General features: G+C 46.3%; 1 protein-coding gene across 1 annotated transcript; it reads left to right on the plus strand.

Annotated features, from left to right (window-relative positions):
• The first annotated feature begins 47,007 nt into the window (after positions 1-47,007).
• LHX1 (LIM homeobox 1) lies at positions 47,008-114,965 on the plus strand. Its single transcript, XM_055001801.1, has 5 exons — positions 47,008-47,177; positions 61,077-61,303; positions 72,322-72,599; positions 94,273-94,438; positions 114,586-114,965. The coding sequence occupies exons 1-5, from the start codon at positions 47,008-47,010 to the stop codon at positions 114,963-114,965; spliced, it is 1,221 nt and encodes a 406-aa protein (XP_054857776.1).
• Positions 114,966-128,836: the final 13,871 nt, after the last annotated feature.

A 128,836-nucleotide genomic window follows, 5' to 3' on the forward strand; every position in this document is an offset into this window, starting at 1 on the left:
GAGCATGAGTCCATAGGAAAAGGACAATAGAAACAGATTTAAAGGACTATACAGAGTTTATTGAGGGATTGGGTACAATATTAGGAAGGGGGAGGAATTTCTCCTGAGTAAAGACTGAGTAAAACAAAGCAAAGACTGAGTAAAATGAAGCACAAGCAAATAACACATTTCCAAACAACACCCAGAGCTATTCCAGAGCTCTAAATCCAGAGTTATTCCAGTTTGGAGCAGGAGTTACATCTAAGCTTAAGGTATAAATGGGGAGGGGGAAATGGGGAACCGGCCAGAAGAAAAATGTGCGTCTGGCCTTTCCAGCTATGAGGTCCTATCTACCAGAGAGAGAAGCAGAATGCCAGCTCTTTGTGTGGTGCAGTGTGAATTGGGAAACAAGGAGAGAGAGATAAGATTGGGAGCAAAATGTTATACCTTTCCCATTTTGCATTGCGCTCACGAGGAAGGGGAGATCCATTGCTTTGGGACCTTGTTTCAGTCCACATGAGGCTCACAGCAGACAGCGATTTCAGCAAGAGTAGACCCACTGTGGGGTTGGGGTGGCAAGTAGGATCCAAAAACCAGCTTCAAAAGTTTGGGGGTGAGAGGTGGCTTGTATGCATCTTTAGCTGCATTGAGAGGAGGACACTGTCTCTGCTGTGACAGGACTGGGTCTTTGAATCTGATTGGAAGATTCAAATTTAATAATAATAATAATAATAATAATAATAATAATAACCATCTTGAAAAACTTTGCAATTCATATGGAAAAACTGCAGCTTTCTGACATAACACCTACAGAACAGCAAAAGATGGCACTACTTGGAACAGCATACATATTACGCTGATATCTGGTTGATACTTAGGTCTCTGGCAGAAACCTGTATCAGCTTAGCAAGGCCAATCAATAATAACATTTGACCTCTGCCTATTGTTGATTGTGTTTTGGATAATTCAAAAAATATAATAATAATAATAATAATAATAATAACGATAATAATGATAATGATAATAACAACAACATTCGATTTATATACTACCCTTCAGGACAACTTAACAACCACTCAGAGGAGTTTACAAAGTGTATTATCGTTATCCCCACAACAAAACACCCTGTGAGGTGGGTGGGGCTGAGAGCGCTCTGAGAGAGCCGTGACTAGCCCAAGGCCACCCAGCTGGCCTCAAGTGGAGGAGTGGGGAATCAAACCCGGTTCTCTAGTTTAGAGTCCTGCGCACTTAATTATTACACCTTAGGGAAGTGAAAGGTAGAGAAAACACCCACAATATGGGCATGATTTAAAAATAAGAGGAAAGTATGGAAAAGTCAGCCTGGAATTATTAGTTTACCTGACAGGTGGCCACCTCAGGCCTATTGGACAGAGGCGGGTAGTGGCATGATTGATTTACCTGGATGGCATGCCTGGTTACGAGATGACTGATGTCCTGGCGCCACTTACGATTAAGTTTTCAGGGAACTCTGCACTGGAAGGCAGATTCCTTGATGTCCTAGAAGGTCAATTGCTGCCCAGCAAACTTTGACCTTTAAACAGTTTGGTGTAGTGGTTAAGAGTGCAGTACTCTAATCTGGAGAGCCGGGTTTGATTCCCCACTCCTCTGCCTGAAGACAGCTGGGTGACCTTGGGCTAGTCACAGCTCTCTCAGGGCTCTCTCAGCCCCACCCACCTCACAGGGTGTTTGTTGTTGTGGGGATAATCATAATACACTTTCTAAACTGCTCTTAGTGAGCATGAAGTTGTCCTGAAGGGCAGTATATAAATCAAATGTTGTTGTTGTTGTTGTTGTTGTTGTTGTTGTTGTTGTTGTTGTTGTTGTTGTTGTTGTTGTTGTTGTTGAACATGGCCTGAATTTTGATGACCCTCATGAAGTCAAAGAGGAGGTTAGACTAGATGACCCTGGAGGTCCCTTCCAACCCTTATGATTCTATGATTCTATGAACATGACTATTGCCAAAGGAGTGTCCAGGCCCCCAGGGGAGCCTTATTACATTCCTATCCATTAGTCAGATTTCTTTTCCTGCAGCCTGTCTTTTAAACTACCTTCGTCTAGGATGTTAGAAGTTGGCAATTTGAATACTAGGAGTGTGCAATATTATTACTTGGACTCTCCTGTTTCTTTAGAAGACAGATACATCATTTCACACAGCTGTTCATCTGGGAGTTTTGCTTTCCAAACCACTGTGCCAAAATCATCTTTCCAGAACGCACAGTGCCCAAGCCTAAATCATTCCTCAAATACTGGAGAATTTTTGCAACAGTGGAAGACTTTTTTCTGTTTACTTGGACGGGGTCTTCTGCAGGAAAGGGGGGGAGCGAAATCGACCTTACTGCGTGTTTTCATCTACAGATAGAGGCATAATCTCTCCAGCAGGTGTACATAAAAGATTTATTTTTGAATTAACATGCTATTGATTTTTATTATGTAAAGCTGCATGCTGAGGCTGAAACAGCCAGCCAGCATTCTCTGCCTGGGGCAGAAATATCAGAATGCCACTGCCGCGTCAGTGATGCTTAAGGTGTTCTGTTGTCATGTGGATGAATGGGATTAGCGTCCTCGATGGTGCAGTCGATCAAGCAGTGGGTGGTCTCAGCATTTAAGTTCTGTTAAGAGGACTGCCTGAGACTTCTGTCACCTGGGAAGTCTTGTCCTGTGACCTGTGTAAGCCGTGTTTCCTAGGGCCAAAGATGTCACTGTTGGTTGTGGCTACTCAGTGGCTAGGATCGAAGGCATGCCCCACATCCTCAGACGCGCATTCTTGTTGTTCCTTTGTGTGATCCAGAGCTGAATCCCAGGATTAAACACTAGTCACGTAGCTTAGCTTTGCTTCGTTGCGGGGCGTTTCTTCACAGCGACAGTTCTCCATGTGGCTCTCCTTGATGTGGCAAACCAAGACATTCAAACGGGCGGTGGAGCAGCCACATGGCCCCAAACCTCATGACTACCATTTCCCCCACCCCTGCTGCTTTTTTTCTTTTTAATTGATAATTGGCTTATTGTTATATCAATTACTGCTTTTTAAATGGTGGGGGGAAGCCCAGTAGTGGCCCAAGTGAGGGAAAGGCAGCGGAGAGAGACTGGGGCAAGGAAAATGGCGTTGTTGTGGATGGGACTTGAGGGCGGGGGGACCCCTTGCCTTCCCATCCACACCAATGCGGCCATGCTTTGGATGCTGTCTCTCAGAAAAGATCATCCCAAAGCATGTTGAGGAAAGTTAGCAGCAAAGTGAAGGGGAGAGGGGAAGCCAGAAGATGTACAAACATACAAAAAAGAAGACTACTCGGTGAACCGGGGAGCAGGTATTTCATGTAAGGATCTGTGTACCCAGGTTTCCCCATGCCTAGCCAAAAGCTACCTATTACACCATGCTGTCTCTCGGATTATTGTATTTCAATAGTTTAGATTTGACTTATAAAAGAGTTTCATATTATTTATTTACTTCATTGATACCCCACTTTTCTCCCCAATAGGGCCCCTAAGCTCTTTACATTTTTCTCCTCTGTTCCAATTTATCCTCACAACAAGGTGCATTAAGCTAACAAAGTGTGACTGGCTCAAGCTTCCATATCAGAGTGAGGATTCGAACCTGGGGCTTCCGGATCCTAGGCTGACACTCTAACCACTACACCATGTTGTGGCATGCTTGGTTGTTGGCATACAGAAGCATTTAGTACTGGTTTGATAACTGACATGCAATAGTAGCTAGCACATAGTGGAGGACACCCAATGGTATTCAGATTTGACAGAATTTGATACAAAGTGTCAAAATAAGCTTTCCGTCTCCCACCCACCTTCCCCCAAAATTCATTGCTCTTTAAACTTACAGAAAATTGAATTTCTTCTTGTGAATAGGGAAGGGGATGATTAGAAAAGCCCCTCACTTCTTTCGATTTGCAGAGAAAAAATTGAGGAAAATATATATGGAGAGTCCAGTAGCACCTTTAAGACTAACCAATTTTATTGTAGCATAAGCTACAATAAAACTGGCTAGTCTTAAAGGTGCTACTGGAATTTTTTTTTATTTTGCTACCACAGACTAACACGGCTAACTCCTCTGCATCTATATATGGAGAAAGAATGTTGTGGGTCATTTTAAAGATTTTTTTATGGTGACAATTTAGCTCCATTGTGATAGTTGTCATGGGTATTGGGGCTTTTTTTCTGGGAAAAGAGGTGGTGGCAAGTGGCAAGCCACATCGGGATTCAGGTATTTGAATGCTTCGGTATGTTCCTTAATAATTCGGAAATCTTTACGGAGCACACCGAAGCTCAAAGCAGCACTTTTCTTGCCATTTGCAAATGGCAACAAAAGTGTTGCTTTCAAACGCCAGCTGCTTTTCAGCTGACGGGAGGGGAATTCCCCTACTGTCAGTGGGAAAAAACTGCTGGCTTTGAAAGCAGCAACGCTCAGGCTGATCGGGGAGGAAAGGGGTGGGGCCACCAGACATACGATTACTTTCAAGAGGTGCCAGAATGCCGTTCCATGGTGTTCCCGCTGAAAAAAAGCCCTGGGTGTAGTACTCTGTTGATATGGTCCTTCCATTTTGCTAGATCCTAAAATCAAAAATTACAAGTTTATTGCATGTGGTTGCCAGCATGCAATAGTACCTAATATTTGACCTAGATCACTGACATGCAGCAGTATCTTGTACTTGACAGGCAAAGATGTCTCATATTCAACAGCTGGCACATAACGAGTCTGAAAACATTCGAAAGATGATACATAATAGTGTTTAGTATTTGACAGTCCATAGTTTAATACTGACACCAGTAAAGATCAAAAACAGTCAAGAGGCGAGATTAAAGCATTTTACTTTTGAAAGCAAATTACATGTTCCAATGTGACTTTTTCTTTATTTAAATTTTGAAGGGCAGAACCTGAAATGTTGACAGGTCTGTAATATTTTTTGGTAAAATTTTCCTTCTGCTGCAATGAATAAAAACGCGGCATCCTGATTGCTAAGCATGGAGGAAGCTAGAACTGTCCTTAGACCAGAGCTTGTAGCACAAATCTATTTATTTACATACAGACTCCAAGCAGCTTAAAACAGTCTCCTCTGCTTCATTTTATCCTCACAACAACCCTGCAAGGTGGATTAGGCTGAGAGTGAGTGACTGGCCCAAGGAAGTTTAGGAAGTTTAGTCATTTAGGAAGTTTCCATGACAGAGCATGAATTCGAATGTGGAGTCTCCCGGGTCCTAGTTCTAATCGGGATAGGTTTTCTTTTGGCTCCCTTTCAGACTTTCAGAGAGGTTGCCCACAAGCTCTCTGCAATTGCCTAGCAGTGTTGTCCTACAGACCCAACAAAAGCACTATATGCAGTTGTCTGTTTTGCACACACTCACACCCCGCACGAGCTGTCATTGAGGACTAGCCTATTGTACAATCTATGAGCAGCCCATACTGAGTTTAGCCCCCTCTCTCCCTTTACCTCCAAATGTTACTGTGAGTTGTATGTTAACTTAAGTGACAGGAGCAGAACCAGCCCCAATGAGCTTTCCCCCCTCTCTTTATTTGCATTCTTGAATTCTGTTAGTTGTCCGGATCTCCACCAGCATCTCTAGGAGAGAGAGAGACAAAAAAACAAAATACATTAGGTACCCACGATCACAGATCAGAAAGAGCTGGTTACAAGTATCGTGCACATTTATAAACTGTCAATGGCAGGTGGAAATGAATATCTTAGGGATAATGGCTGTTGTGGGTTTTCCGGACTGTATTGCCGTGGTCTTGGCATTGTAGTTCCTGACGTTTCGCCAGCAGCTGTGGCTGGCATCTTCAGAGGTGTAGCACCAAAAGACAGAGGTCTCTCAGCGTCACAGTGTGGGAAAGATGTAGGTCCTTTGTATCTACTCAGGAGGGGTGGGGTTGAGCTGAGTCATCCTGTAAGAGTTTCCCAGGGTGTGGAATGCTAATGGAGGGAGGCTTCACTGTATCCTGAGGAGGTTCTTTTGCATATGGATTGGGGCTTGATGTGCTAATCTCCTCTGCAGGGCTATTGTCGGGTATAGAGTGTTTTGTTAGCCTGGTGTTTTTCAGAACTGGAAACCATGCTCTGTTCATTCTTAAGGTTTCTTCTTTCCTGTTGAAGTTTTGCTTATGCTTGTGAATTTCAGTGGCTTCCCTGTGCAGTCTGACAAAGTAGTTGGAAGTGTTGTCCAGTATTTTGGTGTCCTGGAATAAGATACTGTGCCCTGTTTGAGTTAGGCTATGTTCAGCCACTGCTGATTTTTCAGGTTGTCCAAGTCTGCAGTGTCTTTCATGTTCTTTTATTCTTGTCTGGATGCTACGCTTTGTGGTCCCGATGTAATTATCTTAGGGATAATTATTTATTAATAATCAATGCCTCCTTAAAACGGCTTAGCATTTACATGGTGCTTTCAAACGTTCGGGGCAGTTTGCCTATGTTTTTATAAAATACCTTGCAGGGCTGTTTTATTACATTCCTTATACGAGTTGGGAGCCAGAGAAGAATCTTTGGGGGGGGGGTTAGAACTGAGGATAAATAAATCATTGCCCTGGGGAAGGCAATGGCAAACCACCCCATAAAAAGTCTGCCAAGAAAATGTCATGATGCGACGTTAGGGTTACCAGTCTCCAGGTGGTGGCTGGAGATCTCTTGGAATTACAACTGGTCTCCAGGCCACAGAGATCAGTTCCCCTGGAGAAAATGGCTGCTTGGGAGGGTGGACCTTATGGCATTATACCATTCTGAGGCCCTCCCCTCCCCCAAACCCTGCCCTTTCCAGGCTCCACCCCCAAAATCTCCAGGAATTTCCAAACTGGGATCTGGCAACCCTATGTGACGTCCCCCCATGGGTCAGTAATGACTCGGTGCTTGCACAGGGTGCTTGCACCTTTACCTTTTTTACTTTTATACAAGTTGAGAGTCAGAGAAGAATCTGGGGGAGGGGGGGTTGGAACGGGGGACAAATAAATAATTGCCCCCCCCTTTAAACTCGGGAACTTCAGACAGCCAATTTCTAGTTAGCCCTTTCGCTAACTTTCAACCACACTCTACATTTTATACCTCCTAAAGCAGTTGCAGGCCTCATGAAGCCCTTTGGGGTCAGTTTTCTTTTTTTTATTTTACAGAGACTTTTTTCATACCTCAAGTATACAGAAATCTCTGCCTCTTTATATGTTTCTACAAGGCTGTTCTTATCTTCTTGACCCAAACAATAAAGTACCTCAAAATGTAGCTTTTTGAAAACGGTGGTGGGAGAAATCTGCTTTATTTTATCTTTTTCTCTCTCTCTTCTGATTTCACTTTGTTGCCTGCCACAGGGAGGGCGAACAGAGAAGAGGCGAAGGGTGTCACTAAATCATTCTCAGTTGCACAAGTTCTGTCAGAAAAAAAGCTATTAATATGAGGTTGGGGGGGAACGCATTACCATCTATTATTTGCCATAACATGAATTTAAAACCAGGAAGTCAGATGATAAAATATGTGGTGGAGGGGAAGGAGGAGGGAACAAGTGATAGCTTTGAGCCTCCGAGCCTTCAACTTAATGTGCTAAGTAAATCCCTGAGGTTAAAAATGTATGGAAATTGTTGCAGCTCAGGGAGACATATTTTTAACTCTCCAAAAGGTTCCTGCAAATCTACCGCCGGGATTCCCCCCCCCCCCTCCCTATTCTCTTCTTCTTCTTCTTTCAATAGATACACAAGTCAGACAATCCTTTAAAATTCTTGGTGAGCAGATTGTGAAACAGTGGGGAACTCTCACACTTCTTTCTGTGTGGGGATGCTTTAAAAACCGTTCGGGAAACGTGGCCTGCAGCAGCCTGGTTATCATCTGGGACTGGCTGCTGAACTCATATGGCATCCGACCTGTGTGAGGAGTACTGCTAGCAGTTTCCAGGCTGGTACGTTTTAAAAGGGTCCCAAACGAGGAAACCTCATAGAGAATCGTCTTTCAGTTTGGTGGAGTGGTTAAGAGCAGCAGGACTCTAATCTGGAGAGCCAGGTTTGAGTCCCCACTCCTCCGCTTGAAGCCAGCCAGGTGACCTTGGGTCAGTCTCAGGGCCAAGCTAGAAGTGACGAATTACACTTGAATGGCAAATGAACAGACTCGCATGCAGGGGTCATTTCATAGAAAAAGAGCTGGAGGAACTCATTAGCATAACTCATTAGCATACGCCACACCCCTTGCCATCACTGGAAGTGTGTCATTAGCATAACTGATTTGCTTATGCCACACACCCTGACATCACCTATCCTGGCTGTTTTGGACCCAATCCTGGCAATTCAGGGCCAAAATTGGGCCCAAAATGGCCAAAAAGGGGCCCAAAACAGTCAGGATCAGGCCGCTGCTGAGTGGGAGACTGATCCACCACCCGTCAGAGGCCCGATCCGGGCCATTTCGGCCCCAATCCAAGCTGAAACAGGCCCAAAATAGCCAAGAGTCAGGTGGGCAGGGCCACCTATCATGTGACCTCTTTGGGGAACTGCCGGAACTGCATTCTGGCATGTTTCCCCCTCGGAATGAGCCCTGCTCACATGTATTCCTCCCTGTTCATTTGAACTCCACTCAAGTGGCGGGCAAGTGAACAGGGAAGAAGACATGTGAGTCTGTTCACTTGCTATTCAAGTGTAATTCATCACTTCTAGCTTGGCCCTCAGCTTCTCGGAGCTCTCTCAGGTCCACCCACCTCACAGGGTGATTGTTGTGGGGATAATAATAACACACCTTGCAAACCACTTTGAGCGTGGCAGTAAGTTGTCCTGAAGGGCGTTATATAAATTGAGAAGGTTATCTACCTTCTCATCAGCTGAGGTAAAAACAATCGCATTACTTACATGGCTATATATAAGCCTCGTAATGGACCCTGTAGAAGCTCCCTGGGGCAGTTTGAGGACGCAGAAACGGCATGGCTGGGAAGAAGGCTAAAGCTGCTTCTCCCTGAATGCTGAGGCATAAACCCCTGGTTCTAAACCCCTATTTAATCTTAGTTTAGAATTTGGGTTGCTGGGGAAGAAATTACAGTTTCTCAACCTGCATTTGGAGGTGGGAGCAGGTGGGAGAAAGACTTCAGAAAGCAGAAAGTCTTCAATCCCTCTCCAAGACTGTGAGAGGAGCCCAAAAGCCTGTCTATAAACTAGAGATTTGGGTTCATCAAGATGTCCAACTGCCGATTCTTCTGAGCCTTTGTGGCTGCCTGATGTTTTTCGATCAGATGTACTCTGGGAGTCTGATGCTCAGAACTTAATTCCTAGATGCACTCGGGTCTGATTTGGGTTGGAACCATATCATGCTGGCAGAGGGGGTTCCCCAGTGAGGAAACATGTAGCCACCAGTTCCTGTAAGCTTCTTTCTCTACATAGTGGCTCCTTGGGGACAGGGCTTTTTTCCAGCTGGGACGCCGTGGAACGGCATTCCAGCACCTCTTGAAAATGGTCACATGACTGGTGGCCCCGCTCCCTGATCTCCAGACAGAGGGGAGTTTAAACTCCCCTCTGTTTGGAGATCAGGGGGCGGGGCTGCCGGCCATGTGACCATTTTTGCCAAGGGAAATTTAAACTTTAAAAAACTCCCCCCTTGTTCCAGCTGACCCAAAGTGATGTCATTGTGCGGTCCTGAGTTCCACCACTGAGTTCCACCACCTCTTTTCCCAGAAAAAAAGCCCTGCTTGGGGCCATTTCAAGTCAGGAAAACTTCTAAGGGAGGTGACTTAAGCACCTTAAGCCCTACAATCCCAACCCGAATTAGGTCCCCTATATGCCTAGAAACTAAGTTCTGAGTATGAAACTCTGGGCACATGTCTGATCAAATTGAATTGGCCCTTCCTCTTGGTGCAACGCTAAACAGAGTCTCACCTTTCCAAGTCCATTGAAGTATTTCCTCAGGGTCAAGAATTAAGTGCATGCACCAAGGTCCTTGCAGAGCAATAAACCAAGAGTTAGCCCTGGGGATAGGGGGAAGGCTATCCCACACCTCTGATGTGCAAAACCCACTTGGGCTGACAATGTGAGAGGCTTTGTGGGGTTTTCCCGTGACACAAATAGGAGCGAAGAAAACTATTAGGACGGCTCTTCCAAAGCCTCCACTGATGATCTCATGGGAGGAAGGAGCTACAATGCAATCCTACGTGCAGTTCTACTTTTCTAAGCCCATTGACTTCTTCTGAGTTTAATTTGGTTTAGGGTTGTACCTTTGGCTTGTTTCATGTTGTGTCTACATCCTCAGGGGCCGGATATTACTCCACCAAGCAAACAATTTTCAAAGAATCACCGAGATCAATCTCACGTGCATATGTTTCAGTGCACATCAGTACAGCCGCTTTGCCGGCCGCTTGTAGGGCGGAGGGACCCCTTCAGGGACCCATTACACATTCGTGGTTCCACCTACCTGCAAGAGAAATAAAACAAGGAGGATTTCATAAAGGATCACTACAATTGGATACACGTACCCTCACTTGCTAGTCCTACAAGGAAGGTTGACGGTTCCTGACAGATTGATTTCCTCTTTGGATACAGAGAATAATTTTCGGAAGAGGACTTTTGTCAATTTCTTCAGCGTTTTGGTGAAATTCTTTCAGAACTTACTCTGTTCTTTAGGACGCTGTAAAACGAACTGTATGTTTTTCAGTAAAGTGTATTGAAAACTGAGATGTTTATATGTTCACATATGCATGATTATCATTCACATCAGATAAATATTTTTGCATTAACTTATGTATTGATATGTTCTTAAGGTAAATGACTTTCTTTCCCTCGTTTATTTCCTAGTTGTTTTGTAATTGACACTTGGGAAAGCCTCTGTCTTGTCATGCTACAAGAAAGCAGGCAGCTTCTCATAGCTTCTCATAGCAACTCATGTGGAGCACACACAGAATTTTGATTTTAGGGGCAATATATGAAATATAGAAGGAAAAGAGGAAGACCTAAAATGAGATGGCTTAACTCAATAAAAGAAGTCATGTCCTCTAGTTTGCAAGACCTGAGCAAGTCTGTTAATGACAGGAGGCTTTGGAGGTCTTTCATTCATAGGACAATAGCAAGGAGTCCAGTAGCACCTTTAAGACTAACCAACTTTATTGTAGCATAAGCTTTCGAGAACCACAGCTCTCTTCGTCAGATGCAACCATCAGGTTCTCAAAAGCTTGTGCTACAATAAAGTTGCATCTGACGAAGAGAGCTGTGGTTCTCAAAAGCTTGTGCTACAATAAAGTTGCATCTGATGAAGAGAGTTGTGGTTCTCGAAAGCTGACGATGCATCTGACGAAGAAAACAGTGATTCTCGAAAGCTGATGATGCATCTGATGAAGAGAGCTGCGGCTCTTGAATGCTTATGCTACAGTAAAGTTGGTTAGTCTTAAAGGTGCTACTGGACTCCTTGCTATTTTGCTACTGTAGACTAACACGGCTAACTCCTCTGGATCTACTTTCATTCATAGGGTTGCCATAGGTCGGAGGCGACTTGACGGCACATATGCACACGTATGAAATATTGCCAAAAGCTTTCATCGGTAATTTTAATCAATTAGAACTATAGTAGACTCATTGGTGGGGGACAATTTTATTTTAAAAGTGAGTACAAATTTTATTTGGTAGGAGTAAATGGTCATAAAGATGCATCCTTTTAAGCTATTTGATTGCTGCAAAATCACAGTAATAGGGAATGAAAAGAGATTATTAGGGGTTTTTTCCTCCCTTGTCTTGAAAGGTAACAAGATTTTCCTGGCTGGCAGAATAAGCATATAGTACGCCAAAGAAACAAGATACGTGCACAGAATGGATCTATTTACATAAATGAACAAGGTTTCAGCATATAACATTTTAGCGCAGAGGTTGTCTTTTTTTTTAAGCACCAAGTAGTAGGGCTGATACCATGGACGGCCAAAAAGATAAATAAGTGGGTACTAAATCAAATCAAGCCTGAATTCTCCCTAGAAGCTAAAATGACAAAACTGAGGCTATCACGCTTTGGTCACATTATGAGAAGACAAGATTCTCTGGAAAAGTCAATGATGCCAGGAAAAGAGGAAGGCCTAAAACGAGATAGCTTGACTCAATAAAAGAAGCCACGTCCCTCCAGTTTGCAGGACCTGAGCAAGTCTGTTAATGATAGGACGTTTTGGAAATCTTTCATTCATAGGGTCGCCATAGGTCAGAGGCGACTTGATGGCACATAACCCACACACAGTGTGACTGAAAGACTGAACTACTAGTTAGGTTTCCATAAGTTCAAATGTGACTTCCATCATAAACTATCTATGGCCTTAGGCAAGTCATTTTCAGCCTCAGTTCCCTACCACCAAATCTGTAATATGAATATAAAAGTGGCCTCCCCTACAGGGCTGTTGAATGCCATACAGCAAAATAATGTATTTGAAGTTATTTGGGTGCTGACACTGTAAATCCTAAGTAGAATTGGGGGTTGAAAGTGCCATCAGGTCATACCTGACCCCTGTTGGGTTTTCATGGCAAGAGATGAGCAGAGGTGGTTTGCCATTACCTGTCTCTGCAACCCTGGTCTTCATTGGAGGTCTCCCATCCAATTACTAACCAAGGCCGACCCTGCTTAGCTTCCATGATCAGACACGATCAGACTTGCTGGGGCCATCCAGGTCCAAAGGCATTGAAATCACTGGGTTTAGAAGGATATTACTCTGCTTAGGTTTGCATAGTCAAGCATTTTCTGTACTAAGAACCCTGCACAGCGTAGTGATTCAAGTATCCAACTATGTACAAGGAGCCCTGGGTTCAAATCTCTGGTCTGCAGTGCAGCTTGAGTCCATCACTCTCTCTTAGCCTATCTTACCTTATAGGGCTGTTATGAGGATACAGCATGGACCTTGGATGCCATCTTAAGCTCCTTGAAGAACGGGTGAGGTTCTATAAATAAACTGTATAGCAAAAATGCATAATTTTCACTGCTTTTAAAAAAGCAGAGGCACTGTTTTCACTTGTTGCAAGAACGCTGGGAAGTATTCACTACAAATACTGTTGATTAATTCATGCAGGTCTGTCAATATCCACTGGCACTTGATAGGGTGACCTGAATAGAGCATACCAGGTATCTGCCCCAGGGACCAACTAATCTAAATTTAGAGCCAAGCCACAAGTGACGCCTGACACAGGTTGGACACTTGTCAGCTTCCCTCAAGTTTTGATGGGAAATGTAGGCATCCTGGTCTTGCAGCTGTAGTGGAGAGCCAAGCTGTAAAACCAGGATGCCTACATTTCCCATCAAAACTTGAGGGAAGCTGACAAGTGTCCAACCTGTGTCAGGTGTCACTTGTGGCTTGGCTCTTAGACAGGGGTGGGTAGAAAACATACAGCAAAGTAGAAGAAACATAGGCAAGAGTGCTGTGGCATCTGCTTCGGCTTCTTCTCAACGGGAGATGAGAAATAAATGACAAACACCAAAGTCTTCAGTGAACATGCAGCATTTTTCATCTGAGGTTCAGAAGTCTGGGGGAAACTGCTGAAGGTAGGCTGCTGAGGTTTGACTGAAAAGACCCAGGTTCAAAATCCCTGCTAAAGTGCAAAGCCAGTTTGGTGTAGTGGTTAAGGGCAGCAGGGCTCTAATCTGGAGAGCCAGGTTTGATTCCCCACTCCTCCACTTGAAGCCAGCTGGGTGGCCTTGGGGCAGTCACAGCTTCTCAGAGCTCTCTCAACCCCACCCACCTCATAAGGTGATTGTTGTGGAGATAATAATAACATACTTTGTAAACCGCTCTGAGTGGGCATTAAGTTATCCTAAAGAGCAGTATATAAATCAAATGTTGTTGTTGTTAGTTGTTGTTGTTAAAGCTCACTGGGTGACTGTGGGCCAAACACTAGTCTGTGCTGAACCTACCTCACAGGGCTGTTGTGAGGATAAAGTGGCATCCAGGCCACCTGAGCTCCTTGGGAGAAAAGTGATGGGGGGAGCTTTTAGTGATAGCTAGAAAGTTACTAGTTAATGTTGTAACAACTAGTTGATGTCTTAACAGCTAGCGCCAGTGTTGTGCAGTGTTTAGAGTATCAGACTAGGATCTGGAAAGCCAGATTTGAATCCACACCCAGCCATGGAATCGACCAGTCACCCTCCGTCTCATACTAACTTGCTCCACAGGGTTGTTGTGGAGATAAAATGGGCGAGAAAAGAACAATGTAAGCAGCTCTGGGTCCCCATCGAGGAAGAAAGTGCTGTATAAATGAGGTAAGGAAGTAACTAAAATCCATGGCATCACATAGGAATTCGGGGACACGTACCAGTGCTCTTACGCTGACAAGCAGCCGCCACTGGGCAGTACCTTTTTTCCCCTGCAGCGATTGATAGGTTTCCCAAATCAAATGGGAGACTGAGGGCTTTGGGGGCTCCCTCTCTACACTCACTCCCACACTCTGCGTCCAAACCCTGCCCCCAAGCCCCAGAGCTGCCTCTCATTGGTGGTAACCAGGGCTTTTTTTCAGCTGGAACACAGTGGAACGGAGTTCCGGGACCTCTTGAAAATGGTCACATAGCCGGTGGCCCCGCCCCCTGAGCTCCAGACAGAGGGGAGTTGAGATTGCCCTCCATGCCACTCTGTCTGGAGATCAGGGGGCGGGGCCACCAGCCATGTGACCATTTTCTCCGAGGGCAACCCACTGAGTTCCACCACCTCTTTTCCCGGAAAAAAAGCCCTAGTGGTAACTGAATCTGTAGTCACGGATACCAGCGCTGAATCCTAAGAAAGTACACATCCCAGGGTTCTTTTAAAAAGCCACAGCTGAAAGCTTTTGGTTGCACATCCCCTTTAGCAGCACCCACATCTCAGCTTTTGGGCTAAAATCGAGGGCGGCACTACTGCGCTCACGCTCTGAAAGAGCTCTCTCTCTCCCGTCTTTGAATGCTTTCTGTTTTCCCAGCTGAGCCTTGGGGGTGAGGGCCTGCAGGCCTTTGTGTACATTAGCAGGTTTTGCAGTATCTTTAAGTACTGCAAGCTTCTCCCTGTCCCCTCACCAGAAGGGTTGCCAACCTCATGTGGGCCCTGGATATCTCCCAGAATTATAACTGATCTCCAGGAAACAGAGATATCGGTTCCTCTGGAGAAAATGGCTGCTTTCAAGGGTGGACTGTATGGCATGATACCCCACTGAGGCCCCTTCCTTCCCCAAACCCTACCTTCCAGGCTCCACCCCACCCCCCAAATCTCCAGGGATTTCTCCATACCATGATGGCAACCTTGCTTACTGCTCTTCAACTATCATTTTTTAAAAAAAAAAATTATACCACACCAAAGAAAAGGACCGACCGACCGACCGACCGACCGACCGACCGACCGACCGACCGACCGACCGACCGACCGACCGACCGACAGACAGACAGACAGACAGACAGACAGACAGACAGACAGACAGACAGACAGATAGATAGATAGATAGATAGATAGATAGATAGATAGATAGATAGATAGATAGATAGATTTAGGAGAGACTTCTTACACAGGTAATAGAGCTGTATTGCAAGGAAATGGTTCAAAAGGAGGCTTTGATAAAGGGATAGGAACTGTAGACTATGCTACTGAGCACTATCTGTTACTGTAAATATGTTCCTACTGTAAATATGTCATGTCAACTGGCTTATTTTTGTTTCAGTTCTGTATCAGATTTCTGCTTCTTTTCAAATTCCTGCAATATAGTCATCTAGACCCTGTGGTATTATTTATTGAGCATCCCTGCTTTTGATTGTATTGAATTATACTGTGTACCCTGTGTTGGAAAAGTGTCTGAAAAAGTCAACAACGCTTGGAAGGCAGCAGGAAAAGAGGAAGACCTAAAACGAGAGGGCTGGACTCAATAAAAGAAGCCGTGTCCTCCAGGTTGCAGGATCTGAGCAAGTCTGTTAATGATGGGACATTTCGAAGGTCTTTCGGTCATAGAGTCGCCGTAGGTCAGAGGCGACTTGACAGCACATAACACACACAACACACACCCTGTGTTGAGTCTCAGGCAGAAAGGCGGACTATAAATAACATAAATAACATAAATAAAATAAAAATAAAAAGTAAAAATAAATTACTCATCTATTTTCAGGGTGTTGCAGGGGGCGGGGGTGCCCTTCCTACACAATTTATTTCTCAGCATGAATCAGGCCGGGCCGCCTCTGTCACTTGGCATTCTGGGTGCACGTGGAATGGCTTCCATCTGCATTTGTAATTGTGCACACAGAACCAGTAATTTGTTGCCACTCTTGCGTGGGGATGGAGTTTTGCAACAAAATCCATATTTACTCGAACAAATGCACGCATGCACACACAACCAGCTTCTCTGCCTGTCTCCAGTCTTTGAGTAAAATGTCACAAATGGAGTATGTAGATAGAAAACGGAGTAATTGATCCCTTTGTGTGACAGACACAGGAGCATTTAGGCCCGGCTTCTGAGTCCTTTCTTTTTTTCTCCTCAGAAAAAAAGGCCCTTCTCGTCTCCCTATTGAGCCGGCCATGCTGTTGAATTTATGAAGAGAGATGTTTTAGCCGAAAATCCCCTAGAGCCTCCCTTCAGTCTTAAATCCCCAACCTGTTCTCCCTGGGAGACCTCATGACACAGAGCAGTGCCAAACCAGCTTCCTCTTGCTTATGCATTAGCAATCTATTTTAGCTTTTTGACATCTCTCACACATAAAACCGTAAGAGAGAAATAAAATATCAGTCTCTGGGTGAAAATAAAGCTTTGCCTCCCTCCTGATCTATAGGATATAAAATAAAGCCAAGACTCTGATAGTGGCTTTTCCTTATGCTAGGGCTGCTCTCGCGTAGATGAAGACAATGAAGATGGATGGGAGAGATTCTTTGGGGTTTGCTTCACCCTCTTTTCTTATTGTAATTTCCCCCCTCTTTCTCTTCTCTTCCCCCCTTCTATTTGTTTCACTTCAATTTCCCTTTCCTCTGTCCTTCTTGCACTTTCCTTTGCATTAAAACTTTTTTCTACACACAGGTTTCCCCCCACCTCACGGCACTCCGAACACCTGCCAGAGTTTTATCAGATGTATCTTTGTCCCGTTTTCTGCACCCCTCAAGGAGCGAAGGGGGCTTAAACAGGCAGGTCTCAAATAAGGGGGAAGTTAATTAAACTTAAATAAGCTGTGGGATCCCACAAGGTTTGGTACTGGAACTGGTGCTATTTAATTTGTTCAGAAACGATCTGGTACCGGGGGTGAGCAGTGTAGCGGCCAAGTTTGCCCATGACACAAAATTATTCAGGATAGTGAAAATGTAGTCCAAAGTTGAAGAGCTCAAGGAGGATTTCCACAAAATGGGGGAGTGGGGAACAATGTTGGTAAATGTAAGTTTAGAAAAGGGGGGACAAGTTAGAGGTTTATTAAATGATGCACATGGTAGAGAGAGTAGACAGAGAACTTGTTCTCCCTCTTCCAAAATACTAAAACTTGGTGGGGGGCAATGAAGTTGATGGGCAGTAAAGTCAGAACAGCCAAAAAAAATCTTATTTACACAAAAAGAAATACTTCTTTATGATAAGTGATTAAAATATGGGATTTGCTGCCAGAGGATGTGGCCACAGGCACAGATAGCTTTAAATGGGAGTGAGACAGATTCATGGAGGACAGGTCTATTGTGTTCAGTTTGGGGCACCACAAATGAAGAAGCATAGAGACAAGCTGGGGCGTGTCCAGAGGAGGGCAACGAACATGGTGAAGGGTCTGGAGACCAAGTCCTGTCAGGAAAGGTTGAAGGAGCTCAGTATGTTTGGAGATGACTGAGAGGTGATATGAAAACTACCTTCAAGGGCTGTCATATAGAGGACAGTGCAGAGTTGTTTCCCATTGCCCCAGAAGGTCAGACCAGAACCAAAGGGTTGAAACTAAATTAAAAGAGTTTTCAGCTAAACATTAGAAAGAACTTCGTGACAATTAGAGCAGTCCCTCAGTTGGAACAGGCTTCCTTGGGAGGTGGTGGGCTCCCCTTCTTTGGAGGTTTTTAAGCAGAGGCTAGAGGCCACCTGACAGCAATGCTGATTCTGTGAACTTAGGCAGATCGTGAGAGGGAGGGCAGGAAGGGTTACATCAGTGCTTAGTTCTCGTGGCCCTTCTTATATGCCCAGGGTAAGGCCAATCACCACTTTGGGGTCAGGAAGCAATTTCCCCCAGGACAGTTGGGCCAGGGATCCTGACAGTGTTTTGCCATCTCCTGTGATCTCTGGAGGTGTGGGGGAAGGTAGTTGTGAATTTCCTGCACTGTGTAGGGGGATGGACTAGATGACACCAGGGGTCCCTTCTAACCCTACGGTTCTATGATTCTATCAGTGTCTACTGGCCATGGTGACTAAAGGGAACCTCCATATTCAGAGGTAGTCAACCTCTGAATAACAGTGTCTGGATTCAACATCAGGGGAAGACCTCAGTCTCTATGCCCCGTTCTTGGCCCTCCATAGCAACTGGTTGGCCACTGTGTGAGACAAGATGCTGGATTAGATAGACCCCTGGTCAGATCCAGCAAGGTCTTCTTATGTTATTAAACCCCCCCCCCAAACCACTCCTGGATCCCCACCCTTAAACCAAGTTGTAAAAGGCAAACTGTGACAAACACCCCTCAAAACCGTTGCTACCAAGGACCACTTTCTCCCCAACTTGGCCTGGAATTTGAGCATCGTACGCAAGGTTGTTCCTTACAAATACTCTAGAAGTTTGGTGTGTAGTGGTCAAGAGCAGAAGGACTCTAATCTGGAGAGCCGGGTTTGATTCCCCACTCCTCCACTTGAAGGCAGCTGGGTGACCTGGGGTCAGTCACAGCTCTCTCAGAGCTCTCTCAACCCCACCCATCTCACAGGGTGATTGTTATGGGGATAATAATAACACACTTTGTAAACCCCTCTGAGTGGACGTTAAGCTGTCCTGAAGGGTGGTACATAAATTGAATGTTGTTGTTGTTGTTGTTGTTGTTGTTGTTGTTGTTGTTGTTGTTGTTGTTGTTGTTGTTGTTGTTGTTGTTGTTGTTGTTGTTACGTAGTTTAGGCTGAGAGCAAGTAGGCTCACCAACTCCTAGACGGCACTTTGAGTTATCTCAGAATTACAACTGATCTTGGTAGATTCAGAGGAGGGGTCTCTGTGGCATCCCATCCCCACCAAGCTCCCTTCCCTCTCTAAACTCTGTCATCCGGGCACAGTCCCCCAATCTCCAAGAATTCCCCAAGCTGGAGTTGGCAGTGGTAAGAGGAGGGGCATAGAGAGCCGTCATGATTCTCTCAGGGCCAAACTACAAGTGACGCCTGACACTAGTTGGACACTTGTCAGCTTCCCTCAAGTTCTGATGGGAAATGTAGGCGTCCTGGTCTTGCAGCTTGGCTCTCCGACTGCTGTCCAATGGACTTTTCAGCTGTCACTTGTCCAACGTTCCGCCAAGCTGCCTACATTTCCCATCAAAACTTGGGGGAAGCTGACAAGTGTCCAAGTAGTGTCAGGCGTCACTTGTAGTTTGGCCCTCAGTGGCCCTCATACCACTTCTCAAACTACCACATGAAAACAAATCATATCACTTCATGTCCCCGCCCCCCGCCCGAGTGACCAGGGACCCCAGAATTTTTGTTGAGAACTACTGACAGGTCCAAGGTCATCCAGTCAGCTTTATAGCTATCAAGGGATTTGAATCTGGGTCCCCTTGGTTGGTGAAAGTTGGACAGTGAAGAAAGCTGACAGGAAGAAAATTGATTCCTTTGAAACGTGGTACTGGAGGAGAGTTTTGTGGACACCATGGACGGCCAAAAAGACAAGTAAGTGGGCACTAGATCAAATCAAATGTGAATTCTCCCTTGAAGTTCAAATGACCGAACTGAGGCTATCGTACTTTGGTCACATCATGAGAAGACAAGATTCTCTGGAAAAGTCCATAATGCTAGGCAAAGTGGAAGGCAGCAGGAAAAGAGGAAGCCCCAATGCGAGATGGCTGGACTCAATCAAAGAGGCCACGTCGTCCAGTTTGCAGGCGCCGAGCAAGTCTGTTAATTATCGGACATTTTGGAGGTCTTCCCTTCATAAGGTCGCCATAGGTTGAAGGCACCTTGATGGGAAGGCTTGTCCTGCCTTCACTGATGAAGCCCAGATGAAATTGTATGTATTAATTTAGGTTGTTCTTCTAGTGCAAAGCAGCCTGAGGGAGGGGAAATCTGTTTTCACCGAGCCCGTTCTCTAGCCGAAGCACCCAGGCGGCTGCTTTGGGCAGCCCAAGGAGGAGACGGGCGAGTGACCCACAAGAGTCCTGCTGGCTCTCAGACCTGCGTGCGCCACAGGAGATGATTCACAGCACTTCCCAGACTTGCGCCATCCTGGTCCAAGCCAAGCCTTTGCAGCAATGTGGCCAACGGGAGTACAGGCCCAAGAAAGGTTGAGTGCCACGATGTGTTGTGAATGGCCTCAGATTCTCAATGGCCGGTGGAGGTTGCTTAGCCCTTCCCCCATCGGCTGTGTTCCCACTCCCCTGCCCCCATCCTGCTGCCCACTAATCCCTCCTCAGGCGCATATTTCTCTACTTTCTTTATACCCCATGCCTTTGCCCCAAAGGGGACCCACAATGGCTTATATCATCCTCCTCTTGTCCATTTTATCCTCACAACAACCCTGTAAGGTTGGTTAGCCTGAGAACATCTGACAGTTGCAGGGTCATCCAGCAGATTTCCACAGCAGAGCAGGGCATCAAACCTGGGTCTCTCAGATCCTAGACTTTAACCGCTACACCATGCTGGCTCCCTCAGGGCCAAGCTACAAGTGATGAATGACACTTAAACGGCAAGTGAACAGACTCACATGTATTCCTCCTCCCTGTTCACTTGCGCTCCACTTGCACTCCACTCAATCTTGCCCCTCTTTATGCTCCCTTTCAGCCCTAACTCAGGGCCAAGCTAGAAGTGACGAATGACACTTGAATGGCAAGTGAACAGACTTGCGTGTCTTCCTCCCTGTTCACTTGCGCTCCGCTTGATCACGTAGTGAAAGGGAGGAATACACGCGAGTCTGTTCACTTGCCATTCGAGTGTCATTTGTCACTTGTAGCTTTGCCCTCATTCACATTAGAGTTACCGACCTCTATGACGTTATTCCCTTCTGAAGTCCCTCCCCTCCCCAAACCATGCACTTCTCAGACTCCGCCCCCAAATCTCCAGGAGTTTCCCAAGCAGAGCTGGCAACCTTAGTTCACGTGCACATAGAAACCAGGAGACAGTTGGAAGGGGATTTTCTTCCCAGAGAGCAGGGAGGCAAATGAAGGAAAGGTTTAAAGTCCTTCCTTAATGTACTTCTGAAACTTACTTTTTCAATTTTAAGTGTACTTTTAACCGGGAGTGGACTGGGGAGTGAAAACGGCCCTGGAGCAAGCCAAGCTGAGCAGCCCCTCCTGGGCTACTTGCCAGCACTATGGGGCCAGTCAGATCAGCAGGGCCAGCAATGGACATTAGCTCATCTATGGCATCATCGCCCAAACCAGACGCAATGCAGCCACTGCCATGGCTGATGAAGGGTCCGGGTCGAGCAGTGCCAACAGCTTGGGCAGAGTCGCTGGGGCTTGACTGTGCTTGTACCCGCCCACCAGGAATTGTCCCTGCACATTAAATGGCCAGTCAGCTCTTCCCAATTTGTAGGATAACTCAGAGCTTCCAGCAATATGTAAGGAGCAGATCTCTCTTATGTTAAATGCTGTCAAAGCCAAAGTACCAAAATACTAGAAATCAAAAATTCCACTCACAATTCAACCCAGGTTCAACAAAATGTAGGAATATCTCACTATGGGAAAAAGTCGTAGACTGCACCTCACTTGCTGAGAACCAGAATTTTCAATCAGACTTCTATGAGAAAAGGGGCACCTTTTCTGGAATTTAAGGAACAGCAAGATAAAGTTTCACAACAGGTAACACATAACCTTAAAGTTATTGCCATTTGTTAAGACCTCCCTACCATACACAATTGTATCTTCTCTGGTTGGTCAATCTTAAGTGTTCTGTCTACACTGTTCTGAGTATATATTTTCGTTGTGATATTGTTTTATTGTTATATTGTTAAAAAAATTCAAAATATATTTTTAAAAAACACGGCCAGTCAGCCCCTGACTTTTACTAGCTAGTTGATATACAAGTTATGTTAACCTTTGTTTGAGATCAGAAGTAAAAAAAAAAAGCTGTAGCAATAAATCCAATATTACTTACTCTGAAGTGAAGGAGCTACAGATTTGCATAAAGTAAGAGAGGGGCTCTGGGAAGCGGAAAACATTAAAAACATGTATGTATAATGTAATGCACCCTATTAATTTTAAATCTGCGGTTCAGATTACAAGCAGATGGGCAACCCTGAGATTGATGCAATAATGTTTGTGTTCCCCAAAGAAGCAACTTCCCCCCCCCCACCCCGCCCAGTTCCCTTCCCAGGTTCCTCTTTTTCATCTCCCCTCTTCCTTCCTGCTGTGTTCCTAAGGTTCTGTTTGAGACGCAGCTTTCACATCAACCTTGCAAGGGAGGGCCTTTGTTAAGAGATGTTCCAGGTCTCAAAGAAATATGGGACAAGTTATGAAATGCATTCGGAAACTTCTCTTTGCTCAGAAGAAGACAAATGCTTACTATCTGGAACCACAGTGCTGAATTTTAGAAGATTTTTATCCCTCCAAGTACCTCAGGGTTGCATACATAGTCATCCCCTATTTATATCTTCACAACAACCCTGTAAAGTAAATAAGACTGAGAGAGAGGAGTTAGCACAAGTTTCCCACTGAGCTTCATGACAGGAGATTTCAACTCCAGCCTCTAACTCCTACAATCCATTGGCTGAATAGGTTTCGCCGGAGGTATCACAGTAATACTTGACATTTGCATGGTGCTCTCAGTCACTCGGAAACACTGATCATACATTATTGATAGATAATTAATATATGCCCCCCTTTTCTATGTAGCCCAAAGCAGTTCTCTCCTGATCATCCTACCCTCACCTACTCCTTGATATTCTAGTTTTCTGCTTGCAGGGAGCTGGGGGGGTAGTGTTTTTTTTAGTGTTTTTTGAGTGATTTTAGTCAAAAAATATGATTTCGTCCACTTACAATGCCATAGTATAAAAGAACAAGAGTCCAGTATCACCTGCAAGACTAACAAAATTTGTGGTAGGCTATGAGCTTTCGTGAGTCACAGCTCACTTCTTCAGATACTCACAATGCCACAGTCCTTGTAGGACTTTACCACTTTTTTCTGCTGTATGTTTAGACTCAGGGGTTTTCTGCACACGTTTTTTTCCATTGATTTTGTCCCCGTACTGCTTTGATTTCTCCCCTGATTTCCCCGGGGGGGGGGGGGGCTTTTCCACAGTATTTTCTGGTTCTTTTCAGACCATTTTTACCCCACTTTTTTCTTGAAGCCAAGTTTGAGTTGAATTTTTCTCATGATTAATTTTTCTTTAGGTTTTGTTTATCCCAACTATCCCCACCAACCTCCAACCCACTTTTTGATGATTCGACATTCATCACCATTGAACCATTCCTTCCCCCCCTCACTTTCCTTCCCCTCTTCCAGTTTTGTTTTCTATCTTTTCTTTAACTACAATTTTCATAGTGTTATACTGACCTACCATTGTAACTACACGTGCAGCAGATTCTGTGAATTCCCAGGTTTCATTTTTTTTAAAAAATCCATAGCCTGTTCCATTGTGGAGATATACCTTTTCTCTTGTATCTCTGCAAAAAAAGGGGGGCTAGAGACATGCTTTTTGATGAAAGCTGGGAATTTAGAGAATCTGCTGCAATCATTGGTACAAAGGTAGGTTGATATAATGCTATGAAAATGGGTTTGTTTGTTTTTAATTGCAAAAGTCCTGGGGGCTGGAGAGGCGGCCACTTCCTGTGCCAGGAAAAGCCATGCAATTTGTAAAGCACCAGGCTCTGTCCCAACGGAGGTTGGTTTGCCCCACCAGGACTTGCCTCAGCTTCCTGGCTCTGGGTCAACTCAGTTGGGTATCTTGAGTTTGGATGTTAGGGAACTTATGAATGGGTGATATACCTGCTGCCCTTTTAGGCTTCCCCATGCAAAAACTTCTCCATATATTCATTTTAGAACTTTAAAAAAAATATTCAGCCATTATGTCGCTGTAACATTATAAGCAGGCACAAAAAAATTAAAAGGGAGGCACTGTGACTCCACCAATGATGACTCCATCTTTCCTTTAAAACTCTGACTATTTAAAGCATGTACAGAACAAAATAAACCAGCTTCACAACTGCAAAAATGCAAAGGGAAGGCAGATGTGCAGAACTGTATCTGAACTAATTCCAACTACTGATAAGAAAATCAGGACTAATTTGAGTGTGCGGAAAAGCCCCCTGTCACACAGAGACATGAATGCATGTATATCACTTCCTGACTCGTAAGCAGGGCTTTTTTGCTGGGGAAAGAGGTGGTAGAACTCAGTGGGTTGCCCTTGGGGAAAATGGTCACATGGCTGGTGGCCCCGCCCCCTGATCTCCAAACAGAGGGGAGTTGAGATTGCCCTCCACGCCACTCTAGCAGCGCAAAGGGCAATCTCAACTCCCCTCTGTCTGGAGATCAGGGGACGGGGCCACCAGCCATGTGACCATTTTCAAGAGGTGCCAGAACAACGTTCCACCACGTTCTTGCTGAAAAAAGCCCTACTCATAAGTGACCATGTGAACGCAGCCCATGCCTTTTAAATGATTTTGTTTTGCATTGTTATGCCAACTTCACTGTTGGGTCTGTGGGGGTTGCTTCACTTGATGTTGCAGTTATCAAGTGAGGAACAATATGAGTCTACGTGTGTTAGATTAGACCCTATTCAAATATGGTGCCAGAAAAAGGGGAGGCATTCCAAAGGGGCAAGGAGGTAAGGCACAAACTCATCCTCCGCCTGTACTCAACCAGACATAGCGGCATGCAGTGCCATAAGCCCTTAGAATGACTGACCTGGATCTGGAAGACGCAAATTATAAGTATCTTAAAAGTACGTATCCATTCATCAAAGCCATTGAGAATTTTTAAAATGTTTCAAATTTTTTTAAGATAACTGGAAAGAGGAAGCAAGATGAATCTCCTGGATGTTTCCATTGCTCTGGAGCCACAACCAAAAAAGACCCTGCCAAATTGTGCAGTGCAATGGAGACTTGCTAGCCGGTTTCAACTTGCAACCAGTTTTAGATTCCTATATTCAGCACATGGTGGCTGTTCTGTGTTGAACTTATCTTGAGTTGTCCATCATTTAACCAAAATTCAAATGAGATTTTTTTAAAAAATAGAAGCAAACGCCTCCAAGAGAAAAAGAATGGAGAAGGGTAAAGCAGAGAGGAGTCTGTCCCATGCACTCACTTCATAAAAAGCAAAAAAAAACCCCATTCCTTGGCAAAGAACTGATATACCACTTTGCATTAAAAAGTCAGGGAAGAGACAGAGAAAAATGGGTCTGATCTGACTGGAGGGCAGGGTGCCAACCCTTGCAATGAAAGCCTGAAAATAAGAAACTTAGAAATGAGAGTTGTTGCATGGTGAATATCACCAGGTAGCCTTTTTAGAAGCTGTTTGCTGGGCAATGCCTGCAGAAGGAGCGGGGGGGGGGGCATAAAGTCTAATAAGAAGGGAGGCTGGGGGGTTTGGTGGATGCCTGTTGTCAAAAATCAATGCCTTCAGACTGCAGTGTCCAACTATCCCTATCAAGCCTGATCCTAATTTGTGAGTGTCCATCCCTAGTTAAATGACCATCCTTGCTGGGAAGGCATTTTTGGAAAATGTTGGTCCTGTTTACACACATAAGTGCCTGGGAACACAAATCCACGCACTCATACTTGTGCAACACTTCTAAACGTTCACTGCACTTAATGTACATTGTAATCCTTACAACTGCCCTGTAAGGAAGGTCACTTTATAGTCTACCCCCAATATATGTCACAGACAAAAAACCGAGACATGCTTGCCAACTGAATTAACACTGCAAGCCCAGAACAGATTTCAAAAGTTTGTAATTGAACGGTTCCCATTGATCTTTGATGAAGAATATAGATGTCCTTATTTTCTTCTGTGAAATCTTGACATGTACATACTCGCTTCTGTCTCTATGTATATTAACTATCTTCTGCACCAAAGGCCAAATTGTATCATTGATCTGAAGGAAATGCAGGCCCACAGGTTCCACATGTACCAATCACCAACACAGATTAAAATAATCTACGTCTGTATTGTGATGATGAAACATCTAATCACATCTGGACCGATGTGATGACACAGATTGCTTACAAGCATTCCAACTGCTCAGGGAACAAAATTGTCAAAAGGTATGCTCCTCGGTTTTTGTCAGCTGAATAGCAAGGAGAGCAGGGAGGTTAGGCCATCTTGGTTGCTCCGACATTGTTCTGGCAACTGTAAGAAGGCTACGGAGGATCTGAATTTCACATATTGATCTTAAAAACCCAGTCAGTTCTATGGTTGCAAGTTTTATTAATAATAGTGGTATAATCCTTTATCAATCCACATACATTTGCAACTTCGTAATGACCCTGTAAAGTGGATTAGCAGTATCACCATATTGCAAATAGGGGAAGGGGGGCTGAAAGACTGTATCCATGGTTGATGGCAGAGATGAGATTTAAACTTTCTAGTTGACAGCTGTGTCTGTGGCTTGTAATCTCTTTCACCTCCCCAAAGAAACTAACAGCAACTTCAAGGAGAGGCAGTTTAGACCAGGAAAATGATGCAGGAGGAAAGAGATTTTAAAAAAAAATCCTGGAACCATTCAGAAAAAAATATGGAGCCTTGTTTCTCAGTAAAGATAAACACATGGGGAGATCTAATCACAAATCGCCCACATACAAGCATTATTTGACCCTTAGTGGTGTCCAGCATTTATTCTCAAATCCCCCCTGCATCGGTGAGCATGAACTAGCCCCCAAATCTGTGTGTCTTGCCATCTGAAAATGGTGAATAGAAAAAAAAGGGTACTTCTACGCATGTGCGGAGAGCATTAAGCCAAAGAGAATCAAACACAGAGAGTGTCCATAAGGGGAAAGAATTTTAGGCCGGCAGCGTGTGGCACCCAGACAAACTGGAACCCCTCAAATCTCTCTTCTTTAGAAGTCCAGCATTGCCTAAGAAAATAGGTGCTGAATAAGGACACAGAGGCCATTTCCACACACATTGAATAATGCACTTTCAATACACTTTCGCAATCCTTAATAAGTGTCAGGCCCTTATGTCAATTAGCCTCCATGCGCCAGGCTGTACAGTGGGCATCCTAGAAGCCTAACTGTATCTCTGATGTTTCTAAAGTATTGCTATTTTTTCATGACTTCAGAACTGTGATTTCAAGGGCTGGATGAGAGGCAGAAAATGAGCAGGTCAAATTTTCTCTATCACTCACTCTCCGTGCAAACAGAGTAGCCTGTTGAATTTCCACCTCTCCCACAGTTGTTGAAAACATACATGGTCTGCCCATAATTTTTATAGCAATCCTCCTCTTGCCGTTCATTTTAGAAGCACCAGTCTCTTGGTCTTGTCACCGTTCTGAGGGAAGGAGCATTATGCATATGGAGGTATTAATGTTTGTATTGTCCTCATGTCCAGTTTTACAGTCGCTGTCCTGTTTGGCTAGCCCTTAGATGCCTCTGACTTCTCCCTTTAAAGCTTCACTCAACTGATCAAAGTCTTGCAGTGTTCCCCGACTGATATTTCCCACTTTATTAGGAAATGTCATTCAAGGGTTTTGCATGCATAAGGATCAGAATGAGGGGTCTTAACTTGGAACAACCTACAGAATGATGGAGGAGTTGGTCAAAGGAGAATACATCCCCAAATTGAGGGAGACAGGGACAAGATATGCCTCTCCTAGTGCTTAGGACCACCGCTGCAAAAAAAAAAAATCATTATGAAAGCACCAAATAGGGCGCATATTACACCAATATTGCACAAGCTGCATTGGTTGCCAGTGGAGTATCGGATCAGGTTCAAGGTCTTGGTATTGACCTATAAGGCCCTGCGCGGACTGGGACCAGCGTATCTGAGGGACCGTCTCTCCCCGTATATTCCCCAGATGACTCTCCGATCGGGAGGAGAGCAACTATTATCAGTCCCTGGCTCCAAGGAGGCCTGCCTTGCTTTGACTAGAGCCAGGGCTTTCTCAGTCCTGGCTCCTACCTGGTGGAACACTCTGTCTACTGAGACCAGGGCCCCGGCAGGATCTACTATCTTTCTGCCGGGCCTGTAAGACAGAGTTGTTCCGCCAGGCTTATGGCTGAGGTTGGGCCTCCGCTAGCTGGAGGATACAGCGTCTACCCCCCTCCCCATGAGAGCTGCCCACCACTGTGTTTTTTAAGCTGCTGCCATTTTCAGTTTTACTGTTGTATTATTTGTCTTAATTGCAATGCTGCCATCAGGAAAAAGAGTGCTGCTGCTATTTTTGTATGATATTTTGTATGATGTTTTAAATGTTTAATGTGGAATGTTTTAATTGATTTAATGTTGTTATCCGCCCTGAGCCTGCTCACAGGGAGGGCAGAATACAAATATGATATAAATAAAATAAATAAATAAATAAAATAACTTTACTTTTTCAACCCAAGCATTTGGTCTAGCCCCATCCAATCCCTTTTACAATTTATATTTTGCACTCAAAAGGGACCAGGGGATGGAGGGAGAGTTTTCAACCATGTCTGTAGTTAAAACATGTCTGTAGACAGAAAATACCACCCAGAATGTATATAGCACTAAAAGTGTTCAGATATCAGTTGGATGTAGTGGTTAAGAGCCAGTTCGATGTAGTGGTTATGAGCAGCAGGACTCTAATCTGGAAAACTGGGTTTGATTCCCACTCCTCCACTTGCAGCCTGCTGGGGGACCTTGGGTCAGGCACAGCTCTTTCAGGGCTATCTCAGCCCCACTCACCTCACATTGTGGGGATAATAATAACATACTTTGTAAACCGCTCTGAGTAAGCATTAAGTTGTCCTGAAGGGTGGTATATAAATTGAATGTTGTTGTTGTTGTTATACTACAAGATGCTCACAAGAGCCCTGTAAGGTAGACCAGTTTTTTTTTTTTTTATTGCTGGTTGGGCACTGGAAGAGTGGGAGGGCCTAAGGCAGTCTCGTGAGTATGTGGCAGAGGAACAGTTGACTTCCTAAACCACAACTCAAGGTCTTAATCTGCCAAGGCAAAAAAAGCCTTCATGTGCCAATGCCAGAAAGGAGGGAAATTGCAAAGCTGCCCCCCCCCACCCAAGTCTCACAATTCTTCCCCAACAGATCTTTCTCTCTAATATTTTTAAATTATATTTTATTCAATTTTTTTAACAAATAAGAAAGTTCACTAAACATGAAAAATTTTCAGATATAACAGTAACAGACGATGAACCTTAATTTTTACACGGACAACAAACAATAACAAACAAACAAACTGACAGACCTCCTATCTCTAAGTCCTATTTTCTCTTTCTGTTTGGCCTTAAAATAACGTTATCATAGATAACTTTATCAACTTGTTAAGCAATTGTCACAGGTATGCCATAGAAATCTCGAATATTTTCTGATGTATGCATGTAGGCAGGTAAAGATAAAAATTCTATCAAATTTTGGTGGTGCTGTAGGAGGCAGGAAAGAAGAAATTGGAGGCGGGGGTTACTTTTTTTAAAAAAGTAATCTCGAGTGAGCTGGCGGGTGTTTGGGCATCACAGCACTCAACACTCTCTAAGCACACTGGCCTTAATTAAGTCTACGGTTGGTATGTGCCAGACGGTTCTGTTTGGACAAGGCTTTGGCATCCATAAACCTGAAAATCCTGTTAACGTGGAGCAGGGGTGTTGCATGTGGGCAGATAACAAGTGGATATTGAACCAGGAGGAGAGGGAAGCCCTTGAAAGTACAGCTTAAGAACCAGCTAAATTTCTAGCCGAATTCCTAAATTCAGGAAAGCGGAGAGGATGCGTGTGAGGCTTTAATCTCGGGGCTGACGCCTCTTGCTCTTGAGCTGCTCCACTGCAGGCAGTCTCAGAGGCGGGTCATGTTCCTTGGAATATATGGGCTGAATCCAGACTAACGGGGCAATTTCCACCAATTTCCTCTTCCTGCTGCAGACTTCCCTTGAGTCATCCCACAGGGATCCCTCTCCCTACACCCTAAGAGCAGTATTTTGTGGAGATCAATGGGCTTCAGTAGGAAGGGTACGGCAGGAAAGTCCCATTTTACCACTGGAAAATTCAGTCTGGACCTAATCCTATGTTCCTGTACAATTTTTAATGAAATAAGCTCTCCTTTTCTGGGGACTCTTAAGTAGAGTCTGGACAGCCATCTGTCTGGAATGCTCTAGTTTTGGATTTCTTGCACTGATCTGGGTGGCGGTGGTGGACTAAATGGCCTCTAAAGGTATTTCTCTGAATCTAGAGCAATACCTGCTAAGGAGAAGGCATCAGATAAATGCCATAGAGCATTCTCGTAAACCTCCCTCCCCCCTGAAAAGCTCAATTATAATTCTGTTTGCCCATCATCTATGTGCATTCAAAAGGTTACCCTTCTCTCCCAGCCACCCCCCCCCCAAAGTTGTCGTCAGCCCCCACCTCTCTACTGGCTTTCCACCTTATTGCTTCCATCTTTGCAATAACAAGCTAGACTCTGTCATAATCGCCCGGATTCCATTGAGCAGACTCAGCGTAATCTAAATGTTGCCATTCCAGCCCTAGAAGAAGAAAGAGAGGGGCACACCAGCACGAGGCACAAAGGGACCCATATGCCAAGGGCGGGGGGAGGTGGAAATTCCACAGATGGCTGAGGAGGACTCGGAAACCTGAGATCTGAATCCAGAGCAGAATGTGAGCACTGTCTGGGAGATTGGTTTCTTGCGGGGTTTCATAAAATGGGACTCTGTCTTTTCAGCCTCGCATTTGGAGAGACAAAATGAAAGGTTTCTGTTCCCTCACTCATGTTGCAATCCAGGCCTACGGAAATAAGGCAGGGTGTGACTTAAGCCCATTCTGATTTTCCTGTCAGCTATAGAAGAAGGACAACTTGCGGTGCTTTTCGTGCAATGTTAACAACCTGTCGGTAGACTCTGCCAACAGTTAATTTCCTAATTTTAAATCAAGCGCTGAATATTCAGCTTGCCTGCAAGCCACAGCTGCTAATCTGAAGCCTGGCTTCCTGGCCGTTAGGGGCCCCCAAACATTCCACAGATGAAGATAAGTATACACCCAACACCTTACACAAAGGTGAACTGCTTAAACCCAACACCCAACACCTGCAGAAAGGCTCCAGTATGTCCTGAACCCTGCAATTGGTATTTTTCTCACTGATTTGGAAGTTGGTTCTTGTCAAAGATATACTAGAAAAACAGAACTGGCTTCAGATAGATTTGTCACCTAGTCAAAATACGCCTCAGTATCAGCCAGGTGTGAAACATCAGGCTATGCCTAGGGAAGCTCAAACATCCTCCAGTTCGGCTCATCACCAGATGCAAATAGGGAGCTGACTTTTCAGTTATGGATTCAACATACATGGCTGTTCGGCAGGCGGCTTCCCTGCATTTCTTCCTACCTATGCGATGCAGCGCCGCGAGCTTTTTGTACATGTGCATTCTCATACAGCTCAATTGAGTTCTATTACTCTCCCACAATTCTTGCTGCATAATTGCTCCATTCAGTGGGCAATTGTTTAAATACACCATTTAATAAGTCATACATCATACAAATCAATCATAAACAAATGCTGTGTTTTAATGGCTGCCAATTGGCTTAAACTGACAGCATCCGTGCTGCTTGTGCGGTTTTGCAAAAACTCAACGCAAACCTGTTCAGTAGGCGTTCACTGCTGATCCGCACAAACCAAACAGGCTGGGTGATTAGCTCTTGTTTGATCAATACCTTGGAACATGGTAAGTTCTACTGCTGAGTAAGTTTGTAGTAAAATGGGCAGCATCCCAGCTGTGTCCTGTCCAGCACTTTAATGAGCATGTGCATTCTTTGACATTAGAAGTTATGCATCCCAGGACTTTTTTTCAGCTGGAACATGGTGGAACGGAGTTCCGGAACCTCTTGAAAATGGTCACATGGCTGGTGGCCCCGCCCCCTGATATCCAGACAGAGGAGAGTTGAGATGGCCCTCCGCGCCGCTTGGCAGCACAGAGGGCAATCTAAACTCCCCTCTGTCTGGAGATCAGGGGGCGGGGCCATGAGCCATGTGATCATTTTCTCTGAGGGCAACCCATTGAGTTCCACCGCCTCTTCTCCCCGGAAAAAAGCCCTGATGTATCCTATCCCAAATTTATGTCCAGTGATCCTTAGGGAGAGAGCAAAATGTTGGGCAATGATGAGTCTATCAAATCATGCTTTAAAAAGCAACAAGGCCAAATAAAGACCAAAAAGGATCAAAGATTTATGAGAGACTACTATCAGAAAATAGTGACTACTAAACTTGGAAGCAGGGCCGGATCGAGGGGGGGCAGGGGGGGTAGTCTGCCCCCGGTGCTGCCAAGGAGGGGGTGCCAGGTGCAGCTGCCAGCCGCAGGGAGTGCGCGGGCAGCAGCTCAGAGGGCCTCCCAGCCCACAGCACTGCCTTTCACCTGCCCCGCAGGACAGGGGGCAGCCGGCTTGCCGCACACCCCCTGTCCTGCGGGACAGGCAAAAGGCAGTGCAGAGGGCTGGGAGGCTGCCCGCGCCATTCACCTGACCTGCAGCCTTGTTGAACTTGGGGGTCAGAGTGGCACACTTGCGCAGCCCATCCATGGACTTCTTCATGATAGTGACGATATCAGGGTATATCGTGGCTGTTAGGTCTGCTAGGGTCGTCACTATTGTGCCCAGGCCTGCCGGGTGGTCACCTTTCCCTTTGACTCAGGACTTGCTGGTACTTGCCCACTGCTGCTCAGTGCAGTGCAGGAGTACAATGTGCATATTTCTTTGCTGCATCTCTAAATTGCTTCCTCCTTTTAGCATCGTATATCTTGCACAACGTCTGCCAGGAGGCTTCTTGGGGGCAGTAAGAGGTGATGGCTGCAAGAGGTGTGAGGTGGAGTTGGACTCAGGGAGGGGTGGAATGGTGGGCCCTTTGTCAGCTTCATGTGAGAGGTTCACATTGAAATGACCCCTAGAAAGGTTGTGTACCATCTCCCCATGAACATTTAAAAACTCAGCTGCCCTAGTGACTTCTATATAAAATCCTTTTTCAGGAGTCTTGTACTGGCTTTCTTCAACTGTCTGCAGTTTCCTTGACCTAATTTTTACCTCAGAACACTGTTCCACAGCTGACCCATCAGCCTGCCAGCCACACAGGAAAGCCAGGCCCCACAGGGAGATTGGCAACCCTAGAAGGGAGGTATATTTTTACCTCAGGACACTTTCAATGACTGAGAGTCATTGAATGTATCCTGAGTACTGCATGTGTCCTGCATACTGTTTAGAATGTTGGGATGATGACCAATCAAGGCCGCATATGCAAATGACCTCAGGGCAGAGTGGCTGAGTTGGCAGTTGGCGGGGGATGAGCAGCCTCCCAGCCACACAGGGAAGCTGTATCCCTTTAGGAAAACACTTTTTACCCCTTTTTACCTCCTTAGGGGGTGAATTTCTTAAAATCCCTTCTTAGAAAACCTCTGCACCACAAAAGGACCGTCCTCCCCAAATTTCATGCTTCTAGGTCCAGGGGTTTGGGCTGGGCATTGATGAGTCAGTCAGGACACTTGTCTTTATATATAGATTAGTTAAATTAAGTAAAACCTAGTTCATATGCGCCCTGACCTGGTTAGCCCAGGTGAGCCTGATCTCCTCAGCTCTTGGAAGCTAAGCAGGGTTGGCCTTGGTTAGTAATTGGGTGGGAGACCTCCAAGAATGGCAAACCACCTCTGTTAGTCTCTTGCCTGGAAAACCTCAGCAGGGGTCTCTATAAGTCAGCTATGACAACAGCCGTCTCCACCACCAGTTCACATGCATAGTTCCCATTTCAACAAAATATCCTATATGTATTCAATGCTCACACCGATATACCCATCTCCCAATACATTCCCCCCTCCTTTGACAAAAGATCTGTCAGTTCAGGGGCCCCTGAAGAAGGCCAAAATAAATTACAGGGGTGGGAGAGATTTAAAAATAGAGCGCTTTGTTCGAGGCTGGACTCTTCTGTCCTGAAACCAGAGTCAGATGTGCTGCCTGAAAGTGCTTTTAGCCCCTTTCCTGCACTACTCTGCAGTATGAGAGAAAACAGAAAGGCAACTTTAAATCTGCTTTTTTTCAGGATTCCAAATCAACATCCCCCAAAACTGTCAACTGTGTTCAAACTTTGCTACGCCTCTCACCGTGCTCATGCGGCTTAGCCTCACAATTTCAGCATCCGGTGTCAGAGTCTTGAGTGGCGTGCATTTCACAAATCGCAGCCAGCGTTCACACATTCAGGATGGAGGGGTAGAAGGATTCTGTCTTTATAAGATTAGGGTTGCTAGAAGCCCTTGTGGAAGCTAAGCTGTGGAGAGGTCACACAACTGTGTGAAGCTGCCTTCGTCTCTCAAAGTGGGGATAGTGAAGAGTCCAGTAGCACCTTTAAGACTAACCAACTTATTTGTAGCATAAGCCTTCGAGAACCACAGCTCTCTTCTTTACTATTTTGCAACTACAGACTAACATGGCTAACTCCTCTGGAGTAAAGTGAGGATGGTTTTCATTTACTAGTAGTGGCTCTCCAGAGACTTGGGTCATGCATATCACCCATGGCATATTCAGAGTGATATGTCTATGTATTCTGAGAGGTTCCATCTGCCAGGGCCCAGAGATTCTAGCAGGGCCCACTGCTCCCCCCACCACCCACTAGTGCTTCTCCACTTATGTCCCCAGCTGCATGCTTTGTCCAGTGCCACAAGGGCAAGAGCTGCAGGCATCTGGAAACACATCACGTGTGAGCAGACGGTGGAAGGACACACAGAAGGCTGGGGGGGAGGCATGGGGGTGGACGGAAGGAAGGCACAGGGAAAGCCTGGTGGAAGGCAGAGAAAGAACTCCCCACCCAGCCCTTCCCCCCCCCCGCCCCCGCATAAAAGCTGGAACGGTACTGACATTGCCTCTTAACTAGGGAGGCTGGACCCCAAGACTCTCTGCAAGCAAGGCAGATGCTCTACCGAGGCAGAGCACCACATCGTTATAAATAAAAGCTGTGTTTCCAAGTTTCAACCTGACCTCCCATCTAGCCAATTAAAAACAAGGGGTGGAGAAGATAGTTTTGTTGGTGCACTGCTTTGAGAATGGAGTGGAGGTGGCAGAAGCCCTCGTTCCCCCCACGCCCGCCGCCCTTGCCCATGTCGATTGCTGGCAAGCAAACAATACAGATTCTACTTCCTCCTGGCCCCCATTCTTTCATTAGAAGATCAGAGGGTGAGCAGGGAGCTGCTATTTCTCTTCAGTTCTCATTTGAATCAGGGACTTCTGGCATGCACACAATTGCATTAAACTCTTCTCGCGCTCACTCATGCCCTGTACATAGCATCTTTCCCAGACTTCGTTCACATCCAACATACGTTCTCTTTCCACATAATAAACGTATCATCTCTACACATTCCTGGCAACTTAATAGGGTAGTCATTCAATCAGACGACACAGACATTCGCATGTGTTCAGCTATACAAACATACCTGTGTGTGCACACTCATTTACACACCTCAGTCAGACATGGCAATTTCCTCCACATTGCACACGCTTACATGCTCGAAGACATATATAATTAAACTGCAGATGGCATTTATGTATTTTCAAGTCAAGTGATTCCCATGTCAACAGGACTTGAGGGTACATAACCCTGATTTGTTTATGTGGGGAAAATTATGGACCGTCAGTTGCACAGATCTTACTGTCTCACATCACACATATATTTGCACTTGCGCATTTTCATAGCATCCATCTACAGTGGCACCATGCACACACACCTTTCCACAAGTATTTTGCACAGGTTTCACTCTCACATGCACACACGCACACACACACACACACACACACACTTTGTGTATACATATATTTCCAGGTAAATTCAGTACTGCCACAGAAATATAAAACATCTCATTTCCCCAAACACCATGCTTATTCTCCACTATTGTGAAAGGTAAATAGACTCAAATACTATTTAAAAACATTAAAAGTGAACTTCTCTTTAATGGCTGCAATACACTCTCAAACATGGGTAAACTGCATGTATGTGCAGATATATATTTCATACACAAACCATACAGAAATAATGGTAGATAACGTGAGTTGCACAGGCAGATAGGTCTCTAGCGTACAATCATTTGCTCACCAGTTCGTTTGCATGCTTAGAATTTGCAAGTAAACCACACACACATTCCAATTCCGTCCGGCTGGAACCAGCTGCCATTTTGGACTCTCCCTTTCTGCCACTGGCTCCTGCAGCGGCCATTCCACCTGATCGTTATGTAAGCATTATATAACCATCGCCCCGTGAATTTGCTGGTTAGGATTGTGTCTATTAGCTTGCCAACTATTACAATTCTGTGTTCTGTTTATATACAAATGCCAGTGGGACAGCTGTATTTCAGCAGGAAAAAAGAGTCCTGTGGCCCTCTAAAGATCGGCATATTGATTGTAGCATAAGCTTTTGTGGAGCCCACTTCACCGCATCGGCCAAATGCATCCGATAAATGTGCTCACCTATAAGGCGCCACAGGATACTGTTTTTGTTTGGCTCTCTCTTGATATGGTGCATCAGTTTATTTTCAATGTTTTAATAAAATAAATTCCAGGACAGATCTCTCACACACACAACAGAGCTCTTGCCCCCAAACAAACTGTGTGCTTGCACACACATCCCGTGACAAAGTTCATGTCTCCTTAGTGACCTGATACAACAACCAGACGTGTGTGAAGGAGGAAGGCAGCCTCTCTGCTTAGTGGCTCCTTCCCAAATGATTTGCCCCAACCAAAAGAAGGCTTTGCCGCGAAACCCTGACAATAAATCAATGCGCCCTTTCAAAATCTATCAGATCAAAAGGCAGGTTTGCTTTAGCGGTTTGGCAAAGGGAAGCAGGATGCTTTCCAACTCACTGCATTTACAGGTTCCTAAAATCATTAGGGCTGGCTCTTTTTTTTCTTTTTAGTGTGTGTGTGGGAGAGAACAGGTAGTATAATCTCCTGTTGTGGGACTTTCCAAGGAACTGTAGCCCCCCTCCTCCCTCCCTCCCCTCCCTCCCCCCTCTCCCTTTGCACCCTGCATCCCAGACAGCTTCGCCCCAGTGCACAGGAGAAACATTACCCAAAAATGAAGGGGGGGGCGGGAATCCTCTTCCCTAGAAGACAAATGAATTTATTCTCAAACTGAAACTAACACAGATTTAGCCCGACAGGGTTTTCAAGTCTCTTTGTTCAGCATGCACACTGACAGGGAAGGCGGCTTTGCTTCTCCACTTGGTGGAAATAGTGTGTGCGTGTGTGCGCGCGCATGCGTGCATGTGTTGTTTGAAAGTGTCAGCCTTGAACCAAAATAATGGTCTTTGTTGACTTAAAAATTGCATTTGCAAAACACTCCAGAGAATCCACTGAGAAAAACTAGATTTATGGATTTATTTGCTTCATCTATATCCTGCTTTTCTCCCCATAGACTCAAAGTGACTAACAAGATGCTACGCTAGATTGACTCTTGGCCTAATCTTATATTAGCCATCGTAGTTAGGAATGGAGCCTCCATGTTTAAGAGCAGTCTGTCTCTGAATACCAGGTGGCGGCGGAAGCCTTCTTGTGGGCATCCTAAAGCGAAAGGGGTCATCAGCCTGGCCTATTTGAGAAACAAAATGCCAAGCTAAACAAACCCATTGGCCTGATCCAGCAAATCAAGTGTTGCAATCTTACAGAGAAAAAAAGGGAAGTGATGAGCTAAGGGCAAAAGGAAGCTGGAGAGAATAAAGGGCAATTAAGCATTTACATCTTTTGGTAAATCCAGTTCAAACACACAGAGAGGCTGTAATTTTAACATTACTCCTTATTTAAAGGAAGAAAGTGGCTGTGTGTGTGTGTGTGTGTGTGTGTGCGTGTGTGTCCTGGGATCTGCTTTCCAACCCCTGAGTGTCACAAAGGATTCTGGAGTATCCACCACCAATATAACAATAATCAAATGATAGCATGCATGTAAAATGATAGCATGCACCCTGACCTGGATAGCCCAAGTGAGCCTGATCTTGTCAAATCTCAGAAGCTAAGCAGGGTCAGCCTTGGTTAGTAATTAGATGGGAGACCTCCAACGAAGACCAGGGTTTCAGAGGCAGGCAATGGCAAGCCACCTCTGATAGTCTCTTGTCATGAAAACCCTGCCAGGGGTCGGCATAAGTCAGCTATGACTTGAGGGCACCTCACACACCGCATGCATATAGTCCAGCCTCACACCTGACCTTAGCACTTCATATGCATTTTCTCAATAATCACTGCATGGGGACGGGTGCCTTGCCTAAGGCCACCTGCCTAGTTTGTTGTGGGTGCAAAATCCAAATCTGGGACCTCTCAGATCCAAGGTCATTCACTATGGTACAACAGCTCTAGATTTGGTACCTACAGGATGCAGCCCTGGTTTACACAGCTTTTGCTACATGCTGTTGCAACTGTGCATTGAACAGAGAGGAATTAAAAGCTGTAGGTTCTTCACTGAATCCAACCACTATTCCTGATTTTTCACACTGAGGAAACCCCCTAATGGTTTTCCAAAAAATGGCTTGGAACACAGTTTAGAAACCTCTGCAACTCTTAACAAGCGCTGACCTGTGCATTTGAGAGAGGTTGCCCCCACTTATATTCCGTCCTTCTGTCCACCCATCTGTGTCAGCAATAAGAATCCTATTGAACATTCTGCAGCATGTTTTAGAGCACATGAGACCATTAGCGCACCCCTGCTGGATCAGCCAATGGCCCTTCCAATCTGGAATCCTGTTCTCCAGAGTGGCCAAGCAGGTGTCCCAGAAGGTCTAAAGGCCAAACACCCCACACACGCTATTGTCCCCAAGCCCCTGGAATTCAAAGGCACTGTAGAGGAGAGCTGTGGCGTGGCCTTTTCCTCCACAAGCTTGTGTGATCCCCTCATCTAAGCAGTGGTCATTGCCATATTCTATGACAGTCACTTCAACTAGTTAACCATATGTTATGCAAACAAAGTACTACTTGTTTTATCTGTCCTGAATCTTCTCTTCTTCATAAAATCATAGGGTTGGAAGGTACGTCCAGGGTCATCTAGTCCAACCTCCTGCACAGTGCAGGAAATTCACAACTCACACACACACACTTCTAATAACCCCTGCTCCATGCCCAGAAGATGGCAAAACACCGTCAGGATCCCTCGCCAAACTGGCCTGGGGAAAATTGCTTCCTGCCTCCAAAGTGGCGATCAGCCTTACCCTGGGCGTGTAAGAAGGGGCCACGAGAACCAAGCACTGATGTCACCCTTCCTGCCCTCCCTCTCGTGATCTGCCCAGGTTCACAAAATCAGCATTGCTGTCAGATGACCATCTAGTCTCTGCTTAACAACCTCCAAAGAAGGAGAGCCCACCTCCTCCCGAGGAAGCCTGTTCTGCTGAGGGACCGCTCTAACTGTCAGGAAGTTCTTCCAAATGTTTAGCTGAAAACTCTTGATTTAGTTTCAATCCGTTAGTTCTGGTCTGACTTTCTGGGGCAATGGAAAACAACTTCATGCCATCCTCTATATGACAACCCTTCAAGCACTTGAAGATGGCTATCCTGTCACCTCTCAATGCCCCTGGCAGCCCCTGACTTCTCATATTTTGGAAGAGGTTATAAAGAAGTTCTCCCTACGCGTTTCCTTTACCCCAGGCATAATTTTATAAACCTCTGTCCCCACAACTGAAAATTCCCAAACTCTTGAGCCTTTCCTCCTGGGGAAGATGCTCCAATCCCAGTTGTTCAAAGTATCTCCCTTATATTACCCAGGTGCCATATTCACCATAGCCCTGCAGGGTAGGGCACGATTATTATCCCCATGTCGAAGACGGAGTTCTGGGGCTGAGAGAGGGTGGCTCGCTCCAGGCGGCCTTGTGAGTGTGTGGCAGAGGGGAGATTTCAGCTGGGACTTTCTGGTTTGTGGAGGGCGGGGAGAGTGTTGGCCTAGGATGCAAGAGGCCCAGGTTCGAATCCCCACTCTGCCATGGAAGCCCACTGGGTGACCTTGGAGCTAACACACCCTCTCAGCCAAGCCTACCTCACAGGATTGTTGTGAGTTTAAAATGGAGGCAAGGAGAACGATGTAAGCTGCTTTGGGGGCCCATGGGGAGGAAAGGTGAGGTACGAATAAAGAAATAGTTCTCACGTATTATATTACATACCTAAACCCGTCTTGGAGTACGTTCCGTTGACTTGAGCAGAATTAAGTGTGTTGAGTACATCTGAAGCATGTCTAAGTAAAATCTATTGCATGTGCTTTCTTTCTATGGAGTGGGGCATTTTATAGGGTTTGCAAGATGATGCTGGGGGCCTTGGACTCCAAGAAGGGGCTTCCTACGTCCACGTTCCTGCCCTGCCATGGAAGCTCAGTCACCCTGAGCCAGCCCTTCTCTCTCAGCCTAAACGACCTCCGAGGGCTGTTCTAGAAAACCAGGGATACTGCCCTATTTGGGGGGATGAAAAGAGATCCCTAGATTCCGCCATTTTCTACAGAGAGGGATATTTGGCGCCCTCCTGCAAGCAAGCCCCTATTTAAAATAATAGTATTTTAAGTACAGTTTGATCCTACCATGGTCATAGATCCAGAGGAGTTAGCCATGTTAGTCTGTAGTCACAAAATAGTAAAGAGTCAAGTAGCACCTTTGAGACTAACCAACTTTATTGTAGCATAAGCTTTCGAGCACCACAGCTCTCTTCATCAGATGCATCGTCAGTGGTTCTCGAAAGCTGATGATGCATCTGATGAAGAGAGCTGTGGTTCTTGAAAGCTTTTGCTACAATAAAGTTGGTTAGTCTTAAAGGTGCTACTGGACCCTTTCCTATTTTGATCCTACCAGCATTTCCGCTTGCCGGGTTCCTCTTTTCAACGAAGCTGCAATCCTCCATGGCTCTTCTCTCTGTGGGCCCCAGGATTCAGAAAGGTCTCTTTTTTGCCAGTGGAGAAGCTGGTAGGATCTAATCCATGATATTTTACATGACATTTTCAGTTCAAAGGTCTGTGGGCAGTGGTCCCTCAACATTTTGTGGGCACTTTTGGAATTTTGAGAGAGGTGGCAAAATGGCTGCTACAGGAAGGGGAGCCAGGCCTAACATGGCTGCCATCGGAGATGGCGCCAAATGGAATAACCTCCCTCTCCACACCTCCTGGGAAGGAGGAAAACTTGAAGGGGGAAGGAATCACACACCGACTTAGGAGATACTCGGTGCTTATCGGTCTTTCTGGTCATCCAAGAGAAAAAGGTTTTGTTTGAATGAGGGCGGGCGATAACAAGTCCCGCCTTCCAGCGATCCCTTTCACCTTCTGGAAAGTGCCAAGGGAAGTACTGGTTTTGTGCTCAGGGGCGCCACGTTGGGGAACCCTGCTTTACAGCAACCCTGTAAGGTATCTCAGCATCCTGTGTCCCGTCTTATGGTTGGGAGGAAGGAGTATCTGGAACAAAAAATGTGTCCTCCTTGAGGCTCTCAGAATGAGGCCCCATTGAGCTCTGCATATTTACTCCAGAGAAATCCTCACCGAACCGAGTGGGACTAACTCCTGGAGGGACACAGGTGTTTCAGGCTGTCACTCTGTGTGACCCATACTTAGGGACCAAGGCCTCGGGAGCGGAACTGACTTCTGGGTCACGCCGGTGGTTGACCTGCCTGCGTGTCTTGAGTTGCAGCCCCAGCAGATTCTGGGGCTGAAAGGAGGTTCAAAGTGGGGGTTTTCAAGCTCCTATGAAACCAAATACATCGGACAACTCCTTCAGGAATCCAGTCCCTTCTGCCTCCTCACCTTTTCTGTCTGACAGGGCCATGATCTTAGCCCCTCACCGAGAAGTCCGCCTCCGGGAAAACCACAGACCCAAATGAGGCGGAAGCAGAAGAACATGTAAATAAATGCCTGGCTAACTCGGTCCCAGGTTCAAATCTTCCGGGCGGTTCTATTTAGGCCCCAGCCAGGGAGGCTTGGGCTGCTTTAAACCCCAGCCAAGGCAAGACGAGGGGAAGGAGGGGTCTTTCCTCCCCGAAGCCTTTCTCCTCCATCCCAGAAGGACGCCCCTCCGACGCCCCTTCATCCCCGGGCTGCTGGGCTCCGCAGCCAAATCTGGGCTGGAGAAAGCCTCCCCTCCCCTGCCGCCCCCGCCGGCCAAGGCCTTGAGGGGCTGCGGCGCTCGCCTCCCGGTCAGCCGCACCGGCCCCTTTCCACGGTGGGGGGGCCTGGAGTCAAAGGCGAAGGCGTCCCTTGGCACCGCCCGGGCAGCTGGCGCCTTGCAGGGCCGGAGTCAGGCCGAGCCGGCAGCGAGCAAAGCCCCTTCCCTCCAACGGGCAAGGCAGGCCGCCGCTCGGCTTGAGGGGGGGGGCGCGCACAGGCAAGTGCCAGCGCCTCTCTCCCATCTTGACTTTTCTTCTCCCCCCTTCTCCCCCCCTTCCTATTTTCTCTGGATCGTTTGAGCTGGCTCTTCCTTCCTTCCTATCCTTCCTCTCTTTCTTTTTTTCTTTCCCTCCTTCCTTCCTCTCCCTCCTTTTTCTTTCTTCCTTCCTTCCTTTCTCTCCCTCCTCTTTTTCTTTCTCTTTCTTTCTTCCGTCCTTCCTTCCTTCTTTTCTCTCCCTCCTCTTTTTCTTTTTCTTTCTTTCTTTCTTTCTTTCTTTCTTTCTTTCTTTCCTCCTTCCTTCCTTCCTTCCTTCCTCTCTCTCCTCTTTTTCTTTCTTTCTTTCTTTCTTTCTTTCTTTCTTTCTTCCCTCCTTCCTTCCTTCTTTTCTCTCCCTCCTCTTTTTCTTTCTTTCTTTCTTTCTTTCTTTCCTTCTTCCTTCCTTCCTTCCTTTCTCTCCCTCTTCTTTCTTTCTTTCTTTCTTTCTTTCTTTCTTTCTTTCTTTCCCTCCTCCCTCCCTCCCTTCCTTCCAGAAACAGCCCCGCATAGTGCTCTTTCCACCCCCACCCCCACCCCGGACAAAAGCGCTCCCCCCTGTTTGTAGAAGTCCCCCAGGGGTGGGGCTCATTGGATGCACCAGGGCTTCTGCTCCCCTGGTGAGGATGCCGCGATTGAACGACTAGAGACCTGGGGGCAGACGCGGCTTTGGGAACAAGCCCCAGAGATGCCGAGGGTCCCGGCCAGCTAAGATTTCCAGCTTCTAGACCCCAAGTATTTCGGCTTAACTAGGCTGCTGATCGGGCTGTTAGAGTCTATGTCAGTCCTGGGCAGATAACACTGCAATCCTAAAAACACTTTTCTAGAAGTAAGCCCCAGTGAACAAAATGAGATTTACTTCTGAGTTGACGAGTTTAGGGTCGCTCTCTAAATCTCATAATCCGGCAACCAACTAATTGCTGTTTTTGGAGAAAGGTATCGCGGCACCTTTTCCTTTCCCAGCGTGTTTGGAATCGGGAATGCATAGAAGAGGCTTCACTCCGGATTCGCCGGTCTGTGCATCTGGCTGCATTCGAAGGCGAGTGAACCTTCCTCGGATCAGCCCTGGCAAATGAGAAGCAAAGCACAAACTGGCCGTCTTTTGCAAGTCTCCGAAATGACCTGAGACTTTCGAAAGAGGAAGGAAACGCCGCGGGATGCAAACTGGCGTGTGCCAAACAGTCGAAAGCCCCTGACCGGATTTAAGCCCGAGCCACTGGTTTTTGGGTTTTTTTTTACATTCTCCAAAGCGAGGGAAGCGTTGGAGGGCGAGGTTTCGTTTTAATTGGTTTACTTTGGTTTTCTCCAGTTTAGGAAACTGACACGCGAATCATAAACATTTTTAGAGGAAGGTAAGAATCGATCCTTTCAAGGAAGCGTTTAGGAGATACAAGCGTTTCATTTTAAAAAAATAAGCGACTGATTTGGAGAAAATCTAGATGTGTAAGGATAGGATTAGATTTTAACCTGACAATGAAACAATGACCCTAGGTCAAAAAAAATAGTTAAAAAAATACAATAAGCAAGATGAAACTCGACAAATAATTAGATTTAAATTGTTTGTTATTTCGACAGAGTTGCTTCTTCCTAGTCGCAAGAATTTTTTTTAAAAAACTACCGTCAAATTATTTATCTGCTTTTATTCCAGAAGACAATTTCAACCGAAAAGTGTTAGACTTTACACGGGAATTTCCTCTGCACGGGAAATTCTTTGGCTTCGCACAACACCGGATTATTTTAAAAAACGAAAGGGATTTTGTTAAGCTTCTGAGGGTGTCTGTAACTTGGAGGTGTAAATTAAATTTAGTTTTCATCTTTTAAAAATTGTCTCAGAAGTTTGTGTCTCCAAAACTATAAGGGGGGATCGCAGGATTTTAAGAGTGTTAAGCATTTCTTCTCTTTTTGGAACAGATGGGGCTGGAAAGTGGGAGCCCCCCCAAAAAAAAAAAAATTTGTCCGGATTAAGAGTTTTGAAATTTCTCTCAAATATCTGCCAGACTAAAAGAAAGAGACAGCCGCCGCCCCGGCATTACATATTGTCAGGTTTCTCCAAACCAGGGTGAGTACAACAAACAGACCGAGAGAGAAACAGAAAAAGGAAAATAACAGATAGTGCAGTTTGAAAAGCAAATCTAGCTAAAGCCTAATTCATCTGCTTCTGATTTTTCTGCAAAACTCTTCCCCTCTCCCCAAAATTCAGCAGCTTATTTTGAAATTTTATCATGTTCAGACGGCTGGTGAACGGGATCTCGCACGGGCTCCTGGGAGAGGGAGAGAGAGTTCTACCACCGCCTCAAAAGCAAAGAAAGGTGCCGAAGACACCTTTATGGCCAGAGATGGTGCAAGGAAAAAAACTGTATAAAGTTTTCCAAGATTGCCAACCCATGCACACACACTCCAAAAGTGATTAATTCAAAATCCCTTTCCTCTCTCTTGCGTTCTTCACATTGTTTCCATCATGAGCTTTTAAACATGTTCACATGATGGAGACCGCTGGTTTCAATATAATCTCTCCCTCCACGGAAGTAAGTTCTGTTGATAACTGTGTGTGGTGGTGGTGGGGGGGATAACTTCCCGGTCGAAGCACTCAGAATCAAGGTTTTAGACACCCGGAGGGTTGTCACAGTGATACACGCATTCCTCTTCCCCATTCCTCCTCGACGATGCTCGAGTTCGCATATAAGTAAACAAAACGTTACATTCAAAGGATGGATTCCTCTCCCCCCACCCAAAAAATATTTCTGTCTCGCGAACTTTTTTTTTAAAAAAACCTCTTGATATATATCTAATATCGACTTCAACGCCCGCCCCCTATTTTTCCAATCAATATAGAAATGAATCATGGGTCCAGAAAAACCTCGACACATTCTCTTAAATATTTCCAACTGCTTTTATGAAGAGCATCTTCATCGTATCAGCGCCCCCCTCTCAAAACACAACACTAAAGAAACTCCCCAAATGTTTGAGTTGTTTTTTTTTTTAAAACGCTCCGGTGTTCGGGGATTTTTAATCACTTTTCTAATGTATGTCCAGTTTAAGCTCGTTGGGTTTCTACCTGGCCTCACCCCCCAGGATAAACGTCAAGGAAGGTGATTTTTTAAAAAAGATTATCATAATATTTTTAAAAATCTCTCCTCCTTCCACCCCCACCCCCACCCCCCAACACATGAAAAATCCGCCCCAACCTACCAGCCTTTCACAACGGGTCGCTTCCTCTTATTCCCCCTATAACGAGGTCTCGCTGTACCATCCCGGTTTCGAGAGGGATGCTCGGATGTGGAGGAAGGAGGAAGGAGGGGCGAGCGGGGCGCCGATTGGCTGGCGGCGGCGGTGACGTAGGGGGTCAGTGCATAAGGCTCGGCTCTGCCGGCTGTTGTGAACATGCAGTCTATAGAGGGGCCGCCTGGAGCAGGGAGCAGCCGAGAGAGGAGGGGAGGCGCGGCGGCGCAGGGGCCGGCAGCGGGTCCTCTCCTGGAACCAGTCCGCTGGCCGAAAGCGAGGAGGGGGCGCCCAGCTGCATCCCCCCCCCAGGCGTCGCTTCAGGCTGCAAGCAAGAAGCCGCCGCCCTTTGGGGAGCGGGGGGCAGAAGCCCCTTTTCCAATGACCCCCTGGATGCCATTAGCTGTCCAGGACGAATAAACAAAGCCAGCCCGCACCCAACCGGTCCAAATGGACCAGAAGAGAGACTTTTTGACAAACAGGGGTAGGTAACTTTAAAAAAAAAATCAAACCCCTCCCCAAAAGGACAGAGTTTTTTTTTTTTAAGGGGAGGAGGGGGAGGAGGAGGAAGAGCTCCCTGCCGGGGTGCTGAGGAAGGCAGCGCGGAGTGCAGTCGTGCGATCGCTGCGACGTCCACACGAGGAAGAGGCGCCGAGGGGCAGAAGAAGCTCCCCCGGGGGCGAGGACCCACACACACACACACCCCTCTACTATGAACCCCCTCCTGTTCCTCTAGCAGCCTCTTTGGCCCCCTCCCCAAGTGTTCCCTGCCCCTTTGCCTTGGCCACCAGCCCCTTCTCGCCAGCTGCAGCCCCGCAGCCGACTTCTCCCCTTTGCAGTTTGCTTTTCCAGTTGGGGCGGGCAAGGATTTTTCGCTGCACTTTGACCTCCGACGGCTCTACCTCAGGCCCCACAGAGGACCACCGCCTTTGCTGCGCACCGGCCGGTCCTCTCAGCCGCAGCATTCAGCCGGCCCGCTCGGGGGCTCCTCCGTTGCCGTCCGTTTCCCTCGCCGCGATCCGGGCTCGAGTCTCGCCCGCCGGACTCTGGAAGAGAGGGGAGCTCTCGGGCGCTTTGGGCTGCGGCCGTTTGCCACGCGGGGCTTCCACACTGCCAGAAGCGCTGCCAGCTCCGGCGAAGGCTGTCGAGAAGCCCAGCGAAGGGGGCTCGGCTCTCCTCTCCGCCCTTCTGGGCTGGGGGTTTTGCTTGGGGGGCTTCATTTTTGGGGTCTTTGCATTTTTGCGGGTCGGCTGCCCTCCCTCCCCGCCTCGCCTCCCCTCTCCAAACTTTCACCTCCGCAAACCAAAAAGTAGCCAAAGACCATGGTTCACTGCGCTGGCTGCAAGCGACCCATCTTGGACCGGTTTCTCTTGAACGTTTTGGACCGGGCTTGGCACGTCAAATGCGTTCAGTGCTGCGAGTGCAAATGCAACTTGACCGAGAAGTGTTTCTCCCGGGACGGGAAGCTTTACTGCAAAAACGACTTCTTTAGGTAAGTCTGGCGCCTGGGATGCGGATCCTTCCCCTTCTCTCCTGCTGGGTGACTGTTCTCCGCTCTTTGCAGCACCTGCCCTTAACCATGCCTGCAACTTGCAGTCCACCCGCCTCGCCCCAATTTTACACACCCACCGGAAGGCGACTCTTTAAGCTAGATGACAGGGAAGGCTGGTTGTCCCTTGCAAAGTCCTCCAAGAGTCGACCCAAAGTTCTATCTGCAAAGCTTCAGCCCCGAGACTTGCTGCCGATACCGAGGCTTTGCGCGGCAGGATGTGGGGAAGGGAAAGTGCGCCTCTGAGCTTGTACAAAGTGTTTTCCGGTCACAGCAGAGTAGCGACATTCAAAGGCCGCGCAGCTTGGGGCGAAGAGCAAACCTTCCAAAGCTACGCAGGGTGCACATTGTATCTAGCAGAGCAGTCCTAGGAGGTGTTAGTTAACTCCAACCTCAAGCGCATTGAGATCTGTAGTATCTCTGCACAGAATTGCGTCTAAAGATGTTAGAGCCCGGAATCTCTCTCTCTCTCTCTCTCTCTCTTTCTATCAATCAATCAAACCTCGCAGATGAGAAATCTGGAAGGCATTGTGGAGGTAGATTATAAATCTACCGCCGAAGAGCCGGCCAATTTCCTGCAGCACCGAGCACAGCGAATATTGTTTTTAAAATAAAATAATCGTATGCTAGTACTAGCGGGACATGGGGCACCAGCCGGGAGGGGGCCCTGCTTTGCCGGCGGGCCTTTGCCGGGGAGGGAGCGGATCACCTGCCAACCAGGTCCTATTAAGGGAGGGAGGGAGGAGGCCAGCCGCTCTGGATCAAACAGCCGCTTTCTCTCCCGGCAGAAAGTAACTTCCCGAAGTTCGCGGGGGGCTCTCTCTTTGCGCCCCTTTTGGACGAGGGGCTCTCCTCGCCTCCCCTTCCTTAAAGCAACTCCGGAACAGAGGGGGAGCAGAGGGCCAGAGAAGGACAGGATCCACGGGGCTCTCTGAGAGCAATCCTCAAGAGGTCTACTCAGATTTCTAATTGGGTCCATTTAGCGCGTCTTACTGCCCGAAACGTGTTCTCAGAATTGCACTGCGTATTTCTGAAAACAGGGAGAGGGGCAGGTTTTTTGTATTATTATTATTCAATTTTTTTACAGAGTAAGCTTCACTTTAAGTGTAGTACATTTTTAGTCCCGGATTTTTATTTCAAACGTTGGGTGTCCTTTCCTATTCCCAGCAATTTAGGGAGAGGTAAAAGACTTCTGTTTTATTCGCAGGGGAGGGAAGGTATCAAAACCACTGTTTTGTGGTCAGAGAAAGTGGTGGTTCTTTTTAAAGGAGTTCGCTGTGAATTGCTGTTCCCTTTCAGCGGGCGGGGGGGGGGGGACACTCCTTACATCAGGGTATAGTTCTTTTTAAACTGCGATTATATTCGATGAGAAATGTTTTAAAAACTCCCCCCTCCCTCCGATTAAATGACCTTTCGTTTTAGCAAGTGGGAAAGGGAAATTGTTTTTAAGAGAATTAAACCCGGGCCTGGTCTTAAGAATGTTTTAAAAAGTTAAATTATTTATCAAAAAATCTTATTTCGTTTTTAAAAACCAAATGTTAATTATGATGGTGGCCTAAGAGAGCAAGGCGATAAATGGCCGGGGGCGTCTAAGAACCATTTTCGATGTAATTTCTTTATTTATAATGTTTTATCCTGCTTTTTCCTCTCGACGGACTGTAATAATATTCAAAACAATAATCTTTAAACATGAAGCTGCCGGTTTCTTGATACACCTCCTTTACATCTTGACCGCAGATGGCCTGTACACTTCAAACCTGAGAATCGTTTTCAGACTAATGGCTTTGGAAAGTGTTTCCCGAGAGCCAAGACGTGACCCGATGGGAAACAGAAATGGGATTTATTTTTAAAATCGGGAGGGGGGGTTTGAGGGCGCAATCCGGCCAAGGCCGAGCCCTTCTGGGGCTGAGATCCCCTGCAGAACGGCACAGAACGCCGGGCTAATTCAACTCGCTTCTTTTTACTCCCGAGGAAACCTGTTTCCGGGGTCGAGCTGCGGGTCCCCTCGATGGCAAAGCGGGAGACTTCGGGTTAGGGTCTTGAAGAGTAAATTCCACCGAATCCAGGGCTCTTTACTTTCGAGTAAAGACGCGTCGTGATTGTACATTTCTCCTAATGAAATCTGAGGGGGGGGGTGCGGTTAAAGGCTGGATTGACGGCTTTCTAAAAAGTATTTTTATCTTCTCGTTCTCGGTTTTTAAATGCTTTGGGAGGTACTAAGAACAGGCCGCTTTTCCCCGGGGTTGCGAGACCCCCCGCTCCTGAAAATGGAAGTCAAACATCTTTAAGCCTGTTTAGACACAACGCCCCCCCTCTTCCCCCCCCCCCCTTTCATCTGAGTGTCGCTTCGGATCCCGCAGGCAGAAGTGAGAATTCAATCGGAAATGGCCCGTTTGCTTGTTTAAAAAAGAAAAGAAAGCTCACACAAACACAAGCACGCCCCGCACAAAGGCGCGCCGGGCGAAGACACCTGGAATTGGGGAGGGGGCGCAGAAGGGGGCTCAAGGGCCCACATTGCCTCGCGGGCGGGCGGCGGGTGTGTTTGGAGGGGGGGGTTCAAAGTCAGCCTGTGAGTCCGGAGGTGCCTTCCCCCAAGAGGAAGGGATTTGTGTACACACACTTGGCGCACAGCCTCCCACCCCCCCGGGGGTCCAGCGCTTCACCTCGCACCCGGGCTGAGAAACCCCTCGGCCTTCTTCTGCCTGCAGAAGCCCCGGCTCGGAGCGGCCACCCTTTCCCGGGGGGGGGGGCGCTCAGGCTTTGGCCGGGGGGGGGGCGAACTGGGCCTCTGTCCGGCGGGCTTCTGCGGAGCGAAAACGAGCGGCCCTTTGAAAGCGACCAGAAGCCGCAGAGAGAGAGAGAGAGAGAGAGAGAGAGAGAGAGAGAGAGAGAGAAGGGGGTTTGGAAAGAAGTTGCGAAAAGGAAAGGGGGGGCTGAAAGACTGAGCCAGAGAAAGGGGGGATGCGATCCTAAGAGAGCTTTCCTGAGAGTAAGCCCTATTGGATAGCAGACCAACCCGGCTACGCACCTGAAATGACCTTCGTGGAAGACTCCCATGGAAATAACCCAAAGCAAAGACAGAAGAAGGGAAAGAAGCCCCCAAAAGGAGGAAAGCAGAGAAAAGGGGGTGGGGGGTTAAGGGACCGAAGGGCGGGTTGAGGAAAGCAGACATTTGGGAAAGAGAGGAGGGGGGTGAAGAAAAGCTACGCCTGTGACAGAAGGAGAGGGCCGGAGAAGGCTGGGGGCGAGCAGAGAAGAGGCGGCGGGGAGACTGAAAGGCCGGGAAAGAGGAAAGGGGGCGAAAGAGCCACGGGGAGAATGGGGGGGCGGCAAATCTTGCTCCTGGTCGGCCACTTGCGCCTCCCTCTCCTCTGTAAGAAATCCCCCCCTAAAGAAACCTTTAGGGCAAAGGTCCCCCACCCCCCACCCCGGAGCTGGCTTTAATCTCCAGGCGCCCCCCAATCCACCGGCGGCGGCCCCCCGTCTCTTCCCCGGCCCCCGGTCCAGTCTCCTGGCCCTGCGCTGGGAAGGAGCCGCGGGTTGTTCTGGGCCCGACGCGCCAGCCAAAGGCAAGGGCCGCCTCGATCCGCCCGCGTGCAGGTGCGGCGCCCCTGCAGACCGGAGGGGCTCGCTCCCTTTGCCCTGGGAACAAAACCGTTCCATTTCCGTGCTCAATTCGCTGCCCGCTTCCCGGCAGGCCTCCGCGGGCTGGAGATGCGGCGCCCAGAATTGCGGCGCAAGTTGGACGTGTTTCCCGTCCCCGGGATAAACGGGCAGGCGGCGAGACCTCTCCTCCCGATTTCGCGTTGGGCGTAAAAAACTTGGGCTGGATCGCGACCTCTCGCCTTCCTCCCGCGGCCCCCCGGGGATGGCTAGAAAGCCAAGATTCAAATGCCTGAATCCCTTTCCGATTTCCACATCAGTGGAAAGTGGGGTTATGATGATAAACTTGCCAGCAATTATTTGATAACGGGCGCTGCATGTCGGCACCCATTTCTTTACAAGTAAAGCCCACTGGATCCAGACGGCTTACTTCCCAGTAAATAAGTCCTAGGATAGGAACTGTGATCGAAATACTTCTAGCTCCGTTTAAGATCCACACGAGGGAAGGCGTCGCTCCTGCAGCGAGCACTTTTAAAATTGGGTGGTCTTATGCAAGAATAATTCACCTTGAGCTCGCCAAACTGGCACGCGTAGGATCGGGGCTGCCCCCCCCCCCCAGTTTTACTGGATCCCTAACTGAGATCCATGGAAAGCGATTCTTATTTTTGGTTGGCTTTTGCCTCTCAGGAGCTGACTGTCTATTGAAGGGCGTTCCTTAATTTTTAGAGCGAAACGAGAGATTTAATCGCCGTAGTATGTATACTGTATATACATATAGCCCTTCTCTGGGTATACACATATGCTTGTGTACGCAATACATTATATGCATAACTCGTGTCCATACACCACAAGGCGTCATGCGAATGAACTAGATAAATACAATGGGGGTGCGTGCGTATGTTTCATTGGGCGCGTGCACACTTTTAACGTAAGCGCATATCCTATTCAATGTGTGTGTGTTCACACATACTATGATCTTAGGAGAGAGAGATGGGCGCAGTGTGTGTACCAGTACACATTATCCACTGGAGACGAGAAAGCCAAGCCCTGGTCAAGTTGCGCCCCTCTTTTCCTCCTTCTCAGCTTTTCCAAGAGATCGCCTGGAAAGAGATCCCTCGCTTAACTTCCTAGCCAGATCCTGTCCGCCAGTCAGATTTCCTTAGACTGGCCAGGTTTCCTTAGATGGCGCTCCCGTTGCTGCCGGCGCTCGGGTCTTGCTCCACCTTACAGAAGACTGGCACAGGCCCAAGCGCTTGCTCCAAAGGAAGCCCCCCTCGAGTTCGGCGGGACTTGCTCTTCGGTGAGCCGGAGCAGTCGGCAAGCCTCTGCGATTGGCGGGGGGGGGGATTGCTGGGCTCACCGGGGCAAGATATGTGGGGATCTCCCTTCCGAGCGAACCCATCCAGGGCCGTGTCGGGCTTTCTGAAATCTGAGCCGAGCAAGGCCACCCCCAGCTCTTCTTTGAGCCCCGCCCTGAGCTTCGGGACTCGGGAGAGCTGATCTTTGACCCGGGGTCTGCTGTAGTACGTCTGAACGTGTCCAATAATAACATCCGATTTATATACCACAATTCAGGACAAGGTAACAGTATGTTATTATCCCCACAACAACCACCCTGTGAGGTGGGTGAGGCTGAGAGAGCTCTGAGAGAGCTGCGACTGATCCAAGGTGCCCCAGCTGGCTTCAAGCGGCGGAGGACTGGGGGATCAAACCCGGCTCTCCAGATTAGAGTCCTGCCGCTCTTAACCCCAACACCAAACTGGCTCTCAGCCATTCTGACCGGCAAGCGGCTCTGCCAGAGTCGAAGACAGAGACGGGCCTTCTTCCACACTGGAGAGACCAGGCAGGCCTTTTGTGCCTGCCAAACACGACTCGAACCTGCGGAGCTGGCGAGTCGGCGCTGCCCGGCCCGTGCGCGGCACTCCCGCTGCGCCTCTAGCCCAGCTGCGCCCAAGAGCGCAAGAGGCTGCTTTGCGCCGAGCCCCGCCAGGGCCAGCAGCGCGCCGAGCCCCCTCTCCATCCGCTCTCCAGCCCCGGGCGAGCCCAGGCGAGGCGGCCACGCAAAGGCAGCGCCGCGCAAAGCCGGGCGTCGTTCATCAAACCGTCAGCCTGGGCACGGCGGCTCCCCGGCGCGCAGCAGCTCCGCTCCCTCGGTCTGGCAGCCAACTTCTCCCGGCCCCTTTCCAGGGCACTTGAGACGGCCGGGTCCAGTCGCGTCCTTGGCTTCCCGGAGAGGGATCCAGAAGGACAGCCTAACTCGGGACAGCACTTTGGCATGGGCAGAGGATGGGGGTCAGCAGAGACGCCGGGACCGGCAACCGCGGTTCGCAGGACTGGCGAGTTTGAGCTGATCCTCCTCTGAACGGGATTCCTTCTGGCAATCTTTGTTCCCTCCCCCATCCCACCCCCAGCAGAGGTCATTCGCCCCTCCTCCATGTTGTCCTCACAACTACCCTGTAAGGTCGGCTAAGATGAGAGCGAGTGACGGCCCAAGGTCACGCAGCCAGCTTCCATGGCAGAGTGGCCTCTCCAGTCTCCAGTCTGTACTGGGCAGATAGTAATTATTCTACTCAAACAGTGAACTGGCGACTGTGCGGAGTTGCCTCAAATTTATTCTCATGTACTTGGAAGTAAGCAAATGTTCATAGGGTTGCAAGCTAAAGCTTTTCAGTGCTTTGTTCTCCTGGCCCTTCTTACATGCTCAGGGTAATGCCAATCACCACCTTGGGGCCAGGTAGCAATTTTCCCCAGGCCAGTTTGGCGAGGGATCCTGATGGTGTTTTGCCATCTTCTGGGCATGGAGCAGGGGCCACTGGGGTGTGTGGGGGGGTGGTAGTTGTGAATTTCCTGCATTGTGCAGGGGGTTGGACTAGATGACCCTGGAGGTCCCTTCCAACCCTATGATTCTATGTCTGCTCTGAAGCAAATTCTGCTGAATTCAATGAGACGGACAGTGCAATCCTAAGAAGAGTTACTCCGGTCTAAGAACAATGGGCTTAGACTGGTTTAACTCTATTTAGGATTGCACTGTTAGTCCTGAAGAGAACTTGATTCTCGAAAGCTTATGCTAAAATAAAATTGGTTAGTCTTAAAGGTGCTACTGGACCCTTTTTGATTTCTCTTCAATTCGATGGTTGTTGTGGGTTTTCCAGGCTGTGTTGCCGTGGTCTTGGCATTGTAGTTCCTGATGTTTCGCCAGCAGCTGTGGCTGGCATCTTCAGACGTGTAGCACCAAAAGACAGAGATCTCTCAGTGTCACAGATCTCTGTCTTTTGGTGCTACACCTCTGAAGATGCCAGCCACAGCCGCTGGTGAAACGTCAGGAACTACAACGCCAAGACCACGGCAATACAGCCCAGAAAACCCACAACAACCATCGTTCTCCGGCCATGAAAGCCTTCGACAATACATCTCTTCAATTCCTTTCTTGAAAGACGGTTTGCCAACAGGCCTGGAGAAAAAAGGTCCTGTCTTTTTAATAGAAGCTTAATATGAGAAAATGGGCTGGTGAAAGAAACCCTTCCTGGCTTTTTCTGACACCTCCGTTCAAGGAATAGGACTTTTCTCCCCCTCCAGGCAGTTGGCAATTCTGCCCGGAAGCTATACTCTGAGCCCCCAAATCCCCCTTGACCCCAAATTTAAATGTAAAAGGTCTCTAGGGTGAGAGGCCTGACTTTTCTATATCAGAATATCGGCAGGATGCCAAGCACATGGTCGGTACTGCAAAAGCTCCTACGGCCCTCCTTGCACCTATTAGCTGCCACTTGTAGCTAGTTAATAATGGTGCAGTAGGAAACTGCAGATGTTTACAGCAACCTCTGAAACTCATGTCACATCTCCCGTAGCAGGATCATAGCAAGAAAATGGGCTTCCCCAGTCGTTGACGGCTTTTATTTTCAAAACGGATGCTAATTTGCCGATAGCCACTGTGGTATTTGAACTCAGAGAACTTCCAACCTTGTGCGCATTCTCTGGACCATGAAAACTTAAAGGGGGGGGGGGTTAAAGTGCCCTTAAGGCAAGACAGAAAGATTAAGGAGTAGGGTTAGAGCATGAGTTTTGCTCCTGATATCCATGGGGCTTGCTTCTGAGTTAACACACATAGACAGGTGCCCAATCTCGCCGCCTTCAGGACTGGGACTGATAGTCAGGGCTTTTTTTCTGGGAAAAGAGGTGGGGGAACTCAGTGGGTTGCCCTCGGAGAAAATGGTCACATGGCTGGTGGCCCCGCCCCCTGAACTCCAGACAGAGGGGAGTTGAGATTGCCTGCTGCAGCGGGCAATCTCAACTCCCCTCTGTCTGGAGATCAGGGGGCGGGGCCACCAGCCATGTGACCATTTTCAAGAGGTTCTGGAACTCCGTTCCACCACGTTCCTGCTGAAAAAAAGCCCTGCCAATAGTTATTCTGACTTCCACGGGGCAGGGTTCACTTGGAAATAAGTCCCATTGAGTTCAATATCTAAAGATTTCTTCATTTATCCTAGACTGTATTGAAAGAGTTTTGATTTCCTATATTGCCACCACAACCACCCTAAAGTCCAGGGCCATCCATTTGTGGTCTGTCCCCAAATGCCTTTCTTTATGTATAGACATTAAAATAACTAGAACACTTTTATGTGAGATAGACACTGGAAAGGGGGATGGGCACAAGGCCTCCTTTTGGCAGCCAGGGAGCTTTTTTTACAGAGAGATTTGGCTTTTCTTTGGATTTCCTTTTAGTGATGATGGAATCCAGACAGCCTTGTAGGACAGGAAGGGAGATTTTTGAAATGAGAAATATTAATCGGACACGATCCTATTTCTCTTCTATTTGCAAAATTGCTGTGTTGATCTCGCTGCATTTGTTCAATTATCCAGTCTATTTTTATCCCACTCTTTGTTCTATGAGCTCAGGGAGGGGTGCATGGTGTTCTCCTCGCAACCTCCCTGTGAGGTAGGTTAGGTGGACAGAGTATGCCTGGACTATGGTCATGCAGTAAGTTTTATGACTAACAGGGGTTTGAACCCTGGTCTCTGCTGCTACTCTAACCATTATACAATACACACCTTGGCTCTTTGAAGGTGGGCGAGGGGGACAGAAAGGCCGATGTGTTCCTACTACCCAGGAGTGCCAACAATGGGTGTTAGCACACCCACTGCATCACCCCCAAACCAGAAACAGTGCAACAGGAGGCAGCTGGGGAGCTGATGCCCAGAGCTGAGGCTGGCGAGGGGTCCAGGCCAAGCAGTGCCAGAGACGTGGGCAGAGTTCCTGGGGCTTCTCACTGCTCACTGCAGGCCAGCTGTGGCCCATGGTGAGATGACCCTGTAAGTTAAATGCCTGGCCCAGCCCTGGGCAAGGAAGTTCCAAACTAAATGTCAATACTGGGGGAAGCAGGGAATGAAGACGGCCGGGGGAGCAGGCGCCTCGGACCCTCTCGCTTACTTTGTGGCCGAACGGGGATGGGAGCCCAGATTTTCCTGATGCAAGCCCATTGGGCCAGATGTTCTCGTCCAAATCCCTTTTCTGCATTCTATAAAATTGAATTGTCTCTCTATTTAAAAACATTAGCATACTGCTTTGTGTTCAAAGCAATTCTCAGCCAGGAAAATACATATATATTTTAAAAGATATATAAGTAATCAATAAAACTGAATTGAAACATCTATGTCTAAAACAATCTAGAAAAGGTCTCCGCCATTCAGAAAAGTCACCAAAGAAGAAACACCCAAGAGACAGTATTGCATCCCTTCCAGACTGTATGCATGGGTGAAGAATTCCTCTTGTCTGGAGGGAAACAGCTTCTGGCTGGAAGGGCCCCTCTTCTAGCAGTGGATATACATATTAGAGAAATAGATGCTAAAAGGAGAATAGGCAGAATGGGTGGAAGGGGACGGAGGGGTTGACACAGTCATCCAAGTTAAAGGCCTTTCCAGTGTCCTTTCCTCCACCCAGAACCACCTTTTTATCCCATCTGCCCTGGAGCAAAGGTTCCCCCTTCCACAGTTCCCCCTTCCTCACAACTCTGTGTAGTAGGCTAAAAAATACCCTGGTTTACCCACAAAGCTTCATGACTGAGCAGGGATTTGAACCCATCTCTCCTCCCCGCCCCTACACAACATTCTCTAACCACTAAACCACACTGTCTCCCTTCTGAGCATCTTTTCTAGCCCCCTCCTCTTTCATCACGGAAAGATTGCCCCCTGATTCTTGGATTCGCTCTCCTTTATTGATGGGTATCCCTGTTTTAATTTGTCACACCGCTTTTTTGTGAATTTAAAAAAACTGAACATAATACCTTTTACAGGAAACAGCAAATTAAAACTGTCTTATGGAGACAATCAGTGGAGGGAAGGGGGGGGAGAGGGGAAAAAATCCTAAACACATTTTCTTGGGAGTAAACCCCACTGAATAGGATTCTAAGTAGACCTGTTTAGGATTGCTCCCCTTCTCTGAGTCTGTGGCATGGCTTGGGGCACCCTTGATAACCAAAAATGTCCTGATTTCAGAATAGGTTTGCCCAGGAGACCAGTTTTGCTCCCAGTCACATTCCTTCTTCCATATCTATCCACAGTACAAGAGGCCTCTTTCTTCCTTATCATTAAGTTAGCATCCCATCAGGACTATGTAGGTTACTATCAAGGCTTTTTTTCTGGGAAAAGAGGTGGTGGAACTCAGTGGTGGAACTCAGGACCGCACAATGACATCACTTTGGGTCAGCTGGAATGAGGGGGGAGTTTTTTAAAGTTTAAATTGTCCTCGGTGAAAATGGTCACATGGCTGGTGGCCCCGCCCCCTGATCTCCAGACAGGGGGGAGTTGAGATTGCCCTCCACGCCGCTCCAGCAGTGCGGAGGGCACTCTCAACTCCCCTCTGTCTGGAGATCAGGGGGCGGGGCCACTGGCCATGTGACCATTTTCAAGAGGTGCCGGAACTCCGTCCCACTGCATTCCAGCTGAAAAAAAGCCCCGGTTACTATACCAAGAATCCCTGAGAGCAAGCCCGTCCGACTTGACTTTTATTATTTATTTCTTTACTTCATTTATTCCCTGCCTTGGTTCCCAACAGGGACACAAAGCAGCCTACACCATTCCCCTCTCCTCCATTTTATCCTCACAAACAACCCTGTGAGGTAGGTTAGGCTGAGTGTTTGGGACTGGCCCAAGGTCATCCCGCAATTTTCCATGGCAGAGCGGGGATTTGAACCTGGGCCTCCCAGATCCTAGTCCAGTTCCTACACCACACTAGCTCGGGTTCACCGCTGTCCAACTTACTTGCAACTCATTGCTTGATCTTTCCCCCAGCACAGCTTTGGGACTAATAACATCTGCACGGTAGGCAGATATTTAACAGGGGAAACCTAATCCAGAATGGCGGGATGCAGCGATAGAAGGTCACCTGGCAGGGACAATAGCTGCGGATCCTACATATAATTGCAATGATATCCTGACTTGTCCAACTATCACGGCTGCTGCCTGCTATAGATTGTCAGTGTGCCCATAGAAGCAGCAGCCGTGGAAAGCCCATAGATAGGCTTTCTCTGTGGTGGCCCCTACTCTGTGGAACAGCCTGCTTGAGGAGGTCAAGAGAGCCCCCACTCTCCTGGCTTTCCGCAAATGATGCAGAAGTGAATTATTCAAAAGGGCTTTTTACTCAGATAGGAGGGCTGCACTGTAGGGAGGGGATCTCAGATGTTTCGCTAGTAAGTTAAGGACCATAGACTTCACCACCATGTTGCCTTACATATTATCTGTTGCTTTAAATATGTACTACCTGTGCTTCATGTTGTCCAATGTCGGTCCTAGAATTGCTTAAGTTCTGTTTCAGCATTTCTTCAACTCTGTATTGGATCCTTGCCAGGGCTTTTTTTCTGGGAAAAGAGGTGGTGGAACTCAGTGGGTTGCCCTTGGAGAAAATGGTCACATGGCAGGTGGCCCCGCCCCCTGATCTCCAGACAGAGGAGAGTTTAGATTGCCCTTCATGCCGCTGGAGTGGCGCAGAGGGCAATCTAAACTCCCCGCTGTCTGGAGATCAGGGGGCGGGGCCACCCGCCATATGACCATTTTCAAGAGGTTCCAGAACTCTGTTCCACCACGTTCCTGCTGAAAAAAATCCCTGATCCTTGCTAATGCTATGTCTTTGTAAACTTGTATTTATTTCTCCTATGGCATTGTTTATGGAAATGTCCTTGACACTATACGGCAAGGTCCTTAATACTGATTGTAATAATCGCACACTATGTAATCTGCCTTGAGTCTCAGTGAGAAAGGTGGGCCATAAATAAATAAATAAATAAATAAATAAATAAATAAATAAATAAATAAATAAATAAATAAATAAACCCTCCCCTGTATCTAATAGTGAACCAGCATGATCTAGCGAGGATGCAAGCTGTAAATCTAATTCCAGACCAACTCTTGAATCAGACACTTTGTCAGCCGATATCTATCCCCCTTCTCCTGTTAAGTCTTGTGACCCAGGTGTGCCACCATCCAGTCCCTTCTTAAAGAGCGCATGTGGTGGTGGAGACTGCCGTCATACTCAAGGTCATTCCAATAGATAGATTAATGCTTCTGTAAATGGGGCCATCGCTGATCTGAAATTCATAGGAATCAGTCCTTTCGTTGAGATCATCATCCGAGGTTCTGCACCAGGTAACCTTCAGAGGTTAGATAGGTAGATTTTGTGGAAAGAACCCACAAAATCTTCACGTTGACACAGACCTAGGACTTTACACTGGTCCATTCACCCATTCGGCCACCACATGTAACAGAAACAAGGCAAACTGGTCTTGCGCATTTTTCCAACGGTCCCTTCTCTTTCAGTTTATTTTCAATTCCAGAACTTGCTTCCAGAATCATAACAGAGAAGAGGGAAGTACCCTCAGCATGGGCAGTGTCCTTCTCACATCTTTGGTCCGTACAATCTAGAATTTAAAGACATCCCACACAGAAGCCTGAATCCTGGCATCTCTCCCCCTCCAGTTTTTCTCCGTTAGGGCATATTGTAAAAATCAATTATTAATTGTCCCTTTATGCTCTTTAGGCACCTGGTCAAAATCAAGATGGTTAATAGACTGTATAGAGGTAGACACACCCAGCCACCCACCCCTTTTGAGTTTTTATGGATAAATTGAAGAAAATCAGTTGTAATTAATTTAAATGGAATACAAAAAGTAGAAATATGAGGTTACCATCACGTGCAGGTTTATCACATTTGTCTATGTGATAGTCACAGTGCTATACGTGTATGAGATGTGCATAGGGCAACCCTCAGGTTAGATGCTCACTCAATATTGCTCGCAGGGTGTTCATAAGAAAACTGCAATTCTTTCAGCCACATCCTGTCTGGAAGAAAATGAATAATCCAAACCATTGTTTAAAATAAACAAGGGGCAATTTCTCCATTAAAAAAGTAGGAAATTGATAGTATTTCTTTAAAATAAAGGCTTTTGGGGGAGCCCAGCCCTTTAGTCTCTGATTTGTGGAAGCAAGCCGCAGTTACTCAGTAGTAAAAATAAAATGCTCTCTGCATATGCTCAGAGGCACTTAAAAGTTATCTGTTCTCATCTGCTCACATTTTAGCCTGGCACTTAAAACAGGCTCCAGTACAAGATTAAATATTTTTAGTCCTACCTGCCATTGGTGACTCTGAAAGAATGCTCAGCGCCCAGCAATCTGGATTCTTTCTAATTGCTATTTGAATTATTTCTTAAATTTGGTTCGGAAAAATAGAAGGCTGTCCTTATTTTATTACACCCTTGAAGGTTAATGGTTTTATCATTAGCTTTTAAACAGGAGGGCAGCTTTGTTCCCCTGATGCAACAGACTAACATGGATGTCCCTGCAGAATTTATTTTATGATTAAACGGGGTGGAGGATTATTGGCCCCCCCTCTTCCTCCCCTTGAAGTATACGTTTCTGATAATTTTATTTCCCCCCTAAATATTACAATGAAGTTAAAGGGCTAAAGCCTGCTATGCATGGCTCAAAATATTTTTTCATTGAACGCTCTATCTGAAGATTTCTGGTTTGTAGAAAGGGAAGTATTCTGTCCAGCATTTCTGCATGTGGCGTTGATTTCCATGTGCAAGATGTATGGCCTAACCCTACACGTGCCAGAAATAAGGTCCGCTGGGTTCCGATGGCTTCTTCCCAGGGAAGCGCACGCATGCCTCAGGACTGCATTCAAGCTCTTGTCTACGTTCTGCCTCTCTGGCCAGTTTCACCGTGAGTTTGTTTTCCTGCCTCCCCTTCCAGGTGTTTTGGTACCAAGTGCGCAGGCTGTTCGCAGGGCATCTCTCCCAGTGACCTGGTCAGGAGAGCGCGGAGCAAAGTCTTTCACTTGAACTGTTTCACCTGCATGATGTGTAACAAACAGCTCTCCACAGGTGAGGAACTTTATATCATCGATGAGAACAAGTTTGTTTGCAAAGAAGACTACCTGACCAACAGCACCACTGCCAAAGAGAACAGTCTGCACTCAGGTGAGGGGACCAGCCTCTGTCTGGCCTGCTATTTATTTATTTATTTATTTATTTATTTATTTATTTATTTATTTATTTATTTATTTATGCCATTTATAGTCCGCCTTTCTCATTGACAGAAAGCAAAACAACACAATTAGCAAATACAAGTTGGGGGCAATAAATCATTGGGCGTCACACACACACACACCCGCCCGTGCCCAGATCTCCCCTCCAGGGTGCTATAGAAACTTGATCAGGCCAGTTGTCTTATTTTATTGTATTTTATTTTATTTAGGTCCTGCCTTTCTCCCCACTGGGGAACCCAAAGCAACTTACATCCTTCTCCTCTCCTCCGTCTATTCTCACAACAAGCCTGTGAGGTAGGCTAGAGTCAGCGAATGCGTCGGGCCCATGGCCGTCCAGTAAGCTTCCGTGGCAGAGTGGCCATTCAAACCTGCATCTCCCAGATCCTCGTCCAACAGTCTGAGCCCTACACCACTCCCTCCCTCTCCTCTCCCCCTCACAACTGATTCTAAGAAGCTTTCTGCTTTCCAAGAATAATGAAGATGCTTCGTCCCCATCAGGCTAGGTCTGCGGGGTGAAGGGGTTTATTTGCAGGCTGTTATGTTTCTGACCTGACCTGGATGATCCAGGCTAGCCTGATCTCATCAGATCTTGCAAGCTAAACAGGGTCCGCCATTGTTAGTTCTTGGACAGGAGACCAATGGCAAACCACCTCTAAAGACCTCCTGCCTTGAAAACCCCACATGGTTGGCTGAGGCTTGGCAGCAAAAAAAAAAAAAATCTGTATACCTAGAGAGCCCTCCAGGTATGGAGAAATCCCATCCTTATCTGCATCTGTGCCCCTTTCATAATTTTCTTGACAAGCATCAAATTTCCTGTTAGAGGGAACAAGCTGGGGAGCCATGAAGGAGCACAGCAAAGGACATCAGTTTGAAAACGTATCCCCTGAAATCTCCCCCTCTAGGGACGAAAAGGCTACTCCCCCCGCCCAGCATACACCCACTTTCCTCTTTGATTCTCAGCTTCCCGTGCCTCCTGGAGCATGCTCAGCCACTAATCCTGATAATTTCTTTTGTCAATTTAGAAAGGCGTCTTTTTCACCAAAGATGGTGAAACCTCTCCCTTATTGGAGAACCTAGTTTTGCTGCTCTCATGGCATACATGGTGGGGAGAGCGCTTCTTTTACCGGGAGAAGTACCAATGACTATTTGATATTTATTGTCTGGTTAAAAAATAACCACGAGGTTTATGGCAGCTTAACAGGTAACATAATTATTGCAGCAGATGCTTTTGTGGATTAGAAGCTGCTTCATCCAATGCATGAAGTGTTATTCTTAATTTGCAGGGATAGATAGGGATAGGGATAAAGGAAAAATAGGAGGGGGGTGGCTGCCCCCTGGTATTGTCTGGTTGTTTCATTATCTTAATATGAAAGAGGAGGTGTGGGCATGGGGGGGGGCGCTGCATCAGCTTTCATGAAATTAAATATGAGTAATCTTGAATGTTGTTAATGGCCCTTGATTTGCAACTAGAAAAAAGCACTGAAAATGCTCCTAAAGTTAGCCATTGTTCACTTGACAGTGCTGGACTTTTCAGGGATAAAATCCATTTTAGTTAGTAAAACCCTGTAAGCAGGGCTCATTTCAAGGGGGAACGTGTAGGAACACAGTTCCGGCAGTTCCCCAAAGAAGTCACATGTCAGGTGGCCCCGCCCACCTGACTCTCGGCCATTTTGGGCCCATTTCAGCCTGGATTGGGGCCAAAATGGCCTGGATCAGGCCTCTGATGGGTGGTAGATCACTCTTCTGTTCAGCAGTGTCCCAATCCTCACCGTTTTGGGCCCCTTTTCAGCAATTTTCAGCCCCTTTTTTGCCATTTTGGGCCCAATTTCGGCCCTGAATGGCCAGGATTGGGTCCAAAGCAGCCAGAATAGGTGATGTCAGGGGGTGTGGCATATGCAAATCAGTTATGCTAATGACACATTTCTGGTGTTGTCAAGGGGCGTGGCATATGCTAATGAGTTATGCTAATAAGTTCCTCCAGCTCTTTTTCTACGAAATGACCCCTGCCTGTAAAGTTTCCCTGAAAACACACACACACACACACACACACACACACACACTGTTTCCCTCCCAACTGTTTATTAGCCTTTAAAATTGTTGGGAATATCAGATCACATGAGACATCTTACATGAGGACGCTCAAGTGTAGGGAGATGCAACGTTAGCCCAGAAGAGTAGTTTAAAAAGACAGAGTCGAAGGCTTTGTCGATTTCACACAGCCTGCAGAGATCACTCTTCAGACGGTTTGTTAATTTCATCTTCTCCTCCCCAAAGGGGAGATGAAATTGACAGAGCCTTAGGAGTTAGGGTGCAGGAATGGGATCTGGGAGACCCAGGTTTGAATCCTCACTGTGCCATGGAAGCACGCTGGCCCAATCATTTTCTCTTAGCCTAAAATGCATGGCATAGCCAGTGTGTTGTATTGGATTAGGATCTGGGAGACTCCAGGCTTGAGTCCCCACTCTGCCACAGGGGCTTGCTGGGTGACTTTGGGCCACCACATACTCACAGCTTAGCCTACCTCACAGGGTTGTTCTGAGGGGGGAATAAATGAGAGAAGAATGATGTGAGCAACTTTTAGTCCACATTGGGGCAAAAGAATATAAATGAAGTGAAATAAAATAGCTCAGAGAATTGTGAGGACAAATTGAAGAAAGGAGGGATGATGTTGTAAGCTGCTTTGGGTCCTCATTGGGGGTGGGGAGGCAGAGTATTAAGATCTAAATAAATAAATACAGCTCCTAGCATCTCTTATGCCTCTATTTATTTTCCAAATTCATTGCTCACATGGTTCAAAAAAGGCTGGTTAAAATCACATAAATAGCCCAAAATGAAAGCAAAAATCTAAAAAGCCAGCGGCAACCAGCAAAAAAACTAATAATCAATAAAATGTACTAAATAATCAGAGGTGGAGGAGGAGAAAACCAATAACGAGTCATTCACAAGAACCCAATTGCCCAGGACATCATAAATGAATTAGCACCACCATTCCTCTACAACAGGACTATTTTGAGCTCCAGGTCCTAGGTTCAAATCCTTGATCATTCTGTTTATTTTACTTATTTATTTAGAATATTTCTATGCTGCCGCTTCAGAGTCCTGCTTGAGAGTCCTCTTACAATTTAAAAACATAATATTAAAAAAAATCCATTAAAAAAACAAACCATTAGATATAAGCAACATAAACGTTATCCATAAAACAGAAGAAGACCATTAAAAAGCTGATAAAATAATCCTCTAATTAAAAGCCTCTGTGAAAAGATGTGTGTTAGCCTGGCACCCCAAAGAAAGAAAGAAAGATAGCCATCAGGAGAGCTTCAATGGAGAAGGTGTTCCCAAGGCGAGGTGCCACCACAGAAACCCACCTCACCTCTGAAGGTGGGGGCACAGAGGGCAGAGCTTGAGAGGCAGATCTTAACTGGCAGGCTGGACAGTATGGAACAAGACGGTCCTTCATCCTAGGGCACATCTCTTCCCATTTCAGGTGCCATCTTTGAAATGGGCGCAATAGCGATATTGCAAAGAGCTAGGATGAATGAAAACAAAGCAGAACCGCTTGCTAAAACAACTGCAGAAATGTCTGTCTTCTCACCCTCTCGTCCTATTTCATGTCCAAAGGCTTGCTGGGGGGATTCCCAACATTCTCACAACAATTCTGCCGGGTAGGTTAAGTCGAGAGGTGACGATTAGCCCAAGGCTGTTCATTGAGCTTTATGTCTCAGGGATTCGGACCGGGACTCCCTCATCCAAACCCAGCCTTCTGTCTCTCCATGTGATTCTTTGCAGAGTAAAATAAAGAGCATACAGTCTAAAATTCGACACATGAAGGCGAAAATATAAAGCTTTATGATCTAGCAGTACACTTTGACTTAAGAGAATGAGAGCCTCTGACCACAACCTTCCTTTTATACCCTTTCATAAATTCAGTGTTGCCTAGTGGTTAGTGTATTGATCTTGTATGTGGCAAGATATGGGTTCCAGTCTCCCCACTCAGCTCAGGGGGTGACCTTGGGACAGTCTCTCTCATTCGAACCTACCTCCCAGGGGTGTTGTGAGGAGGGGTAGCCATGGATGCTGCCCCTAAATTCCTCTGAGGAAGGTTGGAAGAAAAATATAATAGATGTAATCCCGTGTACACTTCAGGAGAAAGTTCTATTGAGCCCAGGAGGGCTTATTTCTGAATAAATACCCGTAGGATCTGGCTATCCCTCCCCACCCCCTAATCTTTTCCTTCATGCATTCTGATCCCAATCAGGTTTACTTGGAAGTAAATCCATTACTTTAATTAACGGTGCTTAATCCCTGGTAAATGATCCTCTCTTTGGAGGGTAGGGGAAATGTGAGCTATAAATGGTTTTAATCCATAACTGTGCATGGGATTGCAACCTCACAGTGCAAGTCTGTGTGTGTTTACTCAGAAGTAAAATGATACTTTATTTGAGTGAGCCCATTTCCAGGGGTGTTAGTTACGGGAGATTTTAAAATCCTGGAATGAGGGGTTTTACTGCACCTTCTGTTCTGACTACTATGTGTAGTAGAAGTACTCATACCATTACTTACTGCTGCAGAACTACTACCAGAAGTAAGAAATGAGTATATCTCTCAACCTCATAGGTGAACTAAAATGCTTTTGGGCTTAATTCCATGGGCTTTGTTGGGTTTCAGTCCAGTTTTAAGGGGTGAATGGGCAGAGAGATTACTTACATCCATCGGCCTAATTCACTTTCAACTGAAGCATTTTAGGCAGAGTTGAACTTCATAGCGTTGTTAATTTGATTTGATGATAGGAATTAGGAATGACTTTTTCTGCCAGTTAAAAATACAAAGTAATTGGATTTCCAACAAATTGGGGGGGGGGGGGTCATCTGGCTAGACTAGAGGGAGCAGTTACATTGTATGGATCTGGCAAATAAACAAAGCTTTGCATGCCTTCTTGGGAGTACCTCTGAACACAGCAGGACTTAACTTCAGAGTAAACTACCACAATGTGTGTTGACGTTCACTAGGTTAATTGCACACATTTACAAAGGAGGAAAAATTCTAACAATGACTATTAACCTTGCTATCTAAATGGAACACCCATGGGCTGCAGCAGCCTGCCTCCAAATACCAGGTGTTTGGTAGAGATCTGAACTGTAAAATATTTTGTACAGTGAAATACTTGTATTAATAATAATAAGGATGGTCCATGAAACTGAGACAGCAGTGAAGCAGTTGGGTGTTTAGTTTTAAAGCTACAATCCTGGGCATGCTTTTTTGAGAAGAAATCCCATTGACTCAATGGGACTAACTTCCATGTAAACATAGTTAAGGACTGACCCATGTGCCCTTTTAGTTCCCAGCTGATGGGAACCCATATCTATAACCACATTTAGCTGCGTTGACTCGGGTGCATAGTCCCACGATTTCAGGGGACTTATTGCCAAGGAAGGAAGGGTGGGATCATGGCCTCATTAGGCTTTTTGATTTCAGTTGTAGCAGCTTCCAAGGAACAGTGCTGAGATGTAAAATTGTACCTTTGTTTTCTGGCTCTGATGCTAAACTGACTTAATTCTGAATATCGTAACCCTCTGAGGCCTGACAGAGCCCTGTAGCTTAAAAGTTCTCCAGTTCCAGCAGATAGAGAGATCTTCTTGCCCTGTTCTCTTCAAGCTCTGGTTTTACCTTTCTCCACCTTTTCTCTGCTTTTAATGCTTTTATCGCCCTCCTCCTTTCTCCAGAATGGATCTAGTCTTTCTGGTATTAAAGCGTCAGAGTTAAGAAAGATCAGACTAGTTTTCTTTCTTTCTTTCTTTCTTTCTTTCTTTCTTTCTTTCTTTCTTTCTTTCTTTCTTTCTTTCTTTCTTTCTGTCACATTCAAAATACCATAGCTAAAGAACAACAGAGAAATGCTATTTCGTTATTGATGGAGGGGGGCCGGGGCTAGAAGAAACTGTAAATTGCAGGGGAAGGGAGTTAAAAAGTGTCAACTGCCAGGGAAGATTCACAAAATCACAGGCAAATATTTGGTATAGGGAGGAGGTTGCAGTAGGCAATTAAGTGTGTCCATGTCTTTGAATTTGGGGGTGGGCGGGTGTTAAAGAATCCTCTTTTCAAAGAAGATCACAGCCCAACGCACGGTTTGCGATACACACTTGGTTGCAAACTTGTGGGAGGGACAGACGGAAGTGTCTATGGCTCCCTTCCTTTTACTCTAACTTTGGGGAAGAGGGGGTGCAATAGAAAACTGGATCTTGCTGAAGTGCCCGGGGAGATCAGAGAATCGCACATCCAGAGAGCTACACATACTGTGTGGCAAACCATTTTGGGATGGGGGTGGGCGTGAAGAAATTCACAGTCTGAGGAAATGTTTGGCTGGCAGGCTTGGTGAGGCACTGGCTGTCGGATTCACACCCCTGTGTCACTGCTCACGTGCAAAGTGTGCGAGCTGAGGGGAGGGACAAGGGGCAATTTTCACTCAGACATGAGAATTGTTAACCCTGGTTTCCTCTTAGCTAAACAAAGCTTCTTTCCAAAATCGCAGCACTTCCACACCCCATGGATAGCACAGAGAGAGAGAGAGAGGTGTGCAGTTGCAGCCTAAGACGATGCATGTTTATTCAGAAGTAAAGCCCCTTCTGTTCCATGCAAGAGCACAATGGGAAGTGAAAAGGGCACTGCAGTAAGCCAAGCCGAGCAGCCCCTGCCAGGCTGCAGCCCAGCACTGTGGGGGCCACTGAACTCAGTGGGGCCAACGTTGGGCATTAGCTCACTCACTGCATTAACCCCCAAGCAGAAGCAGTGCGGTGGGGGGGAGGCAGCTGGTGAGCTGACACCCACCACTGGATGGTGCATAGGGTTGCACCTTTAAACACAAATCTCCTGGGTTGCAAGGAATGCTAATTGCAGTCAAGGCTGTGCACGTTTACTCAGAAATAGGTCCCATTCTATCCTGAGGTGTGCATAAGACTGCAGCGTAAGTGAAGTGCTTTGTGACTGCTGGAGCGTGGCCCTTTCTGCACCATTTACTTTCAAACAACGAAAATGTGGTGTATGCAACAATCCTTGGTTTTTGCAGAGCTGGTCTTTCCACTCCCCTCTCCCACTGCAGCCCACCAAGCCCCCTGAAATGCTCTTCCTGGGGATCAGCCAACCCTCAGGGACAGGACCAAGGGACCAAGTGGGGAGGGGTCTGCATTGGGAGCAGAGAGCCAGCAGAAATTGCTTTTCAAAGCCTTCAGTTCCAAAACGTCTTCAGAAGTGTGTGGCAGGGTCCGTAGCAGCATCTTTGAACTCAGGTCACATCACCACTCTGCCGTGGGTAAGCATGGCAGATAAGCCTAACCTACCTTGCCAGGTAAAATGGGGGCAGGGGGAGAAAACTTGAGGTGGGTTGTCAACAGGCCTGGAAAAAAATGTCTTCCCTTTCGTAGAGCCAAACCAAATGGGGCAACTCCAGAAACCTAAACGCACAAATTACTCCGGAGAAATACTACAAATCCTATAATAAATTTTAAATAAATTTTGTTATATATTTATTAACATATGATTCTGCACCAGTTGGACTTTTATATTATGGATTATTGATTGTATTTATTTATCGACTGTGCTGGCTTATTGATATATTGGATTTGTAAGTGACTTACTCCTTTTGTGACTATTTTTTTTGTAAATATTCGAGATTGCACACTATTAGCACTTTGCACCTTGCACTTTAAAAATTCATTAAAATTAAAATTTAATTCATTTAAAATTCATTAAAAATCTTTAAATTTTATTATAGGATTTGTAGTATTTGTAGTATTGTAGTAATTTGTGTGTTTAGGATCCCTTTCGTAGAGGCAAAATGGACAGCTAAAGCTCTTTATGGCACGGAGGTAGCATCACCTGGCACATTAAGCCTCTGTTAAAGGTTTAGGATATTTTCCCTAGGCCTATTGGCAACCATCCCCTGGGGGAAGGGTGAGGAAAGTCAATACCTAAATCAAGAAAAGGGAATTGTATGGCATCTTAAAGACTAGCAGTGAAATCCTAAGCAGAGTTACTCCAGTCCCACTGAAATCAATGGGATTAGACTGGAGTAACTCTGTTTAGGATTTCACTGTAAAAGTTTTATTTTGGTAACAGTTTTTAAAAAATAAAACGTACTTCAACAGATGCATGAAATTTGTTCTCATTTGGCAAGTGTATGTATCCATATACATTTGTTTCCCCTGAAACTAATATAATAATCTTAATCAATAATATAGCACTTTTCTTTATGTGGTTGTGTATATGATGATCGCAGAGATCCTTCCAACATTCCTCAGAAAGTTACCGCAAAGGATTTTTTCCCTGTGTTTGAACAATAGGTTCAGGGCTTTTTTTCAGCTGGAACACAGTGGAATGGAGTTCCGGCACCTCTTGAAAATGGTCACATGGCTCAAGGCCCCGCCCCCTGATCTTCAAACAGAGGGGAGTTCAGATCACCCTCCATGCCACGGCATGGAGGGCAATCTAAACTCCCCTCTGTCTGGAGATCAGGGGGCGGGGCCACCAGCCATGTGACCATTTTCGCCGAGGACAATTTAAACTTTTAAAAACTCCCCCCTTGTTCCAGGTGACCTAAAGTGACGTCATTGTGCGGGCCTGGGAGCATGCACACACGCATGTGGTACCAGGGGCACCACCTCCCGCCAAGAGTTGCCCCCTGTGCTGGCAACCCACTGAGTTCCACCACCTCTTTTCCCAGAAAAAAAGCCCTGAATAGGTTGATATGCAGAACAGAGATTCCAGCTTATGTTAGTGTTGAACTATTAAATGCAAAATAATTCCAGATGAAATAATTCAGAATAAAAGAGTATGATTTCGTAAATTTATTCCTCTTCACTCCTGCTCAACCACATTCACAACCCAGTAAATTTAATATGTATTTGGATATAAACAAATTTAAGCCATAATGTATCATAAAAAAATGTAAGCCATCTTTTCTTCCGATCAGGGTCACCAAGGCTAACTACTGAAAAGAGAGCAGTATAAAAACACATCATTTAGCAAATTAAAAATCAGAACTAAAGTACATAGATATAAAAACACAGACATCAATTAAAAGACAGGGCAGGAAGGTGGGAATGCCAGACAAAACAGAAATGTCTTTGCCTGCTGGTAGAATACAGTGATGGAAGGAGACTGATGAAGATCCCTGGGGAAGGAATCCCATAACCTTGGCACCACAACCAAGAAGGCCCTGTCCTGGGCTGGTGGTGGTAGAGAGAGCCCTCAGGTCATAGCAGACTTATGGCAACCCCTGGCAAGAGACTTAACAGAGGTGGTTTGCCATTGCCTGCCTCTGCATAGCAACTCTGGTCTTCCTTGGAAGTCTCCCATCCAATTACTAACCAAGGCCAACCCTGCTTAGCTTCTGATACCTGAAGAAACCAGGCTCGCCTGGGCTTTCCAGGTCAGGGCCTGTCCTGGTTGCCACCTGCATAGTCTCAGAAGACAGGAATGCCCCAAACAGAAGAGGCGTAGGCTGTCATTAATGTACGCTGGACCCAGACCAATACTAGCACTTTACTGACCACCTTTAAAGGTCAATACTAGCATTTTGGACACAGAAATAAATTGGGAGCCAGTATAGACAGGCCAAGACAGCAGTGTAATGGCCGGAGTGTCAGACTAGGATCTGGGAGACCCCAGTGTGAACTCCTGCTCTGCCATGGAAATTTTATGGGTGACTTTTGGTCCGTCGCACACTCTGAACCTAACGTACTTCACAGGGTTCTTGTGAGGCTAAAAGCAGAGTGAGGAGAAGGATGTAAGCCACTTCAAATCCCTATTGGAGAAAAAAGCAGGGTATAAAAGAAGCAAATAAGTAAATCCTCCTGAAGACCAGTAAGACTTACTAGAGATGGATGTTTTGGACTGAAAAGGCCATGCTCCGTACATCTTTTACGGTAGAATAGTCCAATTTAAAACGAGCAGTCTATCAAAAGACATGGTTTAGAAATCACTGGGACTGACTTAAGAAGAATTCGTTTTTTATCTTTACAGGGTCAGCTATCACAGGTATATCTGTCCCTCGATGTTGGTAGTTTCAAGTAGTGTCTTGCATATGCAGATGAGCCATACATGAGTCAAAGAAAATTTGCACATCCATTTGATTTCTCAGTGGAGTCCATTCACATATATGCCATTCAGCCGATATTTAGTAAGCATGTAAGGATGTACGTGTGAAATATATGTTTAGTGTAGTGGTTAAGAGCACGGGACTCTAATCTGGAGAGCTGGGTTTGATTCCCCACTCCTCCGCTTGAAGCCAGCTGGGTGACCTTGGGTCAGTCACAGCTCTCTCAGAGCTCTCTCAGCCCCACCCACCTCACAGGGTGATTGTTGTGGGGATAAGAATAACACACTTTGTAAACCGCTCTGAGTGGGTGTTAAGTTTTCCTGAAGGGCAGCACATAAATCAAATGTTGTTGTTGTTGTTGTTGTTATGTGAAGTGACCCAAAATAGGCTGCCCATTGAGAAATCAAGGGGGAAGATGGGGCTGCTGAGATGCTCTGTAGGCCTTCAGAAAAAAATTTCCCTTCGGCCCCCGCCACACACCACGCAAAGCCAGCCCAAACAATATATGAAGGCAAATCCATGAGGTACTCGACATCCTAGGCCCTTCAGGGGACCAGGCTGACCTCAGAATGACCTCTCCTCCATTTTATCCTCACAACAATCCTATGAGGTAGGTTAGACTGAGAGGGTGTGACAGGCCCGAGATCACTCAGTGAGCTTCCATGGCAGAGCAGAGATTCAAACCTGGGTGTCCCGGATCCTAGTCCAATACCCTTAACTACTACAACACACTAGTTCGGCCCTTGGTGGCCCTGAGGGGTGGGATCGGAGATGCATTCACAGATGTTTTCCCCTTCCCAGACTCTACAGCTTGCATAGCATTCTGACCTCTTTGAATGTGTTTTCTTTTCGACCACCGGCAGCCACCACCGGCAGCGACCCCAGTCTATCCCCAGACTCCCAAGACCCCTGCCAGGACGACGCCAAGGACTCTGAGAGTGCCAATGTGTCCGACAAGGAGGTGGGCAGCAATGAGAACGATGACCAAAATCTGGGGGCAAAACGGCGGGGGCCTCGCACCACCATCAAGGCCAAGCAACTGGAGACCCTCAAGGCAGCCTTTGCCGCCACTCCCAAGCCCACGCGACACATCCGGGAGCAGCTGGCACAGGAGACCGGCCTCAACATGCGGGTCATCCAGGTACTGACCTCAACAGCGGGCCAAAAGATGGCCCAGGACCGGGGGAGGAATGCTTAGAAGAGGGCAGGCCCAGAGGTTGCATGCAGGCGTGCCAAGCGTCAGCACTTCCTAGAAAGGAATTGAGGAAACAGAGAAATTTGGGGTTCGGCCAAGGGCAGGGGACCTCAAACCTGACCAAATATGGCTATGGTCTTCTAGAGTTTTTTCCATCCTTTGGGGTGGGGCGGACTGTCACATGTCAGAGGACATTCTCGCCTTCCTATATGGATTCTATATGCATGAGAATTTGGTGGCAGTGTGCTGAGGTGGTAGGACGGAGGATCCCATTTAGAAATTATCACCTGTGCTTTTTTTAAAAAAAATCCTCTCTGCAAATAGAAAAATCAGCTCAGCAAACAAGACAAGGGGAGGGTAGAACCTTTCTCCTTGGTGTGCTAGCTTTCTATACATGGGGACATTCAAAGTTGGAATCCATCACCCGCAGTGCCTTTTTTCTGGGAAAAGAGGTGGTGGAACTCAGTGGGTTGCCCTTGGAGAAAATGGTCACATGGCTGGTGGCCCCGCCCCCTGATCTCCAGACAGAGGGGAGTTGAGATTGCCCTCCGCGCCGCTCCCGCGGCGCGTAGGGCAATCTCAACTCCCCTCTGTCTGGAGATCAGGGGGCGGGGCCACCGACCATGTGACCATTTTCAAGAGGTTCCAGAACTCCGTTCCCCCGCGTTCCCCCTGAAAAAAAGCCCTGATCACCCGCAGTCTGAAGTGATACCATCCATTCTACCACATCAGGCTCCTGACTGGGAGCGTTAGATATAAGGTGTCAGCCCCAAGGAGTCTACAATCTAAATGTTGGTAGTGGCCTACACAGGAGATGGAAAGAGACAATTAGCAGGGAAAGGAAGAATAAATGTGAGTTCATGTTTTGTTTAAGTAGGGGATGTTGATACAAGGGGTCCAGCTAAAAATGTCACAGCAGCCTGAAGGCGGTTGGAGGTTGAACGAAAAGACCGGCGGCCCCATGGCCGTGTTCTGGGAGAGAGTTCCAGGCCTACAGACAGCGAGGGAGAAAGGACGGAGTCTTGGAGAGAGATTCCTAAAGTGTCAGGAACAAATGCTGTGGACGGGGGGGGGGCGGTATCCTAAGAGATACGGCCAGGCGTCAGCCTTCAAAGGCTGCTTCTGGAAACCGAGTATTGCAGTAGATTTAATTTAATTTAATTTAGTTTATTATGTTTATATTCCGCCCTCCCTGCTTTCGCAGGCTCAGGGCGGATAACAAATACAAACATGTTTAAAAACATTTAAAAACATTAAATAATACATTTAAAAACATTTAAAAACATTAAATATAACAATTCATGCTGCCCAGTGGTTCATACATGCCTCTGTGTTCGCATAGGGGTGATGGTTTAACCCCCCCTTCATGGGGGGGGGCAGGCACTGCCTGGTGTCAGAAATATGCCTGGCGGAATAGCTCTGTCTTACAGGCCCGGCGAAATGCAAGCAAATCTTGCCGGGCCCTTGTCTCGCAAGACAGAGCATTCCACCAGGTCGGGGCCAGGACCGAAAAGGCCCTGGCCCTGGTCGACGCCAGGCGGGCCTCCCTAGGGCCAGGGACACTTAAAAGATGTTTTCCGCCAGAGCGGAGAGTCCTCCGGGGCTCATATGGTGAGAGACGGGCCTTGGAGTGGGCCAGCGAAGCACTTCCTTTTTTGCTGCCTCCTAGTTTAATTCATGCTGCCGTTTTAATCGATACAAAAAATTAGAATGAATCAGGAGGAGTAAAAATCATGTTCGGAACCGAATGTCTTACGTGATACGGGAGACTAACTCGAGAGAGATGTTGCCCTATACCGTAGAAAGACCCGTGTTTGCTTACATTTTCCTCTGGCGTCATCTTCTTCTATTATACAGTTGAAGGTCGGTAAATATCATGGAAATGGCTTAGGGCTCGTGGTTCTCAAACTGTGAGCTAAGACCCGAAAGTGCACTTACCCATGGGTGAGCCAGGAGAGGAGGTTCTCAGAGGCTCGATGGAAAATTTGGGTTGGCCTCTGTATAATGTGCAAATGGACAAGGAAGTACAGCCCTTTGCTCAGCAAAGCTATATATTTCTAAATAAGAAATGTCGAAAAACAGACTATGAACTTGTTCTTTGTTAACTGATTTGGAATTCCGGTGTTTTTATAATGGAGGTGGCAGTGGCGGGATGTTACTTAGCAAGGAGGTCTCAAAACGGACAGTTTATTTATGTATTTTATTTGTACCCCACTTTCCTCCCCCATGGAGACCCAGAGCAGGTCACTTCATTTTCCTCTCCTCCATTTTATCCTCACAACAGCCCTGTGAGGTAGGTTAGGTTGAGAGGGTGTGAGTGGCCCTCAGATGAGGGGGCCACTTCAGATAGGCTGAGAATTGCTGGCCTAGCAGAACGGATCATTCCATCCCATAAGGGCCGGTATCAAGTACTGTGATTCTCTAGTGTCATGTTTGCACTAGCCCCTCTCTGTTCTTGGTGTGCACTTAGGGCTTATAAGATATAAGAGACTCTATGAGATCCAAAGTCAAATATTCCCACCAATTTTAAAGGTAAAGGCAGCCATGGTGGGGGGTGCTGATTCAGATAGGAGATGTGTGTGCAAGGGGGCTCCACCCCTTTCTCCACATGTGGTTTTGCTGATCACAAGCGGTCCTCTGCACCCAGCTTTTATTATTAACCTCCAATGGAGGAAAAAGACCTTTTCTTTAGCTAGAGATTCTCCTTGTCTGGAGATTACAACAATGCAGGTGAGACAGTTGTATGAGCTGCACAGAATTTCTCCCCCCCCCCCTGCAATCAAATCTCCTCTGAACTGTGGCCCCAGGTGGCCTTTAAGAGCCAGTTTAGTGTAGTGGTTAAGAGCGTGGGACTCTAATCTGGAGAAAGCCGGGCTAGTCAGTTCTCTGGAGCTCTCTCTGACCCACCCACCTCACAGGGTGATTGTTTTGGGGTAATAATAGCATACTTTGTAAACCGCTCTGAGTGGGCATTAAGTTGTCCTGAAGGGTGGTATATAAATCAAATGTTATTATTTAAAATGCTGGGATGATTCCCATAGAAAGGCTCTCCCAGTGTCTGGTCCATAGAATTTTGGCTATACTAACAGCCAAGCCACAAGTGATGCCTTACACAGGTTGGACACTTGTCAGTTTACCTCAAGTTTAGATGGGAAATGTAGGTGTCCTGGTTTTACAGCTTGGCTCTCCATTACAGCTGTAAGACCAGGATGCCTACATTTCCCAGCTTCCCTCAAGCTGACAAGCTTGTCAGAGATGCTTTAGGTTGATCCTGCACTGGGCAGGGGGTTGGACTAGATGGTCTGTATGGCCCCTTCCAACTCTATGATTCTATGATTCTAAGTGTCCAACCTGTGTCAGGCATCACTTGTAGCTTGGCTCTAAGACTAAAATTCTTTCTTAAAAGACCCCAACAGAACTACCAGCTGCTTTGCTAATACATTACAGGCTACAATGTCTCATAAGCAGGTCAGTTCTTGATGTGTGTGTATGAGAGAGAGAGACCTTATAGATCTACCTCATACTGGAGGTAAATAGCACATTTTGTAAAAAGGTGCTCATCCTAGCCGTGTGTGTGTGTGTTAGGAAGTGGAAATGTATTATGCAGACAGACAATACTATAAGTGAACATCTGTTAATGAGACCTATGTTCTCATGACCGGGGGATTTTCTATATCTGTAACATAACTTACGAACAAAGCAGTAGAAAAGAGCAAGAGTCCAGTAGCACCTATAAGATTAACAAAATTTGTGGTAGGGTGTGAGCTTTCATGAGCCACAGCCCACTTCTTCAGATGTGGCTCACGGAAGCTCCTACCACAAATGTTGTTAGTCTTCTAGGTGCTACTGGACTCTTGCTCTTTTCTACTGCTACAGACAGACTAACATGGCTACCCATCTTGTGAACAAAGGAACCAGAACAGGGGTACAGATATGCCAGTTGTTCCATGTATGATCTGTGTGTAGTTTTAAAATAAGGAAGAGATGCAATCAGCAGTTTCATAATACTCTGGTTCACAGAGTTTCTTATAAGGGCAGAGACTCTGACAATTAAATCTATTTGAATATGCTTAAACCTCCTTGAGCCAGGAGAAAAACCAGGATATAAATATTTTAAGAAATAGATGATACTTGTCATTTAAGGCGGCCAGCTGGCAATTCAAAGACTTCCCCCGCTGTACGTTTTAAATTCACCATCATCTTGGGAGACAAGGTAGTAGCTTAATTCACACACCTTCTCTGCCAGCTGTGTGGCACATCTGGAATCCTACTCCTTACAGTCAGCATGGAGGAGAGCAGACGAAAGGACGAGGATCAGGAATTTCCATGGTTGCCCTCGGGCAACTCTAGGGCAGGTGCACAGTGCACTCTTCTTCAGAGGCACAGGGCAAGGCAGAAGTGTGTCTGCATTTGGGTGTGGTATCATTTTAAATGTCTTAAGAAGCCATTCTAAGCAGGTCTATTCAGAAGGAAGTCCCATTTTATTCAATGAGGCTTACTCCCAGGAAAATGTGTCGTAATGGCCCCAATTGGCCCTACAATCTTGCTAGATGGCCAGTTGGGCAAGGAAATTGGGGGAGGGGCTGTAAAAGCACCACTTCCTGCTATTCCCCCACAAAATGGCTTGATGCCACATTGGCTGGTTCTGCACACATTGGATAATGCACTTTCAGTGCACTTTATCAATCGTTTGAGGTGGATTTTTTGTTCCGCACACGAAAAAATCCCTTCCAAATGATCTATAAAGAGGATTGGAAGTGCATTATCCAACGTGTGCGGAATCACTCATTGACTACCACATTTGCTGCTGACTCACTGCCTTTTTTACTTTGGGGGTTGGCCATCGGTACGGCTAGATTGTACCAACCAAAGAGCCAGATTTGGCAGAGGTTTAGGCCAATGGCTGACCCTTAGTACACAAGGCTTGGTAAACTGTCTGGGGACATCCCGTGCAGGCATGTTCTTGTGGCATGACTGGAGAGTCTGTGGAAGCAGCTCTGAGCTTTCTTGAGGCATGCAAGGCAATAGGTTCTAAAATAAAAGCTAATACACAAGCCCAGTTGTGCGACCCTCCCTTTTTGTATTTTGGACAGATAGAAACAGGGCTTTTGGGCGGGGGGGGGGGAAGAGGTGGTGGGAGTTGCCAGCACAGGGGGTACCCTGTACCACATGCTCCCAGGACTTCACAATGACGTCACTTTGGGTCAGCTGGAACAAGGGGGGAGTTTTTAAAAGTTTAAATTGCCCTCAGCGGAAATGGTCACATGGCTGGTGGCCCCGCCCCCTGATCTCCAGACAGAGGGGAGTTGAGATTGCCCTCTGTGCCAGGGGGCGGGGCCACCAGCCATGTGACCATTTTTGCTGAGGTGCCGGAACTCCGTTCCACTGCGTTCCAGCTGAAAAAAAGCCCTGGATAGAATATATATTTAGTTTCAGGTTGGTCTGTGGTAGAAGAGCAAGATAAGAGGTTGGCAGCATCTTAAAGACCAGCATGATTTCCAGGGTATGAGTTTTCAAGAGTCAAATCTCTCATGGTCAGATATCAATATATATTTGTCAGGTTTGTTTCATCTGCCTTTGATCCTTCTACCTTTGTATTGTTCACTGTGATAGGCAGAAGCTCTCCAGGATCTCATGCAGAGGAAGGTCTTTACTGTCTGAGATCCTTGAACTAAAGGTGCCAAGGACTTGGACTACCATTCTCAAGGGCTACATTTCAAATCAAGAGGTATTCTTGATGTTCCCTGTGAAAGCATCGGGGCTTTTTTTCAGCTGGAACGCGGTGGAACAGAGTTCCGGCACCTCTTGAAAATGGTCACATGGCCGGTGGCCCCGCCCCACGGCCCAGAGGGCAATCTAAACTCCCCTCTGTCTGGAGATCAGGGGGCAGGGCCACCAGCCATGTGTCCATTTTCGCCGAGGGTGATTTAAACTTTAAATAACTCCCCCCTTGTTCCAGCTGACCCAAAGTGACATCATTGTGCAGTCCTGAGTTCCACCACCTCTTTTCCCAGAAAAAAAGCCCTGGAAAGCATACCTTTGAGGCAAACATCAAGTAACCCAAGGGTGGCTAGGAAGAATGAGATTTCCCTAACAAAGAACATAGGGAGGCCACTGCAGAGCAACCACCTCCAACATTCCACGTGGACAAGCTGCTAAACTGGGTTGAACTTTTAGTACAGACATGCCAAGAAAAAGAGAACAGGCATGTTTATTTGCAGAGTTTTTGTGTGTAAGGCCTTTGAAAGGAGAGGCGAGGATGGCTTGATCTTCAAGGCTTTAAGTACAGTTGAGAGGTGACATGTGAGTTGTAAAAGTAGGAAGGGTGAAGGTTAAAAAAAGGGCGAAGCTTGCAAATCAACCTTCTTGCAAGGCCACCACTTGCTTCAGAAACCTAGAGCAAGATCATTTCAAGCGGCCTTTCTGTTTACACACATGCACACCAACAACTGCAAACAGTAAAATCCAGCGAGGGGCCAAAAATACAGCAGGCTGAACCCAAATGCACCTGCTCCTCCTCTTTATCCCCTCCCCACTTCTGTTATTTAAAAAAACTCAAAAAGATTTCTTCCCCATATGCACCTGAAGAAGTGAGCTCTGACTCACAAAAGCTCATGCCAGATAGTAGTCTTCAAGGTGCCGCTAGAATTCTGTGTTATTCAACTCAAGTGTATCTGTTCCTATCCTCTGCAAAGCCTGAAAAAGAAAGCAGAGTCCCAGGCAGCAGTGGAAAGATGGGCGGAACAGAAAGTTGTTTTATAGCTGTGGGGGCTCTCACACGTTTAAGGGCTGTTCCGGCAGCTGTAGACAATATCCACCGAGGCCTGCCCTTAGCCATGCTGACTCAATGCAACCTCCACATTCAGGGCTGAACAGCAGTTGCTCAGAAGCAGGGCTTTTTTTTCCAGGAAAAGAGGTGGTGGAACTCAGGACCGCACAATGACGTCACCTTGGGTCAGCTGGAACAAGGGGGGAGTTTTTTAAAGTTTAAATCGCCCTCGGCAAAGATGGTCACATGGCCGGTGGCCCCGCCTCCTGATCTCCAGACAGAGGGGAGTTTAGATTGCCCTCCACGCCGCTAGAGAGGCACGGAGGGCAATCTAACCTCCCCTCTGTCTAGAGATCAGGAGGCGGGGCCACTGGCCATGTGACCATTTTCAAGCGGTGCCGGAACTCCGTTCCACCGCGTTCCAGCTGAAAAAAAGCCCTGCTCAGAAGTAATAGAGCTGAAGAACTAGATCCCTGTTGCCCTCCTTGTGAGGTCCCAGAGGCATCTCTTCAGCCACTGGGAGAAACAGGGTGTTTGGGGGGCAGGATTGGGAAGCACCATAGCTCAGTGACGGAGCCTGTACAAAGTCCCAGGTTCGGTCCTGGGTTTTTCTGGTTAAAGGATGTTAGGCATCAGGTATTTGGAAAAGTCTTTCCTCCGCATGAGAGCTGCAGCACAGTAGGCTCTGATCTGGCAATGTGACCATCATAACTAAATGACACGCGTGCACAACCCAGTTCAGAGGCCGTTATTCCTCTGAATTCCAGTTGCAGATGGGCGTGGTAAAGGGGGAAAGCTATTGCTTTTTGTGCCTTGTTGGCCGTGAGAAAAGGATCCTAGATAAATCAGCCTTCTCTAGCAGGACTTTTCTGATATTTGTCAGGCTTTTCTCATGTGCTCGAAATCAGTTGAATCCATAACCACCATCACCCAAGGTGCAGAAGATCTGGTCTGAAAACCTACCCAAAGCAGAAGTAGGAAACCACACAAATCTGGTCTCTAACGATTGATGAGTTCATATTACAGTTTTTAAAAGTGAATAGATTACTAAACCATCAACGAAAATTGCAATTCTTTTATGGCAGCCTGTGCATCTTTATTTCTGAGGCTGCACTGTGAGTTGCATAGAATAAGGAATGGTGGTTGTTGTGGGTTTTCCGGGCTGTATTGCTGTGGTCTTGGCATTGTAGTTCCTGACGTTTCGCCAGCAGCTGTGGCTGGCATCTTCAGAGGTGTAGCACCAAAAGACAGAGATCTCTCAGTGTCACGAACATCAGGAACTACAATGCCAAGACCACGGCAATACAGCCCGGAAAACCCACAACAACCATCGTTCTCCGGCCGTGAAAGCCTTCGACAATACAATATGGAATGGGTTTGACCGTAATGAGGGTTTAGAATAGCATGCGTATTGTTAGAGACCAGGGATGGATGTTTGTTGGTTTTTCTGTTGACTTTGTGATGGTTGTACTACTATTGAAAGCACGGGAGCCCTGCGGGACAAGGGAAATATTGCTTTCACATAAATGTCTGCAAGTTATTTCTGTAACTAACTTGTGTGTTTGTATATGGGAGTGAAAAGATACATCTGTCTGTTTGGGTGTGAAAAGAGCATTGCAGGAGTTTATGAATATTTGGAGAAAGAGGTTGTTAAATTTTAGAACAGTACTGTGACTACAATCTAGTTATTTGAGCAGGAATCCTGTTGAAGTAAACGGAGAACATTTATTGAGCCTATACTTTATTTAGACACCACCTTTCTCCCAAGTGGGGTAGCTTACATAATTCTCATCTCCCCTCAATTTTACCCTCACCACAACCCTGTAAGGTAGGTTAGGCTGAGAGTGTGTGATTGGCCCAATGTCACCCAGTAAGCTTCCAAGGCAGAGCAAGGATTCCAACCTGGTTCCGCCAAATCCTAGTTTAACACTACCCACTACACCAAACAGGCTCTTGCAGAATTGGAGCAGGTAAGATTCTGGACTGAACCACTTCAGATTGCCATTTGGGAAGGTGTCCTGGTTTTGGATGCTCCCTACTACATTCAAATGTTCCCTGCATGTAGAAATCTAGCACAGCAGGGGTGTGGGTGTGAGTGGGTATATATTTATCTTTGACGTGCTATAAGCAGGGAATTTCTTTGCGGTAGAGAGCAGTAAAAAACACAATGCCTTTAATCTGTGACCTGCAGTGGCACAGTCCAGAAACTGATTGTCTAATATGTGGATTGACTCTTGCAACTGAATAGAAGTAGTAAGCCCCCGTTCATTTCCATGGAGATTAGGCCATTATTCTGAATGCTCCCAGGAGGGAGTGCCCTGACCCTCCGAGGAACCTTCTTCTGAATAGAAAAGTTTGGAATGATGCTGTCAACTGGGGGCCAAGCTAGAAGCGACGAATGACACTTGAATGGCAAGTGAACAGACTCACGTGTATCCCTCCCTGTTCACTTGCCATTCACTTGCACTCCATTTGATCATGTGATTGAGTGGAGTGCAAGTGGAGTGCAAGTGAACAGGGAGGAATACATGTGAGTCTGTTCACTTGCCATTCAAGTGTCATTCGTCTCTTCTAGCTTGGCCCTGGGTCACACATGCATGGGCTACAGTCAGGGCTCTTTTTCAGCTGAAACACGGTGGAACGGAGTTCTGGAACCTCTTGAAAATGGTCACATGGCTGGTGGCCCCGCCCCCTGATCTCCAGACAGGGAGGAGTTTAGATTATCGATTTTAACTGATTATCGGTGTTAACTGTTCACCGCCCAGAGCCCCTGGGATGGGCGGTATATAAATTGAATAAATAAATAAATAAATAAATTGCTCTCTGTGCCACAATCGAAACTCCCCTCTGTCTGGAGATCAGGGGGCGGGGCCACCAGCCATGTGACCATTTTCTCCTAGGGCAGCCCTACTGAGTTTCACCACTTCTTTTCCCAGAAAAAAAGCCCTGAGTGATACTACAACCTGATGTACTTCACAGGGCTCTTCCTAGGATTACTGTGATACTCTGTTGCTGCACTGAACAGTACAACCTCTATGTGTGTGTGCGCGCACACATGCACGTGCACGTGTGTGCACTGTCAAGTCACAACTAACTTACGGTGACCTCAGCAAGTGGCTTTTGAGGCAAGTGAGAAGCAGAGACGGTTTCCCATTGCCTTCCTCTGCCGTCTTCCTTGGTGGTTGCCCACCCAAGCACTGACCCAGCTTAGCTTCCAAGATGGGGCTACACAGCGCTGCCTTCCCTCCCTCCCCCAGGACACATTGGCCAAAGTTAATTGCTTTGCAGATCCATTGAATTCATGCTTACCATTCCACACAGCACTTGATAGAGCTTCTAAAGACTTTTGGGGGGTTCTAAGTGCCTCTTTTTTATTATCTCAGTAATTGTTACAAAAAACTTGCAAAGAAAGCCAGTAGTAATCTCCCTCTTGTTGCAGCTGCTGAGGGCGGGTCTTGAGCCATCTGGAGTATTCACAGCAGTGGCGAGATGGTTTCCACGTGGGGGTTCCCAGCTCAGAGCACACCCTCCCTTAACACCCACATGAACTCTCTAAAGGGCCCTTTCCATCCCCATGAGCTCCATCAGTCCCTGGACAAGCAGCGGGGCCTTTTCTCCCATGGCACCTCTCCAGAGGGCCTCTCTGGTGACATCTAGAAAGTTGCTCAAGCTTCTTCTCCTCCAGAGGACCTTTGAGGGGTCATCCCATGCTTTTGGGTGAAGATCTGGAATGCTGTGACTGTAGGGGTTTTTAAAAACTGTTTTAATTGTAAGATGTGATATTTTTTGTGTCTGTGAACCCTCTTTGGCCATAGGCTGTGATAGAAATGATATTATTCCTTTTCTTCCCACCCTTCTATTCCAGTACCATTCCTTCCCTTTCATGTTGTTCTCACAACAAACCTGTGAGGTGGGTTTGCTGCAAAATAATGCCTGGCCCCTGGCCACTCACTGAAGCTCCTGACTGAGGGGAAGACTTGAACCCAGATCTTTCCAGCAATATATCCATTTTGCCACATCAGCTCTCAGTTCAGGAAGCATTAATGAGTCCCCCTCCCATAATAACCCCAAAGACAAGTAACGACAGGGGAGATGGTGTGAACTACTGGTTAATGCATACATTTTGACTTACAGTTCAATCCTAGGCATATCTGCTTGTAAGTGGGGTTCACTGGGACTTGCTGTCTGGTTTTGTAGAGATTAGGGTGCTAAACTAGGGCCAGTGAGATCTGTATTCAGTCATGAAACTCACTGCGTAACTTTGAGTTAGGCACTTTTCCTCTAAGCTTACCTACCTTGCAAGGTTGTTGTGAGGATAAAATGAGGATGGGAGAACCATGTTTGCTGCTCTGTGGTCCTGGGCAGGCACAGGATTGCAGCCTTGGAAGAGAGAGAACTTTGGTCCCAATCCCTACTCGGCCTTGAAATGCAGAGGGTGACCTTGGGCATCCCTTCTTCCAAGTTCACTCAAGAGAAGCAATCTAAAGCTTTAAAGGCCCAAGCTCCTTGGAGGAAAGGGCGGGTTAAAAATGTGGCTTTTAAAAATATTTGTAGCACACAATGATAGTTGTCCTTTACAAAGAAATTCCAGATGTGGTGGAGTTTTGTTTTTAAAAGATAGACTGGAGAATGCATTTGAAAGAAAGTTCATGGGCATAGATGGTCCTAAGTATAATTTGTAAAGGAAGTATGGGGGGAAATCCCTAGGGCGTTTTTTTTAATGCTTGGGAAACAGTCCCCTATTTTTAAAGTGCCCCTACATCTCCTCCTGGCTCTTGCTAATTATTTTTAGAATAATTTTTATTTTTAGAATAATCCAGATATTTTCTCTGGAGCCAAAGGACTTCCAACATCCCCTTAACAACAGTGGTTTGTTTGATGTTGTCACTCTTTTAGCCAAATTTTGGTCTACCAAACACCACCACCCCCCAACCAATCAGCTTTTTTGAAAATTCAGGTAACCAAAGGGGGCTCTTTTTATTGGCTCCAAAGGATAAAGGGGAGGGATGTAACTTCCTCTAACTGGATTTGAAGTTTGCTGAGGTATGAAACCAGCCTGGTTTAGCTCAAGGTGGTCCTCTCAAAGGTTATTCCTTGAAGATCCCTATAAGTACCCTATAGACTGGGATTGTGTGGACTGGTGGGCAAAAAAGTAAAGAAATTCTAAATTCCTGCTACAGGGAAAGGGGGAAGGCCTTTACTAGTGAGATTGGCTTTTCGCTTACAAGCCGAATGGGTGGTGGTGTTTTAATAACGCATTTTATTGTTTCACACCCGATACGGTTTTGGCACGCAATGGAAGCGTATCCAAATTCTCTCTTTGTGCCTGAGACAGACAGACAGGCCGTCCCATACAGACGGGCAGAACGATCCTTGCCACAATTCACAAAAATCGTTTCGGAGATTCTCCTTGTGCTGCGAGGGAATAAACAGGGCAGCCTCCAGGAGATCTTCGGCTTCAGTGAGCTTTGGATCACGCCGGATAGTCCCTGAAATCTCCCTAAGAGAGCAACACCAATAACGTTTACTCTTGGCCACTGTCTTCAGTTCTGCTTACTCCTAGGGAAGTGTGTGTAGGGAACTGGGGTCCTCTGCGCGCTGACTTGAGGGCAGCATTGCAATTAGTTGGATTTGCTTCCAAGCAGAGAAGACTAGGATCGGGCTATCTGTCTCGGCTTAACTAAACTGGGAACCGCTGAATTAATTGCCTTAAACCTCAGAAATCGGCTTGCTGTCTCTCTACAAGGAGACATGTTACACAGGATGCTCAAGTGTAGGGAGACAATGTTAGCTGGGAAGCGTCATTTAAAAAGCAGTGTCACCTCTCTACAGAGCCGGCAAAGATCCTCCTCAAAGGGTTTGTTAATTTCATCTTAGCCTCCTCCAACGGGAGGTGAAATTGACAGATTTAAGCCTAACTGAGTTGTGGATCGGCATTCTCGTTCCCAAAGGCTGTGATCCAATGCAGGCATCCTTGCGTGGGAGTAACCATTGAACTCAGGGGGGTTTACTTCTAAGTAAAACGCCCCAACGTTTTGGCTGCATGTCTTAACTGAGTTCAGTCGAGTTGTGCTTTAAGCAAAGGAGGGGGGGGAATAGAAAAGCCCATGCAATTTTTTAAAAATTCGACACACACACACACACACACACACCACTTATCCGAATCCCCCCTTCACTTCCAAAAATACATTCTAGGAGAAAGTCTAAAAGTTGTTGTTTTCAAACTTTTGTACATTTCTTTTTGATTTTGACCTGTTAGCAGGTCTTTGGAGAGGCACTCTATAATTTTTTCTAAATATGTTAATAATGCATTTTATTTAGATATTATCATAATTAGTTATATTTTAATTACATGGGGGGTGCTTTCCATCTAAAATTCCGACAACAGAGAGGGGGAAGGCTAATAAGCCATAGCAGCTAAATGGAACCTCCATGGGCAGAGATAGTATATCTCTGCATATCAGTTGTCGGAGCGTGATGCAAACAGCAGAGGAGTTCTGTGCCTTTGTAGGAGGGCCTCCAAGCAGTTTCCTTCCTAAACACGATGCTGGCCTGGATGGACAGCATGTCACATCTAGCAAGGTAATTCCCATGCTCTCGTTAATCACAATTCAAAATGGTGCGTGCATATCTTGGGGCAGTCTACCTCCCAACACCAGCCGCTGGGGGGCAAATGAAGGAACCCCCTTCGGGTTCTGTCAGGCATAGGGTGGCTCAGATGCCAACTGCTGGTTTTATGGGAGTTGGATCCGGCCAGCTCAATCTTGTGAGATTCTCCTCCTCACTACAGCTGTCTCTCCAGGTGGCTTTGGCTGGTGCAGATCCTAAGACTGCCAGAACAGTCGTGTGGGTGGTTAAGGGGGGGGGTCCCTGATCCCCGCCCCCTTTTGCCATCCCCAAAACTGGTTGGACCCAGCCCTGTATCTGGTGAGAGACTGGAGAATGTTTAGTTGTTTAGATGTAGGTAGTTCCCTTGGTTGGAGCTGCTGGGTAGTAAATTAATGCGTGCTTGCCTGCAAGAATAGACTGCATCCCTTGCATAGCCAGTACTTGGACCATAATATAATCTTATTTTTACATACGGCATATGACATAGTGTTGTAACGGCATTATGTATGTGCGTTATGTGCCGGCAAGTCGCCTCCGACCTGTGGCGACCCTATGAAGGAAAGACCTCCAAAACGTCCTCTCATTAACAGACTTGCTCAGATCCTGCGAACTGGAGGACGTGGCTTCTTTGATTGAGTCAAGCCATCTCGTTTTAGGTCTTCCTCTTTTCCTGCTGCCTTCCACTTTTCCTAGCATTATCGACTTTTCCAGAGAATCTTGTCTTCTCATGATGCCGCCGAAGTACGATAGCCTCAGTTTTGTCATTTTAGCTTCTAGGGAGAATTCACGCTCAGTTTCATCTAGTACCCACTTATTTGTCTTTTTGGCCGTCCGCTCATATATAGAAAATGTGAGAGAATAGTTCGCTGGATCGGAACCACACAGTTCGGCTCCATCGCTTTTCGGCGGAACAGAGTGCATCTCTAAAGTGGCTGGCTTGGGCTCGTTTCATCGGCAAGAAGAGCCACTAAAATAACATAGAATTTACTCCCCAGTAAATGTGTGTGGTGTATAGGATCCCTATCCCCTTCCCGTGAAACTAAATTTTAAAGATGCTGAGGACAATCTGGATCGTGCCCATAATTTATTTAAAGTCTTCTTTCAAGAGAAGAATGTAGTGGGCAATTAAGCCTTTAGCTCTGTGCATACTTAACTTGGACGCTTACTCCAGAGTAAGGCTGCAAAAGAGACGGGCTGTAGAAAGTTCATATGAATAAGGCTTAAATGTGCGTAATTGTCCGCCACTTACCGTGTAGGCATACAGGGTTTTTTTTTAACATATGGGCAAATTTTGTTTTGAGTTTGTGTGTGTTTGTTACAAAAAAGCAGACACCGGAATAATCTATACAACAGCGTCGATCACCGGTATTCAGAGTCCATTCAATTTCCTTTCCATTGACCTCAGAAACCGCCCCAATCCAGCGGCAACGAGTCTCTGGATGGTTTGAATGTCTCTAATCCGCCAGACGCCGCCGATCCCTTCCCGCCCTCCAAGCAAATCCGCGCGTCTGCATCGCGTTTTCCAGGCTCAGCGATTCGACGCCGAAGCGGGTTTTGTTGCAATCCGGCGAGCCGAGGGTGGGAGCTGTTGTGCGGACGTAAACCCGCTGAGCCGATGGCTGATTTCCAGTGGTTTGATCACCCGGGTGGGGGCGGGAGACGAGAGGAATTGCCTGTGTTATTAATATGAACGAGTCTTTTATGATTATTAGTGCAGAGAAGGAAAAAGGGGGTAGGTGGGAGAGCTCTCTGCCCCGAGGAGGCTTCACTTTTCTCTTGTTAGGAAGGGAGTCGGTGGAGGGTATTAACTGTATGCGTCTGCCCTTCCCTCCTTCAGCCCTCCCGATCTGCCCCCTGTTTCGACGTGCCTAGTTAAACTTGGCTTGAAAATCGAATTAAGCTGAGACGGCTTGTTTATACCAGCCTGCTTTCCCTTCCGTGAGAATCGCGTCCCCCTCTCTCTGGAGGAACGTTGCCCACGGATCATATTTCCTGTCAACGTGGTGATATCTTGGAACGTCTTCTTGTTCACTTTGTAAAAAAAAAATCCGTTTTAATATTTTATATTGTGTGTAGTGTTCAAAGTGTTTGTGTAGTTTGCTCCGTGGTGCTAGTATTGTCCTCACCGCAGGGATTCTCTCCTCTCTCCCCCAAGAAAGGCTGCCCTGGGGTTGAATGAATGAATGGATGAGATAGTCCAAAGAGAAGAAAGGTTAAGGGGGGGGGGGCTTTTTTAAGGAAAGAAAGATGGGCCGGGGGTGCTATGGACAGTAGGGGGGGCGGAAGGCAACTCGCTGCTCAGCGCTTCGGGCTTCGTTAAATAAATTTAAAATATATAAATGAAAGCAAAGCCTTGAAAAGGAAATGCATCTAACGATCCGTAATGGATTGCGAAAAGTAAAGTCTCAAAAATATCCCCAGCGTTTTGAAATTTAACCCGATCTGTATATAGGGAAGACTGGGCAGAGATCCAGCCAGGGGCCGCCATTTACTCGGGAGTAAATTTACTCGGGCTGACTTCCAAATGTACAGGATTCCGCCCAATGTTATCAAGGCGCGAATGAATTCAATGGGACACTCCCAGGGAACCGTGCAACGGGATTGCCTGACATGCGCTTGGGTTGAGAATACTCAGTGTGGCCTCCTTTGGCGTGAACCTGGATCGGATTGGGCCGGTGCTCTTTTTCAGGGTATCGACGGGCATTCTGAAAAGGGCCCGATCCTGCCCGCATTTACCAGTCCTTAAGTTTCGGTTGCTTCCGACAGGGTTACCGCTTAAAGCAGCCGAGCTTTACTTTCGTGAGTGAGTGACGCTGGTCAAGCGAGGGTCGGTTCAGGATTCTAGACTGGGTGGATTCAATGAGATTAACAGGCACTATCCTGGGAGTAAGGCCTATTGAATGGACCAGATTAGGATTCTGAGTAGACCTGTTTGAGATCCTTTTTTAGAAGATTTTATCTCAACTGGAAGAAAGAGGCTCAGATGTCGCCTTGAAGTTTCTCTACTGAATCTTATGCACGGCGACTGTGAACTGAACTGGTCATTCTCCACCTCACCGTCAGAAATGAAGGCGGGCAATAAATAAATAAATAAACAAACAAACAAACAAATAAATAAATAAATAAAAAGTGTTCCGAAGGAATGTGTGCTGAGAATGAGATGTTTTTATAGCCCTTGAAAATAATGTTGGCTTAACTTCTCAAAGGATCTCGACCAACTGCTGGATGAAGTTTGGGGTGACTGGAGCTGCAAGCCTAAGAACGCTTTCCTGGGAGTAAACCCCATTGAACAGAATGGGACTTGTTTCTGAGTAGACCTTTTTAGGATTGCACCCTTACTTTGATTGTATGCGGGATAGAAAATTCTTTTGTGGGATCTAGGCATTTAGGCACGCCTTGAAAAGCGGGTTTGTCCCAATCGTTGTGAAAAACAGGCGTACTGAAAACTTTTTTCGGTAGCAGGTTTCTGACGTGTAAAAAGCACGTGGGTTTGGGTGTATTTGCAAGGTCTGGAAATCGAGAGTCAGCCAAAGTGTTATTTGGTCCAACTCCTGTGTGGATTGCCTTCCACGCTGCTTTGATTCTCACGCATTTTCTTGCGTGATCCAACCCTTGTACAATATTAAGCGAGGCATTTGTACTGCCCGTGAGGATTTTGGCTTTTCGCTTTCCGGCCAGTAAGAGTTCTGTGGGGCACCTTAAAGGGTTAAGAAATGTATTGCCTTCCTGGGCTCTAGCCCACTTGGTCGGATGCAGTCGAGATCTCCACGTGAGAAAACGCTGCGTTTCGGTTACAGGGATTTGGAGGCAAATTCAGACATAGAAGTTGCGTCTCTCATTGTGCATGTGTTGAACCCAGAGACGTTAAATTCGCTTGATCGGGGATTTCACCAGAAAATGAATTTAGAGTGAAGCTGTTGGTATGGCCTGTGGATTTCAGTCGCTGCAAGACACAATTCTGTAACCGACCATTGGAGAGTTGGCAGCTGTCTTCTCCCCCCCCCGCCCCCCATAATGGGGCATTAGTGTGGGGGGGCATGTTCGATCGGAGATGGGGCACCCTCCCCATCGGTGTGAACCTGCCCCCAAACCCTGCCTGCTTCTTTTGTTCAGGATCGAATTACTCGCGAGGAGTCACACCACTCCCGCATCTAAGGTAGCTTGGCCTTCAAAGCGAGCTGAATTCAGTGCGCCTTATTTACAACCGCTCGTGGAGGAAAGGGCTTCAGCGGTGGGTTTTACCTGACGGGTAGATCGCAGTTTCTTTTGTTAGAAGATCCATTTCTGTTCAGGACGGTGACTGAAACGGAAACCCCTCCCTCCCTTGGGGGCATTAAGGTCCCGATCCTGAACACTGTGAAATCAATAGAACAGGAGCATGTACTTAAGACTGACGCGCGAACTGGGCTCAGGGGAAAAAGAACCTTTGCGGCGAACGTGCCTTCCTGCCGGAGCCTGCGCCGCTGCAGCGAGCTGCGTTTCTTTCCCAGCCCTGCGCTCTGATCCCGGAAAGAAGTTGATTTTGTTGGGGCTGACTCCCAGGGAAGCGATCCTAGGATCGCGTCCTCGAGGGTGAGCGGGGAGTTCTGCAGCAAATGCGGTTTTGGAGGCAGTCGAGAGAGTGCGTTTCTGGAAAGAGAGCGCGGCAAAGCGCCGCTGCAGGGTTGAATCGGAGAGATGGGGAAATCCCGGGACCGGGAGGGAGAGCCTCGTGTCCATTTCAGGTGAAATTGACACAAAAGAGAAGCCGCCTTAGACCGGCGAATATGTACCTGAGAGCGTTAGAACGGTAATCAATTTCAGCTCTCCGAAGAGCTTTGCGCTTCGGCTCGATCCCTCCGTCCCTGTTCTGCTCCTGGCGGCTGCCTTCGTTCCCTGCTGCCTTTCTGGAGAGAGGGGAAGCCGCGGGATCGGAGGGCAACCTTCCCTGCCCTTTGCCTTAAGCAAAGAGCAAAAGGGCTGGGCAGAGAACTTCGAGGCCACCTCCGAATATTAGTAATAGCGTCTAACCATTTGTTTTCTGGGTGTATAACCGCGATCCCCTCGGAATTGAGCAGGGTTAGGGGAGAGCAGCGGAGACTGAATTTGCGCTATATCGTGATAGGTGGCTACAAAATTGCTAATAATGTATATGTAAAATTCGTACATAATAGGAACCGCAACTGATAAATATTGTGTATCATGCTTGTGTTTTCATAAATTCATTTTTATATCGAGAACATGTGGCTGCATTAGACCCCGCGCTCGATCTCCTTCATTACATACAGCAGCACATGAGGGTAGTTTAAACTGTATTTCAATTTACAGGCGTTTGCCCTTTTTTTGCAGTTAATTTATACAGGGCTCGGGCGTAAGTCCCGTGGAATTTATACCCCGTGGCGCTTGGAAAGAGACATGCATCTCCAGTTTATGCAGGTTTACTTTGGAGTAAGGGCCTACCATGCACCTGGGGGCAGGACGCTGCAGCCTCAGATAGAAGTCGAGCCGGGTGGAAGCTCTAAGCCTGACCGCGCTCCTTACTCGGAAGTCGGCTTCTCCCATTGAAACCGGCGGAGCTTACTCCTGAGTAAACGAGCGCAAGAGGGAGTGGAGAAAACTCATTGTGGTGTGGCTTCCAGATCCCTTTTTCCGGGTTGTAGAGAAGGTTATGGTGGGGTGGAGAAAATAGAGGCGCGCCTCTGGTTAACTTTAGCCCGTCTGGAAGCGTTTGGCTTTGGGCGGGAGGCGCTTGTGTACCCGGGTGGAAAGCCCGGAGGCTGCAGGCTGGAGTCCAAAGGGTCGCAGCGCAGATCTTGCGTGTGTGGATGAGCGCGCAAATCTAATAGGAGTGGGCGGGGGGCGGGAGAGAGAGCCGGTACAATTTGGGGGCCTGCTTGACTCCTAGGAGAGGCGCCGGCGCTTAAGAAGGCAGGCGCGCAGTGCACACGCTGTGGTTGCTTGCTACGGTGCGGTCCTAACGCGGTGGGCGGCCTTCCCAAAGCTTCCGTGGATTTCCAAGGCCGCCACTGTGCTTAGGTTGGCGAAACCTCCATGCCCTGGGAAGGCTGCGCGTAGCAGTCACGCAATCCTAAACGGGTCTGCTCCGAAAAGAGGCGCAAGGGCTGAGCCCCGAGTCACGCTGCGCTTTGCTCCTCGGTCAGTTTATAGCGAAAGCAAACCCAAACGCCTCCAAGAGTCCCCGAAGAGCTTTGGCGATCCCGGCTCGCCTCCCCGGGCAGCCGGCTTCGCAATGCTTTGTGCGCGCCAGTGCAGGAGAGCTTTCGGAGCGCGGGGACCTCTTCCAGGCAAAACGCCCCTTCCTTTTCTGGCGGGCGGGCGGGCTGAGCCCCGGTCCCTTTGGTGCACAATGAAATCCTTCTTTCCGCTCGGGTGTGCAGGGGGACCTGTGCCTGAAGGCGATTTTACGCGGACTTACAGGCGTTTCCCCCCGACTAGCCACTGCCCTGCCCCTGCAGGCGTCCGGCCTCCCCTGCCACTCCACCCCGTGCCCACCCCAGTCCTCCCTTCCCACCCCCTGGTCTGTCCTTCCCTGCCCCCCAGGCGCCAGGCCCCGTTCGGATCGGGATCGCGGCTGGAGGGTGTGTGTGTGTGTATGGCTTCCCCCCGCCAGCGTTTCCCCGATCGCAAACGGCGCCCCTTCCCCGGTTCGGGGAACTGGAGCGACTCCGGGCTCCGGGAGCTCCGGCTCTGGCCACGTCTAAGTTTTGCGCAGCGCCTGGCGCGGTCTGCAGACGAGGGCTCCTGCTGCGGCTGCGGCTGCTCTCCGATATAGACGTCTCGGCTGGGGAGGCTGCGGGGTCTTTGTCGGTGCGGTTGTGAGTGTAGGCAGTGGCCCGAGGACGTGAGCGCTGGGGTTTGGGAGGGGGAGGATCGGGGCGAGCCAAGACGAGACCAAACAGATCGACCAACGCCCGAGTGACCCGGAGCGGCTGGCAGGAGTTTCGTTTCCACCTCCTCAACCAGCTCGACCCTGAAAAGACGCCGCCAGCCTTCGGCGCTCGTCTCTGTCGGCTCCTTTTCAGCCCCGTTCGGGTTCTGCCCGGGGCTGGGGGGCGTCACGGGGGCCTCCTCCGGCTGCGTCCCCGTCCCCGAGACCTGCCGGGTCTTTCCGCCCCAAACGCGGCGTCCTTTGGCAGCGCCAGCGCTTGGATGGGAAGTTTTCTAACGTGGGGCGATGCGCAGGCGGGTCGTGTGCGCCTGGGCCCGCGCTTGTGTGGACCGGGGCGTTCCGGGGGGGGGGGGGCGCCTGTCCGTATAAATCCGCAAAAAGTCTTGAAACATCCGAATGTGTACCTGGAACGGCCTGTGTTTGCCTTGGGGAGGTTGCAGAGACCAGCCGGGGGCGGGGAGCGGTTTGTGCCGCGCTCGGGGGCCCAGCGTCGCTTCCTTGGGAACTTGGTTTAGCTGCCCCCCACCCACCCCCCATTGCATGCAGACTAGGGTGAGTCCGGGGGAGGTGTTTCATTTGCGAAATGATCCTAAGAGGGGCGGGCCGCTCCAGCCGCCCCCTCTTCCAGGCCCGCGCACCGCCCCCTGCCCGCTCCTGGCTTGTGCCCCGTGCTTCGCTTTTGCTGCATAGCAAGTGGTTCGGAATCCGGGTGTGCCCGGCGGGCGCCTCCGTGCCCCCCGCTGCCTAGAAGGCCAGGCCAGCCCCTCCCCAAGCCCTCCGGGGTCTGCGTTCGTCTGGGCCGTTTTCTGCTCCAGATCGTGGTGACTAGCGCGATTCGGCTGTCCCCAACCGGCGCGCCAGGGTCCCCAGCCCGGAGAGCCCAGCGATTTTGGCGCCTCAGTTTCCGGACGCCCGAGGGTCCCGGGAAGGGGCTCCCGTTCCCAGCTCCTGTCTGGTCTGGCCCTTCTCTGGAAGGCCGAGCCACTCCGCAGCGCTCTGCCGCCCGGAGCAGCGAGGCTGGGCTTTGGGGCCGAACGTGGGAGGCTGGAGGTCCCCCTTCTCTCGCTGCGTCGCCTTCGGGAGTCTGGGGCGCCCCCAAGGCTGACTGCTTAGGGCAGTCTCGGGTTCCCCAAGCCGGGCCGGGCGGTGGCGGGGATCCAGTTTCGACTGCCCGCCTGGCCAGCCGTGGCGCGCTTGGCGAAGGCCCGGCTGGCGCACCGACCTCTCCAGACGGCGTTCCCTGCGCCCCGACTGAGCACGCCGGGGAGCCGCTGCCGCCTGCCCCGGGCTGCCCTCGCCCCCTTGCCGGCCGCCTCTCATCTCCCGCTTCTCTTTCTCCTTCTCCGTGGCAGGTTTGGTTCCAGAACCGGCGCTCCAAGGAAAGGCGCATGAAGCAGCTGAGCGCGCTGGGCGCCCGCAGGCACGCTTTCTTCCGCAGCCCCCGCCGCATGAGGCCGCTGGTGGACCGCTTGGAGCCGGGCGAGCTCATCCCCAACGGGCCCTTCTCCTTCTACGGAGGTGGGTAAGGGCGCGCGGGCGCGCGCGGGCAGGGGCCTCCGGGCAATGGGCGCAACCCAGGGCGCGCCTCAAGGACACCGAAGGGCCTGGGTTCCACACGCGCTTTCCAGCTCAGTCCTGAAACGCATCGAAGCAGACCTGCTTCCCCAGAAACCAGAAGGAGGGTTCCGCTTAATTCCCCCCCTGGAATTGGTTGTGAAGGGCTGAGTGCCGAGCTGCGTGGCTGAAGCTCTCTGCAGACATAGCCTAGAACTCTTCCCCCACCACCGCCCCAACTCTCTAGTAAGCCCTTTCCTTTTAGGAAGGGAAGGGGATGTTCTGAAGTGGATTGCAGTTCGAATTTCGGTGGCTGTGGAATAAGCAAACTTGAGCTGGCCCTGGAATAATCACGTGAGGTGACTAGAGTGCCTCTGAGCATGCAGGAAATCCCTTCACCTTGGAATTACCATAGCCAGCCTGCGCAGTCTGAGATCAGAGGCCAGGGAGCTGATAGGCAAACGCTCAGCTACCTCGACCTGATTCCTCCATCTATTTTTCTTAATATGGAGCAAATGAGGGGCTCAGTTTAAACGGGCTGATTCTGTTGCTCTCCATTTCTGTGCTGCGCATGTGAGGCCCCTCTTCTAGACTGGCCATTTTGCATCCCCTCCCCTTTCCAGGCTAGGCTCATGCTGAGACCCTCGGATGGGGACCCCCAAAGTGCACAAATAGGGGGTGGTCTGCAGATCAGTGTAGACTGGCCAGAACTTAAGGGGAGCTGCAGCCTTTGAGCCATTTGATTGTGTAAATTATTTTGTATTAAGTTATATAAGATTTAAACAGAATGCAGAGTGCTTTTCCGTTATTCTGGCCTGTTACATCAGGTGCACACCCTGACTTGGATGGCCCACGTGAGCCTGACCTCATCAGATCTCAGGAGCTAAGCAGGGTCAGCCTTGGTTAGTAATTGGATAGGAGGCCTCCAATCAAGACCAGGGCTGCAGAGGCAGGCGATGGCAAACCACCTCTGTTAGTCTCTTGCCAGGAAAACCCCATCAGGCAGCTATGACTTGATGGCACTCTCCACCACATCAGGTGCATAGCCATTCTCCCTCTTTTAAGTGGCAGGGCACCAAAGAAATGATGAGAAAATCTTGCTCTTTTCTTCTGCTCATAAATAACTTCTGTAAGCCCATTGTGTCTTTCAGAGTTTATGGATTGTTAGTGTCAGAAATGTATATCCTGAATAAGAACCCTAATTTTTAATTTCAGAAGCTTTCTCCTACTGCTCCCCTTCCTTAAATAACTGGCTTACCCCTTTACCCTCTCTAAATGCCTTGTCATACTTGAGGTCAAAGAAGTTCAAAGGGATTATTTAAAAATGAAAATGTTTCTGTTCTGAAACAAGTTCTTGTTCTTTAAATGGAGGTGGTGATGTCACAAAAACATTCATCAAAACTATTTTTTTTTAAAAAAAATCCTACCTGGGCTGATACACCCTCTGGCCCTGCCCCAGCTATTCACTTGCTTTGCATTGATTGGCTGGAATGCTGGGAGTCAGAGCAGATTGGCTTCGAACTTTTACTTGTTAGGAAATGGAACTCGCTGCCACAAGATGAGAAGATGGCCATCAGCTTAGATGGCTTTAAAGGGAGATTTATACGTGACAATAGATTGCTTTTCAATGGCTATAAACCATGTTAGCTAAACATAGACTCCAGATGCAGAGGTAATAGGGCTATTGCCTCCTCGAGGTATGAAAAAGGATGGTGCTTTGATAGGACCCTTTTTGTGTTCTTTAGAGAGGACTGCATATGTTCTCAGAGTGCACAGACCTATGGATTGAGTCTCCATGTTCAGAGATAAGATACCTGCTGATACCAGTTGTTGAGGCAGGCAACTGGGGGAAATTGTGTAAGAGATGTTGCTTCCCTGCCTTCCTTTTGGCTTCCTAGAAGCATCTGTTGGCAAACAGGATGGGACTCCCTTTGGTCTGATCTAGCAGGGTTCTTCTTGCTAATCTGTGGGTGGGATGCTCTTTGCATGCTTTTCCTTATGTCTTGACAAGGGAGAGCCAGTTTGGTGTAGTGGTGAAGAGTGGCAGGACTCTAATCTAGAGAACCGCTCCAGGTGGTGGCTGGAGATCTCCCAGAATTACAACTGATCTCCAGCCACAAAGATCAGTTACCTGGAGAAAATGGCTGCCTTGGAAGGTGGACTGTTTGGCATTATACCTTGCTGAAGTCCCTCCCCTCCCCAAACCCCACCCTATCTAAGCTCCACCCCCCAAATCTCCAGGAATTTCCCAATCTGGACTTAGCAACCCTAGTTCCCCACTCCTCCATTTGAAGCCAGCTGGGGGATCTTGAGTCAGTCACAGCTCTCTCAGAGTGCTCTCAGCCCCCCATACCTCACGGGCTGATTGTCGTGAGGATAATAATGACACACTTTGTAAACCGCTTTAAGTGGATGTTAAGTTGTCCAGAAGGGTGGTATATAAATTGAATGTTGTTGTTGTTGTTAGTGACTATGAAAGCATTATATCTTGACAAGTGAAAAATGAGATCCAATGTGATGTAGTTTTTAAAGTGTCAGACTAGGATCTGGGCGGCCCAGGCTTGAAGACCCACTCTGTCAGGGAAGCTTGCTGGGGGAGTGTCACACCTTCTCAGCGTAACCTATTCCACAAGAGACCTGCTGTAGCACCGTGGTTAAGTGGTTTGACTGCAAGTCAGTACCCTGCCGGTTCGAATCCCACTCCTGCCATGAGCTCAGCAGGTGGCCCTGGGTAAGCCACTCCTCTCCACCCCAGCTCCCCAGCTGCATTGTGGGGATAATAATAACATGAACCTATTCACCACTCTGGATGAGGCACTAATCTGTCTAGAAGAGCAGTATATAAGTGCAGTTGTTGTTGTTAGGTTATTGTGTGAGGCTTAAATGAAGGAGAGAAGAATGTTGTCAGTTGTTTGGGGTCCACCCTGGGGAGAAAAGTGGTGTGTAAATGGAGTAAATAAATAAATTAGTTACTTTTTAAGGGCTGAAAATTCAGAAAAGAGGTGTCAGATAATCTAGCGGCTGTATCTGGGCCTTTGCTGGCTGAGAGAAACTACAGCATGCTTAGTAAGACCTGTGGCTTTAGTTCAGTGTTGGAGAATGCTGCACCTGTTGGATTGCTGACTGTCAAGCATTGCAGAAAATTCAGACCCTCTATGAGATAACAAAAGATGCTAGTGACTCTTTTTCTTTCATTGCAATCTGAAAGACAGGAAAAGGCAGAAGGGAATCATTTCAAGGGGGAAGGATTGAATAGAGGTGGGGAGGGACCATAAATGTGGAAGAGCCCAGATTAAATTATTGTCAGCTCTAATTAAGGGAGCTGGAGTAACAATGGTGGGGGAAACCTGATCTGAGGAGGAAATACTAGACTTCATAGGGCTGACTCAGGTAGCTTTATCTGTTCTTATAGATGGCTTTAAAAGGGATAGGAACTGTAGACTATACTACTGTACACTGTCTGTTGCTGTAAGTATCTCCTACTAGGTAATTTCTGCATAATTTCACATCATGTTTTGTTTGTGCTTTGTTTTAGCATTGTTTCAGCTCTGTATCTGATTTCTGCTTGTTTTCAGATATTGTATTGACTTGCACTGTATAATCCACCTTGAGTCTCAGTGAGGAACATGAACTATAAATAACGCTAATAAATATATACATATAAATAAATAAATAGAGACTTGACTTATTTGTGGAAAGAGCCATCATCAGCCACGATGGCAAAATGAAACTTGCATGTTGCAAGGCAGTGTACCTCTGAATGCCCATTACTGGGGAATGATAACAGGGCGAGACTTCAGACTCTGCATTTTGTTTTGTAGGCCTTCCAAGGTCGTCTGCTTGTCTTCCAGTGAGAAAGAAGATCCAGCAAGGCCCTTTTTTTTCTATTTCCATCTCTTTTACAGAAGAATTTGAATTTGAATCCAGTGGCTCCTTGGAGACCAACAAGATCTTCAAGGTGTAAGCTTTCGAGCATCAAAGATCCTTTCTTCAGATATGTGAAGGAGCTTTGACTCTCGAAAGCTTATACCTTGAAAATCTTATTGGTCTCTAAGGTGCCATTGGACTCAGACCAACATGGATACCCACTTGAAACTTTTTTTTATATGCAGAGAAAAGGATGTAAATAATTTGTTGCTGCGGGTTAGGAAAATCTGCATCCAGAGAGAGGGGCCATTTCCACACACGTTGAATAATGCACTTTCAATGTACTTTAGCAATCCTTTGGAAGTGGGATTTTTGTTTTGTGCATGAAAGCCCAGTTCCAAATGATCATTAAAGAGCATTGAGAGTGCATTATCCAGTGTGCGTGGAAGCAGCGGTACCCTGGAATCTTCCGTTTTCATTGAAAAATTTAAGTCTCTTGACTTAAATTTAAGGACTTAAACTTAAGGAAAAGCAAGCCATGTAATGGCTCGGGAAGACTAATCCTGGGCCTGGCTTCTGGAGTTTGAGCTGATGAGTGGAAAGGCACTGGGATGACGGGCAAGCTCAAGGTAGACTCAAGGCGGATTATACGGTTTTAAAAAAACTAACCAAGGCAACAATGGCAGCATAACCAGGGCTTTTTTTCAGCTGGAACGTGGTGGAACAGAGTTCCGGAACCTCTTGAAAATGGTCACATGGCTGGTGGCCCCACCCCCTGATCTCCAGACAAAGGGGAGTTGAGATTGCCCTCCGCGCCGCCACTTGCGCGGAGGGCAATCTCAACTCCCCTCTGTCTGGAGATCAGGGGGCGGGGCCACTAGCCATGTGACCATTTTCTCCGAGGGCAACCCAGTGAGTTCCACCACCTCTTTTCCCAGAAAAAAAGCCCTGAACATAACATATATTCATTAAGATGTGATTACAAAATGAAAGAATGGTACGAAAACATCAGCATAATATGTACAATATAGTAAAACAAGATTTTAAAATGAACAATGAAATAAAGACAAAATAATACATAGAACAAACAGTGCAATGCAGGTGGATTGCAAAATTAGAAAACAGTGTGTGTAGTATGATATAGACAATAAACAGTATAAGGAATATTGGCTAAAATTTCACACACAGATTAACATTACAGCCTTTATGTGCATACGAGTAGTTCAGGAGGGCTTTATAAAAATGCCCTCCGGGACTATTCATATGCACACTTATGATACTGTTAACCCAACTGAAAGCAATGCAGCGGAGCAGGCAAACATATTTGTTTTATCTATCTGGAGCATTTATATACCACCTCTCCAGACGCTTGTTCAATTGCATTATGTATGCATTTGTGAGGAGTGGGGGAGAGGGTGTTTCACAGGGATAGACCCACCCAGGGCTTTTTTTCAGGGGGAATGCAGGGGAACGGAGTTCTGGCACCTCTTGAAAATACTCTGCAATAGTGCTTGAAAATAATATGATTTCCAAGAATCCCGTGTGTTTCTTCCTCATTTCCCTCTTGAGAGTTCCACCACCTCTTTTTCCAGAAAAAAAACCCTGGACCCACCCAATATTCCAGGAAATTTCTCAGTCTCTCTCTTGAATGAATTTTTATGGATTTATTTTTGTGGCACTGTTAAGTAGTAGGTTCAGACTCTTAAGTGATTTCAGCAAGCTCTTTATTGAGCAGGAACATCACTGAAACATGGGTGGCAAGCCACAAGCATTTATACACAACTTCAACCCCCAAACCACGCCCCAGCTTTGTTAACACCCAGTAAGAATCACATAACTAGAAGCCCTTGTTTGCCTCAACTATATACATTGTAACTTATTTACAGCATAGCGATTGGTCTTTATTGTGCTGTTATGATTGGCTGCTGCTGGCACTAAACAACCAATGACAATGCAGACTTCAGGAGCCTTGTTTGGGATAGAAGCTTGACCAATACATAACAGGCACCACTTTGGTTTGCATGCAAAAACCAGTTTAGGAAAAGTGCAGAGAGTATTGGACTCGGTGCTGAGGATCAGATAGCGTAAGGGAGTCATATTTGCCAGTTAAGGTCAGAGCCAGATGTATTCCATCATTCCACAGAAGTACAGAAAAGCTGTCTGTGTCCATCTACCCTCTTAAAGGTTTCAGCTTTCATTTGGAAAAAAACACCCTTCTAGCCCCTATAGTTGGAAGGATGTGTATTTATTTATAGTTGGAAGGATACATGTTTGTTTATTGTCTGCCATTCTCACTGTGACTCAAGGTGGATTACGTCGTGCAAGTCAATACAGCAGGGACAGTCAATAAACAGTGCAATAGGATACGCAAATGCAAAATTTGCAGAGATTTGGAAGCAAGTAGAACTGTGATACAGAGCTGGAAAGTGGGCCTAGAGAAACCAGAAGCCCCAGAAATTACTACGTTTTCCAAGGGCAGGGCTTTGGTGCTCTGACTAGCTTCCCCACCCCATGTCTACCATAATTCAGAGGCCGTTTCAGGCGCCCTTGCCTTCCAAGATTAAGTGGGTGGCAACCCAGGAGAGGGCTTCTGTAGCGGCACCAAAATGTTGAAACTCTCTCCCCAGGAAGATTTGTCTGTTCCCTCAGCGATCCCTCCTCCCTCCCCAGTGTTCTTAACCAGGGCTTTTTTCTGGGAAAAGAGGTGGTGGAACTCAGTGGGTTGCCAACACAGGGGGCAACTCTTGGCAGGAGGTGGTGCCCCTGGTGCAAAGTGTGCGCACGTTCCCAAGACCAATGATGCCATGTTGGGTCAGCTGGAACTAGGGGGGAGTTTTTAAAAGTTTAAATCTCCCTTGGCAAAAATGGTCACATGGCTGGTGGCCTGCCCCCTGATCTCCAGACAGAGGGGAGTTTCGATTGCCGTCCACAGCGCTGGAGCAGCACTGTAGAGGCGCAGAGGGCCATCTAAACTCCCCTCTGTCTGGAGATCAGGGGGCATGGCCACCAGCCATGTGACCATTTTCAAGAGGTTCCAGAACTCCTTTCCACTGCGTTCCAGCTGAAAAAAAAGCCCTGTTCTTAACTGTTATTTTTATATTTTGTATTTATTTTAAATTCTGGTTTAAAATTGTTTTAATTTTGCATTTATGTGTTGGTTTTATTGGCCTTTAAAATGACGTTTTAATGTATTGTTTTAGAAAATTGTTAGGTACCTGGGTGGTAGGGTAAAGATCTTTTTATAATGAATGAATGAATGATTCAAAGAAGTTCAAGAAAATAAAAAAATGGAGCTCATAGCCTCGTATATGAGTATTGGAGAATTTCCTTTGTCATACTAAACAGCAGGGAGCACGCTGAAATGATGCTACTTTTCTACTTGCAGGGAGGGCAGTCTACTAAAACTGGCATCCTCCCCCAATTGGAAGTCTGACTTGGCATCACTCTGCCACCGCCTTCTATTGTGTGACCTATGTTTCGCAGAATGAGGTGGTAGTCTGAGGAGGTGGAATTCTTGAATAACACTTTAGGCAGGGGTCTTTTCGTAGAAAAAGAGCTGGAGGAACTCATTAACATAACTCATTAGCATATGTCACACCCCTTGCCATCACCAGAAATGTGTCATTAGCATAACTGATTTGCATATGTCACACCCCCTGATATCGCCTATCCTGGCTGTTTTGGACCCAATACTGACCATTTAGGGCTGAAATTGAACCTAAAATGGCAAAAAGGGGCTGAAAATGGCCGAAAAGGGGCCCAAAATGGTCAGGATTGGGCTGCTACTGAGCAGGAGAGTGATTCCCCCACCCGTCAGAGGCCCGATCTGGGCCGTTTCAGCCCCAATCCAGGTCGAAACTGGCCCAAAATGGCCGAGAGTCAGGTGCGTGGGGCCACCTGACATGTGACCTCTTTGGGAAATTGCCGGAACTGTGTTCCTGCGCGTTCCCCTTCGAAATGAGCCCTGACTTTAGGGTTCAGGTATGTTTAAAATGATGTTACACATTTTTTAAAAAAAATCTTACATGGGAGACATTAGTTCCAAATCCCCCCCCAAAAAAACCCCAAACAAACCCACAGTGCTAGTTTACTACATGCGAGGAATTAGGTTCTTTTTCATTTTAATTCGGGGAGCATTTTTTTTAAAAAAAAAATCACCTTTATATCTGCAGTGGTACAACCAAGAATCCCTGCTCTACCCTCACTCTGTGTAATGGATAAACCAGCTCTTAAAGAGAGAGGGTTGAGAATTTATATGAGAGTAGATGTGAATTAGGAGCATCTTGCCTTAAATATTCTAGGAAAAAGGAAAGTCGGAGGAGGTGTGTGGAGCAAGCAAAAGACTGGAAGATATAGGAAATCCAATAAACATTATTGATCTTGCAGCATAGGATTGGTTGGCATTAATTGCTTGCTCCATAACAGAAAGAAGAAAAGATGAGCTATCTGAAAACCAGCTGCCATTTGGGGGCACTTCACTTCTTACATAAAGAGCGCTTTCCAGAGCGCCATAAGCCCCAAATGGGTCTCTGTCCAGAGAAGCTTATACAAGCAAGGGAATGAGTTGGTGGAGACCTAAGAGAGATAAGGGTTTGCTTGTGAGTGGTTGTGTGTGTGTGTGTCACATTTTGCAAAGTGTGCTTCTGTGAAAAATTCCCTGCATATAGAAAAGCAGCACTTCAAATAAAGCAATAGGGAGGGGCAAAACTTTTCTGTGCTCATTCCCTGTTTGTGGGGATTTTACCACCCCCTGGAGTCTCAAGTGATGCAATCTGGTCTACCAAACTTAGGGCTCTCCCACTACATTCTTCAGTCCTGAACCAGTCCTAAATGGTGGGGAGGAAAGAGGCGTAAAAAGGGATGAATGATGGCAAATTCAAGCGTATGAGATTGGACTGTATTTCTTTGAGGTTGAGGATTAAGGGACAAGGCAAGGGCTTCACAGAAGAGAGTTTATTGAAGGGAGGGAGATGGTAATGAGCCAGGCTAGAGTGGTGGACTAGGATCTGGGCGACCCAGGTTCAATTCCCCACTCTGCCATGGAAGCTTAGTGGGTGACCTTGGGCCAGTCACCCACTCTCAGCCTAACCTACTACACAGTGGTGGTGTTAGGAAAAACGGAGAAGAGGAGAATGATGTAAGCCGTTTGGGTCTCCATTGGGGAGGAAGGCAAGATGTAAATGAAGTAAATTAAGTAATGGAGAATGGATATAGGAACAGAACTGTAAGCAAAGTAAGAGATTTTTCAGTGGCAGGATATGGATATGGGAGGTAGACACCTGAGGGTCATAGGCAGGGCTTATTTTCAGCTGGAACGTGGTGGAACGGAGTTCCGGCACCTCTTGAAAATGGTCACATGGCCGGAGGCCCCGCCCCCTGATCTCCAGACAGAGGGGAGTATAGATTGCCCTCCGCGCCACTCCAGCAATCTCAACTCCCCTCTGTCTGGAGATCAGGGGGCGGGGCCACCGGCCATGTGGCTATTTTTGCCGAGGGTCATTTAAACTTTAAAAAACTCCCCCCTTGTTCCAGCTGACCCAAAGTGACATCATTGTGCGGTTCCACCTAAGTTCCACCTCCTCTTTTCCCAGAAAAAAACCCTGGACATAGGCAAAGATAGAATGGGAAATAAGGCCAGAATGGTAGAGGGCATGGAGTGTTTTAAAGGAGTTGGTACAGTTTGTGGATCAGAAGTCAGCATGGGATTTGGTAAGAGTGTGCCATAGCCTACGATAGTTGTTGTTGTTGGTGGTGGTGGTTGTTCCGTTGACTTTGATACCTGAGGGCTTTCGGTTCCTCTTTGCTGACTCGGAAGGAAAATAATGGAATGTCTGGAATTTGGAGAAGTGGATTTTGGGTCTATGTGTTTTAAAATTAGGCCATTTTTACTAAAGCTGAAAGCAGAACGGAGGAAGCTATACAAGTGAAATGAACAATGAAGTTAATCACATTCAGACCATTTGCTGAAGCTCCTAACCAAACAGACATAAACCAGGGGCATAAAGCCTCTGAACCCAAAGAAACACTACACAGTGTTAAATTACATACAAACTCTATTCAGTGCAGTCAAAAATATATACAATGAATTACAGTGAATCAAATAAATATATCTGTCAAAGCAACATCATAGATCGTCCGTTTGTTCTATAATATGCGCAGTCCTATTAGAAAGTACAATCCTGGTAGGCAAACCTCCAATGAATGCCAGGTCAATGTCCAAAATCCAATAGTTGGTGTGGCAACTGAATTCAAAAGCTGAGATGTGGCCTGAATATCCAACCAGAAGATTGGCCAGGAGATTGGCAACGAGCCTGCCAGCTATTACTTCTGCTCGTTTCGGCACTTCTTCTTCATAGCCAATTACCAACGAGGCCAGATCATATGATATCATGAACCATTATAAGATGCCATAAATCCTTCTCAGGACTGTTACATAAGCTGATCGCCAATAATACACGCATGTGGTTTCCAATGGCTGATCGCCAATAATACACGCATGTGGTTTCCAATGGCTGATCGCCAATAATACACGCATGTGGTTTCCAATGGCTGATCGCCAATAATACACGCATGTGGTTTCCAATGGCTGATAGAACTCCCCACATTGATGAACTATGATGAAGGGCCTGATTTACATATCAGAGTGGTGCCCCCCACCCCCGGATATAATACATAATGTAATTACCTGGAGGTGCAGTTGACCCTCCCCTCATGTCACATTGACCTGACCTGGATAGCCTGGGTGACCTGATCTTGTCAGATCTCAGAAGCTAAGCAGGATCAGCCTTGGTTAGTAATTGGATGGGAGACCTCCAATGAAGACCAGAGTTGCAGAGGCAGGTGATAGCAAACCACCTCTGGCATTCTCTTGCCATGCAAACCCACCAGGGGTCTCCATAGGTCAGCTGTGACTTGAGGGCACTCTCCTCCTCCTAAAATCACATTAAAGTCATCCACATTTGGGATATATTCCTGGAGACTTGGCTAATGAGTAATACGTGGCTAAAAAATTTTAAAAACTGCTTAGGCAGAAAACCATTCAATATCAGAACAGTTGTTTCTCAGGTATGTACCTCATGGCAATGGATTCAAGTTCTACTCCCACCTACTTTAAAGGTTACTTTTAACGCTATTTATTAGCAATATTTATGGATAATAATAACAACAATAATATTAATAGCACATTATAAAGAACATGAATAAAAACAGTTAATTAACAATGAAGGAAGGACTAAGAATAACAATATCTAGATGTTCCAAAATAGGTGTTCTTGTATCAGTAAGCATCTACATAATCACATCATATAGAATAAACCAGAATGTAATTTCATTTCAAAGGCTTTTTGTGGATTTGCTACTTAGATTTCTTCATTGAACTAAAAAAAAGCCATGTAAATTAGTTGTGGCTTGTCAATAATATTGAGCTGGGAGGAGAATTTGTCCAAGATCAAGAGATCCCAAATCTTAAGATATCATTTTTTAGCTGAAGGGTTTTTTTTTAATCTTTTTCCAAAATTGCTGTAACTGGGAATTTTGAACCCTCCAAGAGCAATGAAATGCACTCCAATCTTATTTTGAATATTGGTTTATGATTAAACATTTCCAATAAAACTGTAGACATTTTTAATAGGATCTTATATCCTGCAGTGTTTTGTATCTGAACTAATACTTTCCTCTAGAATTGTAAAATCTTGGGGCAATGCAGCCGAAAATGTGAAAAGGAACCAACATCTCCACGGCCTTTAATGTTACTTTTAAAGGCGTTTGTCTCTATTCCCTTTAAAATACTATTAACAGGGTTGGGAGCTCAGTTTTGATTAGTAAAATTAAGCCTGAATTGCAGTTAAATCCCAGGTTCCATGTGATACACCCCCAACCCAAATCAGTACTGTGCATATATGCAATTTATCTTTAACAGATCCAGAGGAGTTAGCCATGTTAGTCTGTAATAGCAAAATAGTAAAAAGTCCAGTAGCACTTTTAAGTCTAACCAATTTTATTGTGGCATAAGCTTTCGAGATCCACAGCTCTCTTCATCAGATGCATCACCAGCTTTCGAGAACCCCACAATGCATCTGACGAAGAGAGCTGTGGTTCTCGAAAGCTGATGATGCATCTGATGAAGAGAGCTGTGGTTCTCAAAAGCTTATGCTACAATAAGGTTTGTTAGTCTTAAAGGTGCTACTACTGGACTTTTTACTATCTTTTACAGGAGGATGAAGCCCTATTATCTCCATCCCATCTGTTTACGTGCTGATCTGAGTTTGACTGAGACCGTGCGATGTGATAACAAAGAGTGCTTATGAGCATATGTAGAGGGTGCTCCTCTGAGCAAGAGTTCCCACTTTCAATTTTAATACAGCTGTTTGAATGGTGACCAATACCAGATCAATAAAGCTTTCATATGGATACTGGCTTTGACAGCTGTGTGTCACTCAAGTGTTTTCTTTGTACTATGGGATACGTACTCATCTTGACTTGGGAATTTCTGGGTCAGGTGTCATGTTGTGTTTCATTATGTTGTGCTTTAGCACAGCAGGTTATGTTTGTGTGTGAGAAAATGGAATTCAGATGGTGGGCAATTCATGATCTCTTTTTGCAAGTGCAGAAATTGGTAGTAGCCCCAGGATTCTGAAATCGTAGCTTTTAAAAAAACATTTCTAGTCCTCAAGGCTGTGAAGATGAGCTTTAGAAGCGCATGATGCAATTTCAGAAGCCAGAGAAGTAGCAGTTTTTGTGCTCCCCTTGTCCTTCCCCAGGACTAACAGAAGTACAACACATTATTTATTTAAGCAGGGCCTGTGAGCAAGAATGAAATATTGGGGCAGGCAGTTCTTCAATAAGGCAAAAGAACCTAATATCCAGACACATTTGTTTGAGCTGCAGGATTTATAATAGAAGCCAAAGGAAGCTTGTGTTCATGCATGCTTTGTTTTGCTTTAACTGCAGAGCTTTCATAGCTGGCTTAAGAGGATACCATAGCCCTAATTTCTACCCTAATTCAAGAGGTTTTACTGGGAAAGGGGGAAAACAGGAGGAAATAGAAAGTTGGTATATCGCTCTGTGCAGACTAAGGGCTGCCTGGTGGGCATGGATAGGGGTTGCTTTTAATGTCCTACTGAGGTTTGCCAGGTCGCCACCCAGAGATTCCTTTGGGTTAATTTTGTCCGTGCCATAGGAAATGGAGACTCTGGCAGCTTCCCTAGCCTTTCCTACCCAGTCCAATAATTTGCCTCTGAGCATCAACATTTAGAGTTAAATTTAAGGGTCCAAAGGGACGCTGTTTGCTGTTTTATTTGATGGGGGGGTTGGACCCTATTTTTCAAGCACAAATCATTTCTCAAAGCAACACTCATTAATTAAGATTAATTGCCGCAGGATGATGATGGCCTCGGTACATAAATGAAAATAGCCCTTTCCCTCCGGCTTACAAATCAAAAGACAGGACAGGCAGGAGAAGGGGGAGAGAAGAGGGAGGCTACTTTTTCACACCCGTTTGGGTCTGGTTGTGGATGGGATGAAGCCTCCCAGAGACCTGGCCGATGACTGAGAACCGATGACCTTTTCCTTGCTATTATAGCTACACAGCAGCTAGTTACAATTCTCAAGTTATTGCCTCAATTAAAATTTTTAGTGTTGGCTGTCGGGTGGCCTTTAGAACTTGGAGGGGTGTGTGGTGGTCAGAGGGCAACAGTATCCAGTGCAGTTAGAGGACACTGGAGGTGAATAGAAAGTAGCTAATTTATCTCTGTTCCTTTTTCCCTTTTGCCCTTGTGTCTGTGCAGCTCCAGGTAGCATTACGGTTACCAACTCCGGGTTGGGGAATTCCTGGATGTTTGGGGAAGGGAGGAAGCTCAGTAGAGATGTGATGCTATACATTCCACCTTCCAAAGTTGTCTTTCTCTCCAGGATAATAGATCCAGAGGAGTTTGCCGTGTTAGTCTGTAGTTGCAATATAGCACAATCCAGCAGCACTTTTAAGACTAACCAACTTATTTGTAGCATAAGCTTTCGAGAACTACAGCTCTCTTTGTCAGATGCATCTGACAAAGAGAGCGGTGGTTCTCGAAAGTGTATGCTACAATAAAGTTGGTTAGTCTTAAAGGTGCTACTGGTCTCTTTACTATTTTTCTCCAGGGGAACTGATCTCTAGAGCCTGTAGATCAGTTGTGATTTAGAGAGCCCTCCGGGCCACACTGGAGGTTAGCACCTTAGGTAGCATGCATGGGTTTCCCCCTCCCATTTTATCCTCATAAAAGCCCTATAAAATAGGGTAGCATGACATAGGGGGCTAAGAGTTTCTGAGTCTTTAGGCTATGCTGAGATTTGAACTCGGGTTTCTTCTGTCCTCGTTCTATGACATCTGCTTGACTGCAAAGGGTTTTCTTAATCATGAGCAGACCATAGATTAAAAAAAAATTAACCTAGAAACATCTTAATGTTAAAAATGTAGGCTTCTAATGTCAACTTTTATATCACATATGGGTATGTTAGAAATTTAGAAAGCATCTCAGCATAACTGTGAGGAACTTTGGATTTTGCAGGGGTGTGGGTAAGGAACAGAAAGAGAAAGCTTCCTACTTCCACTTTCCATGGGTCTCTGTTATGTGCAAAATGGAATTCTCTGTTGGCTTAGCTTGTGTGGAGGGTAGAAGGGGGAGGGGAGGAAGAACTGCAAAACTCTATTTTGCTGTGGAGGGGTGAGAGGCCAGCAAGATCTCCTCTTGAGGGGGCCTGCATAAATTCCACAAATTAAGGGATCATCTTGGTTTTTCTCCATCACAAGGCTAGGGTGGTGGAAAAAGAGCAATTTAAAGAGAGCAATCATGTCCCCCCTCAATCTCCTCTTCTCCAAACTAAACATTCCCAAGGCCCTCAGCCTTTCCTCGTAGGGCTCAGTCTCCAGACCCCTGGTCATCCTCGTCCCTCTCCTCTGCACCCTCTCAATTTTGTCCACATCCTTTTTGAAGTGAGGCCTCCAGAAGTGGAGTATTGTGTGCAGAGGGTGCAGAGGAGAGTGATGAGGATGATCAGGGGTCTGGAGACTGAGCCCTACGAGGAAAGGCTGAGGGCCTTGGGAATGTTTAGTTTGGAGAAGAGGAGATTGAGGGGGGACATGATTGCTCTCTTTATGTATTTGAAAGGCTGTCATTTGGAGGAGGGAAAGGAGCTGTTCCAGTTGGCAGCAGAGGGTAGGACCCGAAACAATGGGCTTAAATTACACACACAAAGGTACCGGCTGGATATTAGGAAAAACTTTTTCACGGTCAGAATAGTTCAAAGGTGGGATCAGCTGCCTAGGGAGGTGGTGAGCTCCCCTTCACTGGCAGTTTTCAAGAAGAGGCTGGATGAATATTTGTCAGGGATCCTTTAGGCTGGTCCTGCACTGGGCAGGGGGTTGGACTAGATGGTCTGTATGGCCCCTTCCAACTCTATGATTCTATGAAAAAGAGGAGGCCAAACCTTTTCACCTTTCACAGGGCCATGGTTGGAACACTCCTGTTCTCATACCAAAATCATTGCCCCCCCCAACACACACACACGCTCAACTCTAGATTGTGGAAGGTCCCTATTTGCAATATACATTAACTTTTTCAGTATCCTGTCCTCATTCCTCTAAAAGCCAAGATGGTGTTCGTTAATAATATGTTAGGAAGACACACTCAAAAGGATTTGAAAGGCTCAGCACTAAGGCGGCCTTAGCTTTCATATGTGCACATTTTATGTGTATGTGCATTACAAGGAAAATGCATTCATCACTACCACTAGCACATGGATATTTGTCTATGAAAGACCCAAGGAGGGAGCTATACCTTGGAGAACAACAGAATCACAGAGTTGGAAGGGGCCATAGAGACCTTCTAGTCCAACCCCCTGCCCAAAGCAGGATGAGCCTAAAGCATCTCTGACAAATACTCATCCAGCCTCTTCTTGAAAACTGCCAGTGAAGGGGAGCTCACCACCTCCCTAGGCAGCTGATTCCACTTTTAAACTACTGTGACCGTGAAAAAGTTTTTCCTAATATCCAGCCGGTACCTTTGCATATGTAATTTAAGCCCATTGCTTCGGGTCCTACCCTCTGCAGCCCACAATGCTCATGGCTCACAATAACAAAAATAGGGACAGTGATTTAGCAAGTACTGTTCCACGAAAATAGAGGCTGTCCTTGGCAAATAGAGATGGATGGATATGAGAGGCCTACTGTCATATTTGCCTCCTGAATATCTGTCATGAATGTATATGGGCTCTGCCTCGGGTCTCTGAGAGTATGGGAAGTTCTTTATTGCTGCAATGCCAGTAGGTTATCTCGCAAATGTTTACTTTCACTTTCTCACTCCGCTGAGCCAGTGACCTTGACTGCCAGCCGAAACTGGCTCGAGATGTATTCTTCCTGAGAACCAAAGATAAGTTCATCTTTTTCACTGTCTACTCTAAAGCAATGTCTCACCCCAACCCCCAACTCCCCCTTAATGGTCCTCTTTCCCAAAGGTGGGAATATTCCCTATAACTAGCATTGCTAGCCCCACCTATGTCACTTCTGCCAATTTCACTGTCTGAACACCTTGTACTGAATGGATCTCTAATAAAGTCACTTCAACTGGAACACCTGTGTGTTAACTGTGGAGAACTTGGGGATTTTTTAAAAAAAAATATTTATAAACTGATGATCAATTATTGCACATGTACATAAGAGCAGAGAGTAATACAAAACACTAAAAATATTTCACAGAAAAACAGTGAACAATATACAAGGACATTGATAATAATGATACTAACCTTGAACAGTGAACAATATACAAGGACATTCATCATCATCATCATCATCATCATTTTATTACCGTACCAAGATTTACTGGGGATTTAACTGCCAGGGACTGACACCTACCTGATTGGGGCGGTGGGAGGGGGGTGAAGAATGGAATTTGGGTAAAATGAAGAAACTAATGGAAGGTTGGTTGCTGCACCCTTCTTCACTTGTGTTCTTCATGCCAATGCATGCATAATCAGATCTGCCTGCAACTGTGGAATCCCACGATGAACAAAACATATAGCCCGTCTGACGGGGAGGGCAGTTTAGAAATGTAATAAATAAATAAATAAATAAATAAATAAATAGTTGTGCTAGGATGAACAGACCTGGGTTCTCATCCTCCATTCTGCCTTGAGCTGAGCTGAGCTACGAGAAGAGGAAAGATATAAATATTTAAATAAATGATACTACTAGAGTGGCCTTGGGCCAGTCAGACACACTTTTTGAAACTAACCTACTTTACAGGGTTGTTGGGAGGAAAAAATGAAAGGAAGAGTATCGTCTGAGTTCCTTGGAGGAAGGTCCGGATCAGGGCTCATTTCGAGGGGGAACGCGCAGGAACGCATTTCCGGCAGTTCCCTAAGTAGGTCACATGTCAGGTGGCCCCGTTCACCTGACTCGGCAATTTTGGGCCCGTTTCAGCCTGGATTGGGGCTGAAATGGCCCGGATCGGGCCTCTGATGGGTGGTGGATCACTCTCCCGCTCAGCAGTGGCCCAATCCTGACCATTTTGGGCCCCTTTTCGGCCTTTTTCAGCCCCTTGTTGCCATTTTGAGCCCAATTTCAGCCCTGAATGGCCTGGATTGGGTCCAAAACATCCAGGATAGGTGATGTCAGGGGGTGCGGCACATGCAAATGAGTTATGCTAATAACACCCTTCTGGTGATGGCAAGGGGTGTGGCATATGCTAATGAGGTATGCTAATGGGGTATGCTAATGAGTTCCCCCAGCTCTTTTTCTACGAAATGACCCCTGGTCAGGATAAAAATAAAACAGATTATTTGTCAGTCAGAAGGCTTTCAAACAAGCAGATGATTTTTCTTGGTTTAGCTGGCATGAGAGGCAGTGGGGTTTAATAGTTAGACCATGATCTGGGAGACCCAGGCTGCAATCGCCACTCTGCCTTGGAAGCTTGTTCGGTGCCCCTGGGCCAGTCACACACACTCAGAGCCGAACTACAAGTGACGTCTTACACAGGTTGGACACTAGTCGGCTTCCCTCAAGTTTTGATGGGAAATGTAGGCATCCTGGTCTTGCAGCTGTAATGGAGAGCCAAGCTGTAAAACCAGGACACCTACATTTCCCATCAACACTTGAGGGAAGCTGACAAGTGTCCAACCTGTGTAAGGCGTCACTTGTAGTTTGGCTCTCAGCCACATACTCTTAGCTTAACCTAGAGGATCAGGGTTGCTGTGAGGATAAAAAGGGGGAGGAGAGGAGGGGAACATAAGCTGCTTTGGGTCCCCATTGAGGAAAAGGTGGAGTATAAATGAAGTGAACAAATAAATATGTTAGTGGAGTTGCTTTAGCTAAAGACTTGTTAGAGTAACAGTAGATGCAGAATAGAAAAATACTGTATATATTTCATGACTATCGCCGACTCTTAGCCTGATCTCCCTCACAGGGCTGTTTTGACGATAAAATGGAAAATCAATCCACATATGACATCCTTGGAGAAAGGGCAGGATTCCAAAACCAGGGAGGTTTTTAAAATGGTACTTTTATGTAGAAGGAACCGTGGCTATTGCAATCAAGACCACAAAGAATTATGTGGCACACCAGTCACAAAGCATGCTTGGGGACTGGCTCCATTGTTTTTTCTTTTCCTGTTTTGAGTAGAACTCTGGATGGTGTGTGTTACTGTCAGAGACATGCATATTCAGTACAAAATGTAGTTATGAGGGCAGAATATGCTGGTCTGGATGTTCCAGGTTTAAATTTTTAAATCAAGTTTCTGGCTCTTATTGCTGAAAACAAGTTTAAAACTGTGTGGGCAATATCTGAAGTCACTTCAGGAGCCAGGGGGGTGAGTGAACAAGATATCCGTGGCCACCAGAGGGTTTTCCATGACCTTTTAAAGGACAGAATATTGCAAAAATGTTAAAATGGGAAAATTTGAAGAAACATAGGTCGCAAAATTCAGCTTTCCTTCAAGCAGGATTTGGGTTTCCGAGCTAGGAAATGATAGTTGTAATGTTTCTAATAATGTGAAACCAACTGATGTTGTAATAATATTTAGCATTTATATACTGAAGTTTTTTTAAGAATTTGAAATTATTTTCATATATCATCTCAGTAATTTTCCCAACTAACCCATAAGATAGACCAATATTATCATCCCCTCTCTATTGTTGATTTTTATTTTTACCTCAAGCCAGCTAGGCTACATCTATAAGGTGACAATTGTCCACTGAATTCACAGCAGCAATGGAATGTCTGCACAGGAATATTCTCCATGCTTTCCTCGGTGTCGCCTCCTGTGTGCCACCCACACACACATGCTGCCAGAGACCTTTTTGCTAGCTTTAAAAAAAGATAGGTGCTGAATCATAGAATCATAGGGGTGGAAGGTACCTCAAGGGTCATCTAGTCCAACCCCCTGCATAATGCTGGAAATTCACAACTACCTCCCCTTCCCACACCCCCTGTGACCCCTGCTCCATGCCCAGAAGATGGCAAAACACCATCAGGATCCCTAGCCAAACTGGTGTTCACTACAGTGTTGCTGTGCTGTGATGATACAGCCACTACCAATATTTTTAAAAGCTGTCAAAATGTCCATAGGGCACAGAATAGAGGGATGGCAGGTATAAAGGGATACTGAAGGAAAACGCTGCTGGCATGAGGAGAGAGGAGGCCCAAAAATCAACACCTTCCCTCCACTCACACCACAGGTAAACCCACTTTCACTACAATCTTTCTGGAAAGATTGTACCAAAATAGGTATGAGAAAGATTGCAGTGATGCAGGAATAAACTCTAAAGCTACACAATTCTGTGACAATGTCACGAGGATACTCCAGGGAGGGGGGGCCATTTGGGAGCAAAATGTTTACATGGAAGCAGCCCAAATGAGCTCCTTTCTGCAATAAGCCAACAACATCAGCTGAATCTTTTCGTCCCTATGCTGAACACGCTCTTCACTGTTTTTCAGTGTCTCAGTTACTCCTTTCCTGCTCCCTCCAAAGCAAACAACTGCTGTGTATAGTAGCCTGCCAATTGGCCAACGTTCCCCATGTTTTTCTTGTCCTGGTCAGGCAGCAAAGCCCGAAGGCCTTGGTAGGCCATCAAACATGGCTGATGTGTCGCAATGGGCTTAGTGTACTTCATACATTCTGCACGTAGGCCATAGGGCATGACTTGTGAATTACTGTTGCTTCGTTGACTCTTGTTCTGTCTGCATGTATGTCAATCTTTCTTTTTCTCTCCACCAGATTATCAGAGCGAATATTATGGACCTGGGAGCAACTATGATTTTTTCCCACAAGGACCTCCTTCTTCTCAAGCTCAGACACCTGTCGATCTCCCATTTGTACCCTCCTCCGGGCCATCAGGAACACCGCTTGGGGGGATGGACCACCCTTTACCTGGACATCACCCTTCCAGTGAAGCTCAGCGTTTCACAGATATCATGTCCCACCCACCCGGAGACTCTCCCAGCCCAGAGCCCAACCTTCCTGGCTCATTGCACTCCATGTCGGCAGAAGTTTTTGGCCCGAGTCCGCCATTTTCCTCCATATCCGTCAATGGTGGTGCTAATTACGGCAACCATTTGTCACATCCACCTGAAATGAACGAGGCAGCTGTATGGTAGCTTTAAATGCTAGGACTGGACCAAGCGACATCTATTCTGCTTATATTTGTGGTGTACAGAAATGAATTCAATAGAACATTTTTTCCTGCCCTAAGACAATGTATTTATAGGTGTAGATATCTATCTATATCTATATAGTGTTGTCTTTTGGGCTTGCAGGGTTTTTTTTTTTAACCCTTGGGAATGAACTGAATCCAGAACAACACCAAGGGGAATTTTGCTATAGACTAGGGGACAATCTTCACGACATAGAATCGACAGGAAAACAGATTTAAAAAGAAATCTCTTTTTGTACCAAGTGAAAAAGACACTATGAAGTGGATTTGTTTCAGTACTGCCATATATAACTGATGGCTTATGCTGGGTATCATGTTCTCTAGATGATAACTCTAGGAATGAAATCCTTAGAAACTTTTCTCAGACAGAAAAGAAACAAACGTTAAATAAAAGAAAGGTCAAAGACAACAAGGAAAGGCTTAAAGAAATTCCTAGTGTTTTGGGTTTTTTAAAAAAAGACGGTTTTGGCATTCTTGATTTGTTAATTTTGCCTCAGAAATTTCAGTTTAGAGCTGCAATGACAGACTTTTTATGCTTCAGAGATGTCAGGCAGGGCGAATGAAATATATTTTATTTTATAGTTTGGATTTTGTTTTTTGGCCAAAATAGCAAATATTTAAGCCCTCAGTATCAACTCTTCTACCTTCTCCAAATGACACACACCAATAATCCTCAAAAACCCAGAGGTCTTCTGTTAGACTTCTAAGTAAAAAATGACTTGAAAGAAACAAACAACAAAGTATTCTACCTTCACAAAAATAAAAGCTAAACAAACAAAAAAATAAAGACTCTGTGGAACTAGAAAAAAAAAAGCAGTCAACTGTTTACGTCGAATGTTAAATTCAGGAGCTCAACATTTTACTTTTAAAAAATCCTGTTTTAGAACCTCTTGTTCAAAAGCAAAGTATTTTGAGCAATCAACCAAAATAGTTCATTTTTTCTTTTTCTTTTTCTTTTTTGTTTCTGTAGATGTTTTAAGACATTACAGGGCTTGTATTTCACTGTGCTAAGTTTGTAAAGGTGGTGTTTACAGAAGGCAAAGAATAAAAACTTACAAAACCAGACGATTGCCAAATAAAACAATTCTATAGCACAAATACTGTTTGGGGTGTTAACACCCATAGCCCGGGAAACCATTTTAAACAAAGTGTTACAAAGTTGAGGGGATAAAAAGAAAATTTAACATCTTTGCTAATGTTTAGTCCTGTTCAACATTCATGGAATTGTTAATATGACTTATATAGACCCACACAGGTTTTATTTTTGTGTCTTTAAAAGAAGAAAAAGTCCAAAATATTTAAATTTTATGGTCAAATATGCAGTCAGCAGCTGCTACTTTTTTCTTTATATATTAAATTTCTCATATGTCTTTTATTGTTCAAATAAACCTAAGCTTGTGTGACCTCCAGCGCATAATAGACCATTCACTGTATGAAAGGGGGGAAACAGTTGGATTAAAAAATTGTGAATTTTTAATAAAACTAGAAAATCTGATGTTTAGATAACCCGTGATTCATTCAGTGCTTTAAAATAGTTGATGATGTATTTTTGGAGTAGAGTGGGAAGGACGTTAATGAGAGATTTGAACTACCACACAAAGAAAAATCTGAAGTAATTTCTGGAGTTTTCCTCTGACAACTCTTCCCTCAGAATTTTTTTCCTCAGAAATCTCCCCTCAGAATTGATCATGTTGAACACATATTTAGTTCTGAAGAAATAATGTTGAGGTTTGATTACGGAAATTTGGCATTCTTTGAGGTGAAATTTCTGAGGAAAGTTTTCAATATTCCAAGGAAACTTCTCAGTGAGGTTGTATATGTCAGCAGGTTGCCATCATATTTCATGTAAAATTTGAAGTCAATGTGGAGGTTTTTCCTCAAGGTTCTGAAGTATCTCAGGATTTTTGAAGGATACTAGAATATTTTTTTGTACTAGTGAAATTTCATACAAGCACTTTGTATATCTCTTTAATAATATTGATTGTGTGTGGCCCTTGAGAGCTGCTGTCCATTTGCCCAACATAAGATACGGATCTAACATTTGGTCTGTGCTAAACACATCTGGGGGCATTTGTCTGATGGTTTCACCTCATCTTGAAATTAAAGCTCAGAACTCTTGCAAGATTTTTGGTGGATATACCAGAATGGCAGCACAGAGACTCAACAACGGCCACCTACCTGATCTGTCAATATGTTATAAATCTGTATTTTGAAAAAATCATTTCTCTCCTTCCCAGTTTTAGCATATATGGCTTCAAGAGACTGGCTGGTATGAGAAGTTCTGATCCGCTTCTATGAACTCTGATGTTTCACTTTCCATGTTCATGCAGACTTTCTTTACTTACACAAATTGTATCACCTCTTCAGTCTGGGATATTCCTTGCTGCCAGAGCTTCAGGGGTTACACCGGTTCCGGGCTGTGCTACAGCATGCTCTCCATATGCTCACCATGTGCTAAACAAAATATCTCACCACACCTGCTTTTAACCATAGCATGCCATTGGTAGGGATGGGGCTATCTTCTACTTCCACTGAAATCTAGGAGCTTTTCTCGAGTCGATTCTGCCCTGTGCAAAGGATGGAACTCTGCCTGAAGAAGAAAGGGGGTGAGGTGTCATGTATTGTTGGTGTAGGGATCCTAGGATATGCTCCTGCTGCTGTTACAATGAGGTCGGTTTGTATTCTGAACTTACCATGGCAAAATATCGTTTTTACATTCAGATTCCCGCGTGCGCCCCCCCCCCTCGTACTGAGCATCAACTGGTGATAATTTTGGTGTGGTCATTTCACTGCTTCTAGAAGTGCCTCAGAGATTTGATTTCAACATAATGCTGGCACGGCAAAATCACTCACCCATGGGACTTTACCTTTGCACAACATCTTGTTTAAAATGGGCTGCTATTCATGCAAGGCAGCTATGTATGCCACACAGCTCCTTCGCATAGGTAGCTTCCCAAAGATACCGTGTGACTGCAAAGTCCCATGAGAGAGTGGTTTGTATCAGCAGTATCATATGGAAATTGCTTCCCCCTTCCCATAGAAAGACAAAGAAATCTGCGTCCTATGCATTTGTAGTAAACAGTATGTCCTATTAAAGCAATGGGGCTCCGTGTCAACAATAACACTTGGAAGATGAATTTTATTAAAAACAAGGGTCTAGTACACTGGATTTTATTTAGCTGATGCCCAATAAATTTCTTTTAAGGTGACATGGGAGTCTCTGCTCTTACAGATGAACTCATTTGAATTATGGTATCTGAAGAAGTGAGCTGTGGCTCACGAAAGCTCATACCCTACTACAAATTTTATTAGTCTTACAGGCGCTACTGGACTCTTGTTCTTTTCTACAGCTACAGACTAACAAGGCTACCCAGCTTGATCACTGGAATTAAGTCCACCAAGACATCGTTTACAGTTTCTGCTTTCCCAGGGCTTTTTTTCTGGGAAGAGAGGTGGTGGAACTCAGTGGGTTGCCCTCGGAGAAAATGGTCACATGGAGTGGCGTGGAGGGCCATCTAAGCTCCCCTCTGTCTGGAGATCAGGGGGCGGGGCCACCAGCCATGTGACCATTTTCAAGAGGTTCCGGAACTCTGTTCACCCGTGTTCCCCCTGAAAAACAGCCCTGTGCTTTCCTATCCTGAGGAGAGAAGTATTAATCTTGCACTCGCAGGGGGTTTAGACATGCAATTTTTAAATTGATCAATATATTGGCTTTAGTTCCTAGCAAGAGTCATTGCTTCCATGTTTTGCACTGCATGTATGTATTCTGTCCCTTCTCAAGTCTTATACATGTTGTTCTACTGAAACATCATTATATGGGGTTTCTATCTGAAAACCTAAATGTCACTTACACCAAAGGAAAATTCCAGAGGGGAGGCAAGCTAAGGCTAAACTCACGTAGGTAGAGAGATTTTTTTTAAAAAAATGTAATAGCATTTTCTGGAACAGTAAACCCCAAATCCCATACCAAGGAATGTTTAATTTTGCAACCAAAATTATATAGATTAAGAGAAGTGCTATACATGTGCTTATTTATTTTAAATTTTAAATCAGATTTAAAATGTTTATACCTCATTTTATCTTTGCAAACTTAAGATGTCTTATTTAACATAGATCCAGAGGAGTTAGCCATGTTAGTCTGTAGTTGCAAAATTGTAAAGAGTCCAGTAGCACCTTTAAGACTAACCAACTTTATTGTAGCATAAGCTTTCGAGAACCGCAGCTCTTTTAGTCAGATGCAACTTTATTGTAGCATAAGCTTTCAAGAACCACAGCTCTCTTCGTCAGATACAACTTTATTGTAGCATAAGCTTTTGAAAACTACAGTTCTCTTCATCAGTTGCATCTCTTTATCAGTTGGATGCATCTGACAAAGAGAGCTGTGGTTCTCAAGAGCTTATGCTACAATAAAGTTGGTTAGTCTTAAAGGTGCTACTGGACTCTTTATTTAACATAATTTATTCTGTTACTCTTGGGGAGGGCCAAGCCCATCTCCTTTGCCGTTGTGTAGGTATGAGGCACTTTTTTAAAAAAATGACTGCATATGTTCTCAGGATGCTGAACTACTATGTGCCTATTGCTGCTTCCTTGGCTACTGCCAGGCTATGGATGACAGGATATGGTAGACAGGTCCCTGTACCATTGCAACAAGAAGTCCAAGCTCTTGGTTAAGTGGTTTTATTCAGAAATCCAATCATTTCCATATATATGTCCATAGAATTACTCAGAGGCAAGAAAGCATCTAAGCAGTACACGTTTCCTTGATAGGAATAGGAACTTGAAGAAAGCACAGCTCTAAATACTCAATCATTTCCCCCCTTCCCACTTAGACCACTGGTTTGCGCGGGGAAGGGTCTGGGAACTTCTTCTGGAGTTTGTACATCAGCCTAGACAGGGCAAAGAGGCATAAGAGTCAACAGCAGCATTGCAGACAGTACAAGGTCATTTCTGTGAGCTTCAAAGAAAAAAAAGATAAGACAGCTGCGTTCTCAGGCTGTAAGAGGGAGAAAAAAAATTAATGGTTAGAGCATTTGCAAAATGAAATCAAGGTACAGCATTAGCAATGGTTCAACACATAGAACAATGGCATGGATGTAGGGGTAGAGACATGACAGCTACTAAAAAACCCATTGCTCTGAGAATGTCCTTGTGTTCATATTATTATTGTGTTTATATTATTTATAGTCTGCCTTTCTCATGGACACTTAAGGAGAATTACACAGTGTAATTCAATACGATCACCAGCTGGGACATTCAATAAACAATGCAATGAAACATGCAGATGCAAAATTTGCAGAAATCTGAAAAGGAGCAGAAATCCAATATAGAGCTGAAAAAAATGTTGAAATAAAGATAAGCAATTTGACAAAACATAAGAAACAACATGGGAGTAACCCAGAAGGAATATACTTACAATAAAAGACAGTGCACATTAGCATAGTCTACAGTCACCGCCTCTTTACTAATGCATCTCCCTGATCCATTTCTTTACAGTACAGCCTATTATCTGTAAAAAAAATCCTCCTGAATAATTCGCTTTTGGACAGTTTGTGGGAGGGAAGTGGGAGCCTTTCTGACATCTTCAGGCAGGCTGTTCCATGAGGCCATTACAGAGAATGTGTGGGTACAGAGTGTCAGTCCTTGAGCAACATGCAGGTGTATTGGTTGAAGAACTTTATTAGAGATCCATCAAGTTCAAGGTGCTCAGACAACTGAATTGGCAGAAGTGACGTGGATGGGGTTGGTAGTGTTAGTTATAGGGAAGGTTCCTACCATCAGGATAGGGACCGTTAAAGTTTGGGTGCGAAGGAGCTGGGGTGGTGGTGGAGGGGAGAAGCTAGGTTTAGGCTAGACAGAACAAGGAATGAAATCATCTTAGTTCCCAAGAAGGATACATTTTGAGCCGTCCACAGCCAGCCTTCAAGGACACTTGCAGGAGCCAGCAAGGAAAGAGAAAGTAACTACTTGCAAGATAACCTACTGTCTTAACATCAATAAGAAACTTCTCATGCCCTCAGAGGACCAGTACATAACACAGAATACATTCATGGCAGATATGCAGACAGGCATATATGACATACTGCCCTCCCCTCATATTGGCCCCGGTTTGTTAGGGTAAACCTTGTGAAATTTGTTTACAAGCCTTGGGACATTTACATTTGAAGCTTTTATCAATTCCCTTTGACTTTCATCAAAATGCACCCAACGAATCAAGTAGAACAGTTCTCCCCGTTTTAATTTCGAGTCCAGAACTTCTTTCACTTCATGGTGCAACTGTCCATCCACCACAAGGGGGCGGGGGGACTCTGCAGTGCAGATGCCATTTATCAGGTTGGGGAGCTTTCTTCAGGAGGCTAAAATGAAATACCGGGTGGACATTCTTTAAGTTCTTAGGTAGGTTTACTTCTACAATCACCTCATTGATTATTTTTTTGACTTGAAATGGACCTAAGAATTCTCACCCCAGCTTTTTACTGGGTTGCTCCCCTCTTAGATGTTTAGTGGAGATGTGCACATAGAGCAGAACCACAAGTGACAAAAGGCACAGATTGGACACTTGTCAGCTTCCCTCAAGTTTTGATGGGAAATGTAGGCATCCTGGTCTTGCAGCTTCGCTCTCTGACTGCTGTCCAATGGACTTTTCAACTGTCACTTGTCCAACATTCCGCCAAGCTGCCTACATTTCCCATCAAAACTTGAGGGAAGCTGACAAGTGTCCAATCTGTGCCTTTTGTCACTTGTGGTTCTGATCATAGTCTCCCACTTGTAATTTCCATGGGGCAGATCTTTTTTTATCTGCATGTTTTTTGTAATCCTCTTTAGCTTTTTCCAGAGGCTTTTTAATTACCCACCATTGAGTCGTTAATTTAGACCACCCTTCTCCCAGATCCTCTTGTCTGTTGGTGGCTGGAGTTTTCACAAATGGCATTGCTGTGCCCTCATATCCATGTGCTACCATGAATGGGGAGGCCCCGGTGGAACTATGCACCAAGTTGTTATAACAATATTCTGCAAAAATTAGGAAATCAGCCCAGTTGTCCTGCTGGTAATTTATGTAGCATCGTAAGAACTGCTCCAGCACTTGATTAACTCTTTCGGTTTGTCCTTTGGTCTCGGGATGATGGACGGAGCTAATGCCTTGTTCAATCCCTCCTACTTGCAGTAGCTCCCGCCAGAAGTTGGCAACGAACTGGACTCCTCTATCGGATATTACTTTATCCGGAAATGAGTGTAGTCTGACCACACGTTGCATAAAGAGGATGGCTAGTTTCTTTGCAGTTAGAGTTTTGGAGCATGGAATGTAATGAGCTTGCTTAGGAAACAAATTAACCACCACTAAGATTACAATTTTTCCCTTGGGGTGTGGAGGTCAGTAATAAAGTCCATTGAGACCACAGCCCATGGTTGAGAGGAGGTTTCTAAGGGTTGTAGAAGACCAGGCGGTTTACCCCGTCTGCTTTTCCCCATCAAACACACTTGGCAAGTGGATACATACTGAGAAATGTCCCCTCTCATGTTTGGCCACCAAAATTGTCTTTGCACCAGATGCAATGTTTTTAAATATCCAAAGTGGCCAGCCAACTTGGAATCATGACATTGATTTAACACCTTCCCCCTTAAACTGGCTGGAACATACAATTTCCCGTCAATACCAGCCACCCCCTTCTCCTCTCTGTAGTTCGTCTTTGGGTAGGGTGTTCCCTTCTTTCTCCGTTTCCTCTTTGACTCTTTCCTCCCGGTTTGTGGAGGGAGCATTCTGCTTTAATTGTTTGGCTTGGCTCCGGGTGGTTACTGCCCCCCCCCAATTGGGCTTGCAAGAACTTTGTCTGTTACTTCCTCTCTCTGGCTTTCATGTTGGGGTATGTGCAAGAGGGAGTCTGCCAGGAAGTTAGATTTGCCAGGGAGGTGCTTCAGTGAAAATTAAACTTGGAGAAGAACTCTGCCCAACATAGGTATTTGGTGCCTAGTTTGTGCAGGATGTGCACTGCCTCTAAATTCTTATGATCAGTCCAAACCTCAAATGGCACTTTAGCCCCCTCCAGCCAATGTCTCCATGAGCATAGAGCTAATTTAACTGCCGAAGCCTCTTTGTCCCATACTTCCTAATGGTGTTCAGTTTCAGAAAATGTTTTTGATACATAAGCACAGGGGTGTCATTTTCCATCATCATCTGCTTGCAAAATGACCCCCCCCCCATTGCAATGTTGCTCGCATCCACCTGCACAATAAATTTTCAGTTCTTGTCCAGATGCCACAGGACCAGCTCAGAAGTGAGTAGGGTTTTTTAAAGTGCTCAAAAGCCTCTTGGCATTCTTTAGTCCAACCTAATTTAGCACTGGGCTTCACTCCTTGCGGGCCCTTCCCTTTGGTTTTCAGCAAATCAATTAGTGGCAAAGAGATCTGGGCAAAGATTTTTATGAACAGTCTGTAGAAGTTAGCAAAGCCCAGGAATGATTGCAAATGCCTCCTGGGGGGGGGGTCCCACCCCATCACTGATTGTATTTTAGAGGGATCCATTTTTAATCCATGTCCTGATATTCTATATCCCCAAAAGTCCAACTCCTCTTTGGACTTCACACTTGGACAGTTTCACCAGCAGGTGGTTGTCCCTCAGGGTGTTTAGCACCCAGCGCACCAGTTTCACGTGGGACTCATAATCTTGTGAATAAATCAACACATCATCAAGATAAACCACTATGCCCTTGTACAGGTATTTGTGTAATACCTCATTAATTAAATTCATTAAAAAACCCGGCGCCCCTTGTAATCTGAATGGCATGACTCTGCATTCGAATTGTCCCAAGGGAGTGTTAAAAGCGGTTTTCCATTCATCTCCTTCCCCTATTCTTATTCAGAAGTACGCATCTCTTAAATCTAATTTAGAGAAGATTTTTCCTTGGGACACCACTCCCGGCAAATCTCGGATCAAGGGGAGCAGGTAAGCATTGCACATGGAAATGGCATTAATCCCCCCTATAATCAGTACACAGTCTCAAACTCCTGTCCTTTTTTCAAGAAACAACACAGGTGCAGCATGAGGGGAGCTAGCAGGGTGGATGAATCCTCGTGACAACTTGAACTTATGCAATTCCTCTCACTCCCCTGGGCTCATCGAGTATAATTTTCCCTTCGGAAGCTTTTGGCCCAGGATCAGTTCTATAGCACGGTCAGTAGCCCTATGAGGGGAAAGTTCATCAGCTTCCTTCTAATCAAATACTTGGTTCAAGTCCTGATATTCAGGGGGGATTTGCTCTATCTCTTCCTGAGCTAACAGGGCACTCTCAGGGAGGCGGGGTGCGCCTGGGCGGCACTCCGGCTTCCAGACATGATTTCGGCATTCTCCCCACAGCAAAACGCAGCTCTACCATTTTCCACTTCACAAATGGGTCATGGTCCCATAACCACCATATCCGCAACTCCAAAGGGAACTTGGTGGCGCCACTTACGACAAAAGTTCTGGCTTCCCAGTGATTCCCCATCCCTACCGGGACAAGTTCAGTTTCCACATTAGCCAGGGCCCCTTTCATTCAAGACCCATCCATCTGCTCAAACAGGATGGGATGGTCCAATTTACATACATTCAGTCCCAACCCAGTGGCTTACTCGGCTGTGCTCATTTGGAAAGGTATGGCCCCACTCTTGGAAAAACTCCCAACACTTGCACAATGAAGAAGCCCAACTCTTCTGGGTCTCCCTTGAACTGTGCATCCAATTTGCGCCACCCCTGCTGTGGTGGCATGGTGGGAGGGACCCCTCGTGGGGCGAGCAGTATCCCTGGAGGTGGTGGAACCGGAGGAGGTGGCAGCGGTTGTGGCTGCTGCAGAGGTGGCCTGATCGGCACCCCTCTTGGTGGCGGGACAGCCAGGGCCCCTAGGTGAGGTGGAGGAGGGGATGAAATCCCCGCGGTGGCTGGGCAACTGGTCCTCCTTGGGGTGGAGGAGCGATAAGTGGTAGTCCCGGTGGCCTAGCGGGCCCTCTCCATGGCAGAAGGGGTGAGGGGGACATCTTGGCCTAAATGGTCCCCCCTCAGGGGTCCTCCCTGGTCCATCTCCATCGGGTCCTGGCCCCGTGGGTGCTTCCGCCAGCGGCAGGTGGCACATTATCTCTTGTAATCCTCTCGTCACCTGCGCCATCTCCCTCTTTAGTTCGCCCATCTCCCCCCATGCAGCCTGCAAATGCTCAGGGTTAGTCTCTTGAAAGTCCTTCTCACCTGAGGTTGGTATGGGCCCCCTGCTTTCCTCCTCGGGCTCATCCTCTGGCTTTGAGGGTTTCACGGGGTTGAGGGGGTTCGCCTCGTATTTCGTTGCTTCCGACCCGAGGAGCTCTTCCAGTTTTGACATACTGTGACTGAAAGCCATGCCTCGCCGTCGCATCTTCTCCTATCTGGTCGGTTGGCCTGCTGATCTTTGGGGCACCCACTCCCGAGGGGTGGTTACTAGCCAGTTCCAGTGAGTTGCCCCCTTCTTAGGTATTCCCCCCAGCTCTCACTTATTGATTCTGGGTCTGGGTCTGGGCTCCGTCGCAAGGTCTCCAGCCGCCCCATCCCCTGGGCTTTGTCCCAATTCCAGATTGATTAATTATCCCTCTGTTGGCTCCGAAGTTCCCTGGTCTAACCCATATGGCATGGTGCTGGTAGTCTGACATCAGGGTTTGGGGTCCAAGGGGAATAAGAGACTTCTGCCAAAATGTCAGTGCTTGGCAGGTAGATTCCTCAAGTTCTCCATAGCAAACATGCAGGTGTATTGGTTGAAGAACTTTATTAGAGATCCATCAAGTTCAAGGTGCTCAGACAACTGAATTGGAAGAAGTGACGTGGATGGGGTCGGTAGTGTTAGTTATAGGGAAGGTTCCCGCCATCAGGATAGGGACCGTTGAAGTTTGGGCGCAAAGGAGGCAGGGTGGTGATGGAGAGGAGAAGCTAGGTTTAGGCTAGACAGAACAACGAATGTTGTTCTGCAGTAGCAGAAGCAGTGCAGTGGCATGGAAAGGACTAAGAATTTCTAACTCGACTCCTCTCACAAAATGACAATTCCCAGTTATCTTTGGAGGGGAAAAAAGTAAGCCAAGTCCTTTCAAATAGTTAAAAACTTATCCACTATATTGGGTAGCTATAGGGTATATTGATAAACTTCCTTTTATTTGTGGATTTTAGGGGTGTGCAAAATATTTCCATAGCCTTGGCCACGTTGAGAGGCAAAAATCCTAATTCTGCAACTGCTGTGTGTGAAGGTTGCATGTTACATGGTGCCTTAGTGTTCATGCGCCTGCATTGAAATGAATGTGTTCTAGAATACATTGATTCCCCACACAGCTATTTAATTTGTAGAGTCCCAAGGGAAGGAATTCAATCCTGAAGACTAACAAATACGCAGTAACAGAATTGTAACAGGCCCATCCCTGCCTCCTAAAAAATTGGGGCATTGAGTCATCACGATCAGAAAATAGGGACTTTGTCTAAAAAACGGGGAGAAGTTTAAGTCACTGCTTGACAGCTGTGGTCATATGACTAAAATTTAACAAATTGAAATCCTGCTTTGAGGATATGAATTTAAAAGATAACTGCACTGCACATAGGAGAAATGCTAAACAAATAATCAATGGGCAGTTGTCCAGTGTTGGCACGAGGGTTGCCAACTCTAGGTTGGGAAATTCTTGAGATTTGGAGGTGGAATTTAGGAGACCAGCATTTGGGGGGCCCTGAGTGAGGTATAGTGCCTCCAAAGAACCAATTTTCTCCTGGAGAACTGATCTCTGTAGCCTGGAGATCAGTTTTAATTCTGGGAGCAATCCGGGCCCTTCCTGGAAGTGGGCAACTATAACTGGCATAGAGCAGTTCCATGATGGCCTTTTTCCTTTTCTCTAGAATCTTGCACCCCCTCCCTTCTTCCCCTCCCCAAAACAGGACTGCTGTCTTCTAAACATGGCAAATTATGGCAATTCTTCGTGACAAGTATGAGACAAACATGTACAGATTAGGAAGGAGCCAGTTAGTACCATCATAATAGAATCAAGTACCTAATAGCATCATTAATGGTTGGAATTAGAAAACACATTCCTAGTGTCTACTAGTTATTTTCTCTCTTTTCAATCCTCTATTCGGCATTTTCATTTTGTTTTCCTGACACAGTGTGAGAAATACAGGAAGACTCTAGACGACATTCCTGCAAAATGAGTATTTCTATGGAGAACATATTTCTCCTATGTGCGACCTGTTGCTTTAAGTATGACCCTACTGGGTAGTTCTAAGCATAATTGCTTATGATCTGTTTCAGCATTTCTTCAACTCTGTATTGGAGTTTTTACTACTGTTATGTCTTTGCAAACTTGCATTTATTTATCCTAAGGCATTGTTTATTGAAATGTCCTTGATATTAACTGTACTAATCTCACACTATGTAATCCACCTTGAGTCTCAGTGAGAAAGGAGGACTATAAATGACATAAATAAAATTCTGCATTCAGTAGCCCTTTTCCACTTCTAAAATGCAGATTCATTTTGTTTGTTTTGTTTTCAATTGACGCAAACACTTATTGGTGTTTAAGATGAGTCCCGCAGATCAGACAAGAGACTAACTAGTTTAACACCCTGTTTTCTACAGGGCTCAGCGAAATGTCTCTGGGAAGTATACAAGCAAGTCAGGGAAAGGATGGCTTCTTATTATTTTGTATTATCCTCAGCATTTGGTATACAGCAGGGGTCCTCAAACTACGGCCCGCGGGCCACATGCGGCCCGCCGAGGACATCTATCCGGCCCGCTGGGTGTTTTTGCCGCCGCTGCCTGTCCTGCTTAGCAGCCGACTCGTCCTGGGCCCGCAGTGTACATGTGTGGAATGTGCGCCACACTCTCCGACTCCCCTCCTTCTCTCTGTCTCTCGACTCCTCCTCTCAGTCTCGGGTGTGATCTTTTTTTTGCGGTTAAGGGGGGCCTTTTCCCCCCTGAAGTTAGAAGGTCTTTTTTTTTTGCAGATAGGGGGCGCCTTTTTTTTGAAGTTAGGAGAGCCTTTTTTAAAAAAAGTTGGTTGACCATCTCATTAGCCAAAAGCAGGCCCATAGTTCCCATTGAAATCCTGGTAAGTTTGTTGATTTAACTTTACTTGTTCTTCATTTTAAATATTGTATTTGTTCCCATTTTGTTTTTTTACTTCAAGATAAGATATGTGCAGTGTGCATAGGAATTTGTTCATAGTTTTTTTTTAGTCCGGCCCTCCAACGGTCTGAGGGACAGTGAACTGGCCCCCTGTTTAAAAAGTTTGAGGACCCCTGGTATACAGGGATAGACTGCCTCTGAACAAGGATGTTCTCTTAAGCTGTTGATAGATGCCTCCTGCTCCCTCTTTTAGTCCTTCAACCCTCTTTTAAAAAGCCATCTAAACTAACAGCCAATCATCACTCCATCTTGTGGTCATGAATACACTATGTTAAATTAAATATATTTAAAATTAAATTAAAATTAAATACAGTATTACTATTACTATTATTGTTGTTATTCATTTTACTATGGCCTGGACACACTTCATGAAATTGCTTGACGGATCTTAAGTCTTACGTACTTATCTGTCGCTTTAAATATGTGCTCCTATGAGCTACCTGTGCTTCATGTTGTCTAATAGTCCTAAAATTACTTCTGTTTCAGCATTTCTTCAACTTTGTGCTGGATTCTTATTAACGCCATGTCTTTGTAAATTTGCATTTATTTACCTGCGGCATAGTTTACAGAAATGTCCTTGATACTGACTGTACTAATCTCACACTGTGTAATTCGTCTGGAGTCTCAGTGAGAAAGGCAGACATTAATTGATCAATTTATTTATTTT

The sequence above is a fragment of the Eublepharis macularius genome, chromosome 17 (assembly GCF_028583425.1).
Source record: "Eublepharis macularius isolate TG4126 chromosome 17, MPM_Emac_v1.0, whole genome shotgun sequence".
NCBI classification, from domain to species: domain Eukaryota; kingdom Metazoa; phylum Chordata; class Lepidosauria; order Squamata; family Eublepharidae; genus Eublepharis; species Eublepharis macularius.

Coding starts and splice junctions, on each gene's coding strand:
- LHX1 (XM_055001801.1), top strand. CDS start 47,008: ATGGTTCACTGCGCTGGCTGCAAGCGACCCATCTTGGACCGGTTTCTC. Junction 47,178..61,076: donor TGCAAAAACGACTTCTTTAG/GTAAGTCTGGCG, acceptor CTCCCCTTCCAG/GTGTTTTGGTACCAAGTGCG. Junction 61,304..72,321: donor AGAGAACAGTCTGCACTCAG/GTGAGGGGACCA, acceptor GACCACCGGCAG/CCACCACCGGCAGCGACCCC.